The following is a 144179-nucleotide window of genomic DNA, read 5'->3' as shown; positions in this document are numbered from 1 at the left end:
TCTTTTAAGCATGATATAGAAAGTCTAGGTTCAGAGTCCAGGTCAGAGTCCTGGTGAAGCTTTTTAGGTTGCTTCTATGAACTCTTAAAAGAACATTCAGTTTAATTTATACTTCAAGGTTTCACTAATAATTGTGGTTAACCTATAAAAATTAATGGACCATACTTTTTTTTTTCAATTTATTAATGGCACCTATACTTAAGATAAATCAGGCTAGTAACAAAATCTTCACGTACTAAGCCGCTGATAATTCTGTAATGAGTGTAATACCATGCACCACTAATTCTGTAAAGAGTTGTTGGGCTTTTTTGTGTGGAGCGTAATTTTATTTGTGTGTTGTCTGATTTGATGATCCAACCTAATAAAGATTTGTAATAATTTTTTTTATGGGTTTTCAACTAGGGAGTTTAATATATATTGTATTAATCCTTACACGGCTGCCGTATTGTATCTTTAATCTTTAATTTTAATAAAATCCTCTATATCTTTGTAATCATAAGTACGTTATCAAATCAAGTAAATCTTATGTCACATGATGTGATGATTCTAACTTCTTTTTTCTTTTCCTAACTTTGTCTCTTATCTTTCCTGTCTGGCATTATGTACAACGTAGGATCACCAAAAGTTGAATAATTTTGTTAAAGCTATTAAAAAAATAATAAATGACTTTTGCTCGGACAGTGTGACCCATGACCCCTCGAGCAAAGACCCACGAGCCCCCCTAATTAAGTATCTGCCTCTTTTTGGTCAAGTTTTTTGGATATGTAGAGGAGTTGATTGTTTTGTTGCGTTTTTTAGACACTTGAGATTCTTGAAAGTGATTGAATGTTTGAATGATTGTCAAAGGGTTGCGATATATTTTGGTCGCATAAACTTTTTGTGTGATTTCTTGAGGTTGTGGCCAAACGGTGGCAGTGCGAACCTACCGACCTGCAGGGTGGGTGTGGGGTGGGGTTAGGGTACAGGGAGGGTGGCTACCCAACTAAAATGGGGTAGGTAACACTTCAAATATCGAATCCGCTACGCATCCATCATGCAATAAATTTAGTCAAATTAATCTAGATAGATTACTACCCCAGCTTTGAAGAATATCAACCATCTATGGCCTAGAGCCTCACAAAATGGTTGTCCAAAGTTTCACTATTAAAGGTCGGAAGCATCTCACAAATGGGCCTATCCACATTACATTCCTTTATCGGCATAAATTGGGCTCGCAATAAAGTAATGGCTTCGATGCAAATGTAGAAAATTCTTGCTAGGCAGATACATATATAACAGACGAAAATCCTTCGGAACTTTCATAGGATAAGAAAAGCTTATACATACGAAATCTGATATAAATAAACACCCCCCCCCCCCCCCCCCCCCCTCTTCTTCCTCTTCCTCTCTCCAAAAAAAATATATAAATAGATATTGTATTCCAACATATTAGAATGCTTGTACAATTTTATTCAAACACTTGTATGGAAATTTCTCTCCAATTACACTAAAACAATTTAATTATTAGATCTCGCTTGTTTATTAATTAGCTATGGTTTTACGCCTCCTCTTTTTTGTCTTCCACTTCCCCCATCATGTTATCTCAGTCTCTCCCTCATCTTTTTCGACTTGGAGATCTCCCTACTTGTTGTATGGTAATAAATATTTTGGGCGGTTTAGCATTGTGGAAGATCACTTGGAGGAGGTAGAATCGACTGACTAGGTCCTATGCCATTGTCCACCAAGAATGCCATCTTAAGCCCCCATGATGTGTGCACTTCCAGATGACAGTGCATGAACCAAACTCCTACAAGCACCCCCCCAAAAAAAAAAAATGTATTAGAAACTTTAACAAGCTAAAGCTACAGACAGATGGTCATAAGGAAACAGATCAGCACAAATTATTAGAACCCAAATATTAAAATCTGGTCTGGAATCAACGTGTACCTGGATTGTCTGCGCGAAATCTGATTGCTACCCATCCACCAGATGGCACACCAATTGTGTTCCTCTCCACAGGATCAACAAGGTTAAAATTTTGTGGATCTGTGTTTGGGTTGTAATTCCCTAGTCCCCTACCAACGGCAAAGAAATTAAAGCCATGAAGATGGACTGGATGGTTCTCAGGGGCAATGATACCAGTGTCTTGCAGGACAAGTTCAACCGTAGAATTGTAAGACAGCCTATAAGCCTTAGTGCCATTAGTGGTCTGTAAATTCGATGGTCCAGAGCCGGTATAGTTGAATACAATTGGTGGGTTACCAGGAAAATCTGTAGTGAACACCCCAGAAATGTTGAAGTAATGTGCTTGAAGTAGAGCAGTGGTAGGCATAACAAATGTGACATTGTTGACACTAGCCACTGCCCTGCTTCCGTTCCCGGCTTTGCATGTTGGACAAGGGTTGATCCCTAAACCGACAGTGAACAACAGTTTTTGATCAATTGTTAATGGGACCCGAGCAGGGTATTTATTCGAATTAAGACTTCTTAAGGAGGTTATGAATTTGTTTGCAACTGCAGTGGCATTTTGTGGAGGTGGAATGGTAAGAGTTGTGGGGGCATTAGCAAGTGTGCCTGAATAATGCAAAGTGGCTGTTGCAGTGAGGTTATCCACAGCAATGGGGGAGTCCATGAATGGAGAGGCAGCTACCAAATACTTGCCAGAGTTTTGATCAGCTGTTATAAGGGCATTAGTGGTTTGGCCAGGGGCAATCACTATTGTGTCAAGTTTCACTGGTTTCACATACGTAGCATCCACTTCCACAATGGTGAGCTGGTGCCCAGCAATCTTGAAGAACAGCTCCTCATTGAGCGCAGCGTTGATTATACGTAGCAAATAGGTCTTACCACTTTCAACTGGCAATGTGAACCCACCTGCACGTAATTACGCAAGTTAATTCTAAAAAGCTCTTGAAATGAATCCAAATCAAAGTAGAAGTTTCATATGTGATTCCAAAGCTGGTTATGTTTATGAAGTACGTACCCTGTGAGGAACAATTGGCTACTGGCCCTGAATGACCATTAATGGTATGCGCATCTGAGACATTTGGTGCTAATCCACCCTTTAGAGCTTCATTGATCACAGCTTCAGTGTCTGATTTCCACCATTCAGCTGCAATTTATATATTTTTTAGAACAAAATCAAATATCATGTTACGTATATATTTCCCTCTTCTTATACGTTGTTAGTTGAGGAGATCAGTACAAAAGTTATTGTGCCAACCACCACGAGATACTATTAGCAGATAGATAGAGAAAATGGGTATTATCTTTTTGTTTTTTTTTTTTTTTTTTGCTTTTGAACTCACCTAATATAACAACGACTTCCTTGTGGGGCTTTGGGAAGGGATATGGCACGCCACGCTTAGGCAAGATGACTAAGGCACCATGGACTGTCGCCCTTAGCCAGAGAATATGTGCATGCCAAAGCAGTGTGCCTCTTTGGCCTGTGATGGTAAAATTGTACACATAGTTTTGCCCTGGCTGGATAGGGCATTGAGTAATGAATGCTGGCCCATCTGACCAACCCGTTCGGATTTGCCTAATCCCATGCCTGCCAAATTACAATTAAGAAAATAAATATATATGTTGGTTGTAATCAAGATTAATTATTGATAAATGATTTTTACAGTATTAAAATGTATAAACTCTGTACTTATTAGAAAAAATGAGAAAATCTGAGACCTGCATGAAAAAAATTTATTTTTTGATAATAAATTCTATTTTTTTAAAGATAGTTTATAGAATTTATACGTATACTTTAAGATTGTATATATCATTACTGTTAATAATAATTGGGTATTTTGAGAGAAATTTAGAATGATACAATTAATAGAGAGTTTGGCCGTAGCTTACCAGTGGATGGTGACATTGTATTTGACATGGTTGACCACCCTCACAAGCACATTGTCATCTTCCCTAGCATAAAGGGTGGGTCCTGGGAACTGCCCATTTACAGTCACAATGGGCTTTGTTGAACAGAGTTTGGTGGAATTCTTCGTCACCACCTAATTCACACAAGGCATTAATTAAACGAACTTTTTAGAATTAATGACGTTATTAATGACGTTGTTGCACAGTGTTATTCATGGTTTACAGCTAGCAGCTTGTGCTAATTAATTTGGTAGCAAATAGATGTTATACCTTGTAGTTCATTGTCGAAAATGATTGAAGAGTACTACTTTAGCATTCACACTAATTAAGTACTGATCAAACGTCACAAGTACGTACTAAAATTGCATGGCTTTCTATTTTGAACAAGTAATATTTATATCATAATAATCTTATTATATATAGAAAATAACGTAAAGGCATAAAAAGATGTGCTAAACAATTTGAGCACATGAAAAATGCTTTAGAAATTAAATGTGTTTCATAATTTTGATTACTTATACTAGCTAGTATACGTACCTATTGGTGCAAAATCAATTGGCACTCCAAACTTTGAAAGGTGACAAGTTTTATATATATTGGTTTAAGGAGATCGAAATCTTGTTTTTCATCCTTAATTTCACTATTCTCAATCACACTGACTGACGTATTGCATCTTAAGTAGTTTTTTATTTAAGTGATTCTTATGAAACCACTTAAAATTTTTGCATGCATCAGTCCTAAATTGATAAAAATTAATAAAATTCAAAATGAAGAAAAATATTGTTCTAAATTAATTACCCAAAAGTCGAAAAAATGATTTAGGAAACATTTCTCAAAAGAAAGTATAGATCACATGCATGCAAGAGAAAGGAGAGAAATTATAAAAGGACGTGACAAGTTTGATCATATATTTGTTAAATCTCAAAGGATGATAATTATTAATTATTGCATGCGCTTCCAATGTCATGCATGCATATCATGCACATTAACTAAACTAAATGAGAAAGGAGAAAATAGAACAAAATCATCAATGAAAACTCCCAATGCGATAGATCGAAGTTCTTTATAATATAAATATCCGACCAAATATGCATAGTCATGGGAAGCCTAGCAGCTTTTCCATGATCTCTAGCATGCATATATGGTTTGAGCTGTGTAATGACACAAACTTTCCTCAACACCAAACAATGCGCACATGTCAATCATATTGAGAATGATGAAGAATGATCGGCACACGTAAATACGTAATATATATAAATACTGTAAGTATAACTTACTCTAAACGTGTAATGACGAACCCTGCACTCGATCAACGCTGGAAAAAGGCAGACGACCGAAAGAGCCAGAATCCGAACCCAAAAACCCATTAACTGCTGATGATGAACCCCTTTTCTAGCTCTCTTTCTCAATATTTCACTAGCTAGCTGCCAGTTTGATCTTGGTCCTAGTTTTTTGTTCTTCTTTTTAGCTTGTTGCAGTCATGAAAGACATGCCAACGCATGCATACTTATAAAGTGGGGGATCATAGAGGCATTGCTCCAATCTCCCCAAATGTCGTTTTACCTTTGTTAGGTGAACTAAGGGATTCTTGATTCAGAAGCTGATGATCTTGATTCATGATCAAGGACAAGCAGCTAATTCCCTTCATGAAATCGTGCATGTTACATAAAGTTGTTTTGTTTCTATTATAGGACCAATGTAGTTTTGGATATAAGGTTTTTAAGCTCCACAGTCATATCCTCTGATTAAAACCCTACACTATTATAATATAAATATTACAAATTAACTAATTACCTTTTAATTAAAATCAATTATCAGAAGCCTAGTCAAATTTCCATTTCTTTTTCTTTCTTTTTTTTTTAATGTTTTGGGTCAAATCAACGAGTAGGTCGGGATGTACGTACATTAATTATTTACATTTATTTGGCCTTCTTAGCAAGCTACTTCTACGTGTAACCATCCATATATATGTCATACGAGAATTAAATAAAGGGCAGTCGATCAATATCCCACATTATACAAAGAATTGAAAAAATATATATATTTCTTTTGTGGACATGATTTTAACGTACAAGCTGATCAAGTGGCTAAAAGTCAACATATTTTATGAAGATGAGGGAGATAGCTAGATAGATCGATCGATCAGTCCATGACCAGCTTGGCCTTATAAATTAATTAATATTCATTAACAATTAAATATACTAGATGTATCTGTCAAAATTAATTCAGTATAATATATTAATTAATTGTAATTAAATAAATTGTTATTTAGTGTTAATTAATAATAATAAGTTGGCCTGCCGGGGGATGCTTAGCAAGCAAAATAACCAACAGTTGAGAAATGGCTTTCAGAGGTCGTGTATCAGATAGCAGCCCGACATTAAGGACATTATTGTTTATTTGAAAGCCAAGATTAAACTAACGGTGGGTAAGTACCAGCTACTGATCAACACCCTAGCTCTCCTTTTTTTTTTTTTTCCTAATTAATTCTCCCTTCTAGAATTAATTACTGGTGGAAAGGTAATATATTATATAATTAATTAAATTAGTCTTTAATTAATTAAAATATAACGAGGACGTTATATACACGTAATTCGATCATGATGATAATCAGTGGATGTGATCAACACAGCAACCTCTTTTCTAATTATCCCTCTTAATAATTAATTTTCCTTATATATTGTAGACGTATTTTATATATTATATGCTGGCTCTTTCGAAAGATCAATTAATGGATTAGTATATTTGATTTACTTTGAATTAGTCGTACGTGTTCGTTATAAGTAATTATTTTATATATATAATAAAAGTAAAATTGGAATACAAGTAAGGGTAAAATTGAAAATGAAAATATTATATGAAAATACTGTTTATCTTATAACATTCGTATTTATACATATAGTATGTATGTATATATATATATATATTTGTAGTGAAAAATAATATTTATTGATAATTTTAGATGCCTGCATGTCAATCTATTAATGATCTTCTAAAAAGATAATTATTACCATAACATACACGTGTTTAAGTTGCCTCAGATTCATGATCCGTGGATTGTGATCTCATCATCATCAACATCAGATGGCTGCAGGTTTGTCTATATGTGTTTGTTTATTTATTTGGCGTAAAGGGCAGATTTATTCCATTTTTTTGGTAAATTGTACATGACAACTATGTATGGTTATGACAACAACATTTAATGATTAATTGAGATTATATTCTAGTATTGCCGGTGCATGTAATGATCTCTATAACCACTGATCAATGGAAAAATAAAATCACAAAGTCTCTATTAATTGCTCGCAATTTCGAGATTCCATAAACTTACAAAAAAAAAAAAAAAATTATTATATACAATTCTAAAATTATTATGCATTCGGCCTGTCCAAAAATCACACAAGACAATTTTAAAATGGTTCAACAAATTACTTACGTCTACTGGAGCCTCTTTTATAGAATTTATACGAGATTTACAAAACACTCTACAAAATTTTATTTCTCTCTCTCACGTCCCTCTTTCTCTCTTCACCCACTACATAAATTACATTAGCAGAGCTCTCCTTTTATAGGAGAGCAATGGGGGGACACACACCCACTCCTCTTGACCAGAAGAGCCTCTGGAGATGAGTGGGTGGGTGGACAGTTGGTGAGTATGGGGTGGGTGGCTGCAAACCCAAACCCATTTCACACTTGGGGGTTTTATTCAACAATCACCTCCTTCACCCAAGTATATCATATTAGGATACTTACAAACTGATTCATTCTTCAAATGAATGCACCTCATTCTTTAACATGAGAGACTTCCATTGTTGAATACGCTCCAATGCACTTGAGGGTGCTCAGCAGTGTACAATATTGATCAAGTCCAAACAGTGTTGGAACTTGATCCCTGTGACGACCTTCGTCAACATATCTACTGGATTATCCTCAGTGCCAATCTTCTAAAGTTTGATGTCATCTTCTTTTAATATTTCACGTACAAAGTGAAATCGGACATCTATATGTTTTGTTCGAGAGTGATATACTTGATTCTTAGCCAAATGAATTGCACTCTGACTGTCACAGTAAACAGTAACCTCTTGCTGTTTAAAGTCCAAATCTGTTACCAATCCCTGTAACCAAATGGCTTCTTTCACGGTTTCTGTTACAGTCATGTATTCAGCTTCAGTAGATGATACTGCAATTGTTGACTGCAAAGTTGATCGCCAACTAACTGGTCCTCCAGCCATAGTGAACACATAACCAGTTGTCGATCGGCGTTTGTCAAGATCACCTGCATAGTCTGAGTCAACATATCTAGTTACTAGACTATCTTCACTCTTCTCGAACCTCAAACCAACATCTACAGTCTTTGAAATATATCGTAGAATCCACTTAGCCGCATACTAATGATCCTTTCCAGGATTATGCATATAGCAACTAATCAAGCTAACGGCCTGAGAGATATCAGGTCGTGTACACACCATGGCATACATTAAGCTTCCAACAACACTTGCATATGGGACATTCCTCATGTAGTCCCGCTCTTCATCGGTTTTAGGAGACTGCAATGCACTGAGCTTGAAATATGGGGCCATAGGAGTACTCACCGACTTCGTCTTCGAGTCGATGTTGAATCGTTACAGTATTCTCTGCTGAGTAAGATGAACTATACCTTTTACCCTATCTCTGCTGATCTCCATCCCCAGTATTTTTCGTGCTTCTCCTAGATCTTTCACTTCAAACTCATTACTTAACTGAGTTTTTAAGTGATCTATCTCCCCCTGTCTTTTACATGCAATTAACATATCATCTACATATAAAAGCAAATAAATGAAAAATCCATCTGTAAGTTTTCTTAAATATACACAATGATCGTATTGGCAACGAGTGTATTTCAGATCCATCATAAAGCCGTCAAACCGCTTATACCATTGTCGAGGTGACTGCTTCAAACCATAGAAAGACTTCTTAAGACTGCATACCCAATTTTCTTTGCCAGTTTCTTTGAATCCTTCTGGTTGAGATAGATAAATCTCCTCTTCCAGATCACCATGTAAGAAAACTGTCTTTACATCAAGCTGTGCTAACTCAAGATCATATTGTGCAACCAAAGCTAGTAATATCCGAATGGATGAATGATTCACAACAGGAGATAATACTTCACTGTAGTCAATTCCCTCTGTCTGAGCGTAGCCTTTGGCTACCAACCTAGCTTTGTATCGCACTCCATTTTTAGCAGCTTGATCATCTTTCTGATTGAAGATCCACTTACAGCCAATTGTCTTCTTTCCTTTTGGAAGCGGCACAAGCTCCCAAGTCTGGTTCTGGTGAAGAGACTGCATCTCTTCATTCATCGCCTTTGTCCATTCAACTTGTTCACTGGACTGTATGGCTTCTCTATAAGTGGTTGGGATCTCACCCCCTTCAGCTGGTAATGCATATGTCACATAGTCTGCATAACGTGTCGGTACACGTTTCTCTCGTCTCGGTCTGTTAGTTGTTATTGACTCGGGTTGACTTGGAGGTACTGTGACTGGATTATCAATCTCATCTTGTCCATGCTTTCCCAACTTCTTTGAAATAAACTTCACACTCTGTGAATCATCTGATGTTTCGCCATTATTGCTGCCTTCACTGGAATCTTTATGCTTATGTGACTTAAGCATCTCAAATTCATTGAATGTAACATCTCTACTGATGATTACTTTTTTGGACTCTACACACCAGAGTCTATACCCTTTTACACCCGTACTAAAGCCCAAGAATTTTGCTTTCTTGACTCTAGAATCAAGCTTACTTTCTTTAGCATGATAGTAAGCAGGACATCCGAAAATATGTAAAAAGTCATAATCAGTAGCATGTTTACCTCTCCACATTTCAATGGGCGTCTTTCAATCATTGGCAGCTGCGGGTAGTCGGTTGATGAGGTGGCAGGCATATGTCACAGCTTCAGCCCAAAATTTCTTACTGAATCCAGCATTCAGCAACATACATCGCACTTTCTCTAATAAAGTACGATTCATTCGTTTTGCCACACCGTTCTGTTGCGGTGTACCTCATACCGTGAAGTGTCTAACAATTCCCTCTCTCCGGCATACTTCCATGAAGGGGTCTGAAGTGTATTCACCTCCATTATCAGATCTGAGCCGCTTGATCTTCCTGCAGGTCTGAGTCTCAACCATTTTCTTCCAATCAAGGAAGATTTTTAGCACTTCATCTTTATTCTTCATCGTATACACCCACACACGACAAGAATAATCATAAAAAAAAGTTACAAACCAATATTTACCTCCCAAAGATGCATTTTGGGTAGGTCCCAAATATCGGAGTGCACATAGTCAAGTATTCCCTGTGTATTGTATACTGCGGTTCCAAACTTGATCCACCTCTACTTCCCCAATACACAGTGCTCACAAAAAGACAGTTTACCTATATTGGCACCTTTGAGTAAGCCTTGCTTCATCAGTGTTTGCAAAATTTTTTCTCCTGCGTGTCCCATACTCATATGCCAAAGACTAGTGGTGTCGTTATCAGTCTCATCTAGCTTCTCACAGCCTGTGGAAGCTCTTCCATCAACAGTACTTCCTTGCAAGAAGTATAAGTTTCCTCGCCTCAAGCCCTTCATTGCCACCTGAACTCCCATTAGTACTTTGAGAGTTTCGTCTTCAATGGCGATTCTGAATCCCTTTGAATCCAGAGATCCCAGTGAGATGAGATTCTTCCGCAAGTCCGGAACGTACCGAACTTCTGTCAAAGTCTTGACGCTGCCATCGTGCAGCTTTAACCAAATGTTACCTATTCCTTGAGTCTTATAGGTACTATCATTGCCCATAAGTACTGCTCCACCATCAAATTTTGTGAAGTCAGTAAACCAGTCCCGATTGAGACACATATGATATGTACATCCGGAATCCATAATCCATTCATCGGAATGAAAAATGGATAATGAACTTGCCAAGGCAAAATCTGACTCGTCATCTCTGTCCATGACATTGGCTGTGGAGGGTTGATTCTGTTGTTGTCCTTTCTAGTTTGGACAATCCTTCCTCCAGTGTCCTTTGTTGTGACAAAATGAACACTCGTCTCTGGCAAGTTTTCTGCCGACTGATGAATCACGTGATGTGGCCCAGGTTTTTGAATGAAAACCTTTCCTCCTTCCGAGATATCTTGACTGTGGTCTCCCCCTTGCTGTTAGCGTTTCACTTGATGTATCTTGTTGTACATGTTTATCTTTTCTCTGGTACTCATTGCTAATTAAAGAGCTAGATACATTTTCAAAACTAATATTTTCCTTCACATACAATAGAGTAGTAATTAAATGCTCATATGTATCAGGCAATGAATTTAACAGTAGTAAAGCCTTATCTTCATCTTCGATTTTAACATCCAAGTTTAACAAATCAGCAAGAATTTGGTTATAATTATTCAGATGTTCAGACATTGAAATACCTTCACGAAATTGGAATCTAAAGAGCTTCTTCTTCAAGTGCAAACGGCTCTCAATGCTATTCTTCATGAACTTATCCTCTAATTTCTGCCAAAGTACCCTAGCATCTGTTTCTCTCATGACAAAATACTTTTGTTCTTTGGTAAGGCATAATTGGATTGTACTACAAGCTTGAGTATTAAGTTTCTTCCAATCCTGATCAGTCATATCATCTGGCTTTCCTCCCAACGCAATATCCAACTCTTGTTGGATCAAAACGTCCATGACTTTACACTGCCACATGCCCGAAGTTGCTTGTTCCATCGAACTTCTCAACCTCAAACTTGGCATTTGACACAGTGGATCGACGTCCTGAGCTACTGGCATGTTCAGAGCTCTTGTCTCTTCCAGAATGTTCCATTTGAATTTAGAAAAATTTAGACAAAAAATTTCAAAATTCTAACCATATGGATGAGTCTGGAACGATCCAAATAGTAAGAAAGCACTATTTGATTGCTGAAATCGAACTCCGAATGGCTTAGATCAAGCCGAAAATGGATCTGAAAAACGGACGGTTCTGATCTGTCTGGCACGTGGGATGCACGCGCATCACAGTGCAAGTGGGCGGCGAGTGGGCACGTGGATCACACGTGCTAAAGCATTGCGTGCACGTGGGGGAGAATGAGGCGCGTGTAGTACACGCGCTGAACCTCTGTAGGGCGCGTGGAGGCGCATGTGGCGCGTGTCCATCACGCGTCTTCAACCTCTAAAGCGTGTGGGGGCGCGTGGGAGCATGTGGCTCAGTCGTCTTCTTCCTCCGATGCGCGTGGGGGCATGTGAATTATAGCAGATGCACGCGTTGACCTTCTAGGGGCGTGTGTGGGCTCCTCCGACCTCCGTTTTCGATTCTGTTTACAGCAACAGATTCGTCTCGATGCGAGGAACACCCTGGAGTTGTCAAAAATTGATTTTGAGCAACTTGAATTTTTCCAACAGCTCGAACCAGAGCTCTGATACCAATTGTTGTGCCTCCGGCCTGTCCAAAAATCACACAAGACAATTTTAAAGTGGTTCAACAAATTTTTTACGTCCACTAGAGCCTCTTTTATAGAATTTGTACGAGATTTACAAAACACTCTACAAAATTCTATTTCTCTCTCTCACGTCTCTCTTTCTCTCTTCACCCACTGCATAAATTACACTAGCAGAGCTCTTCTTTTATAGGAGAGCAATGGGGGGACACACACCCACTCCTCTTGACCAGAAGAGCCTCTGGAGGTGAGTGGGTGGGTGGACAGTTAGTGAGCATAGAGTGGATGGTTGCAAACCCAAACCTATTTTACACCTTAGGGGTTTATTCAACAAAAATATATGTCTCGTACCTTTTTCTAAAACAATAGGATCCATCATTAAAATGAAATTTATCCTTACACGTGAGTTCCAAATTTTTTCGAAAGACCTACCCATTACTACCCAATTATAGTATTGTGCATATACCAATTAACAAATGAGAAATGATAATTCTAATCCTGAATTTTCCAACGCCATACAATCATTTTTAAAAAAATAAAAAAATATAGGATCCATATTAAAAAATTAAGTTTTTAATAATAGGCTTCACACTTTTTTAAAATAATTATACGGTGCTTACACATTTCATAACTATATGTAACATTACTCTTAACAAATCTCTAAATTTATTTCAATTTTTTACTTTAAGATATACAAAAATTTTATATATAATCATTTTTGCGTATTTTATTAATATGATTGGCTGCGTCACTTTTTGTTAATATATAATAACTGTTTTGGCTAATTACATCAGTAAAATGTATAAAAAATACGTAAAACTGACTGTATTTAACATTAAAATTTAGATCGGCCTATGCATGCATTTTTTGTTTAAAAATGACTTCATATACTACGAGTTTATTAGAAAGATGGCCTTCTATTAATTAACGATATAAGTGGGCTAGCTATCTGTATAAATGTGTATATATACATATGTATATATATTTATTGGTTCATAATATAAGCATAGCACATTTTATAATTAAACAGATAATATATATATATATACAACCTAATTACTTATGTCTATATATTAAATATATTTCATAGCTATTTTATAATTTGTATACCAGTTAGTTGGTAAGATTTAATAATTTCAAATACTAGTATATATGTAAGAACCACATATGAAATATTGATATATACTAATTATCTATATATATTGGTAATTTATTTAGGCATATAATATATTGTTATTATTGATAAATATCAGCTAGTTACGTATTAATTTTTTATAAGTTTCTAATTCAATAAATTATGGGTCTATTTGTTGTAAAAATTTCATTAAATTTAGATTTTTTTATTTTTTATTTATCTAATTTCTTAATTATTAGATTTTATTCAAAATCTAAAAAAAATAACTCGGATCGACTTGACTTGACTTGACAAAAACTCATTTTTTTATCAAACTCAAGCTGAAACTTAGTTCACCAAGCCGAGTTCTAACAAAAATTAGATAAAAATCTAAACCTCAAATTTTGTGAGTCAAGCCAAGCTCATGCTCGAGTTTGAGCTCGATTTTTTTTTAGTTGAGCCGAGCCGAGCTCAACAATCCAAAGACCGGCTCGGCTCGACTTGATTAGTCCTCGTTTGGATTTGAAAACATTTTTAACTCATCTTATCTCATTTTATCATTATAACTTTTTCAAATTCTCACACAAAATATAATAAATAATTCAACTTTTTCAAATTCCAATTCAACCTTTTCAAATCACAAAACAATAATAATAATAATATTTTATTCAACTCATCTAAAACCATTTTAACTCATCTCATCTTATTTCTGAATCCAAACCACATATATAAAATTTATAAATTGAAGTGAGTACCATAAATAATATGAAAAAGAAATTTGTAAGATTATACTTTGTAAGATTAGCTAGTCATCATGTTGTGTGATATGTTTTTAAAATTATTCCGTACAAATTAATATGTTTTCTATTTTATTCCTAATAAGGTGTACCAGAGATGAAAAAGATGAACAACCGAAAGTGATATTGAAAGGTTGCACATAGCCCCTTATGCGATTTGAATTCGATGGAGCCATTCATTGTTCTAGCTAGTTCTGGCACTCAAGATCATGCCGCCACCGGCCAATATCATTAACCGACAACGACGCTAGTAATGCAGCTAAGAAGAAGTATGTAAATTCACGATGCGGTATAGTTTGGTAGTAAGATGAAAATTTTAAATTTTAAAATAAATTATAATTATTGTTTTAGAATTTGAAAAAATTAAGAAAAAGTTATTATTTATTATATTTTGTATAAAAAGTTAAAAAAGTTATAATGATGAGATAAAAATTTTAAATTTAATATGAGGAGTTTTGTCGACCAAACCGAAATGTAGGTAACTTGAACTGCGTGCCATGCACAGTACTGATAACATTCATGCCCGATGTTGCTAAGATATATAAAAGCGATTGATCTGGGCATATAGCTAGTCGGAAAATCTCGTCAATGATCTTTTGAATTTCTTGGTTGCTTGCAGTACAGAACAGTCACGTATTATTCGCCGTTTATGGACGTCAAATTAATGGAAGCAGAAGACATCTACGTCGAAGATGGAACGACAGATTTCCGTAACGAGCCCGCCATCAAGAAAGAAACAGGAACCTGGAAAGCCTGCCCATACATCCTAGGTACGTACGAACGTACTCAGTTTTGAATGTCTATTTTACTGCCGAAATGCACATATATATAAATATATAGAGAGAGATATATAGCTCTAGATGGATCTCCTCATGCTCGCCATCTTCTAGAGAAGATTAACGTAAATTTCTTGATATATATTTCGACAGGAAACGAATGTTGCGAAAGATTAGCATACTACGGGATCAACACGAATCTTGTCAAATATCTCAAATTTCAACTAAACCAACGCAATGTTGTGGCGGTAAATAACGTGACCAATTGGTCAGGGACGTGCTATGTCACACCCTTGCTTGGAGCCTTTCTAGCCGATGCCCACTTGGGAAGATATTGGACCATCGCTTCCTTCTCTATCATTCATGTCATTGTAAGTTTGCTAATTCTCTATTTTCTATGCTAATCATATTGTTTAATTTCCTTACCTAGAAACAATCAACATTTTCTTTTCGTGTGCTAAAGCCACCCTGTGACAACAACATTAATGTTTGCCATCCAACAAGGTTGCAAACAGCAGTATTCTCTGTCGCACTTTATCTGATAGCTCTTGGGACAGGTGGGATAAAGCCATGCGTTTCATCCCTTGGTGCAGACCAGTTTGATGATTCCGATGCAGCTGAGAAGAAAAAGAATTCTTTCTTCAACTGGTTCTATTTCTCCATCCACATTGGAGCCCTTATTGCAGCCTCAGTGCTTGTTTGGATACAATCTAATAATGTGGGTTGGGGTTGGGGGTTTGGGATCCCAGCCGCGCTAATGGCAATTGCTGTTGGGAGTTTCTTCTCGGGCACGAGGTTGTGCAGAAACCAGAGGCCTGGTGGGAGTCCCTTGACACGCATACGTCAGGTCGTTTTTGCATCCTTGAGAAAATTCCGCGTTCAAGTGCCAACGGACAAGTCTTGTCTGTATGAGACTGTCGACGAGGAATCTACCGTCGAAGGAAGAAAAAGGCTTGATCACACGGAGCAATTATGGTAAGTTTTCGTAAGGATTTATTATATTTTACTTAATTTCTTGCGATTAGATCCAATTAATACATAGCATTTTAGATCGCCTTATTTTTGTTTTTTATAAAGTTGCCGTAAATATTGCAATATGTCGAGGTATGTTAATTATATATACATGTTGGGTTATGCTAAATATTGTAATTATATTTAAGAGTAATATTACTATATACAATCATAAAGGATGTACTACTCCCACACATTCTATCTAAAAAATAGTAGAATCTATCATTAAAATATAGTTAAATGACTTTTTTTTATAAAAAATGAACACGCAAGACTTATACATTCTAAAATTTCTTACGTAAAAATAATTAAATTAATTAACAAAAATTTTATGTACAGTTACTTTTACGTACTCTTTTACGTATTTCACTCATGTGATTGGTTGTGTATTAAAAAAAAATTGATGCAGCCAATCATATTAATAGAGTGTATAGAGAATATACAAAAGTGACTATATGTAACATTACTTATTAGTTAAATAAAATCTACATGTAATTAAAGTAGCATATATTATTATAACGTAAGTAATTTGATTCCAATGTTTTGATTCAGCACATTCGCAATCACTCCAATATTTCTCAAGAGAGCTCCCAAGCTCACTTAGGCTATGTTTAGTTGTTAAAGTAATGTCAATTCATTTCAAACTAATCATTGATGTGATTAATCTATTACTTTAATTAATTTTTATAAAAAAAATTAAATACATCTCAACCTATTCATATATTTAAATGCATATTTAAATTTATTTACATTCAAGCATATCTTAATGTGACTTATAAAATATTATTATAAATTCACAAATCAATTCGAATCATTGAAATTATTGAACATTCAAACACGCACTTAACAAAGTTTATGTTGGTTATTAAAACAACTCTCGTTAAGTACTCGGTGTTAAGCTAGCTACTCTAGTGCTTCTAATTAAGTTTAATTACCTGGAAGCTGCAATACCTAAAATCTTCGAATAAATTGATATCTGTCAGTCAACCCATCAACTAATATCACATCGTATTCATGAATTTGACGTTCTATCTGTCCACTTTTTTCTTTTTCCTCAAATGCTCCATCCAAAACATGTCGCTTACCTTTAACCTAGTTTCAAGGATACTACAAGACAATTAAGGAAAAAGATCAAGTCCAGTTTCGATATGATTCAGATCACTTCAATCTTGTTTTTTATATATACAATCTAATTATGTTAATTATATTAAAAGTATTCTAGTTTTTAATATAACTTTTTAAAAGTGGCCAGGAGACGTAAAATGCAGGCATTACCATGGACTGATAAATCCTTTAATCAAAGCAAGTATGATTATAAGTTTCGTACTTTCAATGTCCTTGTACTTTGAAAGTGAAGCCTGCTTGACTTTTACTCTTTGAAACATGGATAATATTGGTCACCACAGCAGCTACCTACTGACTTTAAATATTAGGGACGTACAAGAAATCATAAAATCGGCCGTGACCGACTCAGATAGGTCGAAACAGTTAAGAAATCGATCGGCGGTTGGTAAAGTTTTAGCAAAACCGATTATTTTCGGTTAGGTTACGGTTTGAGGTTGATCCAAATCGTTGAATCAGCTGATGTAATAATTTTTTTTTTTAAAACAAAATTTATCAATATGAAACGATGCCGTTCCACTTAAAGTTTAAGTGGAACGGTATCGTTTCACTCCTATAGTTGTATTTTAGACACAAATTAAAAACAAAATTATTTTCGGTTAGTTTAAGTGAAACGGCGTCGTTTCATTCCTATAGTTGTATTTTAGACACAAATTAAACGACGTTATTTGTTATTAAACCAAACGGTATCGTTTTTCTATAAGGTGAAAAAAAAAAAAAGTAGAACGGTATTGTCTGGTATTAAACCAAACGGCGCCGTTTAGATATTACACAGTCGTGATCTTCTTCTTTCTTCTTCCCTATTTTTGCATTTCTAACTCTCTCTCTCCTCTGCAACTCTCTTTCTCTCTACTTTTTTAGATGAACAATGCTGTCGAGGGAGAACCGAGAACTAACCGTGAACCGCCAAAGTCGATATGGCCAGTTGTTCCCCTTCCCGTCAACCGGTTACGGTCGGTCCGTCCACCATTTTCCCTCTCATCGGTCAGCAACGGTTTTGCCCAAAAACCGCGCCAAATGGATCGGTTTTTACCCTTATTAAATATATATATATACACACACATACACACACATATATATATATATTATATAACATAGATAGTAGTTATATTATGCATACGAGTTAAATTTGAGAGAGTAGTTATTCGTGGCCAGCTTTGTTCCCAAACTCATTTTAATTTATCTCAACTCATCTAGTTAATTATTATAATTTTTTAAATTTTAACACAAAATATAATAAACAATTCAAATTTTTTAAATTATAAAATAATAATAATATTAAAAAATAATATTTTATTCAATTTTTAATTTTCATTTCAATTTAGTTCAACTTTTTTTATTAGATCCCAAGTTAAATTCAAGTGGGGTTTGTCTTTTTTTTCTTAAATATCTCATTTTATTTTTCAAGTTTATTCACGAGATATTATTTATTATAAATTTAGATAATGACACACTTATAATTACTTTACAACTAGTTTACCTTAACTCATTTTAAATCAATCAATATAATTATGATATTTCATTTAAAAGATAATTTTAATTTTAATTAACTACCCTTCATTTTAAGTAGAGTAGTAAACTAGTTAATTGCATGTAGTCTAATTGTACGTAAGTTTATTATTTTCCTATAAGTTTTAATAAAATACATTATAATATACCTTTATCTACAAATTATGATAAATAATCTTTAGAATTTTGTAAGTATCTTTAGACTTACATAGTTTAAATTAATATTATATACATCAATGATTATATTATGAAGATTTAAACAATCTGTATCATATTAAAAATATCGATCGTTTCTGCTTATATTTTAAAATGTTCTAGTTGTAAAATTTAAAAAAAAAAACTTTAAAATTAATAAATAAGTTATTCGATTTTGTGCTAATTAATTATATCTTTTAATAATCAATCACAATCTAATTTTATTCACGGATGGGTGGCTGATTTAATCAATGAATTGAGCCTATCGGAGTGATCGATTGTACATGATTGAATCGATCGTGAACAGTTTCTCAAGTAGTCGACATGATTTACAACCCTTGATCTTCTTAATTTTAACAGTATCATGCATGCATCCTCGGTTTCTTACTTGCGTTAGCACATTCATTGATCTCTTTGCAGGCCTTCCATTAGATATTGTTCATGATTTGGCAATCGGCAGTGATATATACATATATGTTTGTTTTTTTTCAAGCAATATATACATATATGTTGCTGATTCATAATTTCTTTTTCTCAGTTTCTTTGACAAGGCTGCAGGGAGGACTCAATCAGATGGACTCAAAAGGCTTAGTGAATGGTTGGAGACTCTGCTTCCCTTTCCATCTTCGACACCATTAGTTTCATCTTCTGGGTTTCCCGTCTACAACCGTTTCATCGTCCGTTGGCCAGAAAATACACCGGCCACAAGAACGGATTCACCCAACTCCAACGCATAGCAATCGGCCACGTGATTTCAGTCTTCGCTATGCTAGCTGCAGGGACTTTAGACCTCGTGAGGCTCCGCCAGGTGAGGAAGCACGATTACTACGATCTCAAGCACGTACCCATGTTGGTATTTTGGCAAGTGCCTCGGTATTTCATCATCGGATGCGCAGAGGTTTTCACGTTCATCGGGCAGCTGGAGCTCTTCTACGAGCAGGCTCCGGATGCGATGATCAGGAGCCTGTGCTCGGCTCTCTCGCTATCGACCGCTGCGCTGGGAAACTATGCGAGCACAATGCTTGTTAATTTTGTGATGGAGGTTAGCACCAGGGATGGCGGGTCTGGGTGGATACCGGACAACTTGGATTATGGTCATCTTCACTATTTTTTCTGGCTTCTGGCAGTGTTAAGTGTGCTGATCACCTTGGGGATTTATCACAAGAGGCTTCTACGTGCTTTGCCGTGGAGCTGGCCCTAAATATTTCTAGAGAGAAGCTCTATCTTCTATCTAAAAATTCAAACCGAAAACCACCTTAGAGAAGGGTCCGCCTCCCTTCCTCCCTCTTCTCAGATGGAGTTTCATCAAGTATTTAATTTTCTAGTCGGTATTTTAGTTTTTATTTTTATTTTTTTTCTTTTTAGTAAAAATATGGAGAAGCAGTTTTTGATATTTTCTGGTGGCCAATGACCACCACGCGCCCTACTGTTAGGTTCCTAGGCCGCTGATCTTTCAAATCACATATGGTTTTGTCAAAATGAGCGGCATATAATCTACACACACGGATCAAAGTGAGCATGTGATTTCCACGCGCCACCATAAAGAGGGCTCTGCTGTAACCACCCGCGGTGTTTTTGAGGTCAACCATTTCGGTAGATTTAGGATTGATGGTCTGGCACACTACAATCTCCTTACTTAGTGTTTTTTCAGTTTTAAGTGTATTTCAAGTTTTTGTTTATTGTTATTTTGGTTTTTTCAATATTTCCTATTTATTTCTATTATGTTATTTGTATTAGGTGAAAATAAAAAGAAATTGCCTATTGGACTTGTTATCCATAGCAGAAGAACCCTCTCCTCCTTTGGAGGATGTGGGGTAGTTTTCATTCTCCTCTTTTGAAGAACGGGTTTTGGATACCTTCTCATCTTTTGGAAGTTGGGGAATGATTATCTCTGTTTTTATAGAATGTTATATTCTCAGACAAACTGAGATTAAAATCTCTATTTTACAAAATTTCATATCTTAGAAGGTTTTGTCATTAGAGGACTTATAAAAGTTAAGACAATACCTGTCACAAAAAAAAAAAAAAAAGTTTGCGGGGAAGTCTCAAACAGATAAGTAGTTTGGTTTGTAATCTTAGTTTTTCCTGTATTTATTAATCACAGCTGTACCTTCAATTTCATTGAATGAAATGAAGTGTATTTCCATTAAATAAAAAAATTAAAAATAAAGAAAAAGAAGAAGAGGAGGCCTCTGCCAGGTATATGTCTAGCTATTGAATAAAAGCAGCAAAGTGGAAAAGAGACTTTATAAAATTAAATTTAACTATTTTTTATATAATTTATTATATTTATTTTAAAATAAAAATAATATTATAATTTTACGTATCGTATCAAATTATTTTAATCTCTAAAACTTATTTTTATAAAATCAGCTAAAATATTTTTAATTAATTCATTAATAGTCATGCATGGTTCGTTGTTCTTTTATTATCATTATTATTATTATCATCATCATCATCAAGCTTTTGGTCAGGATTTTAAAAGTGGAAGAAAAATAATCTATTTGAATGGGTTTCATCCTCTTATTCTCCTAATTAATTAAGAAAATATTGGGCAACCGATGAATTGGACCCTTTAAATCAACGGATACTTTGTTTATTTATTTAAAAATAATAATAATAATTAAGGAAGTGTTTATTAATCAATTGATTTTTTTTTATAAAACAAAACATGTTTAAAGATGAATAAAAAATATGTAGGGAAAAAAGAGTTATTATATATTTGTAAAATCACTTCATTCTCGTATACAAATGTTATTAATTTCTAGTTTGATGTAACTGTGAAGAATTTGATAATGCTACGTACGAGCCCGTTGGGCTGCTGTGACTAAAGCTGAACAGTCAGGCTGGGAGCCCATTCAATGGTTCATGGATATCTGACCCACCCATACTACTAAAAGGAGTTGCAGAATTGAAGCTCATCTTAGATATATTTCAGTTTTTGATTGACCGATGCATGACATTAATATTCCACGTATCAAATTTCGATTGGCCAACATGACATATTGATGTCACGTGGCAATTATTCTTTTATTAATTTTTTTAAAAGAAGATTAATGAAAATACTTAATTACGATTACGTTTTTTTTTTTTTAAATTCATGTGAAGTTAAAAACTGATGTCTCGAATAGTCACCACAACATTTTGGGACTTTTTCCAAGGTTGAGAGTGGTCGAAAAAAGCTAGGATTAAGTGGGAAAAAAAAATTTTCCACCAAAATTTTTCATGGGATGTTGGTGGCATATAATAAGTGGCGAATACTATTTTTGCCACCAAATTTATTTTTCGTGAGAAAAGATACATTTTTTCCACGATTCCAATTTGTGATAAAAAATAATTTAGTTCGTGGCAAAAGCTGTTTGGATTTAAGCCATTATGGTCCTCAAATTTATTTACCCACTAATATTTTTGGGCGAAAATAATATAATTCCCACGATAATATTCATGAAAAATATGGTGGCATAAAATTTTTTGTAATTTATCTTGTTGTGCCAAAAACATGTTTATAATAGACTTCGTGGTGCCAATTATATCACAAAATGAATTATAGTTGTCAAACTCCACCTTTTCCCACCATCTTGTATGATTGCTAATGTTCATTTTTCATGAACATTTACAGTTTGGTGGCAAATACACATTAGCAACGGAGAATATAGTGGTAAAAAGTATTTGTCACGAGTTACATTCATGGCAAAAGTTCAGATATTTTAAGAAAAAAAAAAGCCAAAAAGAAGAAGAAGAGAGATTTAGCCAAAACTAATCATAACAAATAGTCTAATATAGGCTTAAATAAATATATGCCAACATTAGAGATCAAAATTGACACTTATAATAATTTAAAAAGAAAATATTAGAAAAATTTACATTTGTTTTTACAAACTTATCCATTTCCAATACATTCAAGTTTTAGAAACCAATACCAAATCATGTTTTACAACCTCAAAACTGCTCCATTTAATCCCAACACTTCAAAATAATTCATTTTTATCCAACTACATTCCATGTTCAAACATCAACATAAATGAAGCCAAATTACACAAATATATAGAATACTTACGACGTGCATGGTTAATGTGAGCATTTCGAGTTGGTTTCTTTAACTTCCTTGCTGCAGAGGTAAGAGGATCTTTATGCAAATCTTTGAGAAATAAAAAGGAACTATTGAGGTACTATGAAAAAATGGGAGAGAAACAAAATATTAGAGCATATGGATGAACAAGATATCTTACTTGATGAGTTCAAACTGTGATTGGTTCACACAAAACAATGGTGGTGGTTCCATATGGATGAAGCTGCCCTTGATCAAAATATAGAAAGAATTACAAAAAAAAAAGTCAATGTTTTGGTTCCAAGTCATAAGTTCTAGGATATGTTGGAAAAGATTCACACCTGAAGGGAAAGGAAATTATGCCATAAATACAAGACAAAACGCCCCCAATATAGCATAGATTATTTACAATATTGCTAGATAGAAGCACAATATGGTGACTGACTTTTTCATGAAGCAAATGATACTAAATTAATTCCATATAATCATATTAAAATATTGAAAGTGTCATTCTGCAATAACACTCATTTTTCCATAGCATTTGCCTCTTTTTTTACTTAGGCCCATGCATTCAGATACTCTACATGTGTAAACTGTCCAGATTTATTATTTAAAAAAATAATAAATAAATAAATAAATAAAAAACACACTTTTTCATAGGTTCCTCGAACTGTACTCTGTTTCTTGTTTGAAGGCATCTTCATTTGCATGCAACATGATTTTCAGAGACTTGTTCATCACTATTCCAAACTAAATCAAAAGCTCCAATTTATTGGAATGCTATAAAACTCAAATCGATGCACTTCCTCATGAATTCATCTTTCTCCAGTTAGAAAGCAGACATATAACATGTAACTTGATCGATACATGACCTCACTAACTAAACTAATTTGTCCATATACTACCCTTGCATACAGATTTACAACAGGAGCAATTAAATAATATTTGGTTGAGAGTTCAATACCAACATGTAAAATAGATGCTTACAAACTAGACCATCCATATTCTACAATATCCATATCCACCTACATACAGATCTACATGCACACAGATATGTGTGTGAGTGGGTGGGTGGGTGGGTCATGGGTGGGTGTTCACCTGTATCCTATGCTAGAAGTCTTTTAGACTACTAGAGGTAATGCTAGTAGTCTTACCTTGAACTTAAGATTCATTTCGCAGCCCAATCATTTTTGCAATTTGATGCAAGTAATCTTCAATGCCATCAAACATGAAAGAAGTAGAATGGAAGGAGATCTGCTCTTCATCCAAGGAGAATGCAACAACCATGTGAAATGACAAAAGCTGCATAGGAGCTGTAAAATACAAACATAATGCCCCCAATCACTTTCATAGCAATATTGATTGCAACTATATGTCAAACCTGTTTGATTGCAACAAATGGCACCAAAACTTGTTAAATGACAACCCCATATTGCTAACAGTTACCTCAAATTCATGTAATTTCAAAAGCAACTACCCAAACCTTGCTAATCAGCAGGACAATTGAATTATAATTTTTTTCAACAGACATAAAATGAGATAAATTAAAACCTAGATACAAACCAAAAAAAATACAATGAAATTTTCCTACGAGGCTGCAAGAGCCCAGATTCGGTGATGCAGGGACATTCTTTGATCTCTGTAATAGCAAGTGCAAGTTATTATCAATGGCACAAATACTTTGATATTTATATCTACGGAATATTTTCAGACACTAGCATCAATTTTCATACATCAATGGCACAAATATTTTCAGACATTAATGGCAAAGAACAGAGATCCACTATCTATTGCAAATAACAAATATTAGTGAAACTCACAAATGCCTACAAAAACTAGGGTTTTGAGTTAGTAAGAACATATCTCAGTGCAATGCAATCAAGAAGAAATTCAAATACGTACAACCAAGGATAGATCTCGAAATACATACCCTAAATCACAAAAAGAATCTGAAATTACAAGGGGCTCTTATAGAGATGAGAGAAACAGAGAGATGAGGGAGAGACCGTGGGGTATCGGGGCTTGAAGAGGGAGAAATTTGGGTGGATGTGAGAGAGCTTCGAGCACGACTGAGAGGAAATCGACGCTTAGGCTTGCGACGGCGCATGACGGCAAGGAGGGGGAGAGGGAGAAAGGGTTCGGCGACGGCGTCGTGGTGTTGTCGACAGCGGCAACGCGGGCTAGCTAGGGTGGTCACAAGAGGGGACGGCATAGGTGGGGGGGAGGGGGGAGGCGAGAAAGAGGAAATGAGAGAGGGATTAGAGTTTTGGGCGCCCGGGAGGTTTGTTTTTGTGAGTTTTGGCGCCGAGTAAAATTCACTGAGTATTTAAATTTTAATTGTGACTAACATTTTCATCGCTAAAAATAGATAAGCCACACTGACGAGAATACAAATTAAATAATTTTTTGCAATGACTTTATTTCATGGTAAAAAGACAATCTAACTCGTCACAATAAGACTTTTTTTCACTAAAAGTCCATATGTTGTCCATGTTTATTATTCAGGAAACAAGTTGGTCACAAAAATTACGGAGGTGGTAGAAAAAAATCTTTTGCCATTAAATATTATCGACCATGACAATCTCATAGAAAAAAGCCTATGTTTATTCTCTCCAATAATTTTAGTGGCAAAAGGCCACTTTTTCCCACGATATTATGTCGTGAAAAAAGAACTCGTGGCAAAAGCCCCAATTTGTTGTAGTGAGTAAGAACTTGAAAATACAAATATAGATTTTAAGAGTAACCCAATCTTCGCTTGGTACCTTAATACTTGATAATGTTTACAATATATTCCAAAACCATAGCAATTAAAATTAATTCATTTTATTTTGTGCACGTTTTTGTATTTAGTTGCAGGTAAGACAAGGTAAGTGCGCTCTATAATGAAAACCATTTATAGAAGACTGTAGGATCAAAATTTCAAAAGGTAAGAGAACTCCTGATCATGCTCATGATCTCATTATCAAGTGTTTGATGATTAAATTCTATTCATCACTCTATTAATCATCATTTTCTCACTATTCTTTTGTTAGTGTGCCTTCTGCAGACACATTACAGCACCAGCAGTTTCCTCTCAAGGACTTGGGTTCCCTCAACTACTTTTTCTTGGCATCCAGGCCACACGTACAGCTAGCTGCTGGCTTGCACCTTTGTGATCAATCCAAGTATATTCAAGACCTTCTTCATCGCACTCGTATGCTTGGTGCTAAACCCACTAGCTCTCCTTGCTCCTCGGCGTCTTAACTATCTCAGTGTGATGGAGACCCTCTCTCTGATCTATCAGTTTATCGACAAGTGGTTGGCTGATCCTTACAATACTGCACATTGACACATCCTAATCTTGCCTTCTCAATAAACCAATTGTGCCAACACATGCACAATCCAACAATAGTTTCTGGTCTGCTGTCAAACGAGTGCTAAGATTATTGGTATTGGATTGACTATTTTAATCTTTAAAATTTGAAAAATATATAACTTTTTAACTTTTAGCTAACCACTTAATTTACATTAGATTAGCCATCACATTCTCTATAATAATAAAATATTATTATTTTTTATTATGTAGATTTCTTTAATAAATTTATGTTTTTTAATTACTTTTTTATTTTATTTTCTTAATCTTCAATAATCTCCAACAATCATATTCATTTTCATTTTCATAATCCAACAATCTATAATATAATAATCTCATATATATATATAGATGATAAAATCTTAGATGTAAATAAAAATTTCATATATACAATCCATAAAAATTTCACATCTATAATATAATAATCTCAAAATATAACAAAATAGCATAAGAGAAAATGATGAAATTAATAAATAATTGATATAGACTTGCTATATGACTTTTCATATTTGAAAAAAAATATGAAATATTTACTGTAGCTCATATTTTGGATGAAAAGGTGTTGGCTAATTCAATGTGGCCAACTTTTGATAAAATGAGTTAAATTTGAAGATGAAAAGCAATTTAAAAAAATCATGGATGCTCTAAGGTATCTTAAAAACTCTAGTGATCAGGGGCGGCTCAATACAAATTGAGGATTAAGGTGAAATTTAAATTAGTCATTCGTAATTATAATATAATAAAATATAAATTATTAGATAGAATATTTTTAAAATTTTCAATAAAATGAGATTTTATTTAAAATATTTAAATACAATTTTTTTGAATTTATATTGAATACTACAACTTAAAATAAGGTCTCAATGTAATTTTAGCACCTCAATTTAGCAAGATCTTATAAAATTATTTAAAATATAAACAATTCATTGTATTAAATATTAAATTTAGTATTAACGGGCCTTGCACACATTGAAAAATAAAAAATTTATTTAAAATTTAATATAATGAAATAGTTTTTATTTTTTTACAAAAAATAATTAAAAAAAATACCTCATTTTTAATTTTGTGGCCTTACATTAGGCATGGGCCTTAGGCAATAGCCTAATTGGCCTTACCATTGAGCCGGTCTTGCTAGTGATCATGGACTTCTCTATACTCTAGACAGCTTGCACCTTCAAGTATTTTGTGACTCGGACTAGGCAGGGAGTCCAAATGATCGTCGATCTACTTCTGGTTTTGGAATATTTTTAGGCAACTTTCTTATTTCTTGGTGGGTAAAGAAATAATCAGTTGTCTCGAGATCCAGCATTGAAGCTGAGTATCGAGCAATGGAAATTACTACTACTAAACTATTTTGGCTGCACATGCAAGCTCTTCAAGGATCTCCATATCTTTCTTTCACAATCTTCCATATTCTGGTATGACAATGTTAGTGCCCTTGAACTTGCCTTTAATCCTAAGTTCCATGCTAAAACTAAACATATTAAGGTTGATTATTATTTCATCCGGTAAAAAGTCTTGAATGGTGACATAATTCTCAAGTTCATCTCTACTAATGATGAATTAGCAGATATTTTCATTAAGTGCCTCTCTTCTGCTCGGTTTTCACTTCTCAATCCCAAGCTCCTGGCCTGATCTCTTTCTATTAGCTTGAGGGAGGATGTTAGTTTACCTACTGCAGACACATATACGGCAGCAGTCAGCAGTGTAAACACGTGTAGCAAACTCAAAGATCATATCTGCTTCCCCTTGCAATAATACAGAGTTGGAAAGGATACCTACAACAAATCATGTGCAAGCCACAAGAAATCAAGTTATACAGGCATAGAAAGTCAACCATCTGTACATAGTAACAGATCAGTACTCCTGCTGTACAATCCCATTAATTTAGCATACTCATGATATTTATGTAAAGTGTATTAGTTGTTACCTTGTATAGCAGTCAATGTATATACTGCAAGATGAATTTCACATTGCTCATTTAATTTGTACCTAGTCTATAATGAATATGCAGGTTCTGGTACCTGTACGTGTTGGCCAAAACTCTTTTACTAAAATCTCTTTATCTTTTACATTATATCAAATGATTTAATGATAAGTAAATGATAAGTACTTTCCAATCACTTGATGACACATTAGACAATAATGATAAAATAAACGATGAATAATATTTCTTAAAAAAATTATTTCTCCTGCATCTTTTATTTTCCTATTTTTTAAGAAAAAAATTGATTCTATTTCCTTATTATAGTATATTAATATAGAAAAATCAATTTTTGGAGTAAAACCTCCATAACTGACGTCACAATTGACCAAGTAGTTAAAATGGAATTATATATATATATACATATATATATAATCATATTCAATTCAATGGGATTTTTTATCTTGAATATAAAAAAATAAAAAATAAAAATAAACAAGTTGAAAGTACATTTTACACCCTCAAACTATCAAACATTTTACACTTTATACGTTAATAATCATTACCCTCAAACAACAAAAAATTGATAAATGGCATTATGGTTTAATTCTAATCATTAAGAAGGATTAAAAATAGGAGACATCATATCACAATCTCGGTGATAGAATCTCAAACGACTAGTGCACATTACAACTTTTAGAACATTTCATTGTACAATATGTTATTTTATTTTATTTATGAGTGGCTTTTTTATTTTTATTTGGTTTCGTCCAATGATTGATAACTTGACTATTAGTACATAATATTAGACTATTAGTTAAATGATAGTGACATTTGTTAATTTACAACATACCAACTTTGTCCTTCTCTAACCCCAAATTTACATTTACATTGGAAGGAAGATCAAAGTAAAAAGACGTGTAGAAAAATTTTACAAAAATAAATTTATAAATTGACGTAATTTAATAATATACGTTAGATTATAAAATTATTTTTATTATAAAATAGATATAATATATTAAATAAAAGTATAATAACTTATAAATTTATTTTTAAGAAATCTTTTTATAATTATAGTACATCTAAAAAAGTTGAGAAGCTTATCATTATTTGACTTGAACCCATTGTCTCTCTATCTTACCATACAAGTTGAAAATAGTGATAAATTTGGGAGTGTAACGAAACAAGCACGTAATATCTATATGAGATGCTTTAGTTATAAAAAAATATTTTATAAAAATAAATTTATTAATTAACAGAATTTAATATAATATATTAAATTATAAAAATATTTTTATTATAAAATAGAACTAACAAATCACGCTAACATATCAATTCTAGGTAGACATTGTTGTAAATTCAAAATCTATTTAGAATGTTTAATGCTATCAAAATGTACTAGAAAATGTGAAAATTTTGAATTAAAAGAGTATTGACATTACAATAAAAATAGTTAATTAATATTTTAAGAATAAATATTCTCATAATTGTATGCCTTCTGTGACTTCTGGCCAGCTGTAATTGATGGTTGACTATTTGGAATTTTCACTCAACTATTTTCGTTGAGAAAATCCTGACCATTGGATTTGAGTTTGGTGTGATGTGAGAATTTAACTTGAACGCCATTTGTAATGCAGCCTTCCCATTTCCCAAAGAGTACAGATACAAATTTAACACTACTGCTTTTAATGAGCTTATAGGGGTATTATGGTAGATAACAAGGATTCTGAGCCCTTTTCTAAAAGAAAAACCAGTATGCGGGGGATAAAAGGAACTATTATGTAGTGCGGAGATAACGACTGCAAAATCCACACTCGGATTTCTAATAAAAGCAAGCTATCAGTATTCAATACGTACACCACAAAAGGCCAACGTCCAGATCGCCCGCCACCTCCCCCCCCCCCCCCCAAAACACTACTGCTGCGTGCGCCAGCGAGAAAGAACAGCTCTTCATCCTCTCTTGGTTTTGCTCTCTGTTTCATTTGTTCCGTATTTTGATATTCGTTTACTCCAAGATCAGGATCACCTATCTCTGTAGGTCTCAGGTATGTGACAGTCTCATCAAAATTATAAGAGAACTCTCTCTCTCTCTCTCTGCGAGTTACCTTCATCTGCATACATTCATACAAGGTGTCTACAACTACGACCTTTTTTGGCATAACCAGGGACCAGTCCTGTGGGTTCTATGTCTTCAGTCTTTCGTTTTTTTGTTCTTGTTTTTGTCTTGGGGGTTTCTGTTTCTACCTTCCCGAGGCTTCAACCCAGTTTCCTAGATCCATAATTATACTCAGATTTATAAGACTCTCATTATATCAAGATTGCTTCTTCGTTTTTCAAGCTTTATTACAATATTAACTACATGTGTAATCTTGTTCTTTCGTCATCTGTTTATTAGTAAGAGTTTGTTGCGACCGACTCTTTTCATTTCTTTATCACCCTCTCTCTCTCTCTCTCTCTGTTTGTGTTTTTTTTGTTTCTGGAATCAAACCTCAATCTTTTTTGTGTTATACCATTTTCGATTCCAATACTTTTTGCTGATTCCATATTAATTCTCTCATCGTATAATAAAAAAAGAAATAAACAATAAAAGTTGGCTTTCTGCACATGGGTTCTGGCTTTTAAAATTATGGTAGAATGTTTGGTTTTGACGCAAGGTCGGAACTAGATGTATGCAAGATTTCAAGAAAACTATGAAAAAATAATCTTTGAAGATTTTCGTGATAAGATAAATCCTATAAAAATAAAAAATTTCCCCTCCCAAATTAAACTCTTTTAAACTTTGACGCATCTTTTGTTTGTTTCTTTAATTTTAAATGGCAAACTCAGATACACTTGGATTTTTTGACAATGGCGCCATCTTGTTCTCAGGTGCTATCGAGTTGTTAACGTATTTTCATGAGTAGTGTTGAATAAATCATATATACTGCTCTACTAGGTATGTACGGAGTCCGTTTGAAGTGTTTGAGGTTGCTCTGAGTGAATTACATTATTTTGCGTAGTTCCTTTTGAACATTATATGATTTTTGCGTAGTTGCTTTTATACATTATCTTATTTTTATGTGGTCCATTCGTCGAGGGGTCAACCTCATAAATCATTACATCGCGTGACTTGACCGTTTTGGAGCTAATGATGTGTCTTAGACTACTCGTTTCATGGTTAGAATTTCTTAATACTTTTCTCCATTTCTGAGTTTCTGCTACTACTATTAGGTAATGATACTTCTCATCTCATATCATCTTTGTTTTCTATTTTTGGTTACTTTTCTCGTGTGATATGTATTTTTAGTTTGGTTGGTTCCATTCATGTGAAAAGATCTTCAGCATAGTTGATCCCTTTTCTGATCCATCTGGTCCGAGTACTTGATTGGCTTTTAAGATTATATGCAGTTTGTGTGCTCTAGTTTACAAACTTTTCAGAGAAATCGGATGAGAATTGTCCTAACTATTTTGAGCTTCTAGGACTATGTGGTTTATCTAGCCTTCCAATTTCCTCCATTTTTTGTCACCCTTCTACTACGGAACAAAGCACTAGCAACGCACTCAAGTACAACCAAGAGAAATATATGTCTATGTTTTTTGACACGTACAATTAAGACAAGTATTTAGTCATAGTGACTATAGGTTTCCAACCATGTATGCCTAATTCATTTGAACGTTGATTGATATTGTAGGGAAGCCTTTGGGCGAAAATACTAAAAGGAAAACAAGGCCCAAATTAAGCACGAGCATAGCATGGCAGCGGATGATATCTACACACAGGATGGCACCGTGGACATCAACAAGAATCCTGCTGATAAGAGAAAGACGGGAAACTGGAAAGCTTGCCGCTTTATTCTTGGTATTGTTTAAATGTTTTTCTCATTAGTCCTTACTAAATCAAAATCATTTATGATATGTGATGATGATCCTGAGGTTTTGGACACTGAGTGATTTATTTGTAGGAACTGAGTGTTGTGAAAGATTGGCATACTATGGGATGAGTACCAATCTGGTGAATTATCTTCAGCAGCGTCTCAATCAGGGAAATGTGACAGCCTCCAACAATGTAACCAATTGGTCTGGGACCTGCTACATCACACCATTGATTGGAGCCTTTCTTGCTGATGCCTACTTGGGAAGATATTGGACGATTGCTACTTTCTCAATCATCTATATTTTTGTAAGCTTCTTCAAACAAACTCCCCATCCATACATGTACATGAAAGCTTGAATTGGAAATGGTGGTGACCGGGTTCCTGTCAAGCTTGAGTGCTTAAGGTTTTGAATGTGAATATTAACATGGTTCATTGTAAATTTGATACATGTATCAATTTTTTAACAGCATCGAATTTCGATTTTGGTCATTCTCTTCCTTTTGAGTTGTTACGAAAACTTTTATCATTCAATTTCTTCCAATTTACAGTCTCCCTGCAGAGAAAACTACATGAAAAAAAGTTGGAGGACTTGGTTCCTCTTTCTCAGTGGGTTTCGAATTTATCTCAAGTGATGATTATCTTCCCAATAAGCATAAACCTTGTTGCCTGGTATGCTGACTTACCCAGAAATGTTTGAAGAACTCCATTTTTTCTTGTAGGGGATGACACTCTTGACATTAAGTGCTTCTGTCCATGGACTACAGCCATCATGCAATAAGAATGGTTGCCATCCAACAACAACACAAAGTGCAGTCTGCATTTTAGCACTTTATTTGATCGCTCTTGGGACTGGTGGAATCAAGCCATGTGTCTCTTCTTTCGGTGCTGATCAATTTGATGAAACTGACGAGATGGAGAGGAAAAGGAAGATCTCTTTCTTCAATTGGTTTTACTTTTCCATCAATGTAGGTGCACTTATTGCTTCCTCAGTTTTGGTCTGGATACAAATGAATGTTGGCTGGGGATGGGGGTTTGGAATCCCAGCAGTTGCAATGGCCATAGCAGTTGTGTCTTTTTTCTCAGCTAGCCGGTTATACCGGATTCAAAAACCTGGAGGGAGTCCACTTTCAAGGATTTTCCAGGTTATTGTTGCATCCTTTGGGAAACATAATGTTGAAGTACCTGCTGATAAGTCTCTCCTTTATGAGACTGCAGATGAGGAATCTAATATCAAAGGAAGTCGCAAGCTTGAACACACTGAGAAGTTAAGGTGAGTGGGTTGGCACCAGGATTATCGTAAGCTTATCAACTCGGATGTGATCACTTGGCCGGTTTTTCTGAGCTCTTTTAAACATTACAACATTTCATTTGAAATAATGATCTTCTTGCATCCACAAATTTGATAATTGGTGATTCAAAGTGGTTATCTAATCTTTGCATTTAAGTTTCTTATATGACCACACAACATTTTGCGTTGTTCTCTCTTTCTTGTCATGATGCAACAGGAGATTAAGTCTTATATGCTCGATTGACTTCCCATGGAGGAAGTACTTGTTGTCGATCCTTTTATATTTGATCATGTCTTTAAATCTGATTGATTTCTAATCAAGATTGTCGATTCCAGGTTCTTTGACAAGGCTGCTGTGGAGATCCAAAGTGACCATATTAAGGGCCTTACAAACCCCTGGAGACTCTGCACAGTGACACAAGTTGAAGAGCTCAAGATTCTTATTCGGCTGCTCCCAATATGGGCATCAGGAATAGTCTTTTCGACGGTTTATAGTCAAATGAGCACCATGTTCGTTTTACAAGGCAACACAATGGACCAAAACATGGGCCCTCACTTCAAAATTCCATCGGCATCCCTTTCCCTCTTTGACACTCTTAGCGTCATCTTCTGGGCTCCTGTGTATGACCAAATTATAGTCCCATATGCAAGGAGGTTCACCGGCAACGAAAGGGGATTCACCCAGCTGCAACGAATGGGCATTGGCCTTGTCATTTCCATTTTCTCCATGGTCACTGCTGGGGTTTTGGAGGTTGTTCGTCTAAATATTGTTAAGAGGAACAATTACTATGACCTCGAGTACATTCCCATGTCAATTTTCTGGCAAGTACCACAGTATTTTCTTATTGGATGTGCAGAAGTATTCACTTTCATTGGACAGTTAGAGTTCTTCTACGACCAAGCACCTGATGCTATGAGAAGTTTGTGCTCGGCTCTGTCGCTGACAACTGTGGCATTGGGGAATTACTTGAGCACACTGCTTGTAACCATTGTGACAAAAATCACCACAAAGAATGGGAAGCTTGGTTGGATTCCAGATAACTTGAACAGGGGCCATCTTGACTACTTCTACTGGCTCTTGGCCATTCTCAGCCTGCTGAACTTCTTGGTGTATCTCTTTCTTGCTAAGTGGTATACATACAAAAAGGCCGCGGGGCCAAGTCACTGACATGACTGAATATTAGTGTGATTCAAACCCGCCTATCTGATCCCTTATTGGAGCCTGTTTAGTCTTTGCGATGTCTTCTGAAGGTTTTATTTATCTCTTTGCCTTGTGTTTAAGATAGGAAAGTGTTTGTAAATACTGTTGGTTATTAGTTTTTTAATTCCTGCATAAATTTATAATGTTCTTCAGTTTCCTTATAAAAATTTGCTATTGGGTTCCAATTAATATTGGTAAGGAAAATGATACTTAGTACCCTTTACTTATGCCAGATAATTGTCTGTCTAGAAAATTGTATTCTGGGTGATGTAAAAGTGACATGATGTAACTTCGAAATCCAATAAGTAAACAGAAACATCTGAGAAATTCGATCTTGTAAAGATAAACTGTGAGTAGTGTGAATGTTAAGAATCATTCTCATGAGCAGACCCTGTCATCCCTTTAATGACAAATCCTTTTACCTTTTTTCGATTCTGTTCATAGCATGCTTGATTGATAGATTAATTCCCTGTCGACAAACTGCTCACGACAAGGTCCTTTGTTTGGGGAGATAAAACACATGATCAAGTCTTGGAAGAGATGGTGCAAGGGTATCCCATAAGTTGGATGGACATGCACGCTTAGCTGAAGACACATGATGGGCAAAAATAATTAAGAGTAATGCTAGCTACAAGTCCTAAATAGATAAATCTCGTACAAGATTTTTTTATAAAAAAGTAGATTTCACTAATAAAATATAATTTTTTTTATATTTTTTTATGGTGTGATCTTTTTTTTTTTAATCAAAGATTTGCCTGAAATTTGTTTATTTAGAACATGTACAAATCATTTATCTATAATTATTTGACCATTGTGCATTAATCATTTAAAATATCTATCACAAAGAGTCGAAGATGAAAATAATACTTTTATAATATTTTTTTTTCTAGAAACAGGAAAACTAACCATGGAAAGCATTTAAACTTTGGAATCATATACATATAAAGGAAAATTACTTTACTGAAGTGAGAGCATTTGGAGGGATGACGATTTTTATATCTCTACAAATATCGAAATTAACATCTGAGAGTTGAAAAAGTTCAAATTAGAAGAGTACTGAAAAAGCCAAATAGATAAATAATGGAGAGTCAATATCAACAATAAGATGAACCCTTTTTTTCTATATTAGAAAAATAATAAAATACAAGAGTTAAGTGGTAGAGGAAGTCAAATGAATAACAGAGAAGTAATAACTACGATAAGATGAATCTTAAGGACCGGTTTAGTTATACAAACTAAACTATCTCATTTTATCTCATATAATTATTATAATTTTTTTAAATTCTCATACAAAATATAATAAATAATTCAACTTTTTCAAATTTCAAAACAAAACTAATATTAAAAATTATATTATAACAATATTTTATTTAATTCCCAGCAAAACATCTTATCTCATCTTATCTGAACTATATAACCAAACGAGATTGACTTTATTTTTTTAACAAAAATTCTTAAATGTTTAAATTTATAAAGTAAGTTAGATGATAGGAGCAATTTTATATGTTATAAAGCTAATTAAATGTTGTGGCAACACTGGCAAGAGTTAAAGAACTAATTTGATTGTTGGAATAAACTGAGATCAACTTAATTCAATCTAATTTTAAGCTAAATCTAACATCTAAACACAATTTTCAAATTACTAAACTTATCTCAATTCAAAATCTCTTTACTCGTGAAACTCATAACTTTTTTTAACTCAACACCTCTTTACACGTGAGACCCAGAACCTTTTTCAATTTCTTATAAATAATACTAAACTTATCTTAACATCCAAACACATCTAAACTCATCTTAGATAGACCTCACAAAAAAATCATTCTATCATCTCAACTCATTACTATTCATAAAAAAAACTAAACTCAGCTTAGTTTAGCTCAATATCCTAAAGCAACGTTATGGTCTTACTACAAAAAGAAATATTTTTCTTTTTCAAGAAATAGACCTGTTGAACGGCACGTCGCTCAAGGTGAAACGACGCCCTATACATCACAGCCTCTTTTTAACAATATATAAACTTTATGAGGCTCCAAACGGATAATGCATAAATAAAACGAGAGGTTCAAAAAGCTTAATACAAAATACCGTATATATAAAACATCTCATACCATATCTCTCTATCTCTCGCGAAGAAGAAAGACATTAAAAGATGGTAGCCATCAAAACCATGCAAACCTCTTTCATTGCAACCAAACATGGAATTTTCCACACAAAAAGACCCCTCAACAAAAAGATTTCTTTCCTGTGCCTCAGCAAGCCCAACGATGATTCAAATTCAGAGGCTTCTTTTCCCGAAGGAGATACCCGCAAGCAAGAGCTGCTTGCAAGAATAGCGATGCTTCAGGCTCAGAAAGTCCGTCTCACCGACTACTTGGATGAAAGGTCAGCTTATCTCTCACAGTTTGGCGAAGAAGCCAATGCGGAGTTTGACAAGATTGGAGAAGATGCCCTCAAAGGACTGGATGAAGCTAGTGCCAGGGTTTGTTGAACTTCTTAATTCTGCATGCAAATCGTGCGATATGATTATAGACCAAAAAAAAGTAACCCACTTGTTTCTGATTTTCATTTCTGTTTGGCAGATAATGGAGAATATTGAGAGCCGCATGCAGGCTTTTGAGGAATCCTCAGAATTGAACAGACTAGAGATTGAGAAGAACGAAAACGAGGTAGCAGAGTTTGAAGGCCAAATGGAGAAAGACCGGAATGAATGGCTGTTCTTCAAGAACCTGAGGCAAAGGACACCTGCAGAAAAATCAGAAGCAAAAGAGGAAATGGAGAAGATAAAAGAGGTTACTAAAAAGAACGCCGGATCAAAAACCAGGAGGAATATTTACCTCGCATTAATAGGCCTGATAGTCATTAGCATTGCAGATTCTTTCCTGTCCTCTACTTCTGATTGGCGAAAGGTCGCTGTTCTTGGAGCAATTCTAGTGGCTTTGCTATCTCAGTTCATCTACGAGCAGAGGATTTTATCAGAAACAGAAGATAAGTAGAAGGGAAGACAGGTGAAGAAAAGAAGTGAATATCCTTGGCTATGCGCTGATAGAATTTCTAATATAAGACTTTTAGCCATAATTGTGTTGATCGAATGTGGCATGATACAATAACCCCAAGCTGATACTAACGACTTGGGTCTGATACATCAAGCTACTTCACTTTGGCATCATCAATATCTGAACTTGGTGACATAACTTAAACCACCAAGACCTGGGCAGCCAAGTTACCCTATGTGATGCTTTATAAACATTTCTCCACTGTAAAATTGATACAAAAGTACTAGCTAAAGGTTTCACATTTTTTTTAATAGGTAAATATATGTATGATCATCCAATCCTGAATGTTTTATTTTCTTGTTAATTGTTGAGAAGACATTATCTCTACGGTCCATTGGATGGTAAGCAACTTCTTGTATACTAGAGGCAGCATTTGTTTTTAAAAAATAATGCTCAAAAGGCTTGCAACATTAGAACAAAAATGCAGCATCCTGTTCAGATAGGGTACACACTTATTCCAAATGAATTAGGTGTGTACTTTACAGATTTTCTAGTGTTGATGACCAGCACTTCGGTGAGAACACAATTGATATAAATCAATTATGCATCTACTCCTTAATCCTTATTGATTTTTAAGTGTCTGATTACCCGCACCATCCTACAGCTAGTAGTACATCCACCTTTCACAACTCTAAACACGATTTAAATATTCTTTTTGCCGTTACCACCCGACTAGGGATTTTGTACTTGAAAACTGAACTGGTTGGCTATTGTAATGTCACAATAGAAGGCCTAAACCATATGGCTTATACTCCAAAATGACTAGTCAATGATACAATTGGAGCTCCATTGGAACCTTATAAAGAGTAAGAACGTCTATTTTCTCAAACAATGCAAAATCTCATCCACCTCCTACCGTTATCCTTATCACATACAGTATCACAATCTCTCTCCTTAAATTCCGGAAATCCTTGTTGGGCCTGCCCATTGTAGATGGCACAACTCAAGTCCCACATTTCTAATTGTGATAAGCTCTAATACTATTTGCAACACCACAATGGAAGGCCCAAACTACATGGCCTATATTCTAAAATAACTAGTCAATGATACAATTAGAGCTCTATTGGAACCTTATAAAGAACAATAACTTCTCTTTCCTAAGCAATATAGAATCTCATTACCATCTACCATTATCCTTATCATATAAGGTATCACAACTATAGTAACTAGAATCTTGTGAGCCAACTTGGTGATTCAGATTTTAGAGAGTTCACTGCTTTTCCAAACTGGTGGACAAGAGATCGGTTCAGGTTATGCAAAGATAGAGTCCAACCTTCAAGAATATCATAGAAAAAACTTGCAATGACTAAGAATAGAACAGCTCTAGGAAAAACTGAGCAGCGCAGATTTGGGAGAATTCACTCACACATAAGTTATCCATCATTAAGGAGAACTCCAAGACATCTCCAGACTCCATGCCTATGTTCTTTAGGACGAATGCTGGAAACAAGCACTTGAACCTTGGATCAACAGAAGAGATCTGGGCATCTGTAATAACCAGCTAAAAGACTAGATTCACGTAACTTTCGTTAACTCAATGTGGAAAAAATACTACTAAGATCGTTAATTAGCTTTTCCGGTCATACATATGAACACAAAAACCAGCTGATATACGTAATGACTCGTTAGGAGATTAAACTTACTTCGAAAAGTCAAAACAGATCATGTCGAAGCCCCATTACTTATTTTGATAATCATGTCGAAGCTCCATTACTAAGCACCGCTCTTACAAGTATATCCCACGTAATGGCAGTTGGAAGAATTCCGTGATCCAAAGCATGGTTTAAGTACCCAATAGCATCTGATATCCTCAGGCAAGAACAAAGCCCCTTCAGAGTAATATTATAGGAAATGATATCCGGCTGTAACCCATCTTTTAAGATGAGAGCCCAGATCTCTGATGCCTTCTCACAGTCTCGGGCTTTGTAGAGCCCCTCCATAAGGGTATTGTGGGTCACAAGATTTGGAATACAGTTCCACTGCTTCATCTTGAAATAGAGCTGCAAAGCAACTTCAACTTTGCCAGCAGAGCAAAGTCCATGAATCATAACGTTGTACATAGTTACGTCAGGTTTGAAAGCTTTGTTGAGAAACTGGTGCCACAAGTTGAGGGCCATGTCCATTTTTTTGCCTTGAAAAAGTCCGTCCATCAGCAAGCTATACGTGATTACGTCTGGCTTCCAGCCCTTCTCCAGCATTTCCTTCACAAAAGAATACGCCTCACTAAATCTTTCAGCTTTGCATAAACCATTTATGAGAATGTTATAGGAGACAGCAGTTGGAGAGAAACCCTTAGCTCCCATTTCCCCAAAAATGCGAATTGCATCCTCAAGTTTGGAAGCTCTGATGAACCAATTAAGAAGTGCATTGCAAACATGAGGATTCATTTTACAGCCATGCTTATCCATCCGATCCACAACTTGAGCCACTTCATCTAATCTCCCTTCTTTGCATAGGCCATTGATAACCGAGGTATACGCAAAAGCATCAAGATCACCTTCCCCATTTTCAGCCTCTTTCAAAATCCATAAAGCCTTGGTAAGGTACCCATTCCTACACAACCCATGAATTAACACTCCATAAGTGGTTGAATCTGCACAGCAACCCTTCTCCGGCAAGAGTTCCCAAATAGACATTGCTTCATCAACCTTACCGCTATCAAATAACCCTCTAAGAAATATGTTATAACTGACAACATTACGGCAACCATCCTTCCCCATCATCTCCCATAACTCAAATCCCTCCTTAACCTTCCCTGCTCGACAAAATCCATTAAGCATTGAATTATACAATACTATATCAGGAGAGACCCCACGCTCAACCATCTCTTTATAAACTCTTTCAGCCCCATCAACATTACCGGCTTCGCACAAGCCATGTATCAAAGTACTGTAAGTAAACAAATCGCAATGCCGCTCATTTTTCTTCATCCTATTCCATATTTCCAAACAATCGTTGAACATCCTACATTTAGACAATCCATTGATCATAACATTATACGTAACAACATTTGGATACACTGAAGATGCCCCCAATAACCTCTCCCAAATCTCCATTGCCTTGACAAAATCTCCTTTCTTGAAAAACCCGTCAATCAAAATGTTATAACACATAACATCAGGTTCCAACCCTCTCATGGGCATTTCATCGAACAAGTCCAACGCATTGCGTGGACACCCAGCCTTTGCAAGCCCATTAATCAGAGTGCCGTAGCTAAAAACATCAGGATTCAAACCCTTGTTCCAAATCCAATCGAGCAACACCTTTGCCTTCTCAAACTGCTGCTTTTTACACGAAATCTTGATCAAGATATTGTAAGTTTGTAGATTCGGGGTCACACCAACCATCTCAAAGTACGCCAAAAACGACTCGGCACGGTCCCACTGGCCCGACTCAATTAAAGCATTGAGAAGGGAGTTGTACGATCTTATACCCGGTTTACAGCCAAAAATATCGTCCATTTGTTGAAACACAGCCAAAGCTTTATCGGCCATAGAGTTTTTCGCATAGGCCTTGATCACCGTCAACGCAACGTCTTCTGAGCACTGGCATTTCTGGGCTCGGATCAGTTCAACGACCCGACTCACGTGGGCAATGAATCGCGGGTCCACGAGTCGGCGCAGGATATGGTGGAACACACTGGGGGAGTGAGCGTAACCCGGGTGGCGAGTCGCTGAGTCGAATACAGCGAGCGCAGAGTGAGGGTTTTTCTCCGCTTTGAGGAGCTTCAGAACTCGCTTCGGAGAGAGGGATCTGGGGAACTCGGCCATTGAAGAGATGATTATCCGTTGGAATTATCAGACTCATTCTTATGACATTTTTTATGAGGCTCTCGGCACCGCTTATGAGCAGTAGAGATTTCCAGCCAGAGGGAGAACTCGAGAAACAGAAGACAGTATAGAAGTCTCAGAAACTCTTATCCCCTCTCGGACATCGAGTATCATTACGACTCCGAGTGGCTGCCATCCTTAGGAAGGGGATGGCAATTTCCTTAGGGCTCCAGAGTCCAGAGATGTGTAAAACCAGTGACCAGTCTGGAGTAACGTTGGTTTAATTTTGTTTCTGAGTAAAATATAAACAAATTCGGTGAAAGCGGATTGATCCATTAATATATAATTAATAAATGAATCAATCTATAAATCGTCTAACTTTTATTTTAAAATTATAATTTTATTATTATATTAATATTAAGAAAATCATCGCTGGTTAAACACCAATCTTTCTCGAATAAAGGCAGCCAAAGAAGATGTGACATGTAGATTACTCATCTTAATCCAATCGAGGAGCCTAAACAAACCTCCTCTCACTTTGCTAAGGTTGATGGGTGCTAAGGTGAATCATGTTTTAAAGATTTTTTTTGTAAGTTTTAAATAGGATAATTATAAGATTAAAAATTAAGAAGAGAAATAAAGTAATATAAGAATTAGTATAATTAACTTGAAACGAGTCTAGCAAGAGTTTAATATTTAATACGAGCTTGAGAAAAAGAGATTCAGTTCGACCTTAATTTTATGTTGCACTCTTCTATAATTTGTATTACGTGAATGAAAACTGGATCTCGTTCTCTCAAGTCCATCTTGAATATTGGGCTCTTGCTGGAATCATCCCAAATGAATTGTACCAATCCTTATATTACTTCATTTCTCTTATTAACTCTTGATCTTATGATTATCTTATTTAAAACTTACAAAAGATTTTTAAGACGTAATCCACCTTAGTGCACATAATTGGTTCTACATCTGCATCGCAATGGGAAAGGGGACAGGGAGCTTTGGAAAGAGGAGGAACAAGACCCACAGCCTGTGCGTGAGGTGTGGCTGTCGCAGCTCCCATCTTCAGAAGAGTCGCTACTCCGCTTGTGCCTTCCCTGCCGCCCGCAAGAAGACATATAACTGGAGTGTGAAGGCGATTCGAAGGAAGTCTACTGGAACCGGAATAATGAGGTAACTCCACCATGCACCCTGTAGAGTCAAGAGCGGGTTCAGAGAGTGTACTCAAGCAACACCAAGGAAGAAGGGATCAGCTCTTACTGCTTAAGGCTTTACTGGTGAGTGTTCTTGATTGTAATATGGGCACACCAAGTTACATGTTTTTAGATAGAGTTTTGTGTGTTAGTAATATTTGATGGGTAGGTGTTATAATCTTTTTAATGAACGAGTTGTTTTGATTTTATTTAATACAAACCTTTAATTTTGGACAAGAATGGACAATCCTATAGACGTTTCATCTTTGATTACATCCTATTTCAGTGAAGTCTGGGAAAAAAAAAATGTTCTATCATTTTCTCGGGCATCTCTTCCTGCCCTTGCTTACCCAATGATTGTTTTTTTTGCTTTAGTCTGTGTTCATTGGAGCTGATTAGCGAAGAATTTGGGTCCTCGGTGTTGAGAATTATTGATTTTTTCTTTTTTAAGGATACAGATGCTAAGCTTGTTAATGGATACAAAAGTACCACTATTGGTACTACAGACCCTCCAAAGGTTCAGGATCACCGTGTTAATGGAGAGCAAGACAGTAAGTCCAATTCGCTGTTGCCGCCTCAGCGAGTTAGGATATCGAGAAAGTAGAAGAAGACGCAGCTCAAGGTGCAATAGAATGACAAGAATGGAGATTGCTTTAGTTTTGATCTTACTTTCCTGTAATGCGGCTCACATGACTTTTATGGAGATTACTTATGTGTCTTCAGTTTATTTGTGCCCATTAAAATGCTTGAGAACGGAGCTTCAGTTCCAAAGAGTTTCTGATTAATATTTTTTAATAAGCTTATATTTTTATCATTGAAATTTTACTTTTGAACCTGTGCATGTATTTGTTATTATTAATTTTGTTAGATTAGTTTTTTATTATAGGTTAAAATCTGATAAATATTGATATTTTTTTATTAATAGGTAGTCTTATTGTTCTTTTAGAGATATTGTGGCTACTAGTAAATATAGATTTTAACTTTTGTATGAAATTATGTTAATCAGGTTATATAGGTTATGTGGGTTAATTCAACCCTTTTACATAAAACAGATTAAAATGAGCCATATCGTATTGACCAATTTCTAATTAATTATTAAACGAGTCAAAATAAGTGATACGATGCAACCTATTATTTAAATGGATTGTATTAGGGTTTGAAGGTCTTATCCATTTAACTTAATGAGTCATGTTTAGGTTGACCTATATAGTAGAGTGTCCATGATTTGACATGACCTTTGAATACGAATTGTCCTTCCTAAAGAGATTCCATAAAAGTGAACTTACAAATTAATGTAGTTTTATATAATATGTTCTATATTTATTTTACAATAAAAATGACTTTACAATCTAACATATCAAATCAAAATAAGTCAATTTATAAATTTATTTTTATAGGATTTCTTTATGATTAAAATATTTCTCTTAAATTTTACTAGACAAGTTTGGAATTTTACACAATTTGGTAGCATTGAACAAATTTGTATCCAGATCCACATATAAGTGCCTATCATTATTTAGGATTTTGTGCAAAATACACCCTTGGAACGATGAATTGCGATTGGGCATTCCAAGCACTAAAGCAATGTCTATCCAATCCTCTACAACTAAGTCATCTCAAGCAAAGGCACACGCTTTTCGTATACTTGGCGGTATCACCCCACGCATTATCAATGACTTTGGTCAAAGAAGAAGGGCACTTTAGATGCCAGTATGCTACACGAGCCGTGCCCCCACAGGGGGCAATGTAGAGATTCCCTTGAATGGAGATGCTGGCCTTTGCACTGGTAATAGCTGCTAGACTTTTGCACATGTACTTCCAACCTCATACCATCAAGGTCTTGACAGAGACTCCTCTAAAGAAGGTACTGCAAAAGCCAAATGCCTTCGAACACCTAGTGAGCTGGTCAATCGAGTTAAGTGAGTTCAACATTAACTACCTGTCAGGACACTCAACGAAGTGCCAGGCCTTAACAGACTTTATCGCTGAATTTAGCAACTTTCTCGGAGAAGTGTCAACCACATTGGTCAGGAAGCCTGACAAGTCTTCATTGTGGCTCATCCTGCCACATTGGCAGGGGGAAAAGGAGTCCACATAATATGGAGATCTAGACAAGAACGCCATTACACAGCAAAACTCACTTTGAGAACCACCAACAACTAAGCTAAGTACAAAGCATTGGTAGCAGGACTCACGATAGCTGAGGCACTGGGAGCCACCGAGGTTGAGCTAAAAGCAGAGTCCCAGGTGATAGTTAACCAAGTATTGGGAGAATACACGGCTAGATGTGAAAATTTGAGGAAGTACTTAGAACTGGTGTGGGAGAAACATGGCCGATTTTGTTATTTTGGTATTGAGCAAATAACATGGGAGGATAACAGTATAACAGACAAGCTGGCACGAACAACCTCAAGAACAGAGGAAACCATGGGAAGTGGTAAACAAAGTGGTGGAAGTCCAGGCCATCAAGGTTGAGGTTACTAAAGTAAGACTAAGGGAACTAGAGTGGGCTCAAGAGGTGATAAGATATCTGGATACCGAAGAGCTCCTGATAGAAAAGGAAGAGGCAAAAAGGATCGAAAGTAGGGCTGCACGATTCACTAGGATTGATAGAGTCCTTTATCAATGGGGTTTCTCGACCCCCTTATTGAGGTGCATCTCCCCACAAGAAATCCAATACGCCTTAGTAGAGATACATAAAGGAGTGTGTGAAAATTCAGAGGAAAATCCCTAGCAAGAAAGGTTGTAAAGACGGGTTATTATTGGTCTCGCGCTCTCAGGGACACAAAAGAAATTGTCAAGAAGTGCACGAATTGCTAGGTATTTGCTCTGATACCACACCGCACGCCAGAAGAGCTAACCTCCATAATGTCCCCTTGGCCATTCTCGCAGTGGGGAATTGACCTAGTGGGACCCCTCCAGCTAGGAAAATGAGGTGTGGGGTTTGTTGTGCTACTTCACAAAGTGGACACATGCATAATCCCTAGCAACATTTACGGCAAGAAGCATCACCAAATTCCTATGGAAGCCCATTGTATGCCAATAAAATTTGGTGATTGGGGCAAAGTCAAGTTTTCAGGAAGGAAACTTGAAATCAAAGGTTGTGTCAAAATCCATGAGGGCCTACCCCAACAAATCGTCAAGACCTTCCAACTCAAGAGAACCTTCTCGGATCAGAGATTGCCTTCCCACGGGGGCCTAAGCTGATTTAGAAAGATCTTCTGGCAGGCGAGGATTATCCAGGTCTACTCCAAGATGAGCCCAAGCCACATAAAGCTCGGCGTTGCCCATACCTCCTGGTTAGATCACTTCCCTTCCTTCTCTAGTGAGATGATGGTAGGTCTTTTCTTATCACGAGGAGCGACTAATCCTGTCAGAAAGTGACTACTACTCACATGAGACCAATCTAGTATCACCAAAAACTTGTCAATATTTGCTGTCGTCAATAGGGTCTCCATCCAAACAGGCTCCTGGTTCTTCTCGACTAAGGAATAAACCATTTCAACGTGAGTTTGCTCTTGCTCAAAAGAGTAACAACATCACCTTGTCATCAGGGAATCTCCCCCCTTTACCGTGGATTGGGAATTCAACCCTATCGCCCTTACTACCAGGGAACTCCCATCCCTTGCCAAAAACAAAAAAGAATTTCTTCTACCACTATTTGGAATTGGAATGCTGACCTTTGAATTGCGCAAGATAGTGTATGTAACAGGAACAAAAGCTACAAATGTTGCCTTCTACTGTTCTACCACATGGGTAGCGATAAAATCTCGAGCAGTCAAATTGGAATACTCCTCTCAGGCACGCTCCAAGACCATTCTCCAAGGTACACGACATCCCATCAAAATTCTCCAAGCATTTGAGAGAAGTTGAGTAGGCGCCAATTTCAAGAACTCAAGAAAGTCACATATCAACTGACAAAAAGGGAGCCCCAACCCATGGGAAATGGCACAGGTAGTAAGGGCTACCTTCTCAACGATGTCCTTGGAGTAAACACTCCCATGATGAGGAACCTCAAGGAATCACCGAATCGAGAATTCCATACAAATTCCTTAACTTCCTAAGGTCAGTCATAGTAAGGATGGAGAACCAATCAAAACCTTTATAATAAGGAACTTCACATTGAGAGGAAGATTCTGGTGCAATTAAGACCCCGATAGAAGGGGAGAAGGAGATCCATGAGAAGAAAGTCAAGAAACATTCATGCGGGCCATTGATACAAATGGGTGATGTGAAGGATGAAGGATAGGATTCGATAGAGAATGCAGACAAAGGGGAAGATGAGTAAGAAGAAGAAGTGAGAAAGGATACAAGAGGAGAGAGAAAGTTATTTATAAAGGAGGAGTGATGGTTGAGTAGTCCAGGAAGAATGCAAGTGGACTAACAACAAAATCACTGTGGACAAATCCCACAATCTGGTGATGTGACTAGGTGCAGACACGAAGCCATTAACACTACCCCGAGGCATGGGAGCACAAACTAACAATCATAATTAACAATGTGATAAGCAAAACTGTTCATGATTATTAATTCCTACCAAACCAACATGATGAGAATTTGTGGAATAATTGGAGATGCTTTTCTAGCCCTAATAGATGGGCCCAACAGTATCGATTAAGGCCCATGTAGGGAGTCCAATAAGTTGGAAGGCCAATGGTGTGCTTTGTACTTGCTACCAGGAAATTGCACACCTAGCAAGATTAATATAGTAACCATCGTTGATTGTTGGAAGCAAGATATTCACCTTAGAATGGTAACTCCTTCATTCTGCATTCAAATATTAGGATTTGATATATTTATACTCATATCATAAAAGTCATTTATGAAACTGCTGATGTGGAAGTTCTCCACATCAACTATGCTAAAAACTTCTTTAGGTTTTGTTAATTTTTTTAAGTTATAATGGATTCCACTATAAATGATGTGTTAATACAACAGCTTATATGTAGCAAAAATATCCATTAAAACATTACATGGAGAAAGGTCTACTTGTAGAGTTCTGCTTTGGAGCAGTCATGACCTTTTTACATCTTATAGCAGCATTCAATAACAAACTGATGTTTTAGTATTGTACAAAATAAAACCATGAGGATGACTACATCAGATCATTACCTAAAATACCCTAAAATATATTTCCTTCCCTTCCTATGTTGTTACTTGCTATGTCCCTTTTCAAAATTCATCAAGCTACCGCCACCAGCCAGCTCGATGCAACCACCCAATCCGATGCCAACCAGTCCAATGCAGCCACCCACAACCACCACACAGTACGATACCAATTCTTCGGATTCACTGCACTCCTCCAAACATAATAATTATACAACCATTTTTTTTTTAGATAATAATAAAAAGATGAATCCAAATCTCATGAACAAAATAAATTTTTCCCGGAAAGAATTTATAGTTCACTAGAAACTAAAACCAAAAAAAAGGGGGAGGGGGGGGGGGGGGGGGGGGCAAGGGCGTTGGGAGGAGTTTCGAAATTACAGATGGGTTTTATTGTTTCATGCTGCTACTCGGACTTAAAGCTCTCTACTAGATGTTTAGGTTGCCTAGTGATGTAATCGAGAAGTGCCTCTCCAACCTTGTCATCGTCGTGGACGTTGGTGCCATTTACGAAAGTCCAGCTAAAGAAGATCACAGCAAAGAGGAAGAATTCGATGGTGTTACATGCTAGGATTCAGACAAACTAGATCTATGTTCCTATTATATTTTCCGTCATTTCCATTTTTATTATTCAAGAAAAGGGTACTTAATAGGTGGAGAGAAAGAGGGGCCAAAAGTATAAACTAGGTGCTACGAGGATGATGGAGACGGTGGTGAAAGACAGAGTGAGAGCAAAGATGATGTGGAAGAAGCTTTTCTGAAATCTCCATGTCTTGTTGAGCCTAGCAGAGAGAGAGAGAAAGAGAGAGGTGAGGGAGGGATCTGGTTTCAAGGGGGATGAGGGATATGGGTTTTGGTAAAGTGTTGTCCATTCTTAGTCTAATGAGTAGGCTACTTGGCTAATTAATATTGAAGGCTATTTTCAACCCTTTAATAGGCTGACCCTTTAGAAGTCATTCTCCTATTTGTATTTATATGCATTATCTCAAGAAACTCCTTATTCCTTATAGCATCTTCTTTTTTTCTTTTTTTTTATTATATATGTTTGGTATGCTTTATTTTAGTGCAAATCCACACACCCTAAGATTAGAAAATCTAAATATGGAAAATCTTGTGTACTAGTTTTTATAACTTTTCTTTGGAGATGTTCACTAAACTTTATTGTTGAACTAATAATGTCATTAAGATCACTCCTTTGAGAGTGAATCCCAATATACAAAATTTTCCCTCCAATTCTAAATTTTGAACATGAACTAACTGCATCTCCATAATTCTCTTTTAGAAGTAAACTCTAATATATAAATTGTTTTCTCTAGCATTAACTTTAGTAGATAAACTAGTAGTGTTATCAGAATTCCTCATTTGGGAGTGAAGTCTAATGCATAAATTGTTCTCTCTAATTCAATAATTATGTCATGGGTCAAAAAAGTTAGGTTTGTACCTTTGTTCAAACAATACATTCTCGAATTTTTGTACAAATCATTTTCCATTATTACTCACAATATTGTGGAGATAATTATTTGTCGTCTAAAGTCAAGTAAGGTTTTGTGCATTTGGAAAACCAACCCCTGATTTTGATACAAATTATTCACTCCATTTAAATGAACAATTATATATATGGGCAACCATACAATAGAATTCATAAGAAACGATAATTAAGAATATAAAACTAATAGCTATAATAAAAGAGAGAAAAATATTTATATATTGTTTTACTAATAATAGATATTAAAATAATAATAAATAATATTATATTCATTTGGTTGGTCTTGGATTATAATTTGGATCTGGGTCAACTCAAGGATGTAGACTGCGGACAATTACTGCGTGACCTGGTTCCATAATGGGTCTTATACAAGTCGGATCTTAACATCTTGACTTTTTTTTCTTCCTTTATCTTTGTCTCCGCTATTGGGCTTTTAATCTCTTACTACCACCACATTTGTGCAGTAATTCAACTCATTCTGAATAGGGGTGGGCTCCAACTCCGACAGTAACAAGAGGCTAAAAAGTTAATATATGGAATGAGTCGAACTACTGCACAGATGTAGCGGTAGCAAAAGGCTAAAAGCCCAACTGAATATTACTCCAACCTAGGTCAAAGGTCAAAACACCCTCTGACTCCAACTCTAATTGGAGTCAAAGTTCAGAGTTCAAAGCTCAAAACTTCAATTGGAGTTGGAGTGGGCTTGCCCTACTCAAATTAGGCGTGGGCCAATGGCCCAATATCCAAGGCCTAATTCCCACCCCTCTTTAAATATATTTTTAAAAAAATAATGTAAAAAGAATGAAAAATCTAAAATGCTCTAAAAAAATAAGTTAAAAAACTAAAATTTAAATACAATGACTAGATCGTGTACAATACAAAAATAGGTGAGGTAATCTGTGCAAATGATAAATTTAAATTTAAAACTACAAATTTGCAATAAAATTAAAATTACAGCACCAAAATATAAATATTGTAATAGATTTTATTCAAATAGCCACAATCCCCTACATCAATCTTAATAGTCCATGCATTTGAGTCGATGACTCAATAGTGATTTCTTGCATGAAGTTTTATTTATTAGATAAACTATCTTTTCTTTAGTCATTTATCTATTGACTTCTAAATCAACAGTCAAGTGACACATGACATAAAAAAAGACACATTATGAACTCGCCTCCACTTTTAACTCTGACAAATTTTGCATTATGGTAATCATGGTATTAAGTTTCTCACCAATAAAGAAGCTAGGGGGTTCTCCATTCCACAGTGCATCCATCTCGGTCATATAAAATTATTCTAGGGTTCGCAGCTAAGTCTACAAAATCATATAAATTATAAATTAAATAATGAAAATATTAAAATTATATAAATAATCATTTAAAAACATAAAGTTAGCCGATTCAAACCTATAGCTCTCAGTATCAGCAGTATCTACTCCAATGGATGTTGAACTTAATAAATTCTATGTGAAAACGAGGGCCTCGATGGTGATTGGAGACAATTAACTCTAATAAGCATCCAAGACATGACCTCTGGTGCTAAACACCGACTCCGAGACAACTATAGTGATCAGAATAACTAGTACATCCCTAGCTATTCGGGAAAAGACTAGAAACTTGCTAGAATTCACCTTCCACAAAGTTAATATCTAGAATGTTTAACTAGGTATCTCGACATCTTCCATAAATTAACACTCAAGCTAGGACTTACACCACACAATATTCCTTAATGCATGATTTTGATGATACTATCGTAGCATCAAAACATTTAAACTTTATGCATGTGTCGTCTAAGGAAGATGTCGAACCAGTCAGGAATGAGGAGCTACCACCTTCGGTTGAAGACTGACCATTACTATTGTAATTGTATATAAATCATCAATATCAAATTTAAACACTCTAATAAACTGATCAATGTCCTCATCACTGAGAATGTCCCTAATCCAAAATTTTACAATCGCTAACTTATATAAGGGGTCATGGATTGTAGCCACAAATAATAATTTATTTATCTTCTCAACATCCCATCGATATTTATTATATTTTCATTTCGTCCTCATAGCCATGGCATTCAACAAATTCACACTGTTAGCACAATTATATTGCAAGTGGTCATAAAGCCCCGGGAGCTCCTTGAAGTACATGTTCGCAATAGGATAATTTGTCCCATATATATGCATAGTAATGTAAAATAACTTTAAAAATTGAACAAAATACTTGACATTGGCCCAATCAGTTGTGCCCAATGCACCAAGCCTCCTTCTTCCCCTAACTAACTCCAACAAAGCATACCTCATGCCCCCATCCTCGACCTCCATCTATTCGAACGCTCTTTGATACTTCTGTGCTATATCCAATATCATGTATATAAAATTTCATCGAGTCAAAACGTCCACACGTTGCAACATACTTGAAGGTGTGATCTCAAGCTGTTGGGCTATTACCTTAAATTGGTAGAGACATTGGGTGGAAGCCCTCATATATCTCACAAGATTCTGGACTTTAGTAATGAAATCATCAACTTCCTTCAACCCCTCATAAACTATGAGGTTGATGTTATGAGCACAATATCGAACATGAATAAACTAGTGCTTACGAATGATATCCTCCTTTATTGTCATATTCTACCAGAACCAATCAATGGCAGTGTCATTCGTACTAGCATTGTCAACCATAACACAAAGAACTTTTCTAATCTCTCAAGCCTTTATACAGTCATCCATCTCCTTGCTAGTAGATGAATCCTTATGATCAACAATTTTTTTTAAACCAATAATCCGCTTTGCAACGTCTATTCACTATCAATAAAGTGGATTGTGATACAAGTTAGGGATGTACAGAAAACCGCCAAATCGACCTCCACCTACGGAAACCGACCTCTAGACGTTGAAACCGGCCGACACCAGTGAAGAACCAGTGGGCAGTCGAGTGAAATACATAAGAACCGAAGTTGGTCGATTCGGTTTCATTTCTTCTGTGCGAAAAACTGCTGAATCGACTGACCGATTCATATATATATATGTATTTTTTTTTCTTTTTATACATTTATAAAAACGACGCCGTTTCACTTAAATAAGTAAAGCAGCGTCATTTTAGGGCCTGGAAGTTAAAATATATATATAATAGAACGATGTCGTTTCAAATAAATTAATACCCCAACCCCTCTTCTTCTTCCCTGCTTCGTCTTCTTCCTTAGTTACTCTCTGCAAATTTCTTATTCTTCCATGGCAGACGAAGGCACGATGTGGATACTTTCTTCTCTAGTTCATCCTTCTTCACAAAAGACGTCGACGGTAAACTGAAGACCATACTGACGCACATCGAGACCGATATGATCGGTTTTCTCTCCCTAAACCCACAGTTTTAGTCAAAGGTACTGGCTCATGGCAAACATCGGTGGCATCTTGGTTTGGCTCCGAAACCAATGTCGAACCCATTAGTGTACAATCCTAATACACATGTAGCCCACATGTTATATGGAAGTTCACGTATCAATCATAAATGACACTATTGGACTAGTGGCAACAAACATTTCCTTCATCGCCGACTTCTCCATAGCATGCCTCTTCAAACAATCACGCATCACCGTATACTGTGAAAGCATGGAAAATCGTGGCTCTAAAATGTGCACAAATTTGTGGAAGCTTTCTTTGTCAACCGTGCTAAAAGGTATCTCATCAGTGATAATTATCTTCTTACTGTATTAAGGGATTGAAAGCTTGTTAATATGCTTACCATCAGTCGCCGTAAAAATCTCGTAACTCGACTTCGTCTGATTAGTTGCCACCAACCCTTTGTATATCTTATACGACTAGCAACCTGTAAGTTGTGTTATTAATACTAACATACCTTACTTCTTCGAATGACAATTGCATAGTTTCCCATAGCAGTGGCATCGAGCCTACAGGTTCTTACGATCACTGGAAATTTTGGTGAAATGCTCCCATGTCCATGACCTTTTTCTACTAGGTCGTGCTGGTTGATCAGCCTCAACATTCATCAACTCCTCTTCCTCATTATGCATATCAATAGCTTCTAGATCTATTAGGACTCAACTATTTACACAAGAGGTAGCTATTCTAGATCTATGCAGCCGAAGAACCTGTCAGTGATGTCAATGGTTGTGCGTCATCCTCTTGTGAAGAATCACGGCGAGATGGTGTAGCATCCATAGTTTGTTTTGCTAAGTCTTGGTATAAAATTATTTGAAACAATTAATAAACAATCTTCATTTAACATGTTATCAAAATTATCTATACATTGGAAACACATTGGAAAGGAAAAACATATGTGTCTAGCATGTCTGTGATTTTAAAAATAAATAAAACACAAAAGCTGAACATCTGCTCAAGCCACACTTGAGCAAAAAGTCTATGTGAGGTTTGCTTGACCAACACTCGAGCGAACAATCTTTATAAAGTTCACTCGAGCCACACTCGAGCTTTCGAGTGAACAATCTGTGTAAAGCTAACTCGAGCCACACTCAAGCGAGCATTAAGAAAATGTTGTCTAGAACAAAAAATCTCAATTTTTTCAAAACCTAAATCCCCAAATTCTTAAATTCTACAACCCAAAAACAGAAATCAATGAAATGCAAACAACAAATCGTACACATTTCACAAATTTAAAACCACAATGTGACAGTTAAAGGATTTTGGAACCCTAAAATTCTAAAAAACAAACTAAGTGAGTGAGTGAGCTTACAAATAATTTTTGGTTTAATGAACTTCGAAAGTTGGCTAGCAACGGCCTCAGGCGACAGCAGATGGTGGGGAGGTGAAGCACAGTGTGGATAGGAGAGGTGCAAGGTGCGAAACGGGAATTGCAAAAGTGAGTAGGAAAGAAAAGGGTCTTGCGTTTTGGATCCCCTTCTTCACGAAACCATGTCGTCGTTTAGTTACTTCAATAGGGGGTCTTACATTTTGGACCCTCTTATGAATGAAACAAAGTCATTCATTTCAAAGTGGAATAACATCGTTTTGATTATGTGAAATTAAAAAAAAAAAAACTGTCAAACTCGGACTCTAACTACGGCTCTAATTAAGGGAGTCGAAGTGCTGTCGAAGCTCGGATAGAGTCAGAGGGGGCAAAGTTTTTGCCCACCCCTAATTTCGATAAGGAGACAATAATGATGTGGTCTCCAGCCACCTCCTGCAACTGTTAGCACCTTGTTTCGATAAAAACAATACCACTACCATTGTTTTGGCTTTACAGCCCTTTTATAGCAGCACCAATACCACCCAACACAATCCAATGACAGCCTCCTTACACCACCTTCCACCTATTATTATGGCAACAATTATCTCTCTAAAAATTGATCCAATCGAAACACAACCATATCTTCATTGACTATCTTGAACAATCAAATTATCAAATTACAAAATCAATAGTTTTTGGCAATATGAGTTCACTCAACAAAACAAATACGTAAAGTTCATTATGCACACAATCCGATCATTCATAAATTATATTTTCGTTCAAGATTCAACATAGAAAGTATAGATAGTCTATAATCATTCGCTCTGACACCACGTGTTAAATATTTTTATATGAAACTTTAATTTATAAAAATATCTTCGACAATCTACGGTCCACAATATTGATACTAGGGTCTCGTTTGGTTAAACATATAAAATGAGATGAAATAAAAGTTGAAAGTTGAATAAAATATTGTTAAAATATAATTTTTTAATATTTTTTTTATTTTAGGATTTAAAAATTTTGAATTATTTATTATATTTTGTATGAGAGTTTTGGAAAATTATACTAAAATAACATGAGATTGAAAATGCTCATCTCTTCTAATAATTTGATGAAGAATTGATCTAATCACAAAAGAATGATCATCCTAACAATTTTATTTAAGAGTGTCTCTCGATAGTTAGCCACAATTATGTTATAGGGAGAACCCTTGACCCTTTTAATATTTCATAGATCTCCTCGCCATCATGAAGACTCTAGAGGTGGTGTTTGTTGGAGATAATGTTGATTTGCTTTTCATAATATCAAATCACTTTGATTTGATATTATCTTGATTTGATTTTTATAATGATTAAGATATTTATAGAAAAATTGCATTAAGATTATAAGAAATGATATTTGCAGTCGTGGTTATGTAAGCGGCGTACAATCGCTTTGAAAAAAATAAATTAATATGGGACCCACATGAAAAAAAACTAACTTTTTAATCGTGGACCCCACTCTTTTTCAAAGCGATTGTGTGACGTTTACAATTTCACGACTGTATGTAACATTACTCTAAGATTATATAAATTAAATATCTTAATCATTATAAAAATTAAATCAAAATAATTTGATAATTATGAAAATAAAATCATGATAATATCAAATATTATATTCAATAGTTATATCCCACTATAACTCATTAAGTGGCTGATTTAATTTGGGTCAGTATAAATCTATACGAGATATGGGCGCATGGGATGGGACATCTAATAATACTAAAACTCTTAACAACATTTTTAAGAAGAGTTCTGTTATATATAGTCACTTTTATATACTTTTTACGCACTCTACTGATATAATTGACCAAAATAATTATTTTATATTAAAAAAATTGACGCAGCCAATCACATTAATGAAATATATAATAAATATGCAAAAATTACTGTACATCAAAATTTTGTTTTAAGAACATTATCATACCTTGCAGGATTGAGTGCAAACCATATCTCCCAAATAATAACTTCAGGTACCAGCTGGTAGTTGAGTTTATCAGAGCCATGAAAAATAGAGGAACATTTATCCTTCCAGCTATAAAAAGACAACAAAAACCCCAAACAACGATGAGAAATGCATCCAGACTTTATGAGCAAGCTTGGGGCAATCGTGGCAAAATGTGCTTAGGAATTTCACAAGCTCCATTAATGCTACTCCATTCCAAAGCTTCAACAGAAGATATGATCTTTCATAATTATAATAACTTAAGATACAAAAGAATTATCTCTCAACAGAATTTAGAATTTAATCCCAAAATAATAACTTACAAAAGAAATAGAGAAACAAATCTCACCATGAGGTATAGATAATTAGATAAAGAGAACGTTAATTAATGAGGTAACGTTACTGACAAATCTCATAATCAATTTTATAAAATCAGATATACACTTTGCACCCACAGGCCCTCCAACTACGAAAATTTTACAATTTATACTCCAAGCTACCAAAACGTCCCATGATTACACTTCAGAAATAATAATAAAAAAAAAAAGGTGATATTTTACCCCTTTTATTAAAGTATAAAGGTTGAGATTGTGTCATGACTAGGATTAGTTTTGGGATGCAAAACTAGTATATAATTTCTTCATTTAATGAAAATAAAAATTTATATTTCTTTGTGTACTTTTATCAGAAAACACAGACAACATATATAACATCAACTCTTGAGGCACATATATATTTATATATATATATATATATATATATATGTATGTATGTATGTATGTATGCATGCATGCATGCATGTATGTATATCAAAATTTTATGTGCAGTTACTTTTGTATATTTCTTACGCATTCTATTAATATGATTAACTGCATCACTTTTTTTTTAATATAAAATAACGGCTTTAGCCAATTACATCGGTAGAGGAGCTTTGCTAGGTACAAGTAAGTTCGTGCACCAATTCGCACACCAATGATATTTTTTATTTAAAAAAATGAGAGAATAAGAAAATATCATATCTTATAAAAATTATTTTCATTTTCAATTCACATCGTTTCGTTAAACATATATCTTATATTTCAATATTGGTGCACAAATTGGTGTACAGCTCTGTTTGTAAGAAGATTTTTTTCATATATTAATTCTATCAAAGAGAAATTTTATTTACAATCTCCAAGTGGAGACTTCATATGCAGACCTTTATTAAAAAAAATATCATTTTATGAGAAATATTTTTATAATTTTAAAAAATTTTAAACATAAAATTATCTAAACTTACATTATAATATTCAAATAAAGACGGTATGTAATATGGCTTCTATCAAATTAGATTTGCTGAAACTTCCAAAATCGCAACGCACGCATATGAAGGATTTAATTGGAAAAGGAGAATGCCTGGGGCGCCGTGTGAATTTTTTTAAAATATCTTTGTAATATCCTTAATAATTAAAATATATATATATAATTTTACCAATAATCAATTTCTTAACCATTAAAAAATTAAAATTAAATTACCAAAGCAATAACTTTGAAGGTGCCCAATATCATTTTCTATTGGATAATTTTTAACTTAATTTTCGAAGTATAGATAAGGCCGGAGTATCGAGTTTGTTTCCCATTAAAATTCTCCTTTAATGCTTTTCCTCTAGGGTTCCGTTCTCTATATAACCACAGACTGTAGTGAATAAAAACTTGTGAGTTGAGAGAGGCTTGGTTTTGAAGATTCTTGGGCATCATCCAAACAAGAGGTAAGGCCTTGTTTGGTTATGAAATATTTTGTGAATGTTTCAGAAAAAAAAAAAAAAAGTGTTTAAATTAAGTTTAGGTAATGGTGATAGAAAATTTTGAATAACTTTTTTTTAAATAAGTTTTGTTTTAAAGTTTGTGAAATTGAATGTGTAGAAAAAGTTAATTTAAGTATAATTTCTTTAAAATTATTTTTATTTTGAAACTTATAAATATTATATCAATTTTTATGTTTAGATAATGATTAAGTTATGATTAAATGAAAAAATGAAATAGAGCCAAAAGTTGAGATTTGAAAGTTAGATAGTTTTTCGAATAATGCTACTTATCATCTTAATTCTTATAATTCTATCATCATCTCATGACATGGTATTAGATAATTAGAGGCATTATATTTCACTTATAAACCAATCATCTAATATCACTTTATGAGTTAATGAAAGAATAAATGATGAATAGATTTTTTCAATTGACAATGTTTGATTTAGCGGGGACTAAGGTTCTGTTTGTCCTGATTTCAGCACTGATTTCAAAAGAATTACATAGAAGATTGCTAAAATGGGAACCTTGCGAAATTGTCGTAATTGCGACAAGAGGAGTACTGAAAAAAGCATTTTGCCTAAGTCGATTTCTGGAATAGACATGTTGTCATGGGCCAAAGGACTTGCCTTGGACCCTCACAATCCAAAAGCACCCCAAGATTTTTCCAAAAGATTATGCAGTCAAACTCTCAAGCTGAGGAAATTCTTGTTTTCACGTAAAGGGGAATCTCCTCCGGTAAGCTCCCAATATGAAATTGCTTATTCTTCTTTATCTCATCAATTTTGCTACAAACTTAATTAAATTTGTGTTTTTGCTAATATTTTTAGGGCTGTAAACCTGGATACAGATCCAAGTACCCGGTTATACCCTTATTCACATGGATCTGCATCCGGGTTTATATTGAGGTTTAAGTACCAGCCTAAGTTTGCCTGAGCGGGTATCTGGTCTTACTCGATTATAAAAATCTGAATATTTGATTACTTAGGTTGTAACAAGATTTGTCAAAAAATCTTATTAAAGAAGAAGACTACAAACACAAAAATGATATCGTTTTGAAAACACTTCATTTCTAGGACAGTAAACCTAGATCATGATCCTGGTACGTGATTATACTTGGATTCGTATCCGATTTTATACTGAAGTTCAGGTACCAGTCCAAGTTAATCTAGTATAACTCAAGAGGATACCTAGCTTAACCAATTGTAAAAATCAAGATATTTGGTTACCCAAGTTGTAACTGAATTTATCAAAAAATCCTCTTAAAGAATAGGGCTACAAACACAACGAAAATATGTCATTCATCTATAAGGAAACCTTTTGGTAAAATGAGAAATCTGGTTACGGATATCGAGTATTATATAACCGTATTCGAATCTAAATAGAGGGGAGTAAGAAGTTCAGATACCTACCCGAATAAAATCAAAGCGGATATCCGCTCGGATGACCCCAATTTTTCAAGTTCTGGATGCAAAGCCCTAGGTTAAGCCGATACACCAAACACACCACTAACATAAAAACTTGTCATATAAGCTAATATAAAAAAGTATTTATGTTTTCACTTTTTTTGTTAGTGTAATGGACTATATGTTAGTAGTGACTTTATAGATTAACTTATAAATAGCAAAACTCTTTTAAAGTTGTATCAAAACATTGTAAACATAAGCTAGAAAAGATAATGTTATTATAAAACCTTTTATTAACTTTCTTTTCCCATTAATTATTTCTACCAAATTTAGTGCCCGTCCTTCTTCTTTACTTTTGTCATCCCTTGTAAGAAAACGAATTTTGCCGTCTTTATTTAGAGAAAGAAGAAATTTGAACGGTTTGTACAAGGTACCAAGTTGAGAGTCGCTTCTTCGTTGGCTCCAAGAGAATCTGATATTGAAAACCTTTCAAAATTGGGAAACACCCGATTTTCTTCTGTTTCGCGATCAATACTCAATTCAGGCGCCACAACTGAAAGCTATCGGCTAACAGTCCTAAACTCACATATTGATACAGATCACAGTACATCGAGTTTTGAGGATAGTTCTCAAGGGAGGCCTGTGAATATTGATATAATCTCTCAGGAAGATGAAACAAAATGCAGTTCCACAAGAAATGATCTTTCTCCCTTGAATATTAATATGAATGGATGGGTGGAAGGGCCCACACAGGACACATCATTGATGGATATCAGTGATTTGGTGGAAAGTTCAGATTCATCAAGTTCAAAGGACCCGAATCTGAAATCTCGAAAAGTAGGGATCATTGATAGTGTTCAAAGACCTCAATCTGTGGCTGATTTCATCCATTCAGCAGCGAGTTTGATTTCTGGAGATGATCATCTTCCAAGACGGCTTGTTGTTCCCATCGGGCCAAAGTTTCAGGCTGAAGTTCCAGAGTGGAGAGGCCATGAAAACGAGTCAGAGAACTTGAAGTGGTTAGGCACTCGAGTTTGGCCAATGGAAAGTCAAATCAAAGAAACTAGTACTAGGATGAAAGCAGTTGAGAAGGGGAGACGGAACTCATGCTCTTGTGCCTTACCAAAATCTGTTGACTGCATTAAACGCCATGTTCTCGTAAGCAAGCTGGTTTTGGAATCAGAAATTGGTCCTGCATTTTTTAGTTGGAAGTTTGATGAGATGGGAGAAGCTGTTTCGAAGTCATGGACATTGAAAGAACAACGTAGATTTGAATCTCTGGTGAAAAAGAACCCACTATCGGAAGAGAAACACTTCTGGGAGCTGGCATCGAAGCAGTTTCCATCGAAGTCTAAGAAAAACATTTTAAGCTATTACTACAATGTGTATATTCCTAGACGCATGATCAGGTTCCGAACCCGATCTTCCCCTTATGGATCTTACAGTGATGATGACCAGGATGTTTGATGACTAACTTGGCCAGTTGAAGAAGAGTAATGCTAGATGCAGTCATGTGTTATATAAGTACTGTATATTCGTTTTAAAAAATAGTAAAGTTTACAATTAAAAAAATCAATTTTTCATATTTACTCTTTTTTTTAAAGAGTATGCGACACTTGTACACTCTCTCTATGACTATAAATATTATTTCTAATAATTAATAGGAAGTTCTTGTACGAGACCATATAAGTCGAGCTCATCAGTTTTATACTAATTGTATCGTTTATCAAAGTTTTGTGTACATGACAACTTAGTTCGAAACGAACTAAACTGGAGTTTATCTGGACCATGTTGGGAAGCTTCTAACAATTCAAGGTTGCTCTGAATCAAAGTTGTGAATCAAGTTGTAACTTGAGTTTGATTAGAATTTTATATAGTCCCTTATTGGCTCTGTCTCGTAAAATTTTCATTGTGGTTCAATTATTTATCATTTCAAATCAATATATTTGGAGTATCTCTATTAGTTGTGAGACATTTTTTATTGGGTTTTGATCTGTTGTGAACATTGTTTGAAGCCTCATATCCAATTTTGACTTTTTAATTTTGGTCTAATAGTTGACCATGGTCATACATAGCTCATTATTGACCATAACTCCAGATTTGATGTTCTAGTTGCCAGTCACTTTATCGCCAATACTATCATCTTTTCAACGATCAATTAATGAATATGAAGGTTATTTTCAAATTTCAAACTTAAAATTTCAAAATTTTCTACCTTGAGTTTGATAGAGCGTGTTGAAGATAATATCAAAGCAATAATTTGATATGATATTATTTTGATTTGATTTTCATAATTATCTAATCACTTTGATTTGATATTATCTTGATTTAATTTTTATAATATTTAAGATATTTATCTTATTTTATCTCAATGTCATTTCCCTATAAATAGGGATACATGTCTTGTATTCAATAACAATTAAGAAAGAAAAAATGTAGCTCTCAAAGTGTGACGCCCCCAAATTCCGTTTGGGATCGGACGGACATTTGAAGCGTCGAGACATGCAACACAAGGTTACCTACCCCCGTTCATGACATATAAGATGCAATAATCCTAACATGCATCTAACATTATGCAATATTCGCAGTGGATAATTTTTTTCTTTAGCAATACTATGCACCAAACTGAAAATATCCCAATACTTAAAACATACTTCATACATAAAGATCCATTGAATAACTAAGATCACAACACTATTTCAAAATAGTTATGATCCAAAAGTACTGGAGATGCAACTCCATCATACAAGTAGTAATTTAACTACTATATTAACATTAACGACGCACCGTCGTTCAGTCGACTGTGTCTAGTTGGTCAGCTCCTGGTCCTCCTTCAGGTCCTGTAACAAGATCTACCATTCGGGAGGAATGGTAGTTGGGACTACCACAGTGAGATTTGATTACAAATCTCAGCAAGTTAACAAAAAAACTTCCACACAGACTAATAATGCATGGATGACAGTAAAAGCATAAATGCATAATCAAATTCATAAGTAATTAAAGAATAACTTAGCGTACAACATAGCATAATTGACATAACTTAAATTGAAACATGAACTGAACTTGACTTAGCATGAACTTGCTCTGAAACTTGAATTAACATGAAAAATACATACTCCACAGTTGTTGTGGCCCCATGTATTCTACGTGTAAATACATACTCCACAGTTGTTGTGGCCCCATGTATTCTACACAAACTTGACTTAACATTAAAAATACATACTCCACAGTTGTTGTGGCCCCATGTATTCTACACAAACTTGACTTAACATGAAAAATACATACTCCACAATTGTTGTGGCCCCATGTATTTTACGCATCACAATTGTAGTTAAATACATACTCCACAGTTGTTGTGGCCCCATGTATTCTACACAAACTTGACTTAACATTAAAAATACATACTCCACAGTTGTTGTGGCCCCATGTATTCTACACAAACTTGACTTAACATGAAAAATACATACTCCACAGTTGTTGTGGCCCCATGTATTTTACGCATCACAATTGTAGTTAAATACATACTCCACAGTTGTTGTGGCCCCATGTATTCTACACATCATAATGTACTCAAGATGAAATGTGACTGGAATACGAAAGGACTGAAGTCCTGACGTAACATAACGTGACTTGAACATAACTTAGAATACATGACCAACTTGAGATAGAAATATTTCGTAACATGGCATAACATATAATAGACAACATATTTAACATGACATACTTGCAACAGTGAATATTACATGACTTGACTTACATGTAATGGATGACATACTTAGCATGACGTACTTGTAATGTACAGTAATATATAACAGAATATATTATGTAACAGATAAAAATTGATGACAGAATAAATTCTGTATAATAGACAATTACATGATAACTTGACATGGCATGACACATATGATAACGTACATACATACACTGTAGTTCTTTTACTTAGCACACATACACAGTAGACTGCTAGTAAGTTAAAAGCTAACTTACCTCGATCTTAGCGTTTCTTATAAAACTTCAAGTGCGATCACGAGGAACTGTAATTAGTGATTCTAAAAGTTAGAACTAAATCACTAATAATTTGAAATATGGAAAATACTAACTTAAAGAGTAAAATTTTCATTTTACTCTCTACATGTGAGAAAATGACCGTTTTACCCATAACTTAAGGATTTTGCATACTAACTCCAAAAGTTTCCAAAATTTACATTTCTCATGTAAATTTTGTCCTAAATTTAAATATCAACTCAGAAAAATTTAAAACAAAACACAACTATGAAGAACACACTATGGTCGAAACATCCATAGGTCATTTCCCTTTATTTTTGTTGCAATTCCTTCCAACTTCAAAACTCATGCTTAAACCAAAATTTTACAACAAACATCTTCCAATCCTAAGTTCAAAACCATACTTAAAACATCCATTTAGAAAAAGCTAATAATCAACACCAAACTTTTTTGTAAAAAGATCCAAGTACTTGAATCACAAGTTTTGACCTTAAATCAAAACATCTCCAAGAATTTCAAAAATCAAATCTTACTTCTAACATATTCATAATATCATCCTAACATCAACCATGCTTTAAATCATCAAACTAAAGTCACCAAAATCACAAAATAACATTTGGAGTTTTTGGTTTTACACTTAGTCCAAAAACAGAAACTTTTTCCTCAACTAGTTTTGATAAATCTCATGATCTATGACTTATAAATATATGATCTTCAAACCAAACCATTACATGGTTTACAAAGATATCCTAAAACATATACAAGCTTCTAATTCAAGATCACATGGTTAGAAATTAACCAAAACATAAATTTAACCAAGAATATCCACACTTTGACTTATCTGAATATCTCTTTGCATAAAATTTCATATCTTTGAAACTAACATCAAATATCTTCAAAATAATAATATAACATGTATATAAGATGTTTAGGATCCTCCAATAAAATTATCAAAGTCATTAGAATAGGTTTAGACCACCAAAGAGTTAAACTTTCTCAAAACAGAAACTGTTTTCCTCTTCCAGTTTCTAAGTTTCTAAATCTAAGAAAATCTTTCATCAAAAGCTTTAATCATGCAAAAATCCTCAACCAATAGTCATATATACATGTTAACAATACTCCATAAAAATTTCGGACCAATATCTATCCATTAGCTTGGTCAAAAACTCCAAACTATAACATATTCTCCAGTTTATCTCCCAGAATGACTTTTTTATAGTTTACACAATATTTGACTGACCAAATGATCTTCAAATGGGGCAAATAAGATATCCATGTAAACTAGACTCAAAAAGGAACAACTTATATGAAGGAGACTGTATGATAAAACACTTACAAAAGCTTCGAAATGGGTGTACAAAAGACCTTCTAAAAGCTGTCCGAGAGAGAGTGTTTGATATTCTTTTAATGGAAAGTGTAAATGAAGATAATTTCGTGGGGAGAGATGGCTGGAGATACTTATGGATGAGATATGGAAGAGATGAGGCTGGAGTTGAGAGTTGAGTGTAGTTTTCTCCTACCCAAAAAAAATCTATAAATGATTATCTTATAATATTCTATCCAATAATATCTAAAAAAAAAATCAACTTAAGATATTTTTATCTAATAATATCTATCAACTCAAAATATTTTTACCCAATAATATTCACGAAAATTACCTCAAGATATTTCTTTTTATCCAATAATATCTACAGTTTTGAACAGACGTTTTGTCCAAAAATATGAAAAAATGTTATTGCGCCATAAGACTTTAAATAATCCTCCGAGTCTAATGGCACAAACCATAATACATTTTAACACTTCTAACTATCACCAATAATCAAAAATACACTTATGATACCATAGTAAATAATAACACTAACTATATAGTTAGACAAAAACCTATACGATTAATGGATTCGTGAAAACTTATAAGGTTTTCACGAGATTCTTAAAGTTAATAGAAATTTCACAATTGAATTTCTAGCGGGCTGTTACACAAAGTCTCTTTCTCACTTTCTCTATTCTCCATCTTTTTTAATATTATATTTGTTGCCCAGATGACTAACACAAGAGGGGGGTGAATTGAGTTGTATTTAAAAAAAATAACAATTATAAATCAAATATACAATGTAAAATATAAACAAAATACGAAACAGTAATAAATATAAAGAGTAAGGGTAAGAGAGAAGCAAACTCAGTATGTTAACGAGATTCGGCCCCACTGCCTACGTCCTCGCCTCAAGCTACCCCTTGAGGATTCCCGAATTCACTATTCAACCTCATTCAGGTGGAGATAGAAACCTATTACACCTTTGAATAACACCACTACAAAGGATCCGTGTATAACACCCTCTTCACTTGCAATCACCTTACACGTGATGATTTAACTATTCACTGTGTAGAACACTTTCTACACGCACAAGGGTTATACACACCCTTTTACTGATACAAGAGCTGATAGTGGGTAAGTTATCAGAAAACAATCCTCAATGAGTGAAATAAGAACAATACAGCGCAAACTATATCTCTCAAAATGAACAAGGATTAAGGCTCAATGCTTAGAGAAGAGAGAATGAAAGTTTTGAATAAATGTTGTATACTTTTGATGTTATGAATGTGAAACTCTCAAATAATCTATTTATAGGCATATGAGACTTCATATTCAAATTTAAAAAGATTCACATGTCAAAGACAACATCATTCACTTTTTTCAAAAAATTCAAACCTAATCTTTTACTTTTGGCATATGACAAAAGGAGCACACTTTCCTTTTCAAAAAAAATTCAAACCTAATTTTTTACTTTTTGCATATGACAAACAGAGCACACTTTCCTTTTCAAAAAATTCAAACCTAATCTTTTACTTTTTGTATATGACAAAAGAAGCACACTTTACTTTTCAAATTTTTCAAACAAAATCATCTACCTTTTGTATAAGTCTAAAAAAGCATCAATCACTTTTGAAAATATTCAAATAAAACATGCACATATGAAATATAACAATCAATCATCTTTAATATTTTCAAAGTTTAACCCTTTAATCAAGGTATGCACATGTGAAAGATGGCAATCAATCATCTTTCAAAATATTCAAATTTAATTTTCAAAAATATTCATGCACATGTGGAAAATGTATTTTAATGCTTTATGATAAAATATTAATTTTGAGCCTTAATCCTAATTTCGAATTTTTAAGAGATTTATAACATTACTCTATAATTTGAATGTGAACTTGTTCCCTTCTTGCTCATGCTTGTTTTCTTGATGTGCTTGACTCTATTGTGTAGACAACTTGAACTTGAGACTTCTTTATTCTTTGAATTCATTTGTTATCATTAAAATCCATGTGTAAATATATAATTACACAAAACTTGAAATCTTGGATTTAACAATATTTTATTTTCTATTATGCGGGGCTTGCACACCCTAAGACTATCTAACATTATTCAAATATTTAAGATAAAAAATGTGGATAATTGATATCTGATACATGACTTGTATGCTTGTTGAAATTATTTAGATTTACGTGATAATCTTACTTAAAACTATTCAATAAATTCATATTTTAAACTCTTCTATACATAATTTTAAATGCTGAATATGTATTATATATATAAATTTCTTATTAATACCGAATAATGATTTGGGTTATGCTACATATCAGCCTCACACCCGAAATACCAAAGTCTCACACCCGACACATCAAAGTTTTTGAAGTGTAGAATAAAAAAAAAATGTAAAAAAGAAAAATCACATTTTTAAATGGTGTGAAGAGTGTAGGGCTGACATTCAGAATTTTTCTGTTATGAATAGGCTAATTGAACTGAAGGATTGATCCTCCACATCATCCTCGATGCCGGGAGACGTGTTTAATTGAGGAGAAAATCTCTAATTTGAGGAGGCAATAGCTACCAGCTCTTGTTAGTTTCCTTTTTGGCCATTATCTTGTTGCTCTTTTTTCTTTTTCTTTTTTCAATGGCATCTATGTGAAGATAAATATTTTAGAGTCCTTCTCCATACAAGCAAGTTGTGCAACTGCTGACAATATGGCAAGTTAAATTATTTATAAGAAAATAAAAATAAAAATAAAAACAGAAGAAAGAGGGAAACAAAATCGTACGAAGAGAATAAAAAGAAGCAGACCAACTTCATGATTTCATCTTCTCCCTTCGCAACTCAAATCTAATTCTCTATTCCTTTGCTCAGAAATGGCATGGAAATTAACTGAAATCAACATATTTCACTCGGCAAGTATAACCAAAAAACAATCACCAGCAAGTTTCCAAAATCATTCTTCTCTTTAAGATTTTCCTTATTTTCTCATGAAACAAGCAAAACTTTTCCATCACGAGCAGGAACTAATGCATTTGAAAATCTAAACAGAGAAAACTCAAAAGATGAACAGACCAAAGCATATTTAGGGTTTCCAGACTCGTCCTTGTAGGCATCAACAATTGCCTAAAAATACTAGTTTTTTTTTAGGGGGGGCGAGTCAACAACTGTAAATTTCGAAAGAAAAAAAGGACCACGGTTAGGGCTTTTCAAAAGAAAATAAGAAGTCTTACTTGAACATCACGATCAAAGAGAGAAAATGGAAGGGGGGCCATGGGAGCTATCAGAGTAGTCAATTGCGCATTGGGGAAAGAAGAGAGCTAATGGTGTGGTGAAGAGAAAGGAGCAGAGTCCGGTAGCAAAAGACGGCATCGTTGGTGTCTCGAACATTGGGGCCGAAGTCGAAGTAGCCAAACGCTGGCGTCGGAGACGTAGTACCAAATGCAAGGATCGAAGACGGAATACCAATTGCAGGGGTCGAAGATGGAGTGCCAAAAGTGGAAGAGGAAGCTTGAGCTCTGAACATTGTTGTTGTTGTTTGGGTAGTGGAAAGATGGTATTCACTTCCCTCCAAACGACACCTAGCAGCAATACGAAAAATCAAATGAAACGCGCCGTTTCATTTAACAGGTCATCATTGGTGTGTAGGAGGGGTATGCAATTCGTTTCATTTGACAAGTCATCATTGGTGCGTAGGAGGGGTACGCAATTTGCCTGTAACTAGACTTTTCCAATATTTTAATTATAAAAGAATAAAAATAATCTCACAAATTGATATGATTTAATATAATATATCAAATTATAAAGATATTTGTATTGTAAAGTTAATAGACTTTATGAAGTTACATTAATTTATAGATTTATTTTTATATAATCTATTTATATCTATAATAGTTCTCTTACGTGAATACCTCCCATCAACTGATTTCACATCAAATATAAGTTGAACTAGCGGCAGACCCTGACATTCTACTTAGGGGTCCATATTTATATGTGATGACAAAGATGCTTACATGCGTACATACGTGCATGTGTGTGTATATATATATGTTACACCTTGTTGATTATGATTATAAAAAGCATATTATAGACGCAATTTCGTTTGCTATTCCTTCGATTTATAACAAACATTTTTTTTTTATCAAACGCAATAATTGCTCATTTAAAATTTTAAAATTTTTACAAGATTGATTTAAGGAACTTAGGAGTGGACATGCAAATTAATGTTGTTTTAAGGTTTAAAATAGACTCTTTAATTTTTCAAAAACGAAAGACTTTTGAGTTTTCTAAAAGAAATATATATATATTCATACTTTAGCGACTAGATTTTGGGTGTTTTTTTAACTCATTTCTTCAATTTTTTTAATTTTTGGAGGCATAATTTATATATATATATATATATATCAAGATAAGTCTCTTATTCATAAACAACCACATTTACATCAAAAACTCAGACCAAATATTCTGTGAAACATAATCAGAGAAAGAATCTCCCCAAATTATCAAGTCATCTAGATACCATACATGTTTTGCCAATGTGTGAGCTACTTCATTAACCATACATCTTGTATGCTGAATGGTACATTTTATAATCATTTTTATCAAGTTGTTAACCTCATATACCAAATTGTCCCATAAAGACAAAGAATCACCTAAAGCAGGTACCTCATTAACCATAAGGAGGGAATCACTCTCAACAAGGAGCTCATGTATGCCTAGAGGAATGCAGACTTATAAACCTCTTAATATAGCTAGCAGTTCCACTTTCATATATAGGATCATTCACCTCATTTTCTTTCTTACTAGCAGATAAGATCACTCCGCCCGCATCATTTTTTAGGATAATTTCGACCCACACCTGCTCTATATTGATCATTAAAGATTGCTCCATCAACATTCAACTTCAAAACCCCATGGGAAGGGGGTTGCCATTTGCAACTGGATAACTGTTGCTACTACTTTTATTCTTTAGCTTCCTTGAATTCTTGAGATAAAATCAAAGCATGCTCAATAACTTATTTAGGTGTTAAGATTTTGTCTTCATACACCTTCTGATTCCTTCTGTACCACATGCCCCAAGTCATCAAAAAAAATTTCTCCACCTTCCCTTTATTCCCTCTTGCCATAACTTTCATTACAATATGCAAAAATTCCATTTTGTCTTCAACTGCCATCAAATTATATAAATGTTGTTACCAGTACTCTCTGATTGAAGGACAGTAGCATAAATTTTTTTTATTTTCTACGTATGTATACTCATTTTATGGACTTTTAAGAAAATATAGAAACTGTTTTTTCATACTTTTATAAAGACTCAAAAGAATTTAGATTGGGTTGGAAGAAGATTTTTTGATTTCATTAGTCCCCATAGGGGGCCATGGAAAACTGAGTTTGACCCTAAATTTTGGGCCCTCATTTTTATCAAATGAGTAAATGGGTCCTTAAAAATCAAAATGACAAAAACCACAAAAGGGCTTCAAACTAAAATGTTGACTTCTGACCATATCCAACCGCCCTCACAAACCAATCAACTCCTTTTAGCAATGGTGTAGGTAAAGGTAAAGATATAATTTGGTTAAAATCTTACGTTTTACCTTTTATCTTTGCCATTCGAGATAGATTTCTATATTGGATTAGTCATAATAATAATAAAATATTATTTTTTAATAATAATAATTTTTTTTTATATTTTACGATTAAAACCCACTGTATAAGATCTACACGAAGAAACCCAATACATAATGATAACCTATGTACATGAACATTATAACCATTATAACCATCAAGATCCATTACAAATGATAACCATTATCATCAAAATCCATTACAGATTCCATGTATCAAAATCCATCAAAACCCAATACATAATGATAACCTGGTCAATTATCTTTTCTCTTTTTTCTGTTATTCTTTTTTTTTTATTTGTGTATCTTTCATTGGCACTGTGCAGGTTGTTGGTACACAGGTGATTGTTGGGGACCTCAGCTCTCCCTTTTAAATTTTTTTTTTTTACTTAGAGATTAAAAAAGTAATTTTAAGTATATTGATATATTTTTTTTATTTACTTAACAATTAAAAAGGTGATTTAAAATGTGAAAAAAAAATTGAAAAAAAATCACTGAGAGGTACACCCAGTGGTATGGTTGAGGCAGCATAGTAGCCGCGTCTGGAAAAAAAAATACCCCAATTTTATTTATTTTTACAAAAATGTAATCTATAATAATGTAAAGAAATCTTCTTAAATAGATTTCATTTGGAATGATGATGTTGCTATTTATGTTCGACTTCACATCCACTCAAAATGATGGAGAGTACAGTTCACCATCAGTTTGCTCTTCCAGCCGATGGCCTGGAAATGGCTTGATTGAAAAAATAAATAAATCCAGCAGTTTAATACTAAACAATTCCAGAGGAAATCAAAAGTCCTCAATAATTTTAGAGTCCTAAAATCCTTATTATGGATGAACTTGACAAGGCAGATTAGCCATTACTAATCCATGCACTTGCTGTTCTCTCTGCTGCGGTGTCAAGGTTCTTTCATTCATTCCCCACCATATCGAAGAACTCCCTATACTCTTTGCTTTTCCATGAACAGATTCATCAACCCCCTGGTTATCTTTCAGGGGTTAAAATGGATTTGTTGTCAAACACAAGGTAACTTTTGACTTGCATTTTTGTTTTTTTGGACCAGCATAATCAAAAGTAATGGAATATTTTAGCCCATGAAAGCATTTGGAGCACCATACCCAGTATAGAATATCAATTTCATGGATTTTTGTGGATTTACAATCTCATCAGACAGAAGAAAGTCAGTCAATTCAATGGTACAGAATAGACATAAGAGTTCATTTAAGAGGGAATATGTTACTAGAAATTGATTTGATTAGTCAAAGACATAATTTGAACCCTAATAGCCTGAGGACAGACAAATATTTTTCTAAAATGTCACATCAGGAATAGACAAAGTCATAAAACATTGATTAAGATTTTCACTATGTGAATTATTGTTTATTAGAATGGCATATGGAGAGCACTACAATCCATGGCAGTGATGGCACCCACGGTTAAAAATATCTCAATTAGTCTTCCAAATATAAGACTTACATCTTCTTTCCACGTTAAAATGGCAAACTTTCAGATGGTTTGTACTTTTTCTTTATGTTATCGACACCAAGAACAACATGTAGCATGCCAATGGATGCTAAGTTGGGTGGAAAAGTGCCAAATTTTCAAAGTTGATCTGGTTAAAACAATATTAAAATCTTTAGTTTTGTGAGTTGGCCAACACATGTTGGCAGAAGAAACCATGATCGTGAATTGCTGCAGCATACAAACAAGTGATCGCAGATTAAGATTTCTGTATCGAAGGTGACACAAAGCAGTCCTCGAGGGACAGGCATGAGTACACAACCGTTGACAATTATGCTCTCAATTACCTTAAACAAATTATTACTCACCCACTTGTCATAGAGGCTAATGGGAGTAAATCAATGGCATGCCATTGGGTTATGAGCCTCTCTTTTATTTTATTTCTTTTTTCTTTTTTAGAACTTTTTTTCTTTCATCCTTTCTTTCTTTATCCTCCATGAAGAAGCATGTTGAGATGTTTTCGTTGCAACTTTTTGACTTTGGAGGCAGATTGTTTGTTGATCATAGAGCTTTTGCAAATTATAGAAAAAGGAAAAGGCCATTATCTCAAACTCAAAGAGAATAAAATGTCGATCGATTTGAGAAATAATCATTGTCAAACTTGATTCCTTTGATTTGCTGATGGGATTTTTGCCTACTGTAGACTGTAGTTAAAGAGCTTCTTTGTGCACTATGCGGTCAAAATTGCCTTTTTGCTATGCTTTGTAATATTTCATCAAAGATCTTATTAGCAAGTGAGAATCCAGTTTTAGCCCATTTCACGGGAAGGATTTCATCAAGTTAAATCCTATGGATGCAAGAAATTAAACTATATCATTCGTTAAAAAAAAAAAAAAAAAAAACAACATATGCCTCTTTTCCAGACTCTTTTCAGAGAACATAACATGTTTCGAATGCGATAAACAGAGAAAGAAAAAGTCAATATCAAATTTTCTACAAGCAGTGGCTTCATTCTATTGGATTCCTCATGATGTCTTTCATTGCTGTTTCGAACAACAGTAGACAACCATGGACCATGTTGGACACTTTAAAGTTATCATTGAACAGTGAACACAGTGAGAGTGCCCAGCATTTTACATTCTGCACAGCAGAAACAATTTGGAATAGATTGTGGAGAAAGTACAGATTTTTTCAGCTGCAATCTCTACTCAGTTACAATTTCTGCAGAATTCTCAACTGTTTCAGGCCCACTCCACCATTGGCTTTTGTATTTGTTCACCATTCCAGATGTTATCTTCCTCCTTGCACCTGATTAATCAGGTCGATTCCTTCTCGAATCCCCTGGTGGCCTCATGCTTGTGGAGTAATGGTAGATTAACCTTGTAAACTCCTGAAACACACATTACAAGCAGAAGCTAATGGGGAATTGCCACTGGTAAGAGCAGGTTCCCCTCTTCGTTGTTCTTGAAGGACACCAATCCCTATGCATATTCATAGAAACTGACCTTGTTGCAAACCACAGAATCTCTCCAGCTCCAAGAAACACTCACATTAAGGTTGCCCAGATGCTGGATGGACAGGCTATAGAAGTTTTATGGACTTCAAAGCAACATGGTCAACATAACCATGAACATTACAGAGTTCTGATTTGAAGTGTGAAGTTCACCATAGTTAATATACTACTAATTGTAATGAAAGAATTTGACCAACAGTGTTGGGGTCCAAGCTTATATATAACCCTGGTGTTTATAGCGCGTGATATATAAAGTTTCCAACGGATTACACATGCCTTCGGAAAGAGATCATATTGTTCAAATTGCAAAACACCAAGTGATGCCCAATGGGGAAGCAAGGCCTGGAAAATGTCACGTGTCACAAAGTCGGATTAACAAATACCAAAGAAGAACAAGATGTCGACCATAACTACTGTTTGTTACAGAGACAAATTGTGACAAGAAGCAAACCCAGGTGGCATGAGCCCACATTATCGCCACTTTTGCCAGAACACATAACATGCCAAAGACTAAAGAGAACATACTCCAATGCAAGCCCTCACCTATCAGCAAACTTTGGGCAGCATAAAGACAGAAAAAGCAACCTGATATCATTGATAGCCATATTCCCATACCATATGTCCCAGCAATTTCTGGTAAGAAGTAGAAACTAACATAAAATTGAAGAAAAAGATGCAAGCCAATTGACAACAGTAAAGATGAAGACAATATAGTTAGGAACAAAAAGAAACACTGAAATCCTTGTTATTGGAGTGATTGAAGAAGCATGCTACTCACAGGAAATGAACAATGCAAAAGATGTGATTTTATCCAACCCACCACCCAAGAAGAAGAATACATAGGCATCATGTGTGGTTTACACAACAAAATTAACATCATCAAACCAAAAGTAACACCTTAATGAACCTTGAAATTTCAGTACAATCGCAAAACGCTTCTCGTAATAGAATGTGCGTGATTCGACCTACTTTTCCCCAACCCACTTCTCCAGCTGCTTCTCATTGGCGTCAAGTAGAACCGCAACAGACCATTATCGATGTTGGTTGGTGAATATCTTGCACTCCGATTCCGCTCCAACACAAACTGATCATCCCTCTTCTTTTTCCCGTTCCCATTTCCCTCCAGACCATTCTTCCTTGCGCTGCCAAAAGACCCACCAAAGTTATGTGAATTCCGCCAGCTGACACTGCTATTGCTTCGAAACACCTTTGGGTTGAAAGCACCTCTCCCTTCCCCGTTGCGTTCCCCTCTCAACTCGGGCCAAGATTCAGAAAGCGATCTCTCCACCCCATTTGCTCTAGCATACCCATTATCCTCATCCTCATCTTTGTTCCCACCTCGCCGGTGTATAAAACCCCAAATGTTCCACGCCTTACTCCACCTCTTTGACTTCTTGGAAGACCCTTTCCTTTCACCATTTCCAACCACGGAAGCAGTGTCTCTTAACCCCATTTCGAATGTCTCGGAGCAATCGTCCCGCAGAGAATTCGAGTTCGAGTCCCTCAAAACTCTATCGGACGCTACCAACTTGGGTCCAGGGAGGAAGTAATCCGTGGTGGTGGCAGGAGACACCTTCGCATTCGAAACCGACTTCAGTTCGTCGATCTCAGCCACCACTGCGGCCGCAGTCTTCCTGATCGAATTTGACCTGTCCAGGCTCCTCCTCCGCCTCGACGAGGAGTCCGAATAATAGTCCCTCGTCTGCGCCGATCCACCCGGCAAGGCAGTCTCGTCCTCATTGATCGCATCCATTGCCGGTTCTTCGACTGGAATCTGTGTATCGGACCTCAAAACATGGACTGGAGCGTCCTCGACCACCGAGAGCATTGGGGGCATTCTCGGGAAGGTCCTGCCGATTAAATACCCATCCCAAGAGGCTCGAGCCTCGTCAAAGGAACACCGCGGATCGTCGAGCGATATCCGACTGGCATCGAAAGATATACGACCCGCATCAAGGGAGAACCTTGGATCAGTATCGCAGGATCGCCGGCCGAATCCATAATCCGCAATCTCTGACTGGGTTTCCCTGAACTGGCGGCCAATGGGCTTCTCAACGGGCAATGTGGCTGACCCACCGCCGTTTCTGCGCTTCTTGAGCTTCTGCTTTTGCCTCCATTGCTGCAATTTCTTGCTGAATACCGAAGCGGCCGACCAGAAACTGCCGGCAATTTCTTTGAAATCTCTCCCAGAAGGTTTCTTGGTTTGCGAATCGAGATCTATGTGGTCCTTCATGGTTTTCAGCTCCTCGGTTTTTTGTTCCTCTTCTAGTTCTGGTTCTGCTTCTGGCTCTCGCTCTGGTTCTGGCTCTGGCTCTTCCTCTTCCTCCTCTACAATTTCTTGAACTCTTTCTTCAACTGCAGCTACATTTGGAATGTTTGTCTCCTGGGAAACCCTAATCTCGTCCTCGTACTGATCTTCCTCGCTGTCGTTATCGTCCTCGTCCCCGTCCTCGTCCTCGTCCTCTTCTTTGGACTCGAATAAGACGACGGGACCTTGTTGAACACTGGAAGAAGCTAACAATGAATGTCTAGCGTCGACCTCAATGTCAGGAGCAGCCCAAGCAGAAGTAGAAGGACCTTGTTGGTCTTTTTTCTTATAAGGGTTGCGCTCGTCGTCGAGAGTGAAGAGGGACCAGAGGGTGTTCCGGACCCTAACGTCGCAGGACTTTCTCTGGGGCTCGAAAACCCCGGAGAAGCCTTCGTTCTTGGAGGCCGAGAACGACTTGGTTCGCCGAAGCTCGGGAAAGAACGAAGAAGAAGCACCGGTGGCAGTTCCGTTCCTGTTGCGGTTGGCAGAAGAAGAGGGTCCGCCGCCGCCGCCGGAGGGTTTGAAGATGGCTTTAAGGGCGGCGGCGGTGGAGGAGGTGGGGGGTCTGCGAGAGGAAGATGCGGAAGAGGAGGAATTGGGATCGAGGACCGCGAGACGCTCGCAGAGGCATGAGGGGCAGAAGCCTGTGAAATGCTCGTCGGGGTGGCGGTCGCAGGATGTGGAGGGTCGGTGTGGCTGCGGGGGTAATGGAGGTAGTGCTGCTGATGCTGCTGCTGCTGCTGCTTCGGTGGTGTTGGGATTCATAACCACACTCTTCTGCTTCTGCTTCTGCTTCTGCTACTGGTACTGCTCATGTTCCGGGGATACTCTCACTTTGAGTGAGAACCAGAGTGTAGACTTTAGAGAGTGAGTTCGTGAGAGAGAGAGATAGACCGAACTGTTTGGTTCCAACGGACAGCGAAGAAAGTGTGGGTGTGTGATAGAGAGAGAGAGAGTAGAAACAACGGGAAAATGAAAAAGAAAACCTGAGAAATAGAATTTGAGGATGCCCCACACGCTGTCCCTCTCTTTCTCAGTTTCTCTCTGTCTTTGCTTTTCTGCCCTGCTTTTTTTCTCTCTCTCTCTCTCTCTCTCTCTCTCTCTCTCTCTTTCCCTCTCTTTCTCGTCTCTCTACTAGAGAGAGAATGTATTAGGAGGGCACACTCGCTTAGTAAAAAGACAATTTTGCGCCTACGGGTCTAGGTGTATCCTTATCCGAGGTCAGTGTTAGGACCTTTTTATGGCTGGGAGCTGTTTATGTTTGGCAACCAGATTACCATAACATGGTATCAGAATTTCCATATATCCAACAACTCCCAATCTCTGTTTCCATTGATTCTATATTTTATATGCTAAACTAAGTAATTAATTAATTTATCAATAAGATCTCAAATTAAGCAAATGACATTAATTTAATATTGTAGGGATTTTTGTTATTATAAAAATTAATCTCGTTATAAATATTAATGACTTTGATCCCTTTTAATTTAATATGTTTGTTGTAACACGCACTTAATAGTACGGGCCAGGTGAGTGAGTATCATCCATTGCTATATATTAATATTGTATTTATACATAATTTTTTTTTATATTTATAAAAATTAAATGTATTCTTAAAGAAATTAACCCATAAAATCTTAAACATTAGTAACTAGTTCAATTGCAATATTTCATTTATTGAATTTAATATCTAAATATATTTAATTTATTAGTATTTTTCTTTGAATAACAGTAGTACTCATTTTTGGATAAATAATTAAAACTAAATTAAAAAAAAATGATGTGGGCCTTAGCCTTGCAAGCAATTAATTGTAGTCTAGAAAAGAGAAGAACTGGAGTCTCATTAGCAACACAATGGGATGAGGGCACCCAAATTACAGGCCTACTTTCTTTTTTTCTTTTTCTTTTTTTTTCTTTTTTTTTTTTTTTGCCCTTCTTTATTATTAAAGTGAATTTTTATTCTTCTTTGTTAATTTTTCTTTTGGTTTTTGGGAGGTGCTTTCCATTTTCAAAGATTCCTGTCGAGAGGAAAAGCAAAAGTAAATCATGCCATCACTATGCATGGGAGGTTGGGTTGGGTTGGGATGGATTGCTGTTGCTCTCTTCTCTCTTTTCTTTCTCACGTTTCGCTTTCTTTCTTTCTTTCTTTCTTTCTTTCTTTTCTTCCTTTTTCTTTTTCCTGTATGGGGGTTCTTTTTGTTTTTCGGCTTTCTTTTCATGCCAAACAGATCCAAATTCTTATATGGTTTTTCCCAGTAGTACTTGGCCGGCCGACCCTGTATTTTGTAAGCAACTAAAGTGATGTTTCATCTGTGGGTGCAGTAGTAGTGCAGGTGCAGCTAGCATGCTGCCTCTTCAATACATTTATATATGCATGGCCATCCTAATACAGACGCCAACTAATGACAAAAAAACGGTGTCGTTGTTATATGCTCTTTGCCCGAACTGAGTCAATCAGAATGACGTCGTTTTGGCGTTTTGTGGTTTTTAGGATTTTGGCCACAGACTTGGGCACTTACCCTAAATTCTATTCGTGGGACTTCCCGTTGGGTTAATATGCATGCATTTCCCTTTTTTTTATATATAATATTGCATTCATTTGTCGACTTACAAAGACTCAGAAGAGTACATATATATACCTAGCTAGCCCAAGTTCCTAACACACATCTAGAAATACTCAAAAATTAACGGTGAAAGCCATATAGCTAACTAAGTAATGCTATATATATTTATAAAAATATGTAAGTATTGTGTAATAATTTTAAAATTTAGTAAAATTTATTATTAAAAAATTAATTTTTTTATATAAATTTTATATTTATTTAATTTTTTTAAAAATAATTATACGATATTTACGTAATCACGACTATAATTATTATAAGAATATCTCGTATATAAATATGATTGCATGCGAGTAAATCAATGGGCAACATCAAATTGTTATATATAGCCTAACAAAAATTTTGTTTCAGCTTGCATTGCCACTTCCCTTTCATGAAACTTGTGAATGTAGCTCGTCGCTGAAACCGAGGGGCTTAATTGGCGTGGCTATTGAAATTTCAAATTCTTGTCAGAAACTAAAAAAAAAAAAAGAAATTATAAATGGCCACGGTCATAGTACCCCCCAATCAAAAGGCCAAAGATGCTGCATGGAACCTGGCCTGTACATATACGACTGCCAACTGAGAAGCCTAGGTAGCTTTTGCTTTTATGTTTGCAGCATTATGCAAAGCTTTGCTCAGTGCCATTTTCATGCAAATTAGGTTTTCTCAAACGGTGGGTTAAACATAGAATAGAATTTCGAGTTCTGGAGCTGTTTGCTGGCTTTGGAAAATACAATATATATATATATATATATAGATAGATAATATTATATATCATACTCTTCTTAGCTATTTTTATCCCAATATAATAATATATTTATCACAACTTACATAATAGAATGAAAGTAAAATAGTAGTATAATGTATAGAATTTTCTATATATATATATATAACTATAATCATAAAAATATTTTACAATAATAAACTTACAAATTAACATGATTTTATATGAACGTTAAATCTATTTTACAATAAAAATAACTTAATTTATAATATAATATATAATATTAAATCACGTCAATTTATAGATTTATTTTATAGATTATTTTTTTGAAGTAAAGCATTTACATATATATATATATATATATATATATAAGACATATATAAAAACAAACAGGCGTTAGGTGGCGGTACTCATCAGCTTGAAACTAAGGAGGAAAATGTTCTTGTTTTTTCTGGGGACAAACTGAAACAATTAGCTATCTAGAGAGTATGATCATTTTGACTTTGGAGCAGAATGCCCCCGCCGTACGTGCACCAATGAGATGATCAATTGATTACAAGTTTGCAATAATGTAATTGTTTTTTGTTTTTTTATTGTTGCCCAGATTGAAATGGAAAGCAGGTCAAAACTTGCGACGGAATGGGACGCGCGTACGTAAATTATATATTAATTAATTAATACCACTAATTAGGTAATAATGCATATATATATATATATATAGAAAAAATAAAACAAATTTAGGATCTGCATGCATGGGTCAATATATTCGACTCGTCAGAAAGCTTATATTATATCAGATATACACCTATAATATTATATAAATTTCCCATTTTATCACATAGTGACCTATTTCTATTTGCCTATTATTTACACCTTTGCACCTATAAATTGTTACCTATTTTTTTTTTATTATTAATGGTTATATGGATCATATATGCCTTAATTTAGGTACATATAGAATTTTTTGTAATTTATAATGCAAAGGAAAATATGAAGATACTAGTTTCATGTGGATCATGATCAAAACAAATAACATTTTTGGTATTTAATTAAAAAAGATATAGAACTATATATATATATATATATGAGCAATACTCTTCACTCGTTTTTTCTTGAGAACTTATACAAATTATCATCACATAATATTGAGGTAGTATTGTCCATCTATCTTTAAATTTTTCTTCTTTTATATGTGATCCAATAATGATAGAAGATATTATATGTATGCGTTAAATGGATTGAAAACTAGATAATAATGTGATATAAATATATATATGTTAACGATTGAAAATAGCACAACAAATTAGAAATGGGAGAAAGACTCATTCTCAATCCGTTATGGCAATTTGGGCCTTAAGTATATTCTCTAACGATGGTCCAATGCGATTGTACAGTATCTATAGTTATATCCATGACAATGAATAGGAAAAAAAAAACGGAGACACAAGTTTACATACTTCGACATACTACCTACATCTATGAGAGTTTGGAGAGAGATAATCTACTATAATATAGTTGTTTTGCAACCTCTTATGATCTCTCATGCTCGTTGTATAATAGGGGTCATAGATCTATTTTAGGAGGAGACCGTGTCATTAGTGCTCTGGTTGCAAGGTTGAAGAAGCTCTCGAGGAAAAGTTAAGTTTAGCCCCCTTAAATCATCAAGTTCCTTTCCTTTTATCTTTTGTCCCTTATTCTTTTATGTCACATCCACTCTTCTTTACGTCACATCTCTCTTTTATCTTCTTATTCATGTTTTCCTTAACCTTTTATCTCCTCTTTCATGTTCTCTTTCTTCATTTCTAATAAGACCCTCAACCTTAGATTAGGTTCAGATAATTACTTTGACCTATCATATTTTATTCCCTTCAATTACATGTTATTTTTTTTTTCTTTTTGTTTTTTATTATATTAATGTATTAATAAAACTAAAATGGGACACAAAACATAATTGAATTCTAAAATTTCCGAAATGGAAAATAAATTTTGAGTTATGAGTGCGCACGTGTATACGTACGGTTGACGTTGTTAGATAGATATATGCACGTATGTAAGGAAAACACACGTCATCCTAGTTCATTGATGATTGGACGGATGACCGAGGTATACGTCACACGTGCGTAGGTAAGGGTATATATAGCACGTACGTTTTTGACAGATAGGACCAAACAAAAACACGGAGCAGCAGACTCTGGGCCCCACCCCTCACACTAGTGTCAGCACTTATATAACTGATCGCATGCACGTGATTCCCACGTGTCGTAACATTGGTGCCTTACATATTTCGGAAATTCGAGGTGTTTATTTCCTCGTAATGTATGGTTTTATAGGATTCTTATTGAAATCATGCTCCATGCTAAGAGCATCACGAGAATAATGACATGGGGAGTCATCTTTTTTTTTTTTTGGTACGTGCCATCAATTAATGATCTATGCTTCAAAATGTATATATAAAATTATCTGGATTATTAAAAATATTTTTTATATCTAAATTATTGAAATAAAACTAATATTGAAGTAATATTAAATATCATCTTATGATATGTAAGTTTTGTACACTCTTTTTAAAAAATTATTATTATTAAAAAATAATATTTTTAATATAATTCTTAAATTTAACTATTTTTTTTAAAAGTAACACGACATTTGCATATTCTACCATGCAAATATCATTTTATAAATGCGGCATCGCAACTAGCTAGGAGCCCAAGACCCAACTACACATGAATATATAGGTTATAACCCAAAGAAGCCGTGAGTTGCCAATGCATATAAGGTGAGATAAACAAGGCGAAATAATGTGTAATTCCCACTAAGAATGAGGAGGCGAATCGACATCATAATCCATTGAAACAGAAAAAATGGGAGCAGCGACACAGCACTGATGGAGGTCATGTAAGACCAAACTTTCGAAGAAGAAGTAGTACCATTCAAAGTGAGACGCGATGCATGCAGGTGGGAGGCATGATTCAATTAATACACTATTGAGACGTAAAGAATGCAATTCAATGTGATGAAACTGAACATTAATAATGTACCGATCGAGCACTCGCAAGTCTTGATTAAGGGATGAGATTCTTTAAAAGAAGCATTAAATGCAGCCGGCAAAAAGTATTAACGTACCCAAAAATAGCTAGGTCAATCAAGTATTAAGGGATAAAATTCATGAATTATTCACTTAAAAGATGAGTTAGTGATTAATAATTTACACCGCCCTAGCCCAAACTAGCTTGGTCCACTTACATCAAAGACTTGATCACCCTAATTAAGAGAGATATAGGTATTAATGTATGTTCTCAAAAGACAATTCGTGATTAGGAACACATGATCCCACAAATATCATTCAAGAATTCGGTGGAAGTGCCAATAATTATGGGGTTGCATGGCATGGGCCAAGCTGCAAAATCATCCAACAAGATTTGACTAATACAACAAAAATTACACGTACATTGCTAGGTAGCCTTGATTAAGCTTAACATGAATAGTACTCCACGGACATTATCTAAAACGAGAACTAATTAATTATCCATTTTTTAAAAAACAAAAATCATGATTTCTTGGAATTGAAAATAGAATGGTGTTCATGATCCTTGACATATAATCTAAATTTACATTTAAGGGTTTGGTTTTCTACTTGACTTAGAAATTATATATATGGGTTTGAATTATCGATTTTTATTTTTATTTTATTTTTTTGTACTTTTTTAGTTCTTACGTACAGTGTAGTTACGCTGTATCTAACTGATCATGTGTAGTTGTATATAGTACTGTTTCATGATTTAATCTTAATGCATCGATCATTGGGAAAAATAAGGATGAGATAGAAAGATGAAAACTTGATTGATGGGCATAAAAAGAAAGAGGAAGCTGGTGATCAGACACGAGAGATAGTCCGCCCCGCCGGCTGAGTACCGCGTAGAGTTAACGCCTACTTCATTCTGGGTTAATTCTCTGTCTGCAGGGTCCACCCTCGACCTCCACCTCCACCTTCACCCCTCCAAATCTCTTTTTCGGTTGCACATCACGGGGCCTCCATAAATGTCCTTTGACTCACATGGAGAGAGAGAGAGAGAGAGAGAGAGAGAGTTTCTTTTTGGTTGGTGTTGGGTGGTCGTAGCGGTGCTGATGGTGATAGGGATTGCAGCCAATGTATTGCTATTATTATGATTATTATTTAGTGTATTTGTGCATGGAATGAGGCGTCTAAAGTGTCATCCTGTCCTCTACCTTTTCTTTTCCTTTTTCTTTTTTATCCATTCACACAGAAAATAAAACAAAATTATAATAGCCAAAAACAAAAAGGGCAATAGGAAATGGGAAATGGGGTCTCTCTCTCTCTCTCTCTCTCTCTCTCTCTCCCTCTCTCTCTCCGTAGCTAGGGTTTGTCTTTTCAGAGTTTTGTTTAATTGGTTGGTGGATCAGATAATTCCCATATCCAAAGTGGATATGTTTACAAGTTTAATGCGTAGCAAAGATTGCATTTGGTACAGACAGAAACACACTCCCTCCAGGCCCTCTGGCCCCCCCATCCCAAGATTTTCACCACCACCTTTGTCATGTCTTCCTTCCTGCCACTCCGAACACACGATATATATTTTTAAGTACTCATTCCTATATGTCTCCAAACATGTCTTTTATCGTAATATACAGTATATATACTGTACAGTACTTCCCACCAAGATCTTGTACACAACCATATATACTTCTTTGAAGATTTTTTCCTTTTTTTTATCACTCTTTTTTTTCTCTCATCAAATCAATTGCTTTGAGGTAAGTATTGTTCGTGCTTAAAACATGATGAAATATAGCTCTTATATATATATATATATAGAGAGAGAGAGAGAGAGAGAGAGAGAGAGAGAGAGAGAGAACATTGCAGTTCGATTAATTAACGTTTCTTTGTGCAAAACAAATTGGTATCTTTTGTTGATGCTGTCATAGAATTGGATTTGGTGCCACATCGGTGTTATCACTAGCTACAGTTCTTCTTCTTCCTCTTATTATTATTATTATTATTTGCTTTTGAGCACAATGGCTACGAAATTGGGTAATGTACAGATGTAGCTGGTGTTGTCAGAATATACACGTGATGGAAGATTTTTAAATCCCACTAAAGATAAAAGTCACGATAATTGATGGAAGATCTTTCACACTATTGCACCATATTTAACTTTATATTTAAAATTTTAGACTAGAATGGTGCTCTAAGAATTTGGAAGAAAGTGATTTATCCCTCCATAAGAGAACACTCATTGAACATAATACTCAATCCAACCCAAAATAAATGACTAGTTTTTTTTAGATTTATCTATACGGGTTTACAAGCTCAAAAGGTATGGTTGATATAAGGAAAATTGCATCAAGATTTTTTAGACCAGATGATATATGACCTGGTCTCTAAATGAGAGAATTAGATTCGAATCCTCCACTTCTATATATATATATATATATATATTCAAGAAAACTATATTTTTCTTTAGAGTGACTGTTATAGCTTAAAAGCCAAAATGACCCTAGATAATAATTTAGTTTTAAAAACTTTATTGGGTTTGTTTTGATATTAATGTAGTAACGTATATAGGCCAGGATGAGTAGTAGTACCGTGGCTAACCTGGCCTAAATGATACAAGCTAGCTAGGCAATATAAACAGAAAAATAAAATAATGTTGAATGCATGTGGTGGGGATATTATTAATTTCTAGATGCATGGATTAAAGGGGCGGTATTAAGCTTAGCAGGCTTGATCTGGGCGGTGTCAATATTTTCCTGGTGATGACATGGAAAGGAGCTGATTACTACAGCTCAAGCATGCAAAGGAAAGATTAGATGAGACTTTTTTGGATGTTTGAAGGTATGTTTATTATTTTAGGGGTTGTTTTCTGTTGTTTTGTGAGGAAATGAAGATTCGGTAGACAGAGTAAATAGTTGTTTGTCTCTCCAAAGGCTTTTATGCAGTGTGAATGAGCTTTCTTTCCCCTTCTTTCCTTTATTTTTTTTTGTCATCTTCTCAATGAAAACAGCAACATTCATTTGCAACCATTCATCAGTCCTTCCAGTATTTAAAACTCGAAAAACATGCTGCATGGTGTACAGAAACTATATATATATATAATATCTGACAATGACAAAATGACCGCGGTGATTCGATCGCTTGCTTAATGCTACCTGCATGACTTCTCATACATATATATGGTCATTTTAAACAGGGCCGGCTCATGAATCTGTCGTAGGGTGTAGAGTTGAAATTTTGAGCGAGATTTTTTTTATATATATTTAAAAATAATAATTTTAAATTTAATTTTTACATTATTTAAAAATAATTCCTATCCTTTTGCAAAGTAAATTATTTATTAGAATTTTATATCACATTTTTAACTAATAATTAATTTAACCCTTGCTAGAAAATTATCGATTTAGAAATGATTTGATCTAATTTAATTTTACAAAACGTGCTTTAGAATCTTAGAGTTGGTTTGGATTTAGATATGAGATGATATAGTTTTAGAAAAAAGATAAAAATTGAACAAAATATTATTAAAATATTATTTATTATTATTATTGTTTTGAAATTTAAAAAAAAATTGAATTGAGATTTGAAAAAATTGAATTGTTTATTATATTTTGTGCAAGAATTTGAAAAAATTGTAATAATAAAATGAGATGAGATGAAATACTTTTCAAATCTAAATGGGGCTTTAGAAGTAATTATAATCATTATTTTCAATAAAATGTTATAAATAATCTACGCATTTGGAAAAATTTTGGCCCTTGTCTCCTCAAAGGATAATACAAAAAAATTTTATATACACTAGAAAATTAGATTTTGTTATTTATAATTTTTACATTATATATTAAATTAATAATGCCAAATGAGAAGTGTATTTTTATAAAAAAAGTACGAGAGATAATTATTACGTGGAGATATTTTTAAAACTAATAATGATATGATATCTATTTGATACTTTTAATATTTTCTCATTGAGTTAATTTATTTTTTTTAATTAAGTCTTTTTTTTTAATTAATTTTACTTTAAAAAAATTTGAGGCCTTCTTCCACTAGGGTAATTGCCTAAGTTGCCTATGGAAGAGCCGGCCCTCGTTAAAAATAACCTTGTACACCATTCTTAACATAATATTATTCATATACATATCATATCGAATGTGTTATATATATATATATATAATTTATATGAGTCGGCGGGATTAAAGATGATAAAATTATGATGAAAAATGATATTTCTTGATTATATAGCAGCCATTGTTGTGCTAATCAAATAATGTAAAGATAAACATGCGCAACCATGCATGCATATAAAAGACACCACAAATCTCGCTGAAGCCGTTGATAATGTTGTCTTATAATACGTCTAGATCATTATAATTGACCATAATTACACACACAAAAAAGTTATTCTCTTTGAGACATAGTTCTTATTAAGATACTTCTTTGCTCTTTCATATATATTTTACATGATCGATAGCTAAAAAGAAGATGGGGTTTGCAAAATACACGTCTAACAGTGAGAAAAAGTGTGGGGGAAAAGCAAGGCCATCATCATTACATGAGAAAAATGAATGCAAGAGGACAATCTAATTGATGATCCTTTACCCCACACACACACACACACACATACAGCATATACAGAACAGAGGCTTTTTCTTTTCCCAATTTAACAACAGTGTATAAAATGATAAGCCACTTTAGCTAGGCAGAGCCCCCATTTTGGACTCAACATGCCTCTGCTCTCTATAAACTTCATTCACATTTTGCCCCATTATTACAAGCAAGCTAGCTAGGATATGTTGTTTTGTTAGCATTTGTGTAACATGATTTACATATCTAAATCAAAGGTTCATCATCTTAATCATGCCAAGGAAGAAAATTCGGTGCTACATGCATGCATGCCATAACAGGCATTAATATTGTTTCCTATGGATGTCACAAGTGATCACACCATGCATACGATATCTTTCGAATAAGATCATGATGATCTTAGATAAACAACAACATGACCATCGTTTAAAATTCATGAGACATATAATATTATCAAATTTAAGAAAAAAAACTATATTCTTTTTAAATAATATTGTGTTCGATCGCTTATTGATACACTAAACAGACCACTCATATAGAATTTTGTTGGATCTTATATTAAGTAATGGGTAATGCTACATATAGTTCTAAGATACACAAGTCCCATATATTCCTTTTAAAAAAAATAAGATTTATTATTAAAAGAATAATTTTTTCACGCAAATCGATCTCATATTTTAAGTAATTAATGAGTTTACACATTATTATAAGTAGCAAAACTCTTTTATATTTACTGTGGTAATAACATTTTGTCAAAATTTGAGTAGTGGCTATTCAAATTAGGGCCTTAATTGGACTCCACGTTCCCTATGAGCTGCCTGTGTGTGCAAAGTGGGCATAATTAGATTAATTGTGTGGAATATATACGGCCACACATGGGGTAGGTTTATCATGGGCCACTGGTAGCAGTCCTAAAATTCCTGATCATGGTAAAACCTATCATAGGCTTTTGTAAAACTGCATGATTATTCAAGCAGAGTGAAGGAATCCCAAGAAAGATCAGTTTGGAGGTGGGCATTTATTTTACTAAAGCAACTAGACAAAAGGCAAAACAAGAGGTTAATTCTAGCTAGGCATACATACCTTCCTAGGGATTTTCTAATATTCCAAACAGATATTTGGTGGAGCTCAGCTGTGTTTATCCTAAGCGTACAGAGTGCTTGCTTCATTATTCACTGGCATGCCTTGAAACCTACCAATAAAAAAGGGAGGTTTCTGTATATTTTTAATGTTAGAATTGCATCAAAATCATCAGTAGCAATGGGTTTTTAAAGGTGAAGGGATAGGGAAAAGAAAAGATGGTCATTGCTTTTTTTTTTTTTCCCCTTCTTTTCTATTTTTTTTAAGCTAAAGTGCAGAGAGTGAAGATGAAACGAGAAGGGGGAAAAAAGTGTTCACACGAGAAAGATCTAAATTTTTATTTTTTCTTTCTGGGAAATTCTTTTAGGCATGGATCCCGGCCTGTTGATTTCTGTGCAACTTGACCTCCTTTTTCCCTCCACTTTCTTTATTGGCCGGCGTGCTGTAAGTAAGTCTCATATTTTTGGTCTGGAAGTGATAAAAGATCATGGCTATTGGCTAGTCATTCGTTTTGAGAGCAATGCTACTGAACTTTGAATCGTTGATTTTAATCACTTCAATGAAAAATAATTTAAAATGTAATACATCAAGCGACTGAATAAATCAAAAACTTTCAGGCTGAACATGGGCTGTGTCGAGGTTCTTACTTCTTAAATGTAGCTGCGATTAGGTTACTCTTCCTGACCGATAATTACGACCCAAAAAGCAGAAAACAACAAAAACTGGTCTATAATCTCGCGACCATATAGAGGCTTCTTTCTTTCTTTCTTTCTTTCATGTGTCCAATGATTTTATATTTTTCATAATTCATTTGAAATAAATATCTCTCAAGAATGACCACCTTGCTAATATCATTCATTCATTCACATTAATAATTCAATGCATTTTCATCCCAGCTTCGCTGAGAAGCATGGAAGCAAGGCAATTCCATGGTGATTATTTACAAGACTGGAGGATGGCTGGTTATGTTGAGATGCACTATGCACTACTTTGTGAGGAAAACAGATTTTAGTTAGCTGAGGTTTTCCTTGATCAGCCTTTCGTGAGAGACCTCCTGAAAACCCAATCTGCTTCCACAAGAATCATTATTCCTAGATTGCATCAATATGGCGAGTGAATTGACTTTCCCTGCAATTGATTGAAGTAGTTCGGCTGCCTCATCATATAACTTAGCCCTCCTTTCTCCTGAGAACTCTTCACTAGAACCCAGAATTCCCAATGTCGAAAATAAATCGACTGTGTTCTCGGCTGCAGCATTCAAACCGAGTAATGCTTCCTTGCACGCAAGTATTCTTTTATCGACCTCACTTTCTATGGGTGCACATTTCTTCTGGTCTCTGACTTCTGTCAATTTGAAGTTTTTTGAACTTCCCATGACAGGGCCTTCAGCCAATTCACTCTCTGTGGAGGTGAAACTTGGACTCGGCATGCGTTGGACTGAGTTCTTCTTGTCCTGCAGTTGTCACCATACCAGCACCATTAACATACGACGAACCAAAGTTGTCATTTTTCAATATAACAGTGCTTTCAGAAAATAATATGGATGACCATGATATTTTAAAAAACAAATTGAGTTTATTGAGATAGATTTTAAATTACACTCTGCTACCTACTGATTAACAAGATAGTGTTCACCAAACAGACCATCTCAATTGACAACTTTTGAGATGCTTCACATGGTTTAAAATATTATACTAAACGAAATCTTACCAGACCATAACATGACCTTTGGTAAGTCTGTATTTCAGTAATAGACAGACCTCATTACACCTACCATTTTCTGTTCTTCCAAGGCATGGAATGATCCATCTTCAAATGTGACATGCATGGCAGCTTCTTCCTGGCAGTTTAAGGTTTTGCCAGCCAATTCTAGAACTGGAGTGTCAAAAAGTTGAGCGTGGTCTCCAAGATAATCCCGATGCACAACATATTTCGTGGAGTACCTTCTCCTAGCTGATGATTTTCTTATCTCTGTCTGTGTAAAGATAAACACTAAACATCAGTATAATACTCCCAAAGCTTCATATCAAAATTACTCAAGAGTCAACTTAACGACTTTCCCTTTTCCTGGGCCATCCAAGACTGTCCTGAGCTGTCTTCTGTAAAATTTCATTCATTCTTTCTTTTATAAGGTATCATTTTTATACTCCTGTGACTACAAGTTTTCCGGGATAAAATTCCTGTGGATAACTGGTTACTCACGTCCAATACACTTCAGAAGTATATAAAAAGAAAAATATTCTAAAGACTAATCTGTCATCTTAACCAAACTCCTTTGTCTTGACTACTTATTTTCAGAGTTGAGTTATAAGCTGGTGCCAACAATTTAGAAGTTTAGAAGTGTTGTGTCGAATGTTTACCAGAACTGGATGCAAAACTCTACCTTAATAAGAAATTGATTAAAAAAAAAAAACTGTAAAAGTTTCTCTGAAATTCATAAGAAATGGCTTAAGACGATATATTGCTTCAAAGATTCAGGACCACTGCCCTCCCCCCACCCCATTCCCATCACTAATAATAATAAAGAAAATTAAAGACAAGTCAGACTTATCAGCTAACATTGCATGCAAGATTACCAACCTTGTGTGTTGTTGATAAACTGCCAAAGTGTTGTCTGAACAGATCACTTTCTTCAGATTCCATGTCGCAGATTTTAACATCCATATTTACTTGCAATTCACTTCCAGTTTTAATTGAATGCAAATTCTCTGCCGCATCACGGGCAACTACCTCATGGCAATTAGTAGTATTATGTGTGCCAAGTTGACCACCATTCTTTAAAAAGCATTGACCGTTACCAGCTTCCTCATCCGCATTTTTTCCTGCAAAAATGTCATCATTTGAAGAGCAAAAACAGAACCATTTGTGACTCAGATTATTGTCAATATTATATCTATCTACGTTCTTGTATTCAATTTTCTGAATCTGACTAGACACTTGGCATCCAAAACTGGGGATTTAGTTCCCTTTCAGTTAGTTAAAATTGCCATTGCGTGAGAAACTGCCATGTGAACATAATAAAATAACTAAATAATATTAAATTCAACAGGAATAAATGTAAGGGTTCGGCCACACTAAAGTATTATATCATGTGAACATGAGGGTTCAGCCTTACTCAAATCTGATGAAGATAGTGTCATATTTGTGTCCATTAAGGTCCGCATCTCAGGTGAATTAAGCAGATCCAGACACACCGTATAAATGGAGCGCCAACGCTTGTCCATGGAAAATATGCTGAAATTCAATTGCAATATCGTGAGTGTGACAATTAGCTGTGATTCCTGACAATAGAAGAAAGATATAGTCAATTGCATGCTGACCTAGGAGTTTCTTGAGGTATTGGAGAACTTTCACTTTTGTTAGTGTTGGGAGAACTTTTGGACAAACTACTGATGCATGACTCACAGCCTCCCATATTGTGATCAGATAAAATTTGAGCTTCAGGGGACATGGAAGCATATCCATGGCCATCACCAACTGGAGAGAAATATTTCTGGTCTAATTTCTAGCATAGTCAGAGGGAAGCATGGCAGAGAAGGAATAAAATCAGAACCAAATTACAATAACCTGCTAGAGGATCAACTACACAAATATGAATCAAAGAACAGAAGTTTGGTGGTTCCATGAAATCAGAATATTGATGACAAAATTGGGCATGCATATACCTGGGATAAAGTGAACTTAAGATCACTAGAGACAATATCAGAGATTTTTACTTTGGCCTGTGCCCATCTTGGAAGTCTAGAAATACTAAATTTAAATGTCGAGGTCTCTCGATGTCCCCCACTTTGACAAGGGATTTTTTTTCCTGTCTGGTTGGAGTTCCCCGGCAACAACACATCTACAGCATTGATTCTGCATTGCTCGTCCTTCTCTTCATAAACAAATATTTGACTAAAATCTACTGACTGAGCCAAACTTGATGGAGACAATGAACCTAAATTTTCCTTCATTTTCTGCAGCATTCTAGAAGACAAAGGAGCAGGCACTTTCCATACAAATATACAACCATCACCACCTACCTGAACACATCAATAAAATTACAAGTGCATATATGGTGGGAAAAAATTAAAGGCTAATGCCAATCAGCTGCTTCACATTTGAAATGTGAAAATTTTTAACACTTCATTATGATCTCAAATGTAACTAAGAAATTTCTTTAAAAAGTGCACAAAAAGAGGGGCAGCACAACCCTAATACATGGGATGCGTACAAGATATACAAATCTAGAATCTAAAATATCAATAAACTCCCACAAATTTGAGTAAGAAATAACTTGTGACCGCTGTTCAATCATTGAGAGAATGCAACAACAAAAACCTCAATTTCAGCATGGATAATATACCCCCTCAACATATTAAGTTAGTTCTTCTCTCTAAGTACAGATACATAAGGGAGCTACCTTCCAGAATTTGACACCATAATGTGTTTGAAAATGCTCCTTTCAACGTGCCAATAAATCAAACACCAGTTTGAGCATAACCCACAAACCCCAAACAGGCCAAACACCAATGAACACACTTGAACAATTAAATACAAGAATTGTAAGACTAGTTTGCATGGGAGGTGAAGTTTCCTACCCCCTTCATGTACTAATTACAAAGAGTATGCAGCCAGGCCAGGGATACTTTTGAGCGAACTAAGAAGTACAAAGTCTTCACATAGCATTAGCATAGAATGCATCCATCCACATGCTCATGTTATAAGAATCAGATTAAACATAGCAGAAACTCACAGATATTATATGCTTGCAGTCAGGTAAGAAGATGACACCAGTTATAACTTCACCATGTCCCATGGCTTGAGCAACCATCTCTCCGCTGATAAAGTCATATACAGAGATGGACTTGTTAGAGTAGGAGCAAACCAGATAGCTGCCGCTTGGGTCCATAGTAACCTGCAAACATTAGTAGCAGCTCCCATTAAGAGGACATGAGGATGGTCTGATGCTTTGCTGACCAAGAAGATATCTCACCTTAATCGGCTCTCCAAAATCTTTATCATGCCTGAATGATCTAATTAGCTTCCCAGCAGCAATGTCAAATGTGTTTATCTTCTTATCCTACAAGTGAAAGTACTAAATCATCAGTTCCATATACTGGAGTTCAAAGAGCGGGGAATCTGCAGTGATACCATGAGGCCAATGAACCAAGTTGAAACTTTATTCACATGACCTACAAGGGACCATTTCTAATTCAATCAGCATATTATAAAATTTATACTTGATATTTACCTGCCCAACTGTAACAACAGTCTCCGCTGCTGGATCTACAGCCATGTCATACACAGTTCCATAAGATGCCATTAGATGATGATGACGCGAAATCATATGACCACTATCCGTTGTAGCGACATCACGAAACACCAAAGACCTGTATGACCACGATCAGCTGTATGGCTAAAATCTACTAGCTGGGCCATGATGTCATACACAATTACAAGTAATAAAGCTTCATTAAAAAGTGCAAAAGGCTTGAAAAAGTTAATATTTTCAAGCCTTTTGCACTTTTTAATGAAGCTTTATTAAAAAGTGCAAAAGGCTTGAAAATAGCACTTTTTGATATTTTATAATCATTGGCAAAACATGCAACAAAAAAGATACATTGTAAATGTCGTGCAAAACTCAGATACAATTTGAAAAAAAAAAAAAAAAAGAATAAATTTCAGGCACTTTCTTATAACCATTTCACTTTAAGGCTCCAAAGGTTCCATAATGTATATGAAAACAGAACTTGTAGGACATACCTATCAGCACTGCAACTGAGAATCTTACAGCAAGCAATCTTAACAGAAGTCACAGCAGCTGAATGATCATCAATACTCTCAATAAGATCAAAATTCCTGACATAAAGATAAGCCTATTAATGCAACCCAACAAACTAGAAATGGCTAAAAGTTGTGCAGTCAAACCTTTTGACGTCATAAAGATGGATCATTCGATCCCGGCCCCCTGACGCAAGGAAGGACTGGCTATCCATGACTTCTTCAGAAACTTTTTTGCTTGAGAGGCTAAAGCTCAATGAGAGGATCTCTGCGTCATGAGCACCCTGCCAGAATTTGAAATAAAGCATAATCTTTGTCTTCAAGTTACATTTTTTTTTTTTTTTTTTTTTTTTTGGCAAAAACATTTCAAAATGGAATCTAGGTGCCTGGTTTTACCTGAAAACAGGTATATTCAGAAGTTTGTAGGTTATAGATATGAAGGTTTCCTTCACAATCACCAGCACTGAGAAACTTGCCATCTGAACTAATTGCCAAAGACCGAAATTCTTGAGTGCCAACTCCTGCCTCCACAGAATCACGTTCGAAAATCCCAGCACTTACTGGATATGTCAAGTGACAATCAGAAAAATATAAGGTTCAGATACTGTACAAATTATTAAAACTGCACAAGAACTTAAAAGTAACCAAACATCATTTTGCAAATGTAAGTAAAGGGCCTCACGAGCATGACAGTTACCTAAATGTGTTGTACGCACAGGTCCAAAATCAAGAGAATGATGGTTTGCAGCATCTTCTGATGGATCAAGTTGCAAAACAAGATCCCATAACCTTATAGTGCCATCTGCCGAGCAAGTAGCAAAAGAAACTCCACCAGAACAACCTCTTGCCACGCACGCAAGAGATGGATCATGCATGTTTTCACAACAGAGATTCTTGATATCCCATATGCATGCAGAATGTGAAACTAGCACACAACAACGGGTTGCCTAAAAAGTTGCATAAAGGTTTAGTAGCAGTGGGCGTGATCTATTTATAAGCTCCAAAAAATAACTCAGGCTAAACTGGAGAATCAAAAATCCATATGAAATATAAAGAAGGAAAAAATAATCAATGTGGTCTTTGGAGAACGAATGAAAATAAATGGAACATTAGAGTAAATCTTATAATAAATCACCTGATTCACATCATGAATGTCCCATATATAGAGACTATGGTCTTCGTAAACAACAACTGGTCCAGCATTAAGATAGAAAGATTAAGGTGCAAGTTCAGGCGAAATCCCATGATCAAGATATTTTAATGCTTTTATGCTCACCAAGCTTATCTGAGGTTGAAAACTGACAAGCAATTGCATCTGGAAGAGCAGGAGAAATTTGAACACTCTTTTCAGCAGATTTAGAACAGCAAACAACATCAATTTCTCCTAGGCTTTTTTTGGACTTTGAATATATAACACTTCCTTCATATTTGAGAGTTTCACTGGCTAAGAGTTGTACTATTCCATCACTGCATGCACAAGCAACTAGCTTGTTTGATGCAGATACAGAAAAACCTTTTCGGACCTGAAAAATATGTTTTGAAAGTTTTGGGAAAGTTAGAGAGGATCAAGTAGTTTCGATAACAATTAATGAGATTTTTCTAACAAGTGCAGTACAAACAGTCCTGGTGATTCTACAAAAGCAACCAACAACACTCTTATGGTTGTCACTTTAGCCTTGTTGGATGCCACATTTGTGGAGGTGTCTGTATCAAAACAAAGTTTCATTTCCCAGTTTAACAAAGCTCTGCCAACCCTTTCTAATATACTTCCAAAGACTCACACCATAGGCCCCCCCAGCCTACTTAGAACACCAACAGGGAAAATATAATTCTATCTCTCTGTGAATTTAGAACAATTTCCAACAGGGAACTTCCTGTGTCCGTATGAACCAGCTAAGTATATATCATGTTTCTAGGCACACCAAGTTCCTATAAATCAGCTAAGTAGATAGCATGTTTCTAGGCATCCCGAGTTCATATAACCTATTATTCTGAAACAAAAAATCAGCACCCTGGGTTCTATCATGAAAAAATTACAGTCAAGCATACCTTTAAATCGAATGATTTTCTCAAAGAGAATCCTGAATGTACAAGGCACAGAACACCTGTAAACAGTGAGAAAGGAATAGACTCGTGAATCATTCCAAAATACTTGAATGCAGGGGGACTATAAGATGAAATTCAACCTGTTTCGGTCAGTGCATAGATAGGAAAAAGGTCGCTAGCCTGTTCACCATTTACAAAACTACCACCACTCCAGAAACGGGATGTAACAGATACGAATGAGCTTCCTTTCTGAGGTCCAAGGTCAACAGGCTTTCCATGGATTGCCAGTGATCCTGTCCCTGCATTTAGACGAGTCCTTGGAGATGATCCAACTGTCCAGAACTTCAAATGCTTCTTCCCAGCAGTGACAATGAATTTTGCATCTCTTGAGAAGTTAACAGAAGAGACCGCAGAACAAGATGAATTTGCTTTAAGCTTAGTAACCAAAGTTCCACTCCGCCAATCCCAAAGGTATATGTATCCCCCAACAGACACAAGATGTTTTCCTACGAAAAGTATTCCAGACAGAAAAAATGAAAAGTAAAAGTAAAATATAAATAAAAATAGCATTTAATATTATAACAAAAAAAACCAAGCATAGATTGATTGATTCTACTAACCATCAGGTGAGAAAGCAATGCATGCAACCCCATAGAGATGACCTTTTAATTCAGATACAAAAGCCTGAGACGTGCAGTCCCACACTAGAACGGCAGGTTGAGGCCCTGACTGGAGAACCATATTAGATGATGCACGTACAGAACATAATAGAAGTAAGTCATATGCAATTCCCAAATCTGTTCCACATCAATAAGCAGATAAACAAGCAAACATTTTTTTAGCCAACAGAATGATTGATTAAGTATCCATTTGTTTCAATTCAGATCGAATTCCTGAAAACTTGACATTGATGTACTCAATGTTCTTGCATCTCAAATTTGTAACAGGCTCTGAAATTATTCAGTGGTCCCATCAGATACATCCCTAAGTCCATACGTTAGAAGCCCCAAGAAATATACCGACAAACCATATGGGATTGAACAATTATCTTCTAATTTGCAGTAACCACTTCAATAGCTATCACTTTTCTGAAAAAACGGACATTGAATTTCAAAGTGTACCTCTCCAGCTGCGACAAAACGCCCATCCGTTGACATTGCAACACAGCTCAAAGGCTTGGGCAATCGATGAGACACCATGAGGTGAGACTGAGTGCCTGAACCCACATTGTAAACCACCACGACACAACCAGCCATGTAGGCAAAATTCGCGGACGAAATGTTCGAAGCCAATCCATTTCCATTTTTCGTCGTCAACCCTATAATCTCGTCCAAAACTAGCTGCAGAAATTGAATAAAAAAATAAAATAAAATAGGAACAACCGTGCAGAATAGCAATTTAGTTAGGCCCTGGTTAAACATAATGTTCAGTAGCAGAGAGAAAAGAAAACGCAAGGAAGCCTTCTGGAAAATGTCATGCTAATGTGTTTTTTATTTTCTGGCCGGTATTCTCGGAAAACAAACGGAGGGGGTTAGGGTTTATAGGTGATGGATATAATAAATGAATGAAGAAATGATGTATGTATACCTTTGATGATTTATCATGTTTCTTGAGCTTGCGAAGCGTTTTCATAGTGAGTGGAGAAAGCCCTAATTACAAATTAGAGAGACAGGAATAAGAGAGAGCTTCGACTGAAACGAGGGAGTTTGAACTTCAGAGTTTGAAGTAGTTCAGTTCTCTTGGCCGTTACATGGATTCAGATCTCAGAGAGGCGGTAATTCGTGCAAAATGAAAATTGGAATTGGGACCCACTACTTCCCAACAAAAATAAATAAATAAATAAAACTTGGGAACCACCGGTGGGTCTGAAATTTCAATGGGGTGTGTACGGAACATTAATAATCGGTGGACCAACTTAAGTGAAGACGTACACGTTGTTTTAATAAGTCTTAATTTTTACTATCTCATCATTATTTTATAATATGATATTAGATAATAAATTTATAAATAAAATATAATAAATAATATGTAATCATCTAATATCACATTATAAAATAATAAAAAGATTATTTTTTTGAAACAAAGATCCTCAATTTTATTTATGAATTCAAGCTCTTACATCTCTTTTCAATATCTAAACTATGAGTAATGCAGTCTAATACCTTTTCTAACCAAATTTTTTCTTCATCTAAACTTAAAGCAAATTTTGCCCAAATTATGTGCAACTTTGTTCATTTCTCTATAATCAAATTGTAAACTCCACTCTTTCCTATCACTCAAAACATCCCTAATGTCATCAACTAAGGGACCTATGATAGACAAATTTTCTTCTTCACTCTGCACAGCTGCTATAACTCCTTTAGCATTTCCTTCAAATATTACTTTCTGCACATTCAGATCACTGCACACCTTCAAAGCCTTCCAAAGAGCATAGCATTCTGCCACTTCTGCTAATTGAACATTAAACTTTTTGTCACATGCTGCAAGCAATGCCTCTCCATTAACATCTCTCATGATCACCCCCATTCCCATTTTCCCCCTTTTGATATCTATGGAAGCATCCCAATTCACATTTACATAGTCTTATGTAGGCCTAATCCAAACTCTATTATGAACTGGCCTAGTCTTTCATTAAACACCTGCATTTTTCCTTCTGTTTGCTTGTTTATATTCCTCCAGTACCTCTATAGCTGATAAGAGCAGTCTTTTTGGACATGAGAGTCTGTTCTCAAACACGAATGTATTTCTTCTTAGCCAAACGTTCCTCATCTGTATAGCTACAACTTCTAGTTTTTCTCTGTCAAAACCATCCATCAATTTTTCCCATAATGCCATAAAGTCCCCTTCAGCCCTTCGCCATTTCTGCAGTTAACTCAATCTGTTAGCCCAAATATCATTTGCTGCTTTACATTCCCATAGTACATGCATCACTAACTCCTCTTCTCTATGACATATAGGACAGATGGGATCCTTCACTATCTTTTTTTGGTACAGTTTTTTCTTTGTAGCTAGTAATTCATTAGCTGCCTTCCACAAGAATGCCTTCACCATGTTTGGCACTTCAAGCTCCCATATTTTCTTCCATATATGATCAACCTGTTTCTCCATTAAAGATTTCCCTCTACTCCTTCTTATTTTATCCATCTGCAGGTAATAAGCACTTCTCACAGAAAAAACCCATTTCTTGGATGGCCCCCATACTACCTTATCTTTAATCCTACCTTTACTTAGTGGAATGCTCAAAATCTACTTTGCCTCTTCATCATGAAAAATAGCTTGAATCCTTTCTTCATTTCGCTCTCCCTTGTTTTCTCCCGTTAACTCATCAACTGTTGTATCTGCCCTCAGTACTGATACTAGTGACTGAACTGAAAAAGAAGTAGGTGTATTCAACCACTTATGACCCCATATTAGAATCTTCTTGCCATCACCAACCCTCCACCCCATTCCCTCCTTAATCAAATCACGAGCATTACAAATGCTTTTCCATATCAGAGAAGGTTTAGAGCCCAATTTTCCTTCCAATAAGCTGGATTGTTTGGAATACTTCTCTCTATAGACAGCTGAGGCCAGAGAGTTAGGAGACTGAATGAACCTCCACCCTTGTTAAGCTAACAAAACTAGATTGAAACAATTCAGGTCCCTAAAACCCAGTCCACCCTTCCCTTTCTGACCAGCCATCCTTTCTCACTTCCTCCACTGAATTCCCCCTTCCTTCTGGTACTTACCCCACTAAAATTTTGAGAACATATTGTTGATCTCATTACACAGTTTCAGGGGTATTTTGAAAACACTCATTGTATATGTGGGCAAGGCCTGCAAAACAGCTTTTATCAGAACTTCCTTACCTGCTTGAGATAAAAAGTTGTTTTTCCAGCTAGTGATCTTGTGCCAAATCTTCTCTTTCAATATTCTAAATGTATTGAACTTTGATCTTCCCACAACTGTAGGAAGGCCAAGGTATCTCTCATAACTTCCACATGCTACTGATCCACTTGCTTTCAAAATTCTGCTCTTAGTAACTAAAGAGGTATTAGTACTGAAGAAAATAGAAGTTTTATCCTTGTTAAGGAATTGACCTGAGGCCTTTTAATATGTCTTCAATATCTCTTGCAACTTATACCACTCCTCAATAGTAGCTCTACCAAACAATATGCAGTCATATGCAAACAACAGGTGATTTATGGAAAGACCTCCTCTTGCCACTTGAAATCCTTTAATTATCCCCCTCATTTCTGACTGGTTTAGCAAACAACTTAGCCCCTCTGCACATAGTATAAAAAGGTAGGGTGACAAATGGTCACCCTGCCTTAAACCTCTTGAAGGTTTAATAATTTGCCCCAGCTTCCCATTGACCAGTACAGAATAGGTTATTGAAGTTACACACCTCATTATCAAAGCAATCAATTTCTCACAAAAGCCAAGTTTCTTCATAACAGCCTCCAAGAATAGCCATTCAATATGATCATAGGCTTTAGACATGTCCAATTCTACTGCCACACTCCCTTCTTTACCTCTCTTTCTGGTCTTCATGGAGTGAATCATCTCATATGCTATCATAATATTATCTTAAATAAGCCTCCCTGGTAGAAAAGCACACTGAGTTGGGGTAATGATCTCAGACAATATTTGCTTAAATCTGTTTATAATAGTTTTAGAAATTAGTTTGTACAAAACATTGTACAAACTAATTGGCCTGAAATCCCTCACATGTTTAGGCTCTTTCAGCTTAGGAATAAGGGCAATAAACGTGTAATTCAACTTAGGAAGCCAAGAGTTACCATTGAGAGTAGATAGCACAGCAACACACACCTCATCTGCTACTTGATTCCAATGACTTTGGTAGAAGCAAGCACCAAAGCCATCAGGACCAAGGGACTTCAAAGGAACCATTTGTCTCAAAGCCTCCTCAACTTCTGCTATAGAGAAATTCTTTAATAACCTGTCATTCATGTCTTGAGTCACCTTTGGCTCCATGCCACTAAACAGCCTTCTAAGTCTTCCCTGGATGGCTCAGTAGACCTGAACAACTCCTCAAAATAATAGCCAGAAGCTCTTTCAATTTCCCCACTTCCACTCACCATTCTATTTTGCTCATTTATGACTTGCTTAATAGTATGTCTCTTCCTTCTTTGGTTTGTACAAGCATGAAAATACTTTGTATTTTTGTCTCCATGCTTGTACCAATTAAACTTTGCTCTCTGTCTCCACCTTAAATCCTTTTTTTCCAATAGCAAGCTTATTTCTTCCTGCACTTTTCTGATCTTAGCAACATTTTGTTTGCACTCAAACTGCTGCAATTGTTTTAACCTTGCTATAAGTACTCCTAGTTCCCTTTCTCCCCCTCTCTTATTTTTTCTACTCCATTGCTGTAAAGCTATCTTACTTTTGATCAACAAATTTTCCACTTTCTCCAAGGGGTTCCTTCTACCTTCTTCCTTAGTCCAAGCTCTCTTAACCACCTCTGAACAATCTTCCTCTAAATCCCAGCTTGTTTCATATTTGAATCTCTGTTTCCTCACCCATCTCCTCATTTCTCCTTGCAAGACATGAATCACTAATGGCTTGTGATCTGAAGTTCTAGCAGGTAGTACTTCCATCTAAACATCATTATACACCTCTAACCATTTTGTGTTTGCAACAGCTCTATCCAATCTCTCCCGAGTGAAAGTCTCATCTTCATGCATATTGCTCCAGGTAAATTTCTCACCCTTCCATCCTAAATCATGCAAGCTCCTTCTTGATAGAACCTCTCATAAGTCCTCCATTTGCTTTTCAGGCCTTGCTCTCCCTCCCTCTTTTTCATCATTAGTTACTATTTCATTGAAGTCCCCTGCAATGCACCATCCCACCATGCCTTTTGGTTCCATAGAATCTAAAAGATCCCATGATTCCTTTCTTTTTGCCACCTCAAGTTGCCTATAAAAACCAGTGAACATACACTTCTCCTCTGTCCCTTCATCTTGAATCCATGCATTAATATGCCTCTAAGAATAGGTCTCTATTTCTATATTAACTTTGTCATTCCATAGGAGTAACAATCCACCCCCTTTCCTCATTGGATCCACTGTGAAACAGCCTTCAAACCTGAGCCTCCTTTTCAAACTGTCAAACTTCACTCTACAACTTTTAGTCTCCATAAGAAAAATAACATTGGGTTTATTAATCTCTGCTAGGTTGCAAAGATCTTGAACTGTCCAAGAGTTTCCTAACCCTCGGCAGTTCCAACTTAAGATTTTCATAATGTATGGCAGGGCTGGTTTCCAGCCTCCGTCACAACCTTTGTAACTTCATGTATCACCTTCCCTTCCTCACTTCTTGCTTTTTTTCCTTTTTCTTTTTTTGTTCCCCCTCTTTCTCTTCATAACTTCTTTTATTACCACTTAGATCTTTACTCTCTTCCTCTACTCTCAACCCCTTTCCTCTTGCTCTCCTCTTTCACGACCCTTTCTTGATTTTATTAGCTTCTGATTCCTTCCAATCAACTATCTCAGCCTCTATCACATTCCCCTCCTCGGCATCCTTCAATCTATCCTAACAAACCAGACTCTCTACCACCTCTAACTCCTTCTCTTTAGCTTTCTCACCTTCCCCTTCTCTTCTCTCTTCACCATGTAGTAAGATAAACCTTTCCCCCTTCCTACCTTCACTTTCTTTTTCTTGTAATTCATTCATTGTTTGTTCATCTGGTTCCCCTCTATCATCAATACAGTTTACTCCTCCTGAATTTCCCATAATCATCTCAATCTTCTCTCCCCCTCCCTCACTCATTTTGTCTGAATGAACTTCACTAGCCTCATTTATGTTTTTTTTTTTTAAATTCTTCACTCTCCCTCCTTGATTAGCCCTCATCCACACTTCAAACTGACCCTCCCCTTCATTAGTTTTTTCTTGTATTTTGCACCCAGCCTCACCATGCATTATGCATCCACACTCAAAACATATCTTAGGTAACTTCTCGTAACTAAAAGGGATCCAAATCCTCTCCCCTTTCACCTCTATAGCTCTTCCCCTCAGTAGAGGCTCCATGATCTTCATCTGAATTTGAACTCTCATGAATGGTCCCTATCCACTTCCATCTTCTAACGTGTCCAACTTCTCTACTAACCCCACTGTTCCTCCTATTTATTCTCCTCTAGTTTTATTCATGCAAGCCAAAGGTAAGTTATGCATCCTTACCCAAAGACTTTCAAATTCAAAAACCATCCGATGAGGGGAGTAAAACTATCAAATCTCTTCATAGCTAAAAGTTGATTATCAAATAGCCACAGTCTCCCCCCACCCCCCCCCCCCTCCCCCCCAAAATACCCTCTCCTTGTCTGCATGAGTCTCAAACACAATGACAAAGGTATCTTGACTTACCTCAAGGAATTTTGCTGCCTTGCTAATCCTCCACACTTTTGCCATTGTTGATCCCAGTACCTCCTTGCGAATTTGTCGTGTCGAGCAAACTTTTCTTACTACACTCCTATCTTCCTTATACCTCAGTACATCATCTTCTTCATCCTCAAAAATGATCTAAGCTTCCTCTTCTGTCAGCTTGAACTTCTTCCATTTTTCCTCCAGATCATTCATCTTATTCCGTTCTACTTCCTAGTACTCACCACCTTCCACGGCTGTCAACTACCACTACTCTGACTTTTTTTATTCCCTCAACCGAATATTCTCTCTTTTTGCACTTTTCTGTTATAACCGCCTCTGACACTCGTGCCCTTTACGCACACTCACACGCCTTCACCTCATTTTCTCAGAGAGAAAAAAAAGAGAGAAGACTTCATAGACAAACAGATGGTTTACTTTGTTACGCTATGATAAAATGATTATAAGATTAGAATAGTGAGTAACATTACTTTTTTAATAAATAATATCTATAGTTATAAAACACTTATTTTTTTAAAAAAAGAATAAGAAAAAATGTGTTTTATATTTTTTAAATAATGGATCACACTATATTTATAAAAAAATGTATAATATTTACCAAACTAGTCGTATCTATCGTATTCGATTTAAAATGACAAAATTAAGGTAATGCATTTTAAAATGTCTAGGGAGTTATACAAATTATTTCTTTAAAATAAATATTCAAAACCTATTAGGTCAAAATGAAATAAAATGAGTCCGTTTTCAACTCCAGGCATAAATATATAAATATATATATATATATATATATATATATATAAAACAAAAAAACACACCAATCACAATGCTCAACTAATTGATTTTTTCACTAATATACACTTAGAGCACAACCATGATTTGCATGGTCCGACGGCGACGACAGCTTCTAAGAAGCACAATCTCAGCAAGATTTTAACCAAAAATAAAGCATAGATTAAAAAAAAAAATGTTCATAGAGGGATTCTTTTAGGTATGTACACAAGTTTGGTTAATATATTTGACTTGAAGGGTCGCCCTTGCCTCTCCACCTACTTTCATAAGGGTGAGGTAACATTTTCCTCAATGATTAGGCTACATTTGGATGTTAAATTAATCTCAAATAATTTATAAATAATAATAAAAAAATAATAAATAGTAATAAAGTGGTTTAATTACATAGCAAACATAGCCTAAAGCTAATCTTTGGGTACTAAACCGGAAGCATTACGCATATATATAATTTGAGAAATGCTACTGTGTCATCTAATTTATACTTTTCAGTTTATCACATTAATGTGGCATCATCATATGGTGCCAGATGACTTATTTAAAAAATAAAAAATAATATATATATATATATATATATTAAAACAAAGTAGCATCAAAAGTACAAAGAGAAAAGAAAAACGATAGATTACCTACCCCTTTTATACTATTTTGCTTCTTTTAATGGAGTAGGGGGGGGGGAGGAGAAGGCAGATTTGTGAAGGATTAGGTAGTGGGGCTTGATGGAAGTGCAAATCCAGGTCACGTGTTATTTAATATCATAAGAGCAACGATACACGCACAATATAATTTTACAATACATTTTATAATAATGTTATAAGCATAGGACATTTTACAATAATATTATAAGATGAGGATATTTTTGTAAAATGATATTACTTTTACAAAATATTTTATAAAAATATCTCTCATTTAAAATATAATCGTGTAAACTATTGTAAAAAATAAAACAAGTGTGTAAATCATTTTCCATATTAGAATGGTCACCACATTTTAGAAAATTATCTTGTTTAATGTACACAATATTTTTTTTCAAAATCATTGTCATTTAAAGATCCTAACATTTAAGAATTAATAAAAAATAAAAAAAACTCAAAGTTGTGTTCATATATTGTAAATTGTTCAAACCTTTTTTTGCCACTTTTCTTTTATTGGATTTTATTTATTTATTTTATTTCACTTTTCATCTATCCACAACTTTCATTTTTCCACTATTGATTTATTTGGAAAACCTTTGGTCTTCCCCACAACGGTCAAAACTTATCCATCAAATTTAGTTCCTAATTGACACGTGTCTTATTTAACATAATTTTTTTATTATTTTAAAATATGAACACCTAACTTTTAACGTGGTTTATAAAAAAAATAGAAACATATAAGAGATGGAAGAAATTTAAAAGAGTGGTACTAGCAAGCCGTCTAGTTTTTACTGTTGAGCGTGGTGCTAGCATAAATTTATAAATATTTTTTTATCAATTTTTTTTAAGTATTTTTTAATATTTTTAATAATTACAAAATTTAAAATATATATAAATTCACTAATAATTATTTTTTTAATTATTAAATAAAAATAAATAAAATTAAAAAAATTTAAATACTAGAGTAGTAACTTTTAAAGGACTAAATAACATTTTCCAATTTAGAATTTCAGTCTTATTTTTTGTGTTTTTGGGCCTCTCTTAAGAACACGGATTCAAAAAACCCTTTTAGTGAGAGGCGAATCGAAGCCATTTCAATGAGATAAAAATGTCAAGAAAAATTGTAGAATTGCACAAACTGAGCCAAAATTGGGGAAGGTAGGATTTAGGAAACATTGAAATCGTCGAGGAGCACCTTTCCCTTTCCAAAGCAATGAAAATGTCTTGCAGTTGTAAATATGTAAATCGTATAATTACTTTAAAAAAATGAATAAATATGAAATTTATATAAAAAGAAAATTTATTTTATTTTTAAAATAAATTTTATTTTATTTTTAAATAATTATATGATACTTAAATACTTTATAACTATATATAATATAAAATAAAGGATAAAAATAGTTCTTAAATCATGTGTACGTAAATCTGGTGGGAAAATCAGGTCTAGCTGGAACCACAGGTCATATTATAATCCTTGGATAATGATATCATGCTGTTGTCAGATGCAAGCATTTAAATCCATTTTTGGTAATTTAGGCCATGGACTTAGAGCCTTTGTGGCTCTACTCTCTATAATTTTCTATGCCGGTAGTTGGAAGCTTACAATATTATCATATTCTTACCTACCACACTAAGAGGATATTTCTAGCAACATTAGTTTTAAGTCTCTCTTGACCCTCAAGTCTCAACAGTCATGCAGACATTTTCAACCTAGGTGTTCATTTTAAGTTTTATCCGTAAATTTGTGCTCGGTCTCAAAAGGCGTGCTAAAAATTTAAGTTGAAGAGAAAATATAGATATAATTATTTAAATTATATTCTTAATACTGATCAACTTCACATATAGGCCATACTTTTCTCAATTAGTGAATCCAATACTTAGAATGTTTAATTAAAATAAATAAAAAATAGAATTGGAATTAAAATGCAAGACCCTTTGTTTTTTTGGATAAAACATACGACATTCATTAATAATGGACATTATAACTTTGATCTGAAATATGCATTACAAGCCAACTATAACATTAATAGCTCCTTAGTGTACAACTATGACTAACATGATTTAATCCATACTACAAACCTTTACAGACCACAATATGAAAAACAGTACAACTTTATCTAAGATAGAATTAACAAACCTCATACTCTATCTAAAACGGAATAAAAGACATACTCTATGGACAAAAGTCTAAGAAACTATATGTGTGGTTTTTTTCTAAAACAAAAAAAAAAAAAAATAACAGAAAATAAAGATACATAGAAAAAATAAATTACATGTTGAAAAGACATATATATGCATTTTCAACCTTGGAAGAAAAAAATTATAAACAAAGTGATGATAGCGTGTGAGAGCCACGCGCCACCCTAGGAGTATGGCAATTAGTCAAGTCTGAAATAACTAGTGGCCCTGGACCTTAAAAAACCAGATGTGGCGGGAGAAGAGCACCCTTAGCGGTAGTGCATGGATTACATGCGCCCATGTTAGACTACTCGTGACCACACACGCAACGTTGTTTGGAAAAATTCTTCGCCTATCTGAAGGATCGGCGCCTTGAAAAACTTGCAATAGAGCGCGTAGTAGTTGCCGGACACCGGAGAGGGGCAAATTGGCATTCCGCCATACTTAGAGCACTAGCAATGGTTTATGTATCTTCATCTTTAAAATCACATCTTTTGAAGATTGATTTTGAAGATGAAGAAAAATTCCTACATTGGATTATGTATTTTTTGACCAAATAATAAAAAAATATTATTATAATTTTTTTTCTCCTAAAATCTGAATATTCAGCTCCACGGCACTCGGCAGCACCATTCAAACCCACGGTAGCTCCACGGCAGCTCCACAGCAGCACCATTCAGCTCCTCGGCAGCTCCACAGCAACAACCACCAGTACATAACCAGAAAAAACCCAAATCAGAAAAAAAATCCTCCAACCCACATCTAGAGGCATGTAAATTTGAGAGAAAAAACCCAAATCAGAGCCTCAATAAATTGCACCGAGAGAAAACCGTGAAGAGCAGGGCCGTGAGCGAGAGAAGAGGCCGCCGTTGATGAAGAAACCACCAGAAAATTGTGGGCGTCCAAGAGAGAAAACAGAGCAGCGAGAGACAGAGGGGTGAAATGGGTGCGAAGAGAAGAAGAGAGAGCTGTTCGGATGGAGAGAGAAGAAGAGAAGAAGAGAGAGCCGTTCGGGGATGGAGAGCGTTCGGCGATGGAGAGCCGAAAGAGCGTTCGGGCCTTCGGCGATGGAGAGAGAAGAGAAAAGAGAATGAGGGAGATGGAGGCGTTCGGGGATGGAGAAAGAAGAGGAGAAGAGAGAGAGAGAGCAGAGAAAAAGAAATAAAAGAGAGAGCCGTTCGGGATGTTGAGAGAGAAAATAATAAAAATATTGTTTGAAGAATGAAAAAGTGTTCTTCATGTTTGAATAAAGACTGTAGCTAGTTATTTATAATTTTAGAGATGAATAAACCAATGTGAATGATTTTAAGCACATATTCTTCAAATTTAAAAATAAAAATGAAGATGAAGAAGTCATTGCTGATGCTCTTAGTCCTGAAAAAAAAAAAATGGATGTGGGATAAAAGATGGAGGAGGGGGCTGCGCAGATTTTGATTTGGTGGTGGTTTATAGAGAGAATGAAGAGTCTCTCTCTCTAAACTGGGGCCGGCTACACTAGAATTCATTTTTTAAGACTTTTGCTTTGATATCATGTAAAATTATAACTTATCTCAAAAATTTAAAAATATATAAATTTAATTATTTGTATTATCTTATTAATAGTCAAATCATTGAAAATGAAATTCAATCTTATAAGACTACAATTTATTGCCCTCTAAAATGTACATTTTTTTTAATTTCTCAAGTGAATTCCTTTGAATTAGAACTTTAAACAAGTGATGTAATCATGATGAGTAGTTGCAGGAAAAGTGAAAATGATAGTCTAGTCTCTATAAATGCAAATCGTGTTCAACGCAGCACCACCCGTTAATCTCTCCAACCAACCTGACCATAACATCGGATCATATATATAAATATATGTGTGTGTGTTTATGTACATGTATGTATGTGTATATATATATATATATATATGCGCGTGTATGTATGTGTTCGTAAGACGTTCACATGATCAATTTCTAACTATTTAAATAGATAATCATTTAAATTGTGTAACATTAAATGTAACAATAAATAATCGTTTATTGGATGGCCCTAAATTAAAATGAGGCATTTTTTTTTCTTATTTTCAGTATTATATTAAACGTTAACTTTTTTCGCTTTCTAAATTTCAAGATGCAAAATTACTTAACAAATAACAACCGTGGTTGATAATATATGAGTTAATAATTTCTGATAAAATATGAGTGTACGTATGAGGTAACATAATTTGAGAAATAATTTAAATATAAAAGAATTATATAAAAATAAACTCATAAAATGATGTGACTTACCGTAATACGTTAGATTGTAAAGTTACTTTTGCCAAAATTAAATATAATAGATCATATAAAATTACGTCAATTTATAAATTTATTATTAATTCAAGTAAAAAATATAATGTAAGAAAGGAAAAGAGGGATATAAAAATAGACAAAGCAAAAATTAAAGCTGAGTGTATGATTAGCACACGACACAAATAATAGATAAGAGAGTGAATGGTATGAAAAATCAGTTTTTTGTCATTCATATGCTTTTCAAGCCAAGTCAGAACATTAAATTGATCATTTTTCTTTTTCACCTCAAACGTTTATTGTATTTTGCATGTGTGTCTAAATTGCTCTCTCTCTCTAGCTACGCATAACGTCTCAAATGGGTTGGGGGCCTAACCAATGTGCCGACCTTGATATGCATGCATATGGAGTAATGCTACGTAAGTTGTAGAATGTATAACTGACATGTAATCATTTTGAAAAATAGTAAAATTTATTATTAAAAAGTTAATTTTTTTTACATGAATCATATATTTATTTATTTTTTTAAATAATTGTGTGACAATTAAAAAATTAAATTTTTTCTCATGTGAATCATATATTTATTCTTTTTTAAAAAAAAATAATTATGTGACATTTACATATTCTGTAACTGCAAATATCATTTCTCTTTTTATATATGATTATGTTGCTAATGAAACAATTTCTTTTTTTTGAATACATGAAACAACTGTTTTATATAGGGCTGTGCAAATTTCCGAGATTTCCGACTCCGCTCCGAATTCGACTCCGACGGAGTCGGAGTTCTCGGAATTCGGAGTCGGAGTCGGAGTTACTCCGACTCTCATAGTCGGAGTTGGAATCGGAGTCCGGAGGCCTTGTTGACTCCGAACTCCGACTCCGAACTCCGACTATTTATACTTTATATATTATATATTGTATTATGAATATTATGTAGTCAGGTAGCTCAATGGTTGAGGCTCGGTTTTGTTTCTCCGGATCCTGTGTTCGAATCCCCTCATGCACCATTACACATTTTGCAACTATTTTTTTTAGGAAAACCTTAAAGTTTAAACGACGCCATTTTTAATAGGAGAACGTCACCCCTACTTCGATCTCGTCCTCCCAAATTCCCAATCAACCCTCGCTGGAGATCTCGCTTCCGAGCAAAAGCAACGCCAAACACCAGCCGGATGCAAGAAGGAGAGGTCGACGGAAGGAGAGAAAACGACGGAAGGAGAGGTCGACGGAAGGAGAGAAAATGACGTCGTGAGGAAGAGGAAGTGAAGGTAGCGGTCGTCAAGAAGGAGAGGTCGACGGAATCGAAGGATACGACCGGTGATCTTCAAGGGATTTTTGGGACGGTGATCTTCAATGGATTTTTGGGACGGTGATCTTCGGAAGCCATCGGAATTCCGATCGGAGTTCCTAACTCCGAACTCCGATCGGAGTCGAACTCCGACTCCTCGTCGGAGTCGGAATGAACTTCCGGTTCCGACTCCAGTCGGAGTCGGAGGTCGGAAATGGCAATTCCGACTCCGTCGGAGTCGGAGCCCAGGCCTAGTTTTATAGCAAATAAAACATTTCATAATAATTATATATATCTTAATCTTATAATAGAAAATAAGAAAAATAATATTCATTATATTTTAATCTGATGTTAAAGATTGAAATAATAATTAAAAATACGAAATTTACATGATCATCAAGACGTGTATAAAGCTGAATCTCGTCCATCCACAAGTATAGGCACAAGATAACAATCCTTTTCTTTTACCTAAACTTGGATGTAGGCGAAACATTCGTCTCATAGTAACTAAAATTGTAACAGTAAAAATCAACATATCTTATTCAGTTTGCTTAGCCATCGGGAATTTTCAGATAAAAATTTTGAATTTTAAAATAAAATAATAAAATATTATATTTTAATATTATTATTATTATTTTAAAATTTAAAAAAATTTAAAAAAATTAAATTATTTATTATATTTTATATAAAAATTTAAAAAAATTATAATAACGAATAAAAATTTTATATTTAAAATAAAAAATTTAAATGACCAAACATATCTTAAATGTGAAATTCTTATTTTAAAGTTATTTTCGACGGTCAAGACCAGAAATTTAACCGATCGCGTCGCCGCGCGCATCTCTCTCTTACATCAATCTACTGATATTCCCTCAACCGTACGATTTCAAAATAAATCAAATCGAAAATGATCAAATACTGTGCACGTTGCGAAAAGTCGGCAAGGCCTTGGTAGTTGAGAGCTTACTATGACCGGCAATACCAGTAACCCGTATCCCGTAGGGGGAAGGTGAGCATTGGTTCCTCTGGCTCTGTAGTAGCTGCTCTCCTCCCCGTTGTCGTAGGTGGACAAAAGCGACGACAGCACAGCACGTGTTGCCACGTATGATGTTTTTGGTCGTAGACAAACCAACTCATGCCGAACCGACTAGGTTTTCTAAAATGACGAGACTATCCTTTTGAGACCAAGTCTGAACTATGTGCGCCTATGTGGCACCTTTCTCTCTTTCTCACCAACCCCGGAACCGAAAATTGTTTTTAATTTTGCAACTATTTTTAAGTTTAATCCCACTTCTCAAGACTCCAAAATTCTTCCCCACCAAACATCTCCCGTTCTGTACTGGTAATATAATAATCGATGCTGCATCTAAGAAAATTATTTCGACTTCTTCTCCATCAATGCACATCTTTCTGATGGCTCTCTGACGAATAACATTCCTCTTCCCTCTCTGTTTTTTTTTTTTCTCAGAGGTAGTGAGCGAGCAAGCTTCTCCCATGGCAGCTCCAACATATTCCACATGCCCTTCGTGTTTTTTGAGCTCCAAGTCCAGTTTTGTCGGCTTTAAAAGGACCAATTTCGGGTTTGAGTCTGGACTCCGCGGAAAGCCGGTAAAATGGGAGTGTTTGTCACTGAGGTATGGAGGAAACACTGGAGGAGGAGTACTAGAGCGATTGCAGCAGTGGAAGGAGCAGAAAAAGAGATGGGAGGTGAGGTGTACGGCGGAGGGTATAGAGAGGGGGATGCTGATAGGAAGGAGAGGAAGGGAAGAATCGAAGGTGAGCGTGCCGGAGAGGTTCAAGGTGGTGGCGTTAATGGCGTGCGTCATGTGCCTCTGCAACGCTGATCGAGTCGTCATGTCTGTCGCCATCGTCCCCCTAGCTGCCAAACATGGGTGGTCCAATTCTTTCTTAGGCATTGTTCAGGTAATCCAAAGCTTGAAAATCTCTGTCTTTCTTGAAGTGATTTGATGTTCATTCGTTGGCTTTGTTGTTTCTGTTTCTCTGTTTTGGTTGTCTTTTTCTCTTAGTTTTCTGAAGACATGTTTCTTTGTATGAGAATTTGGGGCGGCTTTTAGTGGAGAGAGTTATGGTTTTTTCAGATAATCATATCGAAACCACCAGTAAAATTATTGTAAATTAAATGAAACAGCTTGAATTAATTTACTAATGAAAGTTTCTAGTAGATTAAACTCTTTTTTTCTCCTTTTAGTGGTAACTATGAGAATAGTCATCTCTAATTGATTCATTTTGAAGTGATTGACACTTAAAACTACTGCAGATTAATAAGTGAACTAAAAATAAGAAAATTTAATACGATTAAAAAAAGGAAATACTTTTAATTACAAAGTGAGTAATAAAAATAAATTTATAAACTGATATGACTTGACGTAGTATATCAAATTATAAAATACTTTTAACGTAAAATAAATCTAAAATATCATAAATCACATTAATTTATAAATTTATTTTTAGATAATTTTGTTCAGGTAACAGTTCCCTAAAGAAACATAAATAAATAGCATTGCTTTGGTGTTACTGCAAGTAAAAGTTCTAGTTTCGTGTCTTGCCAAACTGCTTTGCATTGAAAATCAAAGTAAAAATATGTGGTGGTTGGGAAAGCAAGTGAGTACTCGTGGGACCCTACTGTATATAGATAGATAGATAGATAGATAGATAGATACCAATAAATGGAAAGAAAACTCTTTTTTTTTTGGCCCTTTTCTCATCTGCTGAAAGGAAACTTCCCTATTTGAAAAAGGGATATTTAACTCTTGACGAAAACTAAGAAGTAGGTATGCTTGGTGGAAGGCGTCCGACTCTGACCCAACTCAATCCTTGATTCCTTGGGGGTCGATAGACCCAAATTTACACTATTTTCATCACATTATTGACTTATAAAATAGGGGAAAAAAAACCTTCCTTTAATACAGTTAATAATTACACATGAAGAACCTCGTGCCCTCTCATGAATTATATTGAAATAGTCTGAATCTGACAAGAAAAAAAGGTTTTAGATAACAAATTTCTATATATATGTGTGCCGTTTGCGTAAATTTTCTGATAACCACACTTGTGTAATGCCAATGAGGTGCTTATCTGGAAGCTCACAAATCTATAACATCTCGTATACGTTGCAACTTCACTTAGAATTTAATATGGGTAATCGGTCCAAATAGAATTAAACAAAGGAGAGTCTACTAAACAAGCTAACACGTTAATAGAATTTTTCAGAGGGGTAACAAAGGTGTTGTTCTTTTGGACCTGTTCAACAGTCATTCGTGGGTCCATTGTCTAAAATCTGTATTTTAAGATTGCCAGAGTAAAATTGTGGCTTCTCCTTGTTTCATGCTAGGAATACATAAAATCCTTTTATCTAAGCATTTCTTCTTTCTTTCTTTCTTTTTTCTTTTTTGTGTCCGCTAGTGTTTTGTGTCTAGACGTTGATGTTAAATTGACATCCTAACAAATTTTCTGTGAATATTACATGTTAAAGTCATCATTTCTTTGGGGATACATATTTTCGTCGTTGGTCGGAGGAGCATTGATAGACAGGTATGGAGGGAAGAGAGTGATCGCAGCTGGTGTGATTTTGTGGTCTTTGGCCACCCTCCTCACCCCTTGGGCTGCCAATCACTCCACAGTCTGTCTCTTGGCTGTCCGTGCATTCTTTGGATTGGCTGAAGGTGTAGCTCTACCCTCCATGAACACCCTTTTGTCAAGGTAATGCCTCCTTGATTCTAAATGAATTTTTTTTGTTTTGTTTTTGGACTGAGGCCAATCACATGTTTGTGGCCATGTTCAACTTTGCATATGAGATGAGCCAGTTCAATCGGTTGACAAACTTGCTATTTCCCTCAGCTGAGGTTGAACAATGTAGTAATTTTATTTCTTTTATAGGCATATTGGCTCCAACTGTGTATCTACTAATTTCTTTGCATTGTCTGTTGGTGGCAATATTTTGAGGTGGTTAATGGGCCAGGTTCAAGAAGGGATTTTGCCACCCTTATATATTCCCTATAAGTTAAAATTTAGCTGAGCTATTCTTACTTGTTCAGGTGGTTTCCAAACCATGAACGAGCTACTGCAGTGGGTCTCTCCATGGCTGGATTTCATCTTGGCAATGTCGCTGGTTTACTGCTGACTCCAATTATGTTGTCATCAATCGGAATTACTGGTCCTTTCATTCTCTTCTCATCTCTAGGGCTACTCTGGTTGACCATGTGGACAAATGGAGTTACAAATGATCCCAGAGAAAACTATTTTATTAGCAAATCGGAGCTACGACTAATCCAAGCTGGGAAAGCCGACTCTCCAGTGAATGATGGAAAGCTCCCACCCATAAGCCTCTTATTATCAAAATTACCAACATGGGCTATCATACTTGCTAATGTGACTAACAATTGGGTGAGCTGCTTCTCTTTAATTTACTCATTCTCTGTGCTAAATTTTCATAATTTTTATGAAGAATCTAATGTTCCATTTTACAGGGATACTTCGTTCTTCTCTCATGGATGCCTGTTTATTTCAAGACTGTATGTAATCGTTTCCTCATTTTCTACACTTTATACTGCTATTCTATGCATGAAGTATGTCTGATAATATATAAACATCGACTTATTTTTGCTTCTACCGCTTTTTTCAAGTAATTTAAGAAATATTATTTAAACCCTCCTTCCCCACGGAAAATAAAAAGAAACTCAAAAACGTTTCCTAGTGTTGACAATGCACTATAAATAGTGGTGGGTGTTTGACACTAATTCTATCCTATTTTCTGGTGTTTTTAGGTATTTAATGTGAACTTGAAGCAAGCAGCATGGTTTAGTGCTGTTCCATGGGGCACAATGGCGATTTCTGGCTATATTGCAGGCGCAACATCAGATTACTTAATCAAGGCTGGCTTCTCTTTGACCTTAGTCCGAAAGATAATGCAGGTACCTCCTCTGTTTCATCCTGTAGTAGCACATTGTAGTTCTGATACGCGAGTTTCCTGCAAAATGGGATTTTGATTTTCTAATTTCTTTTCTGAGTTTATGTAAATGTTAATAACTGATTAAAATAAAAGTTTGAACTTTAGCAATTCACTCTCAACTCTTTGTTAGCATAATCAAACTTCTATATGACCATGATGTTACCAAAAGTACCTCTTAAATGTGTATATCTACACATTCTTTCCTCTTACATAACTATCACTATACTGATGCATGATCTTTAAATAATCAGTCCATCGGTTTCATCGGGCCTGGGGTGTCATTGCTCTGCTTGAATTATGCCAATACACCTGTAAGCGCAGCGGTACTGATCACAGTAGCCTTGAGCTTGAGTTCCTTCAGCCAAGCTGGCTTTCTCCTCAACATGCAAGTAAGTTTCATTTTTTCAGTTATGAGAAACTGTAAAACTTAAACCATCTTTTAGATAGTAAACTGTAGCAATTTAGTAGCATTAATGCTAATTCAATTCTAACTCAACTACTGTGGTTTCTTTGATCAGGATATAGCTCCTCAATATGCAGGATTTCTGCATGGTATGTTGTTGCCCATGTATTCTCCGTCAGTTAAGATAACGATTCTTTTACCTTATTCAAACAAATTTTGGTTAACATTCTTCATCAACAGGGATATCAAACTCGGCTGGAACATTGGCGGCGATAATCAGCACAATCGGAACGGGTTATTTCGTACAATGGTTGGGATCTTTCCAAGCATTCTTGACTCTCACCGCCATGCTCTATTTCCTGACAGCCATATTTTGGAATCTGTTTGCTACCGGAGAACGAGTCTTCTAAAATGAAAATCAAACATTCTAGTATCCTTCCATTCGATAGCATAAGTCGAATTTTGAGTGAAATTTTTTGGTATTAATGGTATAGGTGATTTGTAATTTGATCATGTAAAGTCCAGTCATTTGTATCTCTTGCAAGACAACAGTATGTTACTTGCCATTTTCTTTTTTCCGTATTCTGCTCTCTGACAGTATATATCTCATTTGTTTATAAGGAGAAATTGCAATCATGTTAGAATATAATACCAATAAATAAATTTATCTCTTTTCATTAGTATAAACTTTTGGTACGAGTGATGATTTTACATTGTATGAGAGCAGAGGTCTGAGTTTGAATTATGGCTCTATGCTTTATTTTATTTAATTAAATATTTCACGTGTTGGGTCTACTTATTAAGAGAGTTTGACTCACACATGAGGCGAGTGTTAATAATATAATACAATTAATTAAATCTGCATCTTTTCACCTGATTAAGTTTTTGAAACAAATTGTAATTTCACAATATTCTCTAAATTTAGATAAATTCCCCAAGAAATGATCAGTTTCATCATCTTTCCTAAATTTTAATATAGCAACAATGCCCACCCTTTTAGAAATTGTTGAATTCATTTATAAGAGAAGAAAGCACTAAGATTTATTATTAAAAATCGCCTTGTACTGTATTCAGGAGACAACAATGTATAACAAATGAATAGACTGAATCAAGTTTGGAGGAAATATTTGTTCTCAGCTATTGTGCTTTTTATATATGATGCTAAGAAAACTGAGTAAATTATATTTTATTGTTCCATATCTTATTAAAAAAAAAATTATAAGATACTATAAGATTGGCAAAATTTATATAAAATATGAATTAATACATAAAAGGTATGAGATTAAATGGTCACTTAAGTACACAGCATGAAATATAAGTTGTGTTCCTTTCTTGTGATAAAATATATATAAATAATTCTATCTGAAGATCTTTAAATCAATATTTTGAATACCGTATCGGATGTTGTACCGGTCAAGGCACTAAAACAAAATATTTCGGTATTGGTACTGTTTTGGGATAGTCAATATATAAATAAATTATATATATAAATATATATAAATTATATTTCAAAATAATAGTTTATATATGAATAAATTATATATAAATACATATATATATATAAATTATAAATAGTCTGGTTTGAATTGAGAGTCAAAAATGAGATTACAGTTTGAAAAAATGAAAAAAAAAAGATAAAGGCCGAAATACAGGCCAGTACATGCTGAAATATGGGCTGATACGAAACAGGTACAATACTTGTACCAAACCAACGGCTGGTACGGAATATACTAATCGGGTACGATATTAAAAACAATGCTTTAAATTACTCGCTATTTACGTTCCATAATTTGATTTGAAAGATATGATGTATGGTTTAAAGTCCTTCAAATAACACTTACTCAATATTATATATATATATATATATATATATATATATTTATGGGTTTCAATTTCTACTTCTCCATATAAATGATCATAAATTTAAACTAATTTTAATAGTTAAAAACACTTCACATTCTTTTTATCTATATTTCATCTTCTTTTGGTTGAGCCACACCATCCATTCAAGTGTTAAATGATTAAATTTAAAATAATTTGAAATGTTATAAAATTTTAAATATCGAAAGCACTCGTTTATAATATTTAATTTCATGATCTTCTTTTATTTATATGTATTTCAACTAAATAATCGAAGAAATTCATTTTTGACCAACTTTATAATGAGGTAATTATAAACAAAACTAAGTGAATGGGATTATGGTAGTTAATAGAGTTTTTTTCATAAAACAGATTTTAATTGTAGAGATTTACTCTATTTTTTTAAATAACCCTTTTCTGGCGATCGAGGGAATACTTTTTATAAACGGGGAAAGAGTTTTAGAGTTACATATATAGATCTCAAAGCTAAAGCCTTTGCAAAAATCTTATGCTCTAAAATCGTATAATAATTGTTTCAAACTATCTCTTATAACAAAAAAGTAAAATACTGGTGTCGATAGGGAGAGGAAGTCTTGTTTTATCCCAGCCAGATACATATTCCGTATAAATTCTTTGGCAAAGGAAAAACTAAGAGGCATTTTGGCTTGAAAAACACTTTCAATCTATCTTATCTCAGCATTATAATTTTTTTAAATTCACACATAAAATATAATAAATAACTTTTCTAAATCACAATTCAACGTACTTTTTAAAATTTTAAAACAATAATAATATTTAAATAATATTTTATTCAACTTTCATCTAAAACTATTTCATATTATCTTATTATTTAACAGCCTCTAAGTGAAAAGAAGCATCTATACAACAGCTCCCAAATTTGCTTAAGCATCAACCAAGCTAATCTCTTCTATGTTGGTATGAATTAACTCAAAAGGAAATAAAGAATGGATGCTAAGTATGTTAGTCCACATTTCAAAATACTTTCAACAAGATTCTTCTTTTTTGTTAAACCACTTCTTAGCAAGTAAAGAATTCTCCACAACTAATTCTAAAACAAGTTGAGATGGAGAGAAAATTCATACATGCCCTAATCTATTTTGGGGTTTCAAATTACCAGATTGTGAGACTTTTGTATAATTTTAATTTTTGTGTAATTCTAAAAATCCTAAATTAGTTTAATACTTTGCATCATGTCAGATGTTTCATTTTTTGCTGAGACCATGAATGGTGATGATTGTGCTAGCGTAGGTGATCGTAATACATCTTCAAGTTTCAACACTAGCACTATATATTGCTACCTTCCTTACATATACCCTTACCCCTACACTCATGAGTCCACCAAAGAATAAATTCGTTTCCATCAGGTGGGAATATTTTATCAAATTAGAGAGTGGTGACTCTAATGATCCACAATCAAAATGTGATAATTGTGGTGTTGTTTATAGATGTCACTATAAACGACATGTACTTCCCAGCTAAAAAATCATTTAGAAGAACAATGCAAGAACAGTCATCCTATAAGATATTCAATACTTGAAAAGAATCAGTCTAGATTGGAGATTAGACCTAAGAAGATGTCGGATGAGAGTAGCATGGGCAATAAATTGAAAGGGTTTGTGCAGTTTGACCTGGAGAAGTATAGGAGGAGTTTATCTTGTATGATCATTACATACAAGCTACCATTTCAATTTATGAAGGGTGAATGGTTCTAAGCCTACTATAAGGATTTGGAAGCTAGGTTTGACATTCATTTTTGTCACATGGTGGTAAATGATGTTTTTAAAATATACAGTCTGAAAAAGGATTTGTTAAAAAAGTTATTGAAGGGTCAAAGAATTTGCCTCACTACTGATACATGGACATCAGTCCACGATCTGAACTACATGTATTTGATTGCTCATTTTATAAATAGTGATTGGAGGTTACACAAAAAGATTTTTAAGTTTTGTTTAATCATCAATCATAAAGGTGATAACATTGGGAAGGTGATGGAGTTCATAATAAATGAGTGGAGTTTGGAGTGGTAGTGACAATAATAGTTGATAATGCCTCATCTAACGTTCAGGAGTTGGTTGCAAGAGCAAGAAATATGATGAGATTTGTGAAATTTTTATCGTCTAGACTTGAGATATTCAAGACCTTTATTTATGTTGCGTGTCTTGAATGTAAGAAAATATTGTATCTTGATTTCCTATAAGATGGAACTCAATATTTTTGATGTAGAAAATGATCAAACAATATATAAATTATGCCTTTGATGCCATAGGTGGCGAGGACATGCAATCCATCTACCACTTTGATGGTAACGAATGGAGCTCGAGGCAGCCTAATGATGTTGCTTGGGAGAATATTCGGGTTTTTGTGAAAAAAATTTAGGCCTTTTTATGATTTCATATGCACCATTTCTAGGTTTTTAAATGTAATATTCAATGAATATTGTAACAAGTTTGTCAAGTGAATGGGTAATTGGATGAAATGTGTGAAAGTATTAATCCTACTTTACGCATTATGGCATTAAACATGAGACTCAAGTATGATAAATATTGGAGAGATTTGAGTATGATCAATATTTTGCTATATGTCACTATTGTTCTTGGCTTGTGATACAAAATTAATGGAAAACACCAGCAAGAAGGGATGTCGGATTGTTGAACCTAAGATTTCAAGTTTTGTGTAATTATATATCTACACATGAATTTTGATGATAACAAATGAATTCAAAGAACAAAGGAGTCTCAAACTCAAGTTGTTTACACAATAGAGTCAAACACATCAAGGAAACAAGCATGAGCAAGAAGGGAACAAATTCACATTAAAGTGATAGAGTAATGTTGTAAATCTCTTAAAAATTCGAAATTAGGATTAAGACTCAAAATTAATATTTTATCATAAAACATTAAAATACATTTTCCACATGTGCATGAATATTTTGAAAATTAAATTTGAAAATTTTGAAAGATGATTGATTGTCATTTTTCACATGTGCATACCTTGATTAAAGGGTTGAATTTTGAAAATATTAAAGATAATTGATTATCATCTTTCACATGTGCATGTTTTATTTGAATATTTTCAAAAGTGATTGATGCTTTTTTTGACTTATGCAAAATGTAAATGATTTTGTTTGAAAAATTTGAAAAGTAAAGTGTGCTCCTTTTGTCATATGTAAAAAGTAAAAGATTAGGTTTGAATTTTTTGAAAAGTAAAGTGTGCTCCTTTTGTCATATGCCAAAAGTAAAAAATTAAGTTTGAAGTTTTTGAAAAATGAATGATGTTGTCTTTGACAATTGAAAAAGAAGAACCTTTTATTTGAATTTTTTGAAAAAGTGAATGATGTTGTCTTTGACATGTGAATCTTTTTAAATTTGAATATGAAGTCTCATATGCCTATAAATAGATCATTTGAGAGCTTTACAAAAACAACATCCAGAGCATACAACATTCATTCAAAGCTTTCATTCTCTCTTCTTTAAGCATTGAGCCTTAATCTTTATTCATTTTGAGAGATATAATTTGCGCTATATTGTTCTTATTTCACTCATTGAGGAGTGTTTTCTAATAACCTACCCACTATCAGCTCTTATATCAGTAAAATAGTGTGTATAACCCTTGTGCGTGTAGAAAGTGTAGAATAGTTGAATCACCACGTGTAAGGTGATTGCAAGTGTAGAGGGTGTTCTACATGGATCCTTTGTAGCGGTGTTGTTCAAAGGTGTAATAGGTTTCTATCTCCACCTGAAGGAGGTCAAATAGTAAATTTGGAAATCCTCAAGGGGTAGCTTGAGGCGAAGACGTAGGCAGTGGGGCCAAACCTCGTTAACATACTGAGTTTGCTTCTCTCTTACCCTTACTCTTTATATTTATTGGTATTTCGTATTTTGTTTATATTTTATATTGTTTATTTAATTTATAATTGTTATTTTTTTAATACAACTCAATTCACCCCCCCTCTTGTGTTAGTCATCTGGGCAACACGGATCAACTTGTGCTAAGTGTTAATTGCACCTTTAATAGGTTGTATGATGAGTTTCTACATTCAATGGCATTAATATAAGGAAAAGTTGGGGGGGGGGGGGACCGCAAATCGACCGATACTTGGTTATTTATGTATTTTTTATTTTTAAAAAAACTTAATGGTTAAGAAAGTGTTTATTAGTGAATTGTTTTTTTTTTAAAGAAAAAAACATGTTTCAAGATGTTTAAAAAAATATATCAAACAAAAAGAAAATATTTTTACTCTTATTGATCCTGCTATCGTTACCTTTTATCGGTACCGGTAACAGGACACCTCCTCCCAAAGTCAGTAGGCCGAAAAGGCATAAGTGGGGTATGAAGTTTGACGATACCACAAGATTCAAAATAATTTAGATGTCCAATCGAACTTAGATACTTTTTGGCAGAATTACAACCGTATATGAAGGAATTTGATATCTTAGCCTGGTGGAAGGTAAATGTCATCCAGCATCCCTTTTTGGAGAGATAATCTGCAGTGTTTTGATTATCCCTATTTCTATTGAGCGAATTTCTCAAACAACATTAAATATCCAATAAATATTACAAGATTCATTTTATATGTCTATAACTCTCACACTTGCTCTAGAGTTTACATTGAGCGAGAAGGTTATAATCAGGGTCGGCTGATCCATAAGGTGAGTTAGGTGGTTGCCTGAGGCCCCACAATGAAAAAATGCCCAAAAAATACTAAAAAGTTAGTTATTAATTTTTTTTAAAATTTAAACTAAACAAGGAGAAAAAAAAATTAATTTCAACTCTACGGTTTAAAAAAAAGAAGAAGAAACAAATAGATAAACTCTACAACTTCACTTGGAAAAGCCAAAAGTCACAATAAATTAAGAAAAAAGTGTTACAATCTCTATCAAAAAAAATTTAGAAGATATAAAAACTCACTTTTTATACTTGAAACGGTTGAAAGTTACAAATTTTATTTCATCTCTTAGCTTGTGCTCTAGATTCCATTATTTAATCTCAAACTCTCTTACATTCATCTTGCTCATATTTGGCATTGGCCGCCTCTCTCATCGCTGCATCGCACTTGCAAGACGTTGAACAATTGTCTCTGTTGTGCTGTGGTCAATGAAGCCGAAGGTAATAATTTGAAAATTTTACTTTATACAAGTACTACACAATAAACTTTTATGGTTATAAAGAAGAAACATTTGTGTGGATCAACCGGCCCTATCTTCAAGCCTCAGTCAACATTCTTTCATTTTATTTTTTGTCTTCTTCTTCAACATTTCAACCAAAAGCTTTAACAATTGAAATTTGAATTCACATGGCCCATGGGCCATGTATTCCTTGACTATTTTTTATTTTATTTTTTCAATTTCTCTAATCAAATCTTAATTTATTTATTTGATTTTGATTGTTAATATTAATATATTTTATTTTATTATGCAGATTAATAGTTTCATATAAGAGTGAAACTCATTTGTTATTTAGAGTGAAGCCCATTTGCTAAATCAAGTTCAATTGGTTTATGTTAATATTTATTTTATTCTAGAATATTCATAAGCATAGTAGAATTTATATAGTAGATATTGTTCTTTTTTACTATAAAGTCTAATAGAAAATATGCATCTAGATATGAAAAACTTAAAAAAAATAAGAAGAGAAGAATAGAAAAATTGATTGAATCCTAAAAATGATCTTTAAATAAATTTGTTACTAGCAATAAACAAAATATAATAGAAAACTTAGGTGAAACATGTGACGCCCCCAAATTCCGTTTGGGATCGGATGAACATTTGAAGCGTCGAGACATGCAACAAAAGGTTACCTGCCCCTGTTCATGACATATAAGATGCAATGTTCCTAACATGCATCTAACAATATGCAATATTCGCAGCGGATAAATCTTTTTCTTTAGCAATACTATGCATCAAATTGAAAATATCTCAAATACATAAAACATACTTCATACATAAAAACCCATTGAACAACTAAGATCACAATACTAGTCTAAAATGGTTATGATCCAAAAAGTACTAGAGATGCAACTCAATCGTACAAGTAGTAATTTACGTTAATTACTATATTAACATTGATGTCGCACCGTCGCTTAGTCAACTATGTCTAGTTGATTGATTCTCCTTCAGGTCTTATAACAAGATCTACCATTCGGGGGGAATGGTAGTTGGGACTACCAAAATGAGATTTGATTACAAATCTCAGTAAGTTAACAAAAAAACTTCCACACAAGCTAATGATGCATGGATGATAGTAAAAGCATAAATGCATAATTAAATTCATAAGTAATTAAAGCATAACTTGGCGTACAACATAGCATAATTGACATAACTTAAATTGAAACATGAACTGAACTTGACTTGACATGAACTTGATCTGAAACTTGATTTAGCATGCACTTGCTCTGAAACTTGAATTAACATGAACATGATGTGAAACTTAACTTATCATGAACTTGTTCTGAAACTTGACTTAACATGAAAAATACATACTCCACAGTTGTTGTGGCCCCATATATTCTACGTGTAAATAAATACTCCACAGTTGTTGTGGCCCCATGTATTCTACACAAACTTGACTTAACATGAAAAATACATACTCCACAGTTGTTGTGGCTCCATGTATTCTACGTGTAAATACATACTCCACAGTTGTTGTGGCCCCATGTATTCTACGGAAACTTATTCTTTAACTGCTTAAATACATACTCCACAGTTGTTGTGGCCCCATGTATTGTACGTGTCACAATTGCTGTGTCTCACGTAGTATATGCATCACAATTACTGTGACCCCATACATAAGTAATCAAGATGAAACGTGACTGAAATATGAAAGGACTGAAGCCCTGACGTAACATAACGTGACTTGAACATAACTTGAAATACATGACCAACTTGAGATAGAAATATTTCGTAACATGGCATAACATATAATAGACAACATATTTAACATGACATACTTGCAATAGTGAATATTACATGACTTGACATACATGTAATATATGGCATACTTAGCATGATGTATTTGTAATGTACAACAATATATGACAGAATATATTATGTAATAGATAAAAACTGATGACAGAATAAATTCTGTATAACAAACAATTACGTGATGACTTGGCATGGCATGACATATATTATAACACACATACATATACTGTAGTTCCTTTACTTAGCACACATACACAGTAGACTGCTAGTAAGTTAAAAGCTAACTTACCTCGATCTCCGCGTTTTTTATAAAACCTCAAGCGCGATAACGAGGAACTGTAATTAGTGATTCTAAAAGTTAGCACTAAATCACTAATAACTTGAAATATGAAAAATACTAACTTAAAGAGTAAAATTTTCATTTTACTCTCTACATGTAGGAAAATGACTGTTTTACCCATAACTTAAGGATTTTGCATACTAACTCCAAAAGTCACCAAAATTTACATATCTCATGTAAATTTTATCTTCAACTCAAATATCAATTTAGAAAAATTTAAAACTAATCACAACTATTAAAACTCCATAGGGCCAAAATTCTCATATGCTATTTATATTGATTTTTGTTTCTAACTTGTTTTGATCAACCTTTTGATCTATGACTTATAAATATGTGATTTTCAAAATAAACCATCACATGGTTTAAAAAGATGTCCTAAAACATATATAAGCTTCTAATTCAAGATCACATGGTTAAAAATGAACCAAAACATAAATTTAGCCAAGAACATCCACACTTTGGCTTATTTGAATATCTCCTTGCATAAAATTTCATATCTTTGAAACTAACATCAAATATCTTCAAAATGATAGTATAACATGTATATAAGATGCTTAGGATCCTCCAATAAAATTATCAAAATCATTGGAATAGGTTTAGACCACCAAAGAGTTAAACTTTCTCAAAACAGAAACTGTTTTTCCTCTTCCCGTTTCTAAGTTTCTAAATATAAGAAAATATTTCATCAAAACCTTTAATCATGCAAAACTCCTTAACCAATAATCATATACACATGTTAAAAATACTCTATAAAAATTTTGGACCCATATCTATCCATTAGCTTGGTCAAAAACTCCAAACTATAACATATTCTCCAGTTTATCTCCCAGAATGACCTTTCTATAGTTTACATAATATTTGACTGACCAAATGATCTTCAAATGAGACAAATAATATATCCACGTAAACTAGACTAAAAAAGAAATAACTTATGTGAAGGAGACTTTATGATAAAACACTTACAAAAGCTTTGCAATGGGCGTGCAAAAGAACTCCTAAAAGCTGTCCGAGAGAGAGTGTTTGATATTCTTTTAATGGAAAGTGTAAATGAAGATAATTTCGTAGGGAAGGGTGGCTGGAGATACTTATGGATGAGATATGGAAGAGATGAGGCTGGAGTGAGAGTTAAGTGTAGGACTCTCTTACCCGAAGTGAGAGTTAAGTGTAGGACTCTCTTACCCGGAGTGAGAGTGGAGTGTAGGACTCTCTTACCTAATAATATCTACAAAAATCAACTCAAAATATTTTTACCCAATAATATCCACGAAATTAGCTTAAAATATTTTTATCCAATAATATACACAAAATTAGTTTAAGATATTTTTATCCAATAATATCTACAGTTTTGAACAGACGTTTCGCCCGAAATAATGAAAAAGTGTTATTGCGCCATAAGACTTTAAATAACTCTCCGACTCTAATGGCACAAACCATAATACATTTTGACACTTCTAACTATCTTTAATAATAAAAAACACACTTCTGATACCATAGTAAATAATAACACTAACTATGTAGTTAGACAAAAACCTATATGATTAATAGATTCGTGAAAACTTATAGAGTCTTCACGAGGTTCCTAAAGTCAATAGAAATTCCACAATTGAATTTCTAGCGGGCTATTACAAAACATTTATAGATGATCAAGAAATACACTAAAAAGGACCAAAAGATAACATAATAAATCCATAAATACAACAAAAAAGATGTGGAGATAATGAAACAATCCAACCAAATGGATCTAAGGATAGTGCTCAAACACGTACTGCTACTGTTCTTGCTGGAGAATTTGTGAAAAGTGTAGAAGAAAATAAAAATGCTGAGGATATATTTGATTATATTCTTTCAAATATTTATGACCATGCTCAATGGGAACACGTTAATATAAAATTAAGAGATTTATTAATAGAAAATGGTCCAATTAGATATAGTAATATAAATTTTCCTAAGGCTGAGAATTCTAGACATTTTTCTACTACATATTATATACAAAACTTGTCAAATGGGGAGAAACATGATAGAAAATGGTTCGTGTAATCAAAAGACTTGAATAGAGTATTCTACTTTTGTTGCAAGTTATTTAATTCAAAACCTAGTATAAGTCAACTAGTTAATGAAAGAACCAATAACTGGAAAAATCTTAGTGCTAAGCTTAAAATCCATGAAACAACCAATGAGCATATGACCGCTTGGTTTGATTTAGAAATGAGATTATTAAGAAATAAAACAATTGATAAAAATGTCCAAGAACAAATTAATAAAGAAAAAGGTCATTGGAAAAAAGTATTACTGTGAATAATTGTTGTAGTAAAAACCCTTGGTAAAAATAATTTACCATTTCGAGAACAAAATGAAAAGATCCGCTAAGAAAATAATGCAAAATTTTTAAGTTTGATTGAGATGATTTATGAGTTTGATCAAGTAATGTAAGAACACATTTGACGTATTCAAGATGGTGAAATCCATAATCATTATCTTGGGCATAATATACAAAATGAATTAATACACTTGCTAGCAATTGAACTTAAAAATCATATTATTAAAAAAAATGAAAGAAGCAAAATATTTTTCAATTATACTTAATTGTATCCCAGATGAAAGTCATCAAGAACAAATGTCTCTCGTATTAAGATGTGTTAATATTTTAACAAGCCTAATAAAAATAGAAGAACATTTTCTAGAATTTATTAAAGTAGATGATACTAATTGAAAACGTATTTTCAATGAATTACTAGATGCAATAAAAAAATATTGAATTTGATATTAATAATGTTCGAGGACAAGATTATGATAATGAGTCTAATATGAAAGGCAAAGAGCAAGGGGTACAAAGAGGATTACTTGATAAAAACTCCAAAGCATTTTACACGCCATGTGGTTGTCATAATATTAATTTTGTTATATGTGATATGGCTAATTCTTGTCCTAAAGCTATTTCATTTTTTGGAATAGTCCAACGTATTTATTTTTTGTTTTCTTCATCAACAAAGTGATGGAAAATTTTGCAGGATAATGTGTCGATTCTAACTCTTAAGCCACTCTCACAAACACATTGGGAAAGTCGAATTGAAAGTATCAAAATAATAAAATTTCAAATTTCACAAATAAGATAAGCTTTATTGCAACTAGCAAAAATGACTGAAGATTGTAAAATAAAAAGTGAAGCTAATTGTTTGGTAGCATATGAAATTAAGAACTTTGAATTCATATTAGGCATAACCATATGATATGATATATTATTTGCGGTCAATATTGTAAGTAAAAGTATGCAATCAAAAGATATGCATATAGATGTTGCCATTGATAAGTTGAAATGTCTTATTTTTTTTTTTCAAAATTATAGAGAAAATGGATTTAAATCTGCTATGATTTCATCGAAAGAGATTGCAATTAGTATGGAAATAGAATCAATATTTACAGAAAAATGAATAATTATAGAAAAAAACAGTTTGATGAAAATGTTAATAAAGAAACAACGTAATCTGCTAAAGAATCTTTTACAATTAATTATTCCTTATTTATAGTAGATCAAGCAATTTCTTCAATTCAAAATAGGTTTGAACAATTTCAAATATATGAAAATCTTTTTGATTTTTTTATTTTATTTCAAAAAAATGAAATCGCTTGATAATGGTAGTTTGCAAAAAAAAAAAAGTGTTTAGTCTTGAAAGCTTTTTGAAATAGGATATTGATGGTTTAGATTTATTTTTTGAACTAAAAAGTTTAAAAGAAATTTTACCAAATAGAAGAAAGCATTTCGATTGATATATTAAATTTTATAAAAAGACTTTATTCTTTTTCAAATGCATATATCGCTTATAGAATCTTATTGACAGAACCTATTACTATTGCTTCTGTAAAAAGAAGTTTTTCAAAATTAAAATTGATAAAATCTTATCTAAGATCAACAATGTCTCAGAAAAGATTAAATAGACTAGTCATATTGTCAATTGAGAATGAGATATTAGAAAATCTTGAATATAAAAACTTAATTAACAATTTTGCATCTCAAAAAATAAGAAGAATAATTTTTAAATAAAAATATAATTAAGCATAACCTAATTTAGTTTGATAGAAGAAAAAAGTTATATTTTAATTTCCGTCTTATGGCTCAAAATCTATTGAGCCTACCTGATTACCAATACCTTGAGAAGAGGAGTCCCCTCACTCGATCCCATTAAATATATATAATTTCGTAATTCTTATCTTAAATTTTGGACTTTGGTTTAATTTCTTAAAACTTACTTATTCGTTTTTAGGTGATCTTTCGACACAGAAACTTTTAGTTGATTTCACAGTGTTTGTCATTTTCCGTAAAATTAGCCTAAAAACCTATACAATAATGGACCTTCTATAAATAAGGAAGATGAGAAGAGTAAGAAAAATAAGCTGATTGTTTGCGGAACGAGACGGAAAACCTACTTTGAATTCTTGACATACACAGAGAGAGAGCTACAGTCCAGCCTTCGAACCCAACGCCACTCAGCTTCTTTCTAAAACACCCTGTTTATATTCTCTAGCACATGATCGAGCTGGCATCTCCACCACACAGAGACTAGGTGAAAAGATCAAAAAATCCGTATAAAAAAAAATTCAGTCAAAACCCGCTAAAGTTATTGGCTTTTGTCCCTAACGATGTTTTCGAGCATACCCAGGACCAAACTAGGCTCAAGTCCTCTTCGTTGAAAAATCAACCGAACCCGGATCACATCTTTGGGTTAATCACTGATTAAGAATTTCCGAAGCACCCCAAAAGTCAATATTCTTATTTTGCGTATTTAATCTTGATAAGGATTACCAAGAAAGAGGTTTGGGAGATAACTTTATAGTTTTCGATTTGGGTTTGTTTTGTTTCCTGCAAGACATGAATTTTAGGAACTTAGACGAGTTCTGGGCCTTCTATGTAAATCAGCACTCAAAACCATCCACGAGGCGTTGGCATTTTGCGAGCACCCTTATTGGTATATTCTTCTTGCTTTGCTCAGTGGTCTTTAGCTGGTGGCTCTTGTTCTTTGTTCCATTCTTCGGGTATGGATTGGCGTGGTACAGTCATTTCTTCATCGAAGGGAATATCCCGACAACGTTCGGGCATCCAGTTTGGTCCCTAGTATGTGATTTGAAGATGTTTGGATTGATGCTTATTGGGAAAATGGATAAGGAGATCAAGAGGCTTGGGAAGAGGCCTGTGTTGCAGCCTTTTTGATTGTAAATTCTTCAAATATCGTTCAATTACATGCTATTATTCGAAAGCAAAATCAGTTCCTCTTCCTGAAACTCTTAGCTGTTATTGGTTTCTCTTTCAATCCTTTTTTTTTTTTTTTTTCATGTACGTAATTGTTAATTTAAGTACATATATTATTGGATACAACATTGCATCGAGAATTTCTGTTAATAGGGCTGGATTGTTTGGTTGCTGCATAAGTTTGTGGTGATATCGATCTGAAAAATGGATCTGTTTTGTATAAATTTAGTGCAGTTATAACTGCATTCATCGCTATTCAGAAGATGTAGTGATGAGCACATTGCGTGGTTTTGATATGAAGATTTTGGAAACCGAGGGCCATCTTATGTTCTCCTTTTCTCTAAAATTTTCTTGGAAAGCTAACTCTGGAATTATGATATAACCAAACCCTAGATGGTCAATAAATCATGAACTGGCACAAAAGATGAAGATTCAAATGATTTACCAATGTGCCTGCTTGAATGGCGAAAAAGGGATATTCTTTACCGTCTTCCAATGGATATCCTCAAAGCTATTTCTTTCATCTCAAGTCAACAAAGCAACACAAAAATCTCAATTAAGTAAATCATGACTTAAGCAAAGGTTAAAGCTTAAGCATGGAGGATTCATGTTCGTGAATCAGGTTTTTTTTGGTTACCCTTTTGCCAAGTTGAAAGTGGCTGTCTGTAAGTGGTGAGCAACATGCATTGCAGGAATAAAATCTGCCACGCCACGGTTAAATGTTGTTTATTTAGAGATTCCCTTGCTGATTCATGCGCCGGTTTTAAACTGAACTGTTAAGTGCATTGAGTTGCTTTGTGTAAGATCTTTTTAGTTGAAGAAACTTCATAAATATTTTCTAGGTGATCATGCTTTAATATGATAGTTTTTCTCAGTTTCATTTGTAAGAAAAAATTTGAATAGCCGCCAAGCTATAGATCATTGTGTTCTTTGTTCATTTGTAGAAAGTGGATAACAGAAAGAAGATCCGATGGGTCAATAGCAGCTCGAGCAGAAGGCAATTCATTTTTCCGTGAATTTTTACATATGTTTGTCGGGAATTTGTTTATTAAAAACAAGGGAAATATTCAAGAATACAAAAGCAAGAACTGCGTGGAAGGGACAGTGACATAATTTAACGTTGTATCAAGAGATTTTCCAATTTGAGAATTTCCGGTTGAAGGGAGAATATTTATAACTCCAAACAAAATAAAATCCGGGCCAACTGCATTTTTGGCCTGATGAAGAGACCCATTTAAATCCATACCATCAAAACTGTTGCCTGTATCTAATTCTTGATCGCACAAGTTTCTGGCTTGGTTCATGTATAAGTAACCTTACCACATCTTTATCCTTGCGCAGGGATAGGGTTTCTTACAGGGTAATCATTACAGGTCAGTGTTCCGCGAAAATGATGGCAAAGGCATGGCCTCCTGTGGACGAAGTATGACGAGCATACCAAACATTCCCAGTATTGGGAGGACAAGCAGCCACTTCAATAGTTTATAGTAATACATATGGAAGGTGAGCGAGAAGTCATCTGAGAAATAGAGCCCATTTTTGTCAACCATCTCCACTAAAACAGTCCCTGTAGTCCTCACCGCAACTGTTGGCAGCTTTATCCTATATTTCCCAGGCTGGTGATAGATCTCAGTTTGCTTTATCCTCCTCTCACCTTGGTAATTGCCAGGAACTAACAAGGTCGTCTGCAATGTTATAACAGTAATTCACATGATTAAAAGATTTGATTCACTGAGAGAGACGAATTGTTAGCCATGTAAATTGATGCATGGAAAGAACTTACCGTGACATTGTACGGTGCTAGAGACCCAGATGGTACTCTGTGTCTGTCCACAATCTCAATCTCTACCCAGAAACTCTTGCCTTCCTCGTCACGGAAAGCTCTTGATGGATGTGTAACATAAATACCTTCACGGTTATACCGAGTAGCCACGTTGTTTCTTCCTTGATTATGTGATCTCCACGCCTGAAAAATAACATCATGCAAGGACCATCAAAATGAACTAGGTGAACATAGAATAAACTAACCAAAAATCAGCTTCAGATCTTAACCTACCTTGAGAGGATGATATTGAGCAGGAGTGGAGAAGCAAAAAACATTGCCATTCATGGTCGTCACAATAAGGTCAAGATCATCTCCACCATCAACATTGTCTGCCAAGACCATGCTATATCTGTCATGAAGAGATGCATGATTAGATAAATTGTGTGTGTGTGTGAGAGAGAGAGATGGAAACCAAAAGATTAAGCATATCTTACGAGGTTTCACCAATGTCCACAACATCAGCACATAAAGTGGGTCCATCAATAAGGTACAAATATCCATCAAATGATGTTGTAACAAGAGTGAGCCCCTTCTTTTTCTCACCACGTTTATTTAAATCAACAAGAAGAACTTGATTCATCACTCTGCCATGAGTTCTATATGGGTAAGGATGAATAATTAACCCATCCTTCCCCCTGAGAACATATATGTTTCCCGACGCTGTTGGAACCACGACATCAGTATGGCCATCTCCATCAACATCACCAACAGTGGGCCGCTGAGGAATACAACCAATGTGTATCAGATAACTCTACCTTGAATTTTTCATATTACATGGCAATGTATACCAAGTCAACCTACCAATGAGCCAAAAAATATGTTCACTCATCTAGTGACTTCAACCAATATTATCTCACAATCTAGATGCATAACAGAACAGCGGAGCTTTCATTAATATAATTTTTGATAAGTAGCTTGCTGGGATATATGACAATCATAAAGTTGTGCATAATCAAAAGGAAGGGGTGTCGACAGAATCTATTTCCTATTTCATATCTTTCAGAGAATCCAGAAATCTTGGATAGACATTTGTCAAAAGAGTTCTGTAAGTTACAAGCCAGTGTGTAAGCACACCACTTATTGTGGAACTCATTAAAGCCATTAAAAAAAAAATTCAAAACACCACTACGTTTTAAACTGTCTAATGTGGCAGGCTTCCATATCAGTGGAGCGTCTTATGTGTCAAAAAGCAGGCTCGCAAATAAATTTTTTCTTGTCTAATATTCAAAATTCTGCATCAAATACAAGTCCCCTGCAAAACAGGCTGAGTTTAATCTGAGATAAATTTCAAATGGCATTGCTGTGACTAACTAGCCAGCATGGTCACTACATGATATGGAGCATAACAATAGAATCTGTTTCAAAAAATACGTAAGGAATTTTTCTGTTTCGCAAACACATGGCCTTTTCCCTTCCTGTAAGCGGCAAATCCCCACGTATAACCTTCTTGGTATTGGCACAATTCTCAGATTTTTTTTTTTTTTTTCATTCATATTCATTGGTTGGTTTTACACATTAAAGGCACAATTCTATCATCAGAATTTAGCATTTTATTACAAAATTTAGGGGAAAATTGTCAAACATAAAGCTTTATACCATGCAAGGAACTTGAATCTCTTAAACCCAATAAAACTCGGTACAGATTCCATCAACAACGATAACACAGCTCACATTTATACAACAGAGATTCCAAAAAACCATTCAGAAAAGTTGCAGTAGCATATATAGTTATCGATGAGTTCGACTCCAGTACGTTTACCACAGCTAAGTTGCTAGAAGAAAAGCAAAACTGAACCTTACCTGTGGAATAAGACTCTTAAGATGATTTTCCCAAATTTCCTCTCCTTTTGTACTCCAAGCAGCAACATTTCCATGTACATCAGCAGTCACGAGTTCAATTTTGCCGTCGTCATTGATATCAGCAGCAACAACAGCTCCCTGAATCTCAGCCATTTCAAGCGGAAACTTTTCTCTCACTTTGCCTAAATAAAGGAAACAGTTGAGTGTTCAGAATGTCAAAGAAAACCATACACAAAAAAAAAAATAAAAAATCAAAAGCACAGCTTGAGAACAATGGTTAGTTTAGTTGGACAGGTGAGATTCCAAAAGCAAACTTTTTTTTTTCTTTTGATAAGTAAGAAAGAATGTTATTCGTCGAATGAAATAGGCGAGGCCCATGCATACAGGAAGTATACAAAAGAAAACACCTAATTACATTCTATAAAGAAGAAAACGAAAACAGAAAATCATTAGCTGAAGCTCCATTTAGCACTATAGCCGAAAACCATTGAAATAAATGGAACACGAAGAATTTCCAGATTTCCTCCATGGTGTGCTCCTTATTATTAAAGCATTGCCCATTCCTTTCCCATCAAATACACCACATAAGACACAAAGGAACCATCTTCCATACAGCAGCCACTTGAGGAGAACTTTGAAGCCCAATCCAACACGCAAGTAGATCCACTACTTTCATACGCATCACCCAAGCCAGCCCAACTCTACTGAAAACACCATCCCACAATGCCTTTGCCACCTCGCTGTGCAGAAGCAAATGATCCACAGATTCCCCATGTTTCTTGGGAATGAAACACCACTCCATAACCACAAAACCACGCTTTCTCAAGTTATCGATCGTTGAAATGTTCCTGAGTGATGCTGTCCATATGAAAAAACAGACTTTGGAAGGCACATGAGACCTCCAAATACACTTCCAAGGAAAAGGAGAACAATGCTGAACAGTCAACGCCTTATAGTAAGACCATAAAAACTTTTTACTACCTGTATGCTTCCATAACATTCTATCCCTCTCATTACCCCCAATCCCCAGGGAGTATAAGAAGCTGAAAAAATCAGAAACCTCGTCAAGTTCCCAGGCCTGTACAGCTCTAGTAAAACAAACATCCCACTGCAAGGTACAATTAGAACGAGTTAACAAATCAGCAACAGTATCGTCCCGATTGGCTGCCATCCAAAAAATAACCAGAACGTACTAAAAGGAGCCCGATCACCACACCAAACATCAAGCCAAAAATGGATCCTTGAACCCTCACCAACAGAAAAATTAATATGTCTAGCAAAAGTCTCCCATCCCTTTCTAATAAATTTCCAACGACTCACACCATAAGCCCCCCTCGCCTCCTTAGAACGCCAACCCCCCCAATCACTCCCATATTTCCAAAAGAAAACTGAAAGACAATGAGCACAATGTTTTCATCAACATGTCCTATAAAATGAAATTGTGGATCGCTTCGTATGGTGAAAATCTGATAACCCAGGTGCCATTTGATCAATGAGAATACACATGCTTCATCCAAAAAATAACCAGAACGTACTAAAAGGAGCCCGATCACCACACCAAACATCAAGCCAAAAATGGATCCTTGAACCCTCACCAACAGAAAAATTAATATGTCTAGCAAAAGTCTCCCATCCCTTTCTAATAAATTTCCAACGACTCACCATAAGCCCCCCTCGCCTCCTTAGAACGCCAACCCCCCCAATCACTCCCATATTTCCAAAAGCAAACTGAAAGACAATGAGCACAATGTTTTCATCAACATGTCCTATAAAATGAAATTTTGGATCGCTTCATATGGTAAAAATCTGATAACCCAGGTGCCATTTGATCAATGAGAATACACATGCTTATAGACCAGATGTTTTCAACACCTCAAGGAGGCCCATCCCCTATATTCTGACCTCAAGGACAAAGGCATAACAATATATAGGCTGTAGAATCATACGAGCACAATCAAAATAACCATCCATGCAACTGTTTTTAATAGGACAAGGGCACAATCTAAATTAAATACCCATTACATGGATGCATGAGGGCAAATATGGTCACAACACAGAAACAACAACCAAGATCTGAAAAAATTAGGCAACTTTTGCTACTGCTCGAAAAGCCAACAGCAAGTCATAACATCTGACTCAAAAATCATCAACAAACTCACAAATTAAAATACAAAAGCATACACTCTAATCCTGAACACACAATAGAACAAAGAAAATCCACATTGAATGATAGAAATTACCGTGATGATCCAAGACATAGAATAAGCCAAAAGAGGTCCCAACAAGAATGTCCATATACCCATCACCGTCCAAATCGACAACAGTTGGAGAAGAGTATATATAGGCACGGAAGTTTCCAGTATCTGTACTTAGATCTAGGTCAGCAGTCCACTTTACTTGCTTTGTATCAAGATTGATAACAACAATAGAACCGGCTACATATTTTCCAATATTAATATCACCCAAATCCTTCAAATGCTTTGAGTCGGCATAATACCTGTCAACTTACAAGGTGGCTAATTACTTTCACATCAATCAGTAATAAAAGAAGCCCATTTCTGTACTATCTACCAAGCAAGAAAATAATGAAATCTTAAACTTGTTATATTGTAAAAGAAAACATAAAATATTGAACTATATCTTGTACTAAAGAAGCAGAAAAATGCTAGATAATGTTACCGTTAAAATTTCACAACGAGTAGATACCGAATGGGGTTAAGAGAGAGAGAGAGAGAGAGAGAGAGAGAGAGAGAGAGAGAGAGAGAGAGAGAGAGAGAGAGAAATCAAAGCAAGTATCTCACCATGTAAAAGGTTGATCTGCAATCAGGGAGGATAAAACCAGCCCAACTCTACAACCTTATCAGCTAAGAAGTTTAGAGTGAAGGTGCTAGACAATAGTGGAGCTTGAACCGTGTAATAGAGAATCCAGGAGACTCCTAGTGCAGGATTGAACCAAGGATGTCTGAGCCTACAACTCATCCTAAGCCCACCCTTTGACAACTAGGCTGCACCCTAACGAGTGGAGCTTGGGATTAATATTCCAGTCAAGCACTCTTTTTAGGTTGGGCATGGGAGAGGCATATGTCAATCATTAATTCAACCCAACCCAACCCTGGTCTACCATAAATTCTCTCTTATTAGTGAACATAACCATGTTCATGTGTAATAATTATGAAAAATGTAAGCCTAAATTCATAACTATAGACATCACACAGCAAGAATGACCACTCTAAGCCTTAGTCCCAATTGACTTGGATTGGATTCATGAAAAGTTTTTCAACTAATTGGTATCAGCCAGTTATTGTGAAAGTGCTAGGCGCACTTTAAGGTCAAACACCATCTGGAACCTAGGCGCACTTTAAATAAAACTCCAATTTTTTTTTTTTTTTGATCGGTAAACAAATTTTATTGATCAAGAAAAGGTAAATGGCCAAGTATATGGGGACATATACATGAGCAAAAAATAAAACTCCAAATTTTAAAAATGGTTTTTAATAACAAGTTTGTAAAATACAATAATATAAAGGTTTAAATTGCGAGATGCTCATATATTTAGATATTAACTCAATTTATTAGAGTATTATACAACATGACTATCAAATTAAAGTATTTGATAGACATAATCAAATTACATAGTTTAATCAAAATCAACCAAAAAGCCATGACCAAAAAAAGCTCAAGAATTGTAGGTAGTGACTTATATGCTAATAAAAACAATCAAATATCAATCCATTTAGAAATCCAAGTAGCACTATTGTATTGGGTTAAAAGCACATACATCACATGCAACAACATATGGTGCCATGGTACGTAACTGATCATTAATATCAACTAGAATATTTGGAAAACAAATCTCAGTTCCAAGACGAAAAATTTACAAAAGCGTGTTTTCCTGAACTTTAAGCTCACATAAAAGTGCCAAAAGCGCCCTTTCATAAATGCGATTCGCTTCTCGTAAGCGTAGCACTTCGACCTTGATGCTTGGCACTTTGCTATATACATCGTAACTAGATTTAAAAAATAAATGTTAGGTTCTTGGTTTGATAAATCCTCCATAATTGATTATAAAAATACTGAACATGCTTTCGTGATGTTCAGACTCAATAAATTTTATAACACCAGAAGATAGGCCCTTTAATGATGGAAAGTGAAATGAAGTGGTGATAAGATTAGACTTCAAAATCTACCTTGTTTTGATTTCTTTGAGAGATTTAATTATCTCTAACACACGATTGTATTGTTTGAGTTCATCTAAATAGGCGGCAGTCAAATATAAAAATTAAGGTTCCAATGAGAACAACAAGAATATTTTAGAAACAAAAAGATAATAAGAAGTGATACCATGCAAGAGAACTCACTCATGATCAAAGAAATATGAAACTGCAACGACCATCTCTGATACCCCATCCTTATCAATGTCTACTATGACCTGAAGAGAATAAGAAGACAAGATTTCATGTCCTAACTTACCTAAATCAGACATGCCAATATGGTTTATCTGTGACTCAATAAAAAAAATGAATCACCAAAATTTTAAGTTCGGACTTACAGGAGTGCACAAGATGTGTGAATCAATATTTACATAATCTTCCACTGTCTCATGTTGCTGTTCTGTCCACTCCTCATCTCCCCACATTGATTCATCAACATAATCATCATAATCGTAACTATACTCATCAGCTAGCTCCCCACTCTCACGAAATATCTCAAAGGATGAATCAGCATCTGCTTCCAAGCTTTTATTCATTTCCACAGTTGGAACATGATGACCTCCACTACTGTTCCCTTTCAATTCAGAGCCATCATCCTGTGATCCTTTCGACTTGTTATCTTCCAGAAGTCGTCTTGCAGTATTTGTCCCATTTTGTGCATTGAAAGTTCCTCCTGACCCAGAGTTTACAGAAGAATTATCCACACCCGTGGGCAGATCAATGTTGGATTGCATTTGACTTTCATTCTTTTTCTGTTCAATTCCCGCTGATGTTGTTACTGAAATGTTCAGCTCAGGGGTACTTGTTTGACTTCCATTAATTTTTCTTTCAGTCTCTGTATTGGATGTGTTCACCATACCAAGTTTACTTTCCGCTGATGTAGTTACTGACACGTTCAACTCAGATGTACTTCCATTTGTTTCTACATGTATAGTACTTCCATTTGTTTCTACATGTATAATCAAAATTTATGAGTAGTCAGTTCTTATTAGACCATGTTAAAAACTAAAAAGCTTTAAGCTAAGAGACTCTAAAATTTCCCTGTAGGAGGATGAAAGGCAAGGACCGTACAGAAAACCTATCCAAATCTGAACATATAAAAATATATATATATATATATTTTGATAAGTAAACAAAGTATATTAATCTTGATACAAATAAAAATATTGATACAAATGTAAGAATAACTCACGTGACATCTTAGCTTCCAAGACAAGTAGGTCATCATCAACATCTGGATGCAACCGGTCCACGTGGTGGTCTGAGTCCAAGCCCACATACCAATTTTTAGGTACTCTTCTGCGAGGTATCTCTATTTTGTCGGCCATCAAGTAACCTGACACCCTAAATACATATATAAGTTGAAATGAGACTGGGCATACTGGCATACTACAAAAGGATAAAATCATAACTGGGAAAAAAAATACACACACATACACTATCAGAGCAATTACCTGAAAAAGAGAACTTCACCATTGTATGTTGCCAAAGCTATTTCCCTCACACCATCCTTGTCAATATCATACAGTAGGGGACTGGCATGCACAGTTGACTGATGGAAAGCAGGCCAACCTGATATCTCATTTAGCAAAAACAAAAAATGTGGAATTATAATAATGTGGAATAGGAGGGTGGTGGAGTTGAGGGATCATTTGGTGGGGGAATTCTTGGTGGCTTGTCATTTTAAGAATCTTGAGGATGGGTTTGAATGGGCATTTGCTGGAGTGTATGGTCCTACTGTGGATTGTAGTAGGAGTTTACTATGGGATGAAATGTTGGGTGTTTGTAGATGGTGGAATTTACCTTGGTGTTTTGGTGGGGATTTTAATCTCACTCATTTCCCTAGTGAGAAATCGGGAGAATCTAATTTTTCTCATGCTATGTCTTCTTCTTCAGATTTAATTTTTGAATTAAATCCGATTGATTTACCTTTGGTGGGAGGAGATTATACATGGTCTAATGGTAGGTCTTTTTCAAGGCTGGATAGGTTTCTGGTTTCGACTTCTTGGGAGGCTCATTTTTCTGGTTTGAATCAGAAATTATTGCCAAGAATGTGTTCTGATCATTATCCTATCATGTTGGATTGCGGTGGAGTTAAGGTTGGGAGAAGATATTTTAAATTTGAAAACATGCGGCTGAAGGAAGAGGGTTTTGTGGACAAGGTGAGAAGTTAGTGGAATTCCTATAATTTTTCTGGCACTCCTAAATTTGTCTTGGCTGGAAAATTGAAATCTCTTAAGTTAGATTTAAAGAGATGGAATAAAGAGGAGTTTGGGAATTTGGTTAGTAAGAGGAAGCTTCTATTGGAAGAGTTGAGAGGATTGGAAGAGAAGGAGGTGCAAGGGGTGATATCGGGGGAGGACAGCATCAGAAAAATAGGGGTGGTCTCTGAACTGGAAAACATCACATTAATGGAGGAAATTTCTTGGAGGCAAAAATCTAGGGTGCTGTGGTTGAAGGAAGGTGATAGGTGCACTAAATTATTTCATCAAATGGCAAACTCTCATAGAAGAAATAATATGATAGAGGTTCTTCGAGATGGGGACAGGCTTATTACGGACCAAGAAGCCAAGGCTGTGTTTGGGTTCCGATAGTACCTCAACACTTCTCCCATACTCCACTACTATTCATTACTTTATTATTTCTTTTCACCTACTTTTTACTACTATTCATTACTTTTTACTATTATTCAATATTCTATTATTACTTTTCACCTACTTTTTCACTACTATTCACAACATACCTAAGACTCACATATTGAATCTTAGGTATGTTGTGAACACCCAAACCCAGCCTAAGACTCACATAGTGAATTTTTATGAGAAGCTGTTTTCAGAAGATTTTTCTTGGAGACCAAAACTCTACAGACTTGGTTTTGACTCTATTGATCAGGCTGAAGCTGATTGGTTGGAGAGAGAGTTTGAAGAAGATGAAGTGCTTAATGTGGTTAAAGGTATGGATAGGGATTATGCTCTAGGTCCGGATGGGTTCTCTTTGGCATTTTTTCAAGATTGCTAGGATATAGTTAGAGAAGATATTCTGAAGGTGTTTGCTGGGTTTCATTCGTATATGAGGTTTCAGAAGATTTTTAATAAACTTGTGTTGCACTTATGCCGAAAAAGGCAGGGACTGTAGAGATGATAGATTTTCCGCCTATTAGTTTGGTGAATGGAGTGTATAAAATCATTTCTAAGGTGTTAACCAACCGTTTGAGTAGGGTGATGGAGAGTTAATTTTAAAATCACAAAACACTTTTGTGAGGGGAAGACAGATTTTAGACGCTGTTTTAATTGCTAATGAATACTTGGATAGTGGAATTAAAATGGAGAAAGCTGGTATTTTAATCAAATTGGACATGGAAAAGGCTTATGACCATGTGTGCTGGGATTTCGTTGATTATTTGCTGAAGAGATATGGATTTGGCAATAAAAGGCGTTCGTGAATGAAGCATTGTGTGTTGACTTCAAAATTTTCTATTTTGGTGAATAAAGAACTGGTTGGCTTCTTTAATAGCTCACATGGTTTGAGGCAAGGTGATCCCATTTCCCCCTTTCTTTTTTTTATGATTATGGATGCCTAGAGTAGAATGATTGAGAAGGCCGTGGTTGGTAATTTTCTGTCCAGTTTTGTGGTGGGTAATGAGGTTCAGAGCAGTTTTAAGGTCTCACATTTATTATTTGCTGATGATACTTTGATCTTTAGTGAGCCTGATTCTGACAATCTCTGTGTTTTGAGAGCACTTCTGCTGTGTTTTGAAGCTGTATCGGGGTTGAGAGTTAATTTATCGAAATCTGAAGTTGATCCTGTGGGTTCTGTTCAGAATATTTCAGATTTGGCTAACATTCTGGGGTGCAGAATTTCTTCACTCCCTATGAGGTACCCGGGGCTACCTTCGGGGGCTTCTTTTAAATCTATTAATATTTGGGATGGGGTAATTGAGAAAATAGAAAGGAGGCTAGCTTGTTGGAAAATGATCTACTAGTCCTTTTTTTTTTTTTGAAGAGGGGGGGGGGGGGGGTTTAGATTAACTCTAATAAAAAGTACTTTGTCTAATCTTCCCACTTATTTCTTATCTATTTTCCCGTCGCCGGTGAGGGTTGAAAAAAGAAATGAGAGTTTATTTTGGAATTTTTTATGCGGTGGCAAAGGAGATGCAAAAAAGTTTCCTTTGGTTAGTTGGAAGAAGGTTTGTCAACCAATTGATTGTGGAGGGTTGGGGATTAAAAATTTAAGATTGTTTAATAGAGCATTACATGAGAAATGGCTTTGGAAATACCATTTGGAAAGTAATGCCTTTCGGAAAAATGTTATCGATATCAAATGTGGTAGTATGTGGGGAGGTTGATGTTCTAAAGATACTAGTGGAGCATCCGGGGTGAGTTTGTGGAAGTTCATTAGAAAAGGATGGGGGGTCTTTTCAGATCATATTAGATTGAAGGTGGGAGATGGGAGATGGGAAGAGGACTCTTTTATGGCATGACTTGTGGTGTGGGGATTCTCCACTAAAGCAGGACTTTCCCCCTCTTTTCAGAATTGTTAGGGATCAAAATGCAGCTGTAGGAAAGTCTTTCTGTGGCATTGAAATAATATTCAGTGGAATGTCATCTTTATCAGGGATGTTAATGACTGGGAAGTGGATGATGTAAAGGCTTTTTTGGAAAGAATTTATAGTTCAAAGTTGATGCTTGGAAGGGAAGACAGCATGCTGTGGATTCCTGCAGGAAATGCTAAGTTCTCAGTTTCCTCTTTTTACAGATTATTAACTTGTCACAAGAGATGTGAATTTCCCTGGAAAAACATTTGGAAAGTGAAAGTTCCTTCCAAGGTTGCTTTTTTCTGTTGGGTGGTTTCCTTAGGCAAAGTGTTGACTACTGAAAATCTTAGAAGGAGAGGTATGTTCATTGCTGATTGGTGTGTTATGTGCAAGAAGGATGGGGAATCTGTAAATCACCTCTTTCTTCATTGTGAAGTGGCTAGGTTCTTGTGGAATGAGGTTTTGAATCTGGCTGGTTTTCTTTGGGTAATGCCCAAGGAAGTGGTGGATTTATTGGTAGGGTGGAAAGGTTTGAAGGGTGGTAAGAATGCTGTTCATGTTTGGAAGATGATTCCTTCTTTGTCTCATGTGGTGTCTATGGCTTAAAAAGAATGGGAGATGCTTCGAAGACAAAGAACGATCATTGGGAGAACTTCTTAGGGATTTCTTCTTTAGTACTTTGAGAATGTGGGCTAAAGTTTTTGTAAAGGAAGACATTTTCCAGTTTCTGTTTCAGTTTTCCTTTTGTTCTTGGAAAGTAATAGGTATTTTCTTTGTATACGTCCTGTGTACCTGAGCTTATGACTATTTCTTGGGAATAAAATCTTTTATTACTTATCAAAAAAAAATATATAAAAGAAGCAGACGCAACCCATTAGCTAAGTTTGCTAATTCCTATGCAATTCAGTTATCCCATGTATTTCAGTTATCTTTATCTTCTGAAAACATTTCTCGGCAAGTTAAAATAACCATTTATCATTCATGCCCAGTTGAACATATTGGGATGGGTAGGAGAGAAGTTTTACAAACAAAGCCAGCGCTCCAGAACCAAAAACAAATGGTACCTGGCATTTTATCTCCATCAGAACCTTCTAGAACTTCAAGGTAATGGACAAAAGAAGGAACCACCACATCTAGCTTCCCATCACTGCAAAACAAAGCACAAACGTTGCAGTCACCTAAACTAGTCGAATGCAGATTCATGTCTCGCGCAAATGTGGAAGAATAGAGACCGCTAAAACCCGAATCCACGGAAAGGCTAATATTGTTCAAATCAAGTGAGTGTGATCTCTTGATTATTATACCTGTTGATATCGGCAATCAAGGGTGTAGCATATATACTAGAACTAACTTCAGTTTGCCATCTTAGCTCCAAATTCCTAGGGCACTGTGAATTCGTCAAAGCATCCTCATCTCTGCATCAAGTATATAGCGAAAAGCAGAGACAATCGAATGAATAAATAGGAAAATTAACACATTTTCAACCACAAGATTTAAACCTGAAATTCAATTAATTTCGAACTTACACGTCGGGGTACGCTAGTGCATCGTCGCTGGCCTCGCGTTCACGAAACTTATTTTTCTTGGACTCGTCGCCATTGATGAAATTCAAGGACGACAACAGAATTAAGCAAATCAAGAACAGCCTGCTAGTCGCCGAGGATCTCATAGGGGCGAGTCCTTGTTTCTCTCCTAATCGCTCGTAACCAATTCCAATGCTTATAACAAAAAATTTCAAAAAATAAGATATATGGAAATGGATCGAGGGATGGATCAGTATCTTCCCACAGAAACACCTAGCGACGGTGCAAATATTTGAGTGATTGGCCAAGATAGGATCAGTATAAAAAAGACATTAATCCATAATATTAGCTAGGGTTCTAAACCGCGATGCAAGAGTTTTCAGCTGGAAAAATACTCTTGGTCATTGACGTACGATTGACCAGTGGGAATTTTCCGTAAAAACAAATAGGAATATACGAAATTGGTTTTGTAATTTCACAACTTCAATTTTACCTCCCCATCAGCAAATCGTGGAAGCGGAGGCGATGCTTTATGAGTTTTACCAATCAATGGGAAGGTGACACGTATGATTATACAGTAGACTCATATATAAGTTAAAAAATTCATTTTCCTCTCTTTCTTTCTGTCTCTCCCCCCCCCCTCCTCTCTATTCTCATCATTCATTCATCCTCTCTCTATTACAAGTTAGAACCTCTAGGAGGATTGTTCGGAACTACACCTCGACATGACTTTTGGAGAATTAGGACAATCATATGACTAGCTTGCATGCATGCCTTGACTTAGATCTTGACACGTAACAAGCGCCCATGGAGATTACTGGCCGCGCGTAACCCCTACGTGCAGGCATGCGCATTCCCTTGAGCAAGCGTCTGAGCATGTGCATGCGCTCCCCAGCACTACTTAGCGAGATTAGTGACGTGCCCTCATAGGCACGCCATCCAACACGCGGCTCCAGCCCTTGCCTTGCAAGCAAGACTAGTGGCAT

General features: G+C 35.0%; 12 protein-coding genes and 1 pseudogene across 24 annotated transcripts; 6 read left to right on the top strand and 7 right to left on the bottom strand.

Moving 5' to 3' along the window:
• Positions 1-1399: 1399 nt before the first annotated feature.
• Positions 1400-5343, bottom strand: LOC122276466 (laccase-4-like). The gene is made up of 6 exons (XM_043086212.1): positions 5130-5343; positions 3835-3986; positions 3288-3532; positions 2963-3091; positions 1927-2853; positions 1400-1786 (listed from the first exon to the last, which is right to left on the bottom strand). The coding sequence occupies exons 1-6, from the start codon at positions 5217-5219 to the stop codon at positions 1656-1658; spliced, it is 1674 nt and encodes a 557-aa protein (XP_042942146.1). The 5' UTR covers positions 5220-5343; the 3' UTR covers positions 1400-1655.
• Positions 5344-14786: 9443 nt separating this feature from the next.
• LOC122277110 (protein NRT1/ PTR FAMILY 8.1-like) lies at positions 14787-20591 on the top strand. The gene is made up of 5 exons (XM_043086989.1): positions 14787-14975; positions 15135-15371; positions 15422-15956; positions 19216-19294; positions 19414-20591. The coding sequence occupies exons 1-5, from the start codon at positions 14855-14857 to the stop codon at positions 20017-20019; spliced, it is 1578 nt and encodes a 525-aa protein (XP_042942923.1). The 5' UTR covers positions 14787-14854; the 3' UTR covers positions 20020-20591.
• Positions 20592-29970: 9379 nt separating this feature from the next.
• On the top strand, positions 29971-34674 carry LOC122277147 (protein NRT1/ PTR FAMILY 8.1-like). Of its 3 annotated transcripts, XM_043087029.1 has the most exons (6): positions 29971-30187; positions 31011-31077; positions 31814-31980; positions 32084-32301; positions 32716-33266; positions 33621-34674. In XM_043087029.1, exons 3-6 carry the CDS (start codon positions 31875-31877, stop codon positions 34450-34452), a joined length of 1707 nt encoding a protein of 568 aa, XP_042942963.1. In that variant the 5' UTR covers positions 29971-30187; positions 31011-31077; positions 31814-31874; the 3' UTR covers positions 34453-34674. The 3 variants fall into 3 exon arrangements, with proteins under 3 accessions (XP_042942963.1, XP_042942962.1, XP_042942965.1); XM_043087028.1 differs by lacking the exon at positions 31011-31077; XM_043087031.1 differs by lacking the exons at positions 29971-30187; positions 31011-31077 and adding an exon at positions 30192-30272.
• Positions 34675-36509: 1835 nt separating this feature from the next.
• Positions 36510-41599, bottom strand: LOC122275857 (pentatricopeptide repeat-containing protein At3g09060). 9 transcript variants are annotated; one of them, XM_043085146.1, is made up of 4 exons: positions 39182-41599; positions 38905-39026; positions 37320-37438; positions 36510-37227 (listed from the first exon to the last, which is right to left on the bottom strand). In XM_043085146.1, the coding sequence occupies exon 1, from the start codon at positions 41306-41308 to the stop codon at positions 39233-39235; it is 2076 nt and encodes a 691-aa protein (XP_042941080.1). In that variant the 5' UTR covers positions 41309-41599; the 3' UTR covers positions 36510-37227; positions 37320-37438; positions 38905-39026; positions 39182-39232. The 9 variants fall into 9 exon arrangements, with proteins under 9 accessions (XP_042941080.1, XP_042941085.1, XP_042941081.1 ...); XM_043085151.1 differs by having other exon boundaries at positions 36510-37211; XM_043085147.1 differs by having other exon boundaries at positions 36510-37438; positions 38905-39047.
• Positions 36635-37960, top strand: LOC122275858. Its single transcript, XM_043085155.1, has 2 exons — positions 36635-36964; positions 37065-37960. Exons 1-2 carry the CDS (start codon positions 36635-36637, stop codon positions 37476-37478), a joined length of 744 nt encoding a protein of 247 aa, XP_042941089.1. The 3' UTR covers positions 37479-37960.
• A 688-nt stretch (positions 41600-42287) lies between the features above and the next one.
• On the top strand, positions 42288-42646 carry LOC122275079 (annotated as a pseudogene).
• A 30958-nt stretch (positions 42647-73604) lies between these two features.
• Positions 73605-76307, bottom strand: LOC122276559 (protein OCTOPUS). Its single transcript, XM_043086384.1, has one exon. It carries the CDS (start codon positions 75961-75963, stop codon positions 73807-73809), a length of 2157 nt encoding a protein of 718 aa, XP_042942318.1. The 5' UTR covers positions 75964-76307; the 3' UTR covers positions 73605-73806.
• An 11726-nt stretch (positions 76308-88033) lies between these two features.
• Positions 88034-96797, bottom strand: LOC122277791 (mitogen-activated protein kinase-binding protein 1). Of its 3 annotated transcripts, none has more exons than XM_043087944.1 (20): positions 96596-96795; positions 96130-96348; positions 95629-95737; positions 95149-95514; positions 95012-95067; positions 94239-94485; positions 94098-94153; positions 93660-93909; positions 93359-93522; positions 93110-93246; positions 92945-93040; positions 92433-92571; positions 92175-92261; positions 91935-92096; positions 90865-91221; positions 90520-90704; positions 90315-90433; positions 89780-90021; positions 88974-89174; positions 88034-88652 (listed from the first exon to the last, which is right to left on the bottom strand). In XM_043087944.1, exons 1-20 carry the CDS (start codon positions 96638-96640, stop codon positions 88212-88214), a joined length of 3678 nt encoding a protein of 1225 aa, XP_042943878.1. In that variant the 5' UTR covers positions 96641-96795; the 3' UTR covers positions 88034-88211. The 3 variants fall into 3 exon arrangements, with proteins under 3 accessions (XP_042943878.1, XP_042943879.1, XP_042943880.1); XM_043087945.1 differs by having other exon boundaries at positions 95012-95043; XM_043087946.1 differs by having other exon boundaries at positions 88399-88652; positions 88960-89174; positions 96596-96797.
• Positions 96798-97192: 395 nt separating this feature from the next.
• Positions 97193-99961, bottom strand: LOC122277108. Its single transcript, XM_043086988.1, has 7 exons — positions 99719-99961; positions 99396-99535; positions 98683-98740; positions 98264-98593; positions 97931-98152; positions 97648-97870; positions 97193-97557 (listed from the first exon to the last, which is right to left on the bottom strand). The coding sequence occupies exons 1-7, from the start codon at positions 99959-99961 to the stop codon at positions 97193-97195; spliced, it is 1581 nt and encodes a 526-aa protein (XP_042942922.1).
• Positions 99962-99969: 8 nt separating this feature from the next.
• Positions 99970-100608, bottom strand: LOC122277107. The gene has a single exon (XM_043086987.1). The coding sequence runs from the start codon at positions 100606-100608 to the stop codon at positions 99970-99972; it is 639 nt and encodes a 212-aa protein (XP_042942921.1).
• A 10107-nt stretch (positions 100609-110715) lies between these two features.
• On the top strand, positions 110716-115534 carry LOC122277790 (probable anion transporter 3, chloroplastic). Its single transcript, XM_043087943.1, has 9 exons — positions 110716-110887; positions 111014-111468; positions 113039-113265; positions 113601-113949; positions 114033-114077; positions 114330-114476; positions 114766-114903; positions 115033-115066; positions 115158-115534. Exons 1-9 carry the CDS (start codon positions 110743-110745, stop codon positions 115325-115327), a joined length of 1710 nt encoding a protein of 569 aa, XP_042943877.1. The 5' UTR covers positions 110716-110742; the 3' UTR covers positions 115328-115534.
• A 12913-nt stretch (positions 115535-128447) lies between these two features.
• Positions 128448-129452, top strand: LOC122275196. Its single transcript, XM_043084175.1, has one exon. The coding sequence runs from the start codon at positions 128923-128925 to the stop codon at positions 129259-129261; it is 339 nt and encodes a 112-aa protein (XP_042940109.1). The 5' UTR covers positions 128448-128922; the 3' UTR covers positions 129262-129452.
• A 958-nt stretch (positions 129453-130410) lies between these two features.
• On the bottom strand, positions 130411-143670 carry LOC122275195 (protein DEFECTIVE IN EXINE FORMATION 1). Its single transcript, XM_043084173.1, has 13 exons — positions 143197-143670; positions 142975-143085; positions 142735-142817; positions 138591-138708; positions 138329-138480; positions 137475-138085; positions 137284-137354; positions 135166-135422; positions 132926-133107; positions 131560-131843; positions 131357-131474; positions 131084-131266; positions 130411-130985 (listed from the first exon to the last, which is right to left on the bottom strand). Exons 1-13 carry the CDS (start codon positions 143337-143339, stop codon positions 130668-130670), a joined length of 2631 nt encoding a protein of 876 aa, XP_042940107.1. The 5' UTR covers positions 143340-143670; the 3' UTR covers positions 130411-130667.
• Positions 143671-144179: the final 509 nt, after the last annotated feature.

Source organism: Carya illinoinensis, chromosome 9, assembly GCF_018687715.1.
Source record: "Carya illinoinensis cultivar Pawnee chromosome 9, C.illinoinensisPawnee_v1, whole genome shotgun sequence".
Classification (NCBI taxonomy): Eukaryota; Viridiplantae; Streptophyta; class Magnoliopsida; order Fagales; family Juglandaceae; genus Carya; species Carya illinoinensis.
This window is presented reverse-complemented; position numbering and strand designations above follow the sequence as displayed.

Coding starts and splice junctions, on each gene's coding strand:
- LOC122276466 (XM_043086212.1), bottom strand. CDS start 5,219: ATGGGTTTTTGGGTTCGGATTCTGGCTCTTTCGGTCGTCTGCCTTTTT. Junction 3,987..5,129: donor TTCGTCATTACACGTTTAGA/GTAAGTTATACT, acceptor TGTGTGAATTAG/GTGGTGACGAAGAATTCCAC. Junction 2,854..2,962: donor AGCCAATTGTTCCTCACAGG/GTACGTACTTCA, acceptor AATTACGTGCAG/GTGGGTTCACATTGCCAGTT.
- LOC122277110 (XM_043086989.1), top strand. CDS start 14,855: ATGGACGTCAAATTAATGGAAGCAGAAGACATCTACGTCGAAGATGGA. Junction 14,976..15,134: donor AGCCTGCCCATACATCCTAG/GTACGTACGAAC, acceptor ATATTTCGACAG/GAAACGAATGTTGCGAAAGA. Junction 15,957..19,215: donor GATCACACGGAGCAATTATG/GTAAGTTTTCGT, acceptor TACTTGCGTTAG/CACATTCATTGATCTCTTTG.
- LOC122277147 (XM_043087028.1), top strand. CDS start 31,875: ATGGCAGCGGATGATATCTACACACAGGATGGCACCGTGGACATCAAC. Junction 32,302..32,715: donor TCTCAATCATCTATATTTTT/GTAAGCTTCTTC, acceptor TTTTTCTTGTAG/GGGATGACACTCTTGACATT. Junction 33,267..33,620: donor GAACACACTGAGAAGTTAAG/GTGAGTGGGTTG, acceptor TGTCGATTCCAG/GTTCTTTGACAAGGCTGCTG.
- LOC122275858 (XM_043085155.1), top strand. CDS start 36,635: ATGGTAGCCATCAAAACCATGCAAACCTCTTTCATTGCAACCAAACAT. Junction 36,965..37,064: donor TGGATGAAGCTAGTGCCAGG/GTTTGTTGAACT, acceptor TCTGTTTGGCAG/ATAATGGAGAATATTGAGAG.
- LOC122275857 (XM_043085147.1), bottom strand. CDS start 41,308: ATGGCCGAGTTCCCCAGATCCCTCTCTCCGAAGCGAGTTCTGAAGCTC.
- LOC122276559 (XM_043086384.1), bottom strand. CDS start 75,963: ATGAATCCCAACACCACCGAAGCAGCAGCAGCAGCAGCATCAGCAGCA.
- LOC122277791 (XM_043087944.1), bottom strand. CDS start 96,640: ATGAAAACGCTTCGCAAGCTCAAGAAACATGATAAATCATCAAAG. Junction 94,154..94,238: donor TTCAACCTCAGATAAGCTTG/GTGAGCATAAAA, acceptor ATGCTGGACCAG/TTGTTGTTTACGAAGACCAT. Junction 90,022..90,314: donor ACTATCTTCATCAGATTTGA/GTAAGGCTGAAC, acceptor ACATTTTTGCAG/GAAAAAATGCGGATGAGGAA.
- LOC122277108 (XM_043086988.1), bottom strand. CDS start 99,961: ATGAATGACAGGTTATTAAAGAATTTCTCTATAGCAGAAGTTGAGGAG. Junction 97,871..97,930: donor AAGAGGAGTTAGTGATGCAT/GTACTATGGGAA, acceptor AGTTAACTGCAG/AAATGGCGAAGGGCTGAAGG. Junction 97,558..97,647: donor AAACAGAAGGAAAAATGCAG/GTGTTTAATGAA, acceptor ATGCTTCCATAG/ATATCAAAAGGGGGAAAATG.
- LOC122277107 (XM_043086987.1), bottom strand. CDS start 100,608: ATGGAAGTACTACCTGCTAGAACTTCAGATCACAAGCCATTAGTGATT.
- LOC122277790 (XM_043087943.1), top strand. CDS start 110,743: ATGTGCGCCTATGTGGCACCTTTCTCTCTTTCTCACCAACCCCGGAAC. Junction 111,469..113,038: donor CTTTCTTAGGCATTGTTCAG/GTAATCCAAAGC, acceptor TACATGTTAAAG/TCATCATTTCTTTGGGGATA. Junction 114,477..114,765: donor TAGTCCGAAAGATAATGCAG/GTACCTCCTCTG, acceptor TTAAATAATCAG/TCCATCGGTTTCATCGGGCC.
- LOC122275196 (XM_043084175.1), top strand. CDS start 128,923: ATGAATTTTAGGAACTTAGACGAGTTCTGGGCCTTCTATGTAAATCAG.
- LOC122275195 (XM_043084173.1), bottom strand. CDS start 143,339: ATGAGATCCTCGGCGACTAGCAGGCTGTTCTTGATTTGCTTAATTCTG. Junction 142,818..142,974: donor TTGATTGCCGATATCAACAG/GTATAATAATCA, acceptor TTTGTTTTGCAG/TGATGGGAAGCTAGATGTGG. Junction 138,481..138,590: donor GGTGAAGTTCTCTTTTTCAG/GTAATTGCTCTG, acceptor ATATGTATTTAG/GGTGTCAGGTTACTTGATGG.